Below are 122,040 nucleotides of genomic sequence, written 5' to 3' on the forward strand. Positions count from 1 at the left end.
TCACAGATTTGCACAAAAGTTAAGTGATAATATCAGAATGTCAACATTGCATTATAGAATGAGAGAATTTCCAGTGCATGTTGGAATTCAGGGTTATGACCTCTCCCAATAACTCATTCCAGCAAGGTTCTCACAGGAACTAATGCTGCATCATAGCGTATTAAATGCAAAACTCAGAAGAAAATTAGCTCTGACTTGAAAAAGTGCAATGGAAAGCTCATTTATGTGTTGTGTGGGCCGCCAGAAGAGGAGGTACTGCTGGCCCACCACCAGAGGGCGCCCTGCCTGAAGTGCGGGCTTCAGGCACGAGAGGGCACTGCCGCCACGGACACAGCCGGGGGTGACAGCTGTCACCCATCTTCACTTCATCATTCCACTCCATAAAAACCGGACGTCATCTCCACCTCGTTGCCGAGATATCATCTACCTGTGAAGGTAACTTTCTCAGCCGTTGTTTTTGTCTTTTCAGACAGTGTTTGCTTCTGTATTGTTTGCAGTCAGTTCTGTGAGTGCTCGCAGCTGGAGGCTGAGTTTGTGATATGTGGAGAGCTGACGTCTTCGCTCCCCACGCCAAACTGTTGATAAGTACTCATTACTACTGCACATGCCAGTTTTCTGGATTAGAGGTGGAGGTGGTATTCCCACCATTGCTGTTACTGGGTGTGCACACACCCACATCTTACTGTTTTGCTCCTCGCCAGCAGTACCAGATCCGACATTCGGAGATGGTGGCCACCTGGGGACTCGGGACTTGGCGGCTCCAGTATTCTCCAGGTTCGGTGGCGGAGGAAATCGTGTGGTTCCGGTTCTTCTCAGGACAGACGTCTTCTATCCTCGAGCCTGCCCACACGTCACCTTTGTGGATTGACTGTTTGCATAAATTCTGTAATCCTCTGTGTTTTGGTTGTGCTCTTTCACAACAGTAAAGTGTTCATATTCGACTCTTTCATTGTCCGTTCATTTACGCCCCCTGTTGTGGGTCCGTGTCACTACACTTTCTCAACATTATGTCCAAATTCCAAGTCAAAAACTCAGTCAAGATCCATGAAGACCATGGTCACTCATCTGACGTCACAACAGTATGGCAGTGCCCACAGTGAATGGTAAACACGATAGCTTTTTTGCTAATTTTTACTTGTATGTAGTGTTTGATGGCAGGTTTTATGCGATAAATGTATCTGATGGGTCCTGACTTGAGTTGTGGACCTTGGAGTTGCTCTCAGAATGGCAGTGGGTCACAAACTAGTCACACTTCCCCTCCCAAGATGGAGAATAGAAATATTGCAGAAAGGGGCTCGATGTCCTTTTCCTGAGCACACAAAAGCCCACATTTACAAGCACTAGAATGCATTTAGATTGGACGTTGGAAATATCGACTCAGAATTAGTAACTTCTGACATGGAATTGAACGCAGCATAATTCCAATAGTCATTGTGACAAATGGTTAAGTCCCACTAAATATTGCTATTTCATTGTTTTGTTTAACTCAATATTGCTGTAATATTACACTCAACAAAAATATATACGCAACACTTTTGGTTTTGCTCCCATTTTGTATGAGATGAACTCAAAGATCTAAAACTTTTTCCACATACACAATATCACCAATTTCCCTCAAATATTGTTCACAAACCAGTCCAAATCTGTGATAGTGAGCACTTCTCCTTTGCTGAGATAATCCATCCCACCTCACAGGTGTGCCATATCAAGATGCTGATTAGACACCATGATTAGTGCACAGGTGTGCCTTAGACTGCCCACAATAAAAGGCCACTCTGAAAGGTGCAGTTTTATCACACAGCACAATGCCACAGATGTCGCAAGATTTGAGGGAGTGTGCAATTGGCATGTTGACAGCAGGAATGTCAACCAGAGCTGTTGCTCGTGTATTGAATGTTCATTTCTCTACCATAAGCCGTCTCCAAAGGCGTTTCAGAGAATTTGGCAGTACATCCAACCAGCCTCACAACTGCAGACCACGTGTAACCACACCAGCCCAGGACCTCCACATCCAGCATGTTCACCTCCAAGATCGTCTGAGACCAGCCACTCGGACAGCTGCTGAAACAATCGGTTTGCATAACCAAAGAATTTCTGCACAAACTGTCAGAAACCATCTCAGGGAAGCTCATCTGCATGCTCGTCGTCCTCAACGGGGTCTCGACCTGACTCCAGTTCGTCGTCGTAACCGACTTGAGTGGGCAAATGCTCACATTCGCTGGCATTTGGCACGTTGGAGAGGTGTTCTCTTCACGGAGGAATCCCAGTTCACACTGTCCAGGGCAGATGGCAGACAGCGTGTGTGGCGTCGTGTGGGTGAGCGGTTTTCTGATGTCAATGTTGTGGATCGAGTGGCCCATGGTGGCGGTGGGGTTATGGTATGGGCAGGCGTCTGTTATGGACGAAGAACACAGGTGCATTTTATTGATGGCATTTTGAATGCACAGAGATACCGTGACGAGATCCTGAGGCCCATTGTTGTGCCATACATCCAAGAACATCACCTCATGTTGCAGCAGGATAATGTACGGCCCCATGTTGTAAGGATCTGTACACAATTCTTGGAAGCTGAAAATGTCCCAGTTCTTGCATGGCCGGCATACTCACCGGACATGTCACCCATTGAGCATGTTTGGGATGCTCTGGACTGGCGTATACGACAGCGTGTACCAGTTCCTGCCAATATCCAGCAACTTCGCACAGCCATTGAAGAGGAGTGGACCAACATTCCACAGGCCACAATTGACAACCTCATCAACTCTATGCAGGCAGCTGGAGCCTATCCCAGCAGTCATAGGGCATGAGGCGGGTCCACCCTGGACAGGACATTTCCAGTCCACCTAACCTGCATGTCTTTGGATGTGGAAGGAAGCCGGAGCACCGGGAGGAAACCCACGCAAACACGGGGAGAACATGCAAACTCCACACAGAAAAGCCACAGGTGGGAATTGATCCCATGAGCTTCTTGCAGTCAGGCAACAGTGCTAACCACTGAACCACCATGCTGCCCGGCATCATGATACTAATTAAAAAAAAAAAAACAATATGATTCATTACAGACCCCACAATACAATTATCACAATACATGATGTATTGTTCCAACCCTATGAGATACTAAGTAATGATTCTAAAATCATAAACGAGGATTATTATTAGATACTGCACCATGAAACAGCAAAGAATACAAGATACAAAACAATAATTTAAAGACTTTGGCTGATGTGTTATGTGTCGCATGTTATATGTTCTGGAATATGTTCTGTGCAGTATGAAATATTCCAGAAGTGGACCTGGACTATAGTGGAAACTGCACAAGACTCCTGGAAGTGTGCAAAGCTGTGATCTGGAAGTGGAAGTATTGTTCACATTTCCAAACTTTTAACATACATCAGAATAAGTAGTGGTAAGATTCAGGTTTACACAAAAAATAAATTTGTCCCAGTTCCCATACGGTGTAGAACTAATGGATAGATTAAAAAAAATATCCCCTCCAGTTTAAAAATAGAATAATTAAAAAAGAATAAATACTATCATTGTGTGAGTCTCAAAATTTAAAAAGCATATCATGAAGATGAAATGATTAAAATGTGGTCACCTTTCATGCACCAACCTAATTATGTAATGCAAGACATGCACATCCAAAGCACATAAAAAGGCGTGCAGGACCAGAAAAATGTCAAAGAGAAAGACCAAAAGATCTGCACAGCCACAGCGCTCTAGTACAAAAAGTTTTATTTAACAAAAGAAACTGTAATGTTTCGGGCGGAAGGTCTGACGAAGGGCTTCCGTCCGAAACGTTTCTTTTGTTAAATAAAACTTTTGTATTGGAGCGCTGTGGCTGTGCAGATCTTTTGGTCTTTCTCTTGAATATATAACATACCTCGTATCTGTGTGCTGCCTGTTTTGTCTGGGCTTGTTGCAGGGAATACATCTTTTCATCAGGTGGGTGATGGAAATTAGGAGCAGGTGTGGTTGAAGTTATGTATAGCTTGAAATGAGCTTGTTTGTCCAGTTCTTTCATTTCCAAAGCCTGGGTGTAGTGGCCACTAAGACTACCACTACTTGTGATTTAGTCTTTCATACACAGTAAATTTTGCAGAGTAAAATATACTCTACCAGGATAACATTTGGTCCCAGTCTAAATAGATGTACATAAGTTCTATCACAATGCTAAATCAACTCTATCACAGTGTAAAATTAACTCCATCATGTTGTAAATAACTCTTATTGGAGTAGAAAAACTTGATTTGACAAGACGGTAGAGCTGGTTTCACTCTGTAATAGAGTGTATTTTACTCTGTTTAGACTGGGACCAAATGTTATCCCAGCAGAGTATATTATACTTTGTAAAATTTACTGTGTAGTTATGGTGTACAGCTCATCCAGAAAGTATTCACAGCGCTTCACTTTTTCCACATTTTGTTATGTTACAGCCTTATCCCAAAATAGAGTAAATTATTTTTTTCCTCAACATTCTACACACAATACACCATAATGACAACATGAAAAAGTTTGCTTTTTGAGACTTTTGCAAATTATTAAAAAAAAAAAAAAACTAATAAATCACAGGCCCATAAGTATTCACAGCCTTTGCCGTGAAGCTCAAAATTGAGCACAGGTGCATCCTGTTTACACTGATCATCCTTGAGATGTTTCTACAGCTTAATTGGAGTCCACCTGGGGTAAATTCAGTTGATTGGAAATTATTTGGAAGGACACACACCTGTCTACATTTAAGGTCTCACAGTTGACAGTGCATGTCAGAGCACAAACCAAGCATGAAGTCAAATGAATTGTCTGTAGACCTCAGAGACAGGATTGTCTCGAGGCACAAATCTGGGGAAGGGAACAGAAACATTTCTGCTGCTTTGAAGGTCCCAGTGAGCACAATGGACTCCATCATCCATAAATGGAAGAAGTTCAGATCCACCAGGACTCTTCCTAGAGCTGGTCACCCATTTAAATTGAGCAATCGGGGGAGAAGGACCTTAGTCAGAGAGGTGACCAATAAAACCAATGGTCACTCTGTCAGAGCGCCAGTATTCCTCTGTGGAGAGAGGAGAACCTTCCAGAAGGACAACTATCTCTGCAGCAATCCACCAATCAGGACTGTATCCTCCTAGGGCCTGTCATCCACATATATGGACATGACATTTTTGGTTGTCTTGACCATAATACTAAGTTTTGTTTCATGAGAATCTCCGGGTCTTAGGAGGGTATGGTTAAGTGTCGAGACGGAAGCCACTCTTTAGTAAAAGGCACATGGCAGCCCACCTGGAATTTGACAAAAGACACCTGAAGGACTCTCAGACCATGAGAAACAAAATTATGTGGTCTGATGAGACAAAGATTGAACTCTTTGGCGTAAATGCCAGGTGTCTTGTTTGGAGGAAAACAGGCACCCTCCCTACAGTGAAGCATGGTGGTGGCAGCATCATGCTGTGGGGATGTTTTTCAGCAGCAGGAACTGAGAGACTAGTCAGGATTGAGGGAAAGATAAATGCAGCAATGTACAGAGACATCCTGGATGAAAACCTGCTCCAGAGCGCTCTTGAACACAGACTGGGGTGATGGTTCATCTCTCAGAAGGACAATGACCCTAAGCACACAGCCAAGATATCAAAGGAGTGGCTTCAGGGCAACTCTGTGAATGTCCTTGAGTGGCCCAGCCAGAGTCCAGACCTGAATCTGATTGAACATCTCTGGGGAGATCTGAAAATATCTGTGCACCGATGCTCCCCATCCAACCTGATGGAGCTTGAGAGGTGCTGCAAAGAGGAATGGACAAAACTGCCCAAAGATACACTGTAAATTGTGATTTTGTCTGTTTGTTATCTTAACATATTATTCTATGTCATTAAGACACATGATTACTGAGGTTGTTATAATAACATGAAATTATTAGTTAAAAACGTCTCAACTACAAAATAAATGCTAATTTGAAAATCCAGGCCCAACTGAATTAGAAATGTAAGTCAACTTGACTTTGGGGATAAAAACGCCTGCGTCATCATGCTTTTCTTGAAATGCATTGTGTGAATGCAGCTGCGGGCGGGTGAACATGTGCTCCTTTCCTCCCTTCCTCCATTTTGGACGCAAGTTGGAGGGCATCGTCGACCGCATGTTTCTTCGGAGGTAAAACTTTCACTCGGTGAAATTAATCGATTTCATTTAAGTGTGTGTGTGTGTGTGTGTGTGTGTGTGTGTGTGTGTGTGTGTGTGTGTGTGTGTGTGTGTGTGTGTGTGTGTGCAAATTCAAATCACAACCAAGCAGGTCAATCAATTAATAAATCCAAGTCAAGTTAACTGACACAAAAGGTTTACACGACTTACAGTTTTAATTAAAATGAAACAGATTTGCTAGTTCAGACAACTACCCTAAATAGTTAAATCAATTGACAAATCCAAGTCAACTTAACTGAAACAAAAGGTTTATAAAAGTGACCATTTCAGATTCAAATAACTACCTGAATGAGTTAAATCAATTATGAAAGATAAATCAACCCAAACTAACGCAGGTGTTTACCCAGGTGTTTACCTAGGTGTTAACCTAGATAACAACTTATTTTCTCTCACTTAACTTGAAATTTTAAGGCAGCCCTTTCACTCATATTTTTAAGTTGAAACGACACGTTAGATTTTACAGTGTAGGTGCACCAAGCTTGTAGCATCATATTCAAGAAGACTTGAGGCTGTAATTGATGCCAAAGGTGCATCAACAAAGTATTGAGCAAAAGGTGTGAATACTTATTTATTTGTTTTTACTTTTAATAAATGTGCAAAAATTAAAACAACAACAAAAAACTTTTTTCATGTTTTCATTATGGGGTCTTGTGAGTAGAATTTTGAAAGGAAAAATGAATTTACTCAATTTTGGAATAAGGCTATAATGTAAAATGTAGGAAAAGTGAAGCTCTGTGAATACTTTCTGGATGCACTGTAACATGTCACAACTATGATTTACTGTGTCATAATTATGAGATGTTGAACAGAAGAAATAAACAAAATGCTTTCTTAAACTAAAATAAAAATATAGATATAAAATATATGTTGGACTTGATTATTGGCACCCTTTCATCAGTTTCACACCAGATTTTCTTTACACAAGCCAGAGGATGGATACAGGGACTTTTCCGAGTAACTGAATATGTTTTGGACTTCCTGCACATCAACCATTACCTCCACCAAACACATTCTGGAACTGAGATGTGTGTTTGGCACATAACAGCATTAACTCAGAAAGTTGTGAGAGGATGGTGGTGAAATTTTGTGAGCAGATGGATAATGTCATAGAAAATTAGGGATTTTATTTTGAGTTTGATCCAGAACATATTTTGGATCCAGAATCCAAAATATTTTTTTTTAAATATGTGGCCTTAATGGAGATATGCACTCTCTGTGACTGCCATTGAGTTAGGAAATACAAACTGTATGGTACATCAGTCTTGACTAGGCAGTTCCCAAAAACTGAGTGACCATGCAAGGAGACTGGTGAGGGAAACCACCAAGACACTCTGATGGGAAGGGACAGAGAAGGATTTTCAGACAAGAAAACTCATTATATCCGGGCTACCGTCTCCCATGTGCCTTCTGGCAAGCTATAGCTGAAATTTCATGTGTTTATTTTAAGAAACTCTTGGTCTGTGCCAGTCCACCATGCAGCTGTATAACTGGTGATGCAAGATCCAAAAGTTGCACAAGGTCTACTTTCTCGAATCACATCCATAGAAGCCTGCAAGGTTTTTTAGAGTTGTCATGGATGTCTTAGTGGCTTCCCTCGCTAGTCTCCTTCAAGCCAATGCTCTACCTGGTTGTGAAACTGAGCTGCTCAAAAAACACAACTTAAAAATGGTGTGTGTGTGTGTGTTATTTTTATTTGACATACATGAGCTTCTAATATATTTTGCAGTGTAACACATTGCACATATATATTTGTAATTATAGAAAAAATTGGCCAAAATAACTTCACATTCAGCTATAACTCTGCTTATTCTAAAATTAATTATTAGTAAATACTCTTAAACTAAATGAAATATAAAGATACTTCTTCCAGTGGTGTCATTACACTGGAATTTCTGTTCAGTCTAAATAAAAGTAAACTATTCCCAATGGATTTTCCAAGACATAAAGTTATTGATAATTACAACAATAATAATACGAGTAAAGTGCCGCGCAACGGCGCAAAGCTCGCTTTATGGTACCTGGAGTCCCAAACAGGAAGTGCCAAATTTTGAGTCCACAGTGAAACAGGAAATGTCAAATGTTGAACATTTCCTGGCATGGGTGGAGCTAGAGTGGAGGCCACTGGACTCCTCTGAAATCTTATTGGACGCAGATGATTGACATGTCATGGCACCACACGTCTGGTTAAAAAGAGCTGCCTTTTGAAATCAGTGAGTCACATTGACTGCTAGGTTTCTCCAATCCAGTAGTTGCTGTTGTGTACCACAAAAAGTTCTAATCCACCTTAGTAGAAGAAGAAACATGTTTGCCTCAGATTTGAACTGAACATGTCATTTGAACCGTGGACTTCTAATGACACCAAAGTTATATTAGTGAGTAAACAACCCTATTTTATGCCAGAAATGAGGTCCAGGTTGTTAAAAGTGGCATTTCTCCTTTAATTTGGGTTGTCTTATATATGCGTTTGTCTCCAGTGACTTAAATAACCTCTTAATTTTGCTCTCTGAGTGACACCAGGATGATGCATTTCACTTAAAAATACACGTCACAGAGTGTTTCTTAACTTTACTCAAAAGTATTAGAACACTTGGCATTTCACACATTGTAATTTGTTTATGCCACTTCACATACAAATAAATAAATAAATAAATCTAAAGTTATCTTTCTTAAACTCAAACTGAAAGCAAATGTCTACAACTTGATATAAATTAAGTAAAAATATAAAATCCAGCTTCCTGATGAAGTGGTGTAGAGGAGGATTTTCTTAAAAAGAAGACCTGAACGTTCAGTTGCAATTTGACAGAAAGTACATTTCAGATGAAAGCCTAGATTTGATGTTTTGGTGAAAGAAACTTTTGTATTTCTTCATAATTGATGTAAATAAAGTCCAAGACATATTCAGTGACTTGGAAATGTTCATGTTTCCATCCCCTGACTTGTTTAAAGAAAACTGGCAATAAAACTGATTATTATTTACAGGTTCATCAAGTTTTAGAGATTTGCTTTCAGTTTGAGTTCAAGGAAGATAATTTTAGAAATTTTTATTCTTTTTTTATTTCTTGTCTTTAAAATGGCATAAACAATTTAAAATGTGTGAAATTCCAAGTGTTCCAATACTTTTGGAGGGCACAGTATCCTAACCTTATGAGGAGTGCAAAATGAGTGTGGTATTATTACTGTTTTGTTTAAGAATGTTTAATTTTCACTGTTGCTGCACTTTGTGTCAAATCATAGTCGTATTGTATATCATATTGATATGTCAATATTGAGATACGATAATTCGGCCATATTGTACAGTCCATGCTCATACTCCCAAGAACCATTTTACTGAAAAAAAGTCTGAAGGACCTAAATGACATGGTGAGATGCTGAAGAGCTTTGCTCGTTCATGTCGGCGATATATACATATTAATATACTTGATAATATGTCAAGGTGTTTCTGTTTTAAATTTGGAAATCTATTAGTTTAAATGTTGTCTGTTTAAATGTATTGATAAGTGATTCCCAATGTGTGGGCAGCAGCCACCGGGTGGGGCATGAAAGTTCTCCCATTGGGCCACGAGAGAGCATTAAAAAATACATAAAAATTATCTTTGATTTTTCAACTTTGTAATCAAGTTTAATATTTCCCAAAAAATATTTCTGATTATAATAATAATATAATTAGAAACAAAATCCAAACAGTCATATGGTTTCAGTTGTGTTCTTCATTTATTGGACTTAATTTAACATAATAATCAGTTCTATGGGCTTGTCCCATTTTCACCACAGCAGACTCGATATGGATTTGCAGGTTGATTTGGCACAAGTTTTACAGCGAATGTCCTTCCTGATGCAACTACACACAGCTGGCAGACAGATTTTAACATCTTTACTTTAAAGAAAATTGCTTTCATGTAAATGTTTATTAATTGATCATTAAAATAGTTGCTTTTCTTTCTGTCAGCTGATTAACTGCTCCATGACAGAAAAGTTCTGGCAGATGTTTGCCTCAGGAGGCTCTTTTCCTCAGTCATTCCTCTCTGCTCAGGAGCTGATGTCAGGTGCGCCCCCTGCTGGCACCACAGCATATTGAGTGAGGTTATGTGCACCTGAAGAAGTTGATGGGTGAAGGTATTGGCACAAACTTGGGCTCTTCATTTGTGATGAAAAAACACGTTCAACCAGATCACCGTGGAGCAGCATCACAAAGTGCAGTGGCTTTTCTCTGATTTATGAAAATCAGTCCCACACACAAAATAATATCCTCATGAGTCATATTTTAATACCGCAGGGTACCAAGACAAACATATTCCTCTGCCACAGAACATCACCTATGGGGAATATGAAGGAAGATTATTAAAAGTACTTATTGCATTTTATTTGTGGCTCTGGGGTGAGGCTAAACTGTTGGATTCAAATATAATGAGCATCTCAAGGATCAGAGCGTTTAGTATTCACGCAGGAGCCGCTTCAGACGGCAGTTTACTGCCACAAAGCCAACGGAGGAGCAAAAAAAAAAAGGTACCATTTTAAATTAAAATGGCTTTTCATATTCACAGTTTGCAATTTAAAAAATTGTTAAATAGTAAAAATAAATAAATGCCAACATTTCAAAAAGGTGAGGCCCTGAGGCCCTTTTCAGACTTCATTACAGGGTCAGACTCTTCCAGCTGGTCCATCCTCACTTCACTCTGTGGATTATTTCTGCATCCAGTTAGTTCTCCATCTTCAGCTGTCACTCATCTACTAATATAAGCAACAGGTTAGTCATCGTGTCCCACAACAGCCTGGACTCAAGGTTCTTGAAATGGAGCGATATCTCCATCTGATGGACATTTACCATTAGTGCAGGTACAATAGAATTTCACCAAGAGCTCTAGTACAACCCCTGGCAAAAATTATGGAATCACCGGCCTCTGAGGATGTTCATTCAGTTGTTTAATTTTGTAGAAAAAAGCAGATCACAGACATGACACAAAACTAAAGTCATTTCAAATGGCAACTTTCTGGCTTTAAGAAACACTATAAGAAATCAAGAGAAAAAACTGTGGCAGTCAGTAACCGTTACTTTTTTTAGACCAGGGGTGGGCAATCGTGCCATAAAGGGCCGAGACACTGCAGGTTTTCCGTGCAACCAGTCATCTCAGCAGGTGATTTCATTAATGATCAGGTGTCTCAGCAGGTGATTTCATTGACAACCAGGTGTTTATGTTCAGAGGAGAAGCTCATCAGCAACCCACCTGCATGGAAAACCTGCAGTGTCTCGGCCCTCGATGCCCACCCCTGTTTTAGACCAAGCAGAGGAAAAAAAATATGGACTCAGCTTTTGATGCTGTTGACCATAAAATTTTATTACAGCGATTAGAGCATGCCATAGGTACAACCCCTGGCAATAATTATGGAATCACCGGCCTCGGAGGATGTTCATTCAGTTGTTTAATTTTGTAGAAAAAAAGCAGATCACAGACATGACACAAAACTAAAGTCATTTCAAATGGAAACTTTCTGGCTTTAAGAAACACTATAAGAAATCAGGAAAAATAATTGTGGCAGTCAGTAACGGTTACGTTTTTAGACCAAGCAGAGGGAAAAAAAATATGGACTAACTCAATTCTGAGGAATAAATTATGAAATCACCCTGTAAATTTTCATCCCCAAAACTAACACCTGCATCAAATCAGATCTGCTCGTTAGTCTGCATCTAAAAAGGAGTGATCACACCTTGGAGAGCTGTTGCACCAAGTGGACTCACATGAATCATGGCTCCAACACGAGAGATGTCAATTGAAACAAAGGAGAGGATTATCAAACTCTTAAAAGAGGGTAAATCATCACGCAGTGTTGCAAAAGATGTTGGTTGTTCACAGTCAGCTGTGTCTAAGCTCTGGACCAAATACAAACAACATGGGAAGGTTGTTAATGGCAAACATACTGGTAGACCAAGGAAGACATCAAAGCGTCAAGACAGAAAACTTAAAGCAATATGTCTCAAAAATCGAAAATGCACAACAAAACAAATGAACGAATGGGAGGAAACTGGAGTCAACGTCTGTGACCGAACTGTAAGAAACCGCCTAAAGGAAATGGGATTTACATACAGAAAAGCTAAACGAAAGCCATCATTAACACCTAAACAGAAAAAAACAAGGTTACAATGGGTTAAGGAAAAGCAATCGTGGACTGTGGATGACTGGATGAAAGTCATATTCAGTGATGAATCTCGAATCTGTATTGGGCAAGGTGATGATGCTGGAACTTTTGTTTGGTGCCGTTCCGATGAGATTTATAAAGATGACTGCCTGAAGAGAACATGTAAATTTCCACAGTCATTGATGATATGGGGCTGCATGTCAGGTAAAGGCACTGGGGAGATGGCTGTCATTACATCATCAATAAATGCACAAGTTTACATTGATATTTTGGACACTTTTCTTATCCCATCAATTGAAAGGATGTTTGGGGATGATGAAATCATTTTTCAAGATGATAATGCATCTTGCCATAGAGCAAAAACTGTGAAAACATTCCTTGCAAAAAGACACATAGGGTCAATGTCATGGCCTGCAAATAGTCCGGATCTTAATCCAATTGAAAATCTTTGGTGGAAGTTGAAGAAAATGGTCCATGACAAGGCTCCAACCTGCAAAGCTGATCTGGCAACAGCAATCAGAGAACGTTGGAGCCAGACTGATGAAGAGTACTGTTTGTCACTCATTAAGTGCATGCCTCAGAGACTGCAAGCTGTTATAAAAGCCAGAGGTGGTGCAACAAAATACTAGTGATGTGTTGGAGCGTTCTTTTGTTTTTCATGATTCCATAATTTTTTCCGTAGAATTGAGTGATTCCATATTTTTTCCCTCTGGTTGGTCTAAAAAGTAACCGTTACTGACTGCCACAATTTTTTTTTTTCCTGATTTCTTATAGTGTTTCTTAAAGCCAGAAAGTTGCCATTTGAAATGACTTTAGTTTTGTGTCATGTCTGTGATCTGCTTTTTTTCTACAAAATTACAACTGAATGAACATCCTCCGAGGCCGGTGATTCCATAATTTTTGACAGGGGTTGTATATGACAAGATTAGTAGTAGTAGTAGTAGTAGAAAAACTTTATTGTAATGTCCACCCACCAGGGGTCGGTACACATGACAAACAACTAACAAGTAGCGTCAAATATTGCAAAAAAGAAAAAGACATTAGTAGTCTAGTACTATGTATACATATGTCAATAAACAGCCACAAGTTTAAAAATGCTAAAAAGAGATAAACAAAAAGTATAAAATGTTAAATCTAAATAAAAAGTATTAATTCATCTATTTTCTCAACCTGTTTACTCCAATTAAGGTTCACAGTGGGCTCGAGCCTATTCCAGCAGTAAATCTAATAATGCTAAAACAAAATTTATAGGTATATTTAGTAACTGATAACAAAGCATAGGTGCATTATACATGCAGAATGTAGAAACACACATTAAGTTTATAATATTCATATACATTTAAACATTAAAACAGTGCAGTTATTCTGTACAACTATGATTTTCTAACATTGCAAAGCAATAAAATGACACACCAGTGGTCTCCCATCTGCATCAGGGGACATCCACATGGTCTACAGGAACATGGCATATCTTTTCTTGCATGGCCTCAGGGTCAATCAGGAGCTGCTGTTGGGGTTGTTTCTTGTGATTTTTGCCAACAAAAATGTTAGTTGAGTGGATCTCTAAAATTTCACGCCGGCTTTGATATACACTCAACAAAAATATAAATGCAACACTTTTGGTTTTGCTCCCATTTTGTATGAGATGAACTCAAAGATCTAAATCTTTTTCCACATACACAATATCACCATTTCCCTCAAATATTGTTCACAAACCAGTCTAAATCTGTGATAGTGAGCACTTCTCCTTTGCTGAGATAATCCATCCCACCTCACAGGTGTGCCATATCAAGATGCTGATTAGACACCATGATTAGTGCACAGGTGTGCCTTAGACTGCCCACAATAAAAGGCCACTCTGAAAGGTGCAGTTTTATCACAGCACAATGCCACAGATGTCGCAAGATTTGAGGGAGCGTGCAATTGGCATGCTGACAGCAGGAATGTCAACCAGAGCTGTTGCTCGTGTATTGAATGTTCATTTCTCTACCATAAGCTGTCTCCAAAGGCGTTTCAGAGAATTTGGCAGTACATCCAACCAGCCTCACAACTGCAGACCACGTGTAACCACACCAGCCCAGGACCTCCACATCCAGCATGTTCACCTCCAAGATCGTCTGAGACCAGCCACTCGGACAGCTGCTGAAACAGTCGGTTTGCATAACCAAAGAATTTCTGCACAAACTGTCAGAAACCGTCTCAGGGAAGCTCATCTGCATGCTCGTCATCCTCATCGGGGTGTCGACCTGACTCCAGTTCGTCGTCGTAACCGACTTGAGTGGGCAAATGCTCACATTCGCTGGCATTTGGCACGTTGGAGAGGTGTTCTCTTCACAGATGATGCAAAGGAGATGTGTTGCACTGCATGAGGCAAATGGTGGTCACACCAGATACTGACTGGTATCCCCCCCCAATAAAACAAAACTGCACCTTTCAGAGTGGCCTTTTATTGTGGGCAGTCTAAGGCACACCTGTACACTAATCATGGTGTCTAATCAGCATCTTGATATGGCACACCTGTGAGGTGGGATGGATTATCCCAGCAAAGGAGAAGTGCTCACTATCACAGATTTAGACTGGTTTGTGAACAATATTTGAGGGAAATGGTGATATTGTGTATGTGGAAAAAGTTTTAGATCTTTGAGTTCATCTCATACAAAATGGGAGCAAAACCAAAATATATATATATATATATATATATATATATATATATATATATATATATATAAAGAAGAAGCAGAGTCCACAATGATTTGAACTGTGTGTAGGACGTTGCAGGAGCTCTCTGAAGATGCTGACAGTACGTTCCATTAGGTTGCTTTTTGTGGGTGAGTGATTGCTGCTCGTCTGAGCTGCTGCTGCTGTGAAAAAACATCAGTGGCAATTTAGAAAATAAAAATAAATGAATAAATAAATTATGGTAAACCAAGTGTCTAAAACTGACGTAAGACTGTGATGTTTCTCACTTTCTCCTATTAAAAACAAGGATGAGTTTGTGGAAGATTTAATTTAACCAGGTTAGTCCCATTAAGATCAAGATATCTTTTACAAGGGAGACCTTGACAATTATAAAGTCTCCAATCCACCTAAACTGCATGTCTTTGGATGGGGGAGGAAGCCAAAGCACCCTCAGGGAACCCACACAAACACGGGAGAACATGCAAACTCCACACAGAAAGGCCACAGGTGGGAATTGATCCCATGACCTTCTTGCTGTGGGGCAGCAGTAATAACTACTAAGCCACCATGCTACTGAAGATGTACTGTCAGGTCCATAAGTATTTGAACGATGATAGACAGTGTGTCTGTCTAGTAGGCAGTTCTCAAAAACTGTGCAAGAAGGAGGCTAGTGAGGGAAGCCACCAAGACACCCAGACATCTCTGAAGGTGTTCTACATTTCTGTGACTGGAGAAATTATGCATGGTCAGACTGTTATCTGTTCCATCGCCAGTTATCCAGCTTCATGGTGGAGTGGGACAGGAAACCAGATCAAATTTGTACTTGGTATCACGCTGCACCGCATCCACGACACCATGGAGCCAGCTTGAACCCTGCACGCCAACCATATAGGTGGACAACCTGGTCCATCCCCACTTGTTGAAAGTAACCAACTATCTGCTGCAGCCAGGTGAAGTGTGGGCATGTCCTCTGGTGTTGAGATAGAGACGCCTGGGAAGAGCTCATGGAGTCATGAGGTCTCTGGACGGAGATGTTTGGTGTTGAAGATATCTTTTCAGGAGAACAAATGGTCCAAGTCTTTCGGGTGCTGCTGGTGCTTCCTGTCTTACTGGTTCATTGTGAGACGCGGACATTAATCAGTGGCTTACATAAGGTCATGACTGGATGTCTGTGTCTGTCTGTCTTCTGAGGATCTTGTACTACTGGAATGACTGTGTGTCAAAAACGAGTGTTGACTAAATGAGATAAGATGAGGATAATCACTTCTGGAAAAGTAGGTGAAATTTTACATTTTTTCAGAAAATATCTATGAGTAAACACACACACACACAGTGTAGTCACTTTGGAGGCAGTAGTTAGCCTAATATGCGTGTTTTTGAACTGTGATAGCCAGAGAACACTCTGCACCCAGAAAGACCACAGGTCATATTCAAAACTGTGACCTTCTTGCTCACCCACTGTTCCACCACGGTGTCAAGCCAGTGGCTGCAAGCTGCAGTGCTGACTGAGTGACAACCGATTCTCATGTAACCTGCTGAAAAGCTAAGGATATATTGGAATGTATTCAAGTAGATTTTGATACAAGCATAAATAAAAAGATTTCACAAAGAAACAGATTTTTTATTTTAAAAAAGGCTTGGATTGATAGCCTTACAGTGTGAGGTACAGCTGTAAAGCGACCATGCAAGATGTTGTGAAGGACTTTGCAGGAGAACACACTCCAGTGTGTGTACATTGCAGAGATCTAAGCATTTTAGATTTTTAAACTGTATAATTGTTCGTGTTGTTAAACAGGATTATTGGATGACTTAAGAAGCTTTGTTTGTTTGTTTTTCTCTTTATAGAAAACTTTAAATTTCCATAATTTATATTGCAAAGATGAGGAACCACTTTCAATGCATGCAATTTCGAACATATTGATTCATTACTTAAAAATACTAATGCATGTATCTCGAGAATTTTTTTTTTTTAGTATAAAATATGTTAATCTATTGAAATCTGTAAGAACACAAATTATATCAACACAAATACATTATGTGGTGCATGATGCAAAGGAGGACCCTTTTTTAAACAAAAACTAGAGATTGGAAAATATTTCCAGGAAAATACGTGACATCAAATAGATAGAATAGGAAATTGTGAAATCTCTCAGCAGTTAAAAGTCAAAATATTTAATAACGTGCGACACATCCGCCACCTAGTGGGCAAAATTACTAACTGCATGGTGAGATGTTTGGAATTCACAAACTGAACATAAGCATGGAATTGTTTATTTAAAGGGGTGATTGATAAAATTCGCCTTTTCAACAGAATAATATACAGAACTGTGCAAAAGTCTTAAGTACTGTAGTGTTTCTGTATAAATTAAGTTTTCTGATTTTCATCTTAATTTGCATCATTGAAGAAATAAATTTGCATTTTCCAAATGATAATTGAGAGAATGTTACAAGTTTTACATGTTTTCTACCTGCAGGTGGATTGCCAACTTCCTGAAGGATAGGAAGCAGCACGTGAGGCTGGGGAAGAATGTCTCGGACTCCCGGACCACCAGTATCGGTACTCCTCAAGGCTGTGTCCTCTCTCCTCTGCTTTTCTCCCTGTATACCAACTGCTGCACCTCTGATCACCAGTCTGTCAAGCTTATCAAGTCTGCAGATGACACCACCCTTATTGGACTCATCTCTGATGGGGATGAATCTGCCTATAGGCTGGAGGTCCAACGACTGGTGTCCTGGTGCAGCTATAACAACTTGGTGCTGAACATTGAGAAGACAGTGGAGATTATTGCGGATTTTAGAAAGAAGACAGCCCCTCTCCCCTTCATTACCCTGGCAGACACCCCCATCACCATAGTGGACACCTTCTGTTTCCTGGGAATCACTCTAACCCAGAACCTCAGGTGGGAGTCCACCATTACTTCTGTTGTCAAGAAGACTGCGGCAGTTGAAGAAATTCAACCTGCCAGCAAGGATCATGGTGCAGTTTTACACTGCCATCATTGAGTCCATCCCCACCACGCCCATCACCGTATGGTATGCTGGAGCCACCACCAGGGACATACAGAGACTACAGCACATTGTACGCTCTGCCGAGAAAGTGATTGGCTGCAACCTTCCATCTCTTCAGGACCTGTACATCTCCAGGACACTGGGGCGTTCGGGTCGGATCAGAGCCGATCCTTCTCACCCTGGATATAGCCTTTTTGACCTCCTCCCCTCAGGCAGGAGGCTACGGTCCTTCGGACCAGAACCTCCCGCCATAAGAACAGTTTTTTCCCCTCTGCTGTTAGCCTCCTCAACAATAACCTTTAGAACTCTACATTGTTGCTATCACCACCATTTATCACCATTTATTTATCTTAGCTCATACATTTTGTAACATTGTTATAGTGTAAAGTTTTATTATATATTACTTGTTTTACTGCTCTATTTTTTTATGTTAGCACCAAGTACCGCAGCAATTTCCTAATGTTGTGAACTTGTTCACACATATGACAATAAAACTTTTCTGATTCTGATTCTGATGTTTTCCATCCACGCCTGTAGGTGGCAGCAGCTCACCACCAGCCTCGGTGAACGATTGTTATCTGGACAAGGTGCGATAAAAACCAACTAGTGCGGCGGACGTTTTATTTTTTATATTTTTGTCCTCGTTATAGCCCGAAGGCCAACATTTAGGGTATACGTTTAAGAAAAAAAATAATAATGACAGAGTAGCTTATTAGGCCATTCATTGTCAAAAGCAGGGTAACATCGACGTCTTTCCTCTGAGCCGGAAAATTAGAGAAGCTAACATTAGGTAGCTAATGTTTGCGTAGCTATAGCTGGCTAGTTTTCAGAAGACCTACTTTTAACGGAGAGAATTTTATAATCACCATTGCTGTAATGGCTGATGTTGACAAACTCAACATAGACAGTATCATCCAACGTCTCTTAGAAGGTAAGAACGTATGGGAATATGATCCTCAACCCCTCCATTGTCTATATGGTGTGAAATATGCTAACTGCGTTAGCGTCAGTGCTTCATTATCAAGATTGTATAATAATGATTAATAATATTAATATCTTTAGTTTCGATATCCACAGTAAATGCATCACGGTTACAAATAAATGTCACTCGTTGAAATCCCCCCTACACCTCTCATGCATTCATTTTATGATTAGCGCAATTTTAAAATAAATAAATAACTTTAAAAAGTGACTAAAGCAGATACGTCGTCTGTAATAAGGGCATAGCGTGTATGTGTTTTGCCAAACAACAAATTGGATTGATTTGAAATTCAACGTGTTTAAAAGACATGTAAAAAAAAAAAATTCATTCATTTAATAGTACGTTTAAAACTCAGAGGATAGCACAAAAAGTCCAAACAAAACCGATAAAACAACACAGGAAAAGACTAAGATAGCAAATGGATTAAAAAAAAGTTTTAATACTTGCGCTTAAAAATAAACATGCCTAAAAATACTCTAAATACACCAAAATAAATTCAGTGCTGGAATCAGTAAGTCGATTTGACATCCAGTATTGCTATTCTAAAGAATTATATTGTGTGTTAAGGAAGAACGCAAATTTTTCTGCTGCTTTACTCTTTGATCCAGCAGTGTGATCAGTTCCCAGTCATGCTGGTAGTGATGTAAACTCAAAGGTATGCAACAGATCAGCCACCAGGTGGTTTCGTGCTTACTGTTCCACACTGGATCAGGCTGTGTAGCTTCTCACATAATTTTTTTTTTTTTTTTTGCCGTGTTTTTAATATTTAATGCACATCTTACTTTTGGCACATTTCAGGTAAATGTATTCTTACAAAATGATGATGATTGGGAATTCAACTTGCCTATACAGGTTCGGACTGGGCGATGAGATGAAAAATCAGTTATATAAAGCCTCATTTAAGTCAGTATCAGTAATTACTGTTCTTTTTTTAATACCCTCTTATTGGCACATTTAAATATTAGAATGCCAAACAGCAATTATTTCGATTGCCAGTTTATCTGTCACTTGTTTTTGTAATTATTCTTAAAATATCAGATCATGGGGACTGGCATGTCACACAGTTTCGCAGAGTTAAGGACAGTATTTGCTGAAGACTGTGGTTTGATTAATGGTCAAAAATCTAATAATGTTCAATTAATGATGAGAAGCTGAAATGCAAAATAGAGTTTTCTTTCTTGATATGTGACTTAAATGGTGGGTTATTGAAACAGATTGATGTTGAGGAAACTAACATCATTATCCCTTAAGGCAGTTGTAGAACATGTCATTAGTTATGGAACCATGTGGTATGGGAAATAATCAGTTCAGCTAAAATCTCAACATTCTCACATAATGAAATCTGCAATGGTAATTATGGGTGTTAAAAATCGCCCACTTCGCCAGCTGACTTATGAAAACACTGAATAAATGAGTCCAACTGTGTCTGAACCAAGCCGTGTTGTTCACATCAAGTTTCAGCTTCTGCTCTCTGATAGGAGATGCAGAAACCACAAATGTAGGCAGAATTCCAACTTTAATCTCAAGAATATGTGTCCCCTGTGCTTTATGTCTTAAAAAATGTCTATGAATTTAGATTTCATAATTTCATAGTGCCTTTCAAGGAACTCTGTTGCTTTCACAGAAACCAATGAGGATTTTATATTGGTTTTAGGGCTGTGTTGTGTTTATTGTCTTTATTTCACTTTTTATAGTGCTTATATTTTGTTTCATATTTACACCGGAACTGCAATTCAGAGTCCACACCAATTTCCTTTTCAGTCAAATGAAATACTATATATTTGATAATATACTTTATATTTCTTAATTTTTAAAGTTAATAAATGATGACCTAGAATGATAGCAGCGCTACACGATGCCCAGTCAATCTGTAAATGTCTTAACATGAATCATTCACCTTTTATTCCACTTGCCTTCAGTGGAGCTAAAATGTGTTTCCACCTTGAATCATAGGTGTATTCTTTAATGGTGTATTCCTATTATTGTTAATGCTTTATTTATTTTTTCATGGTTGTAGTCAGAGGAGCAAAGCCGGGCAAAAATGTGCAGCTACAGGAAAATGAGATTCGTGGATTATGCCTTAAGTCAAGGGAGATCTTCCTCAGTCAACCATTCTTCTGGAGCTTGAAGCTCCTCTCAAGATTTGTGGTAAGTAATAAATTGATTTTCATCAGCCACGGAGGTAATGCTTGTATGAGTTTGATGTGGGGGGATTGCGCCAATGGTGTGTGTGTGTGTGTTTTTAATTTAAACTTACTATGGTCTCAGTGTTGTTTAAAGATGAATCTATTAAAGGAGAACACCAACATCTTTAACCTAAGGTCTATTTTTAGAGATTTGGGGGTGATATTTTCACTTTGGACAAAAAATTAATATAATAGAATAGAATATATGTTTATTGTCATTGCATTTCTGCAATGAAATTCTGTTGGCACTTTCCAAACAGCTATAGAAAACAAAAAACCAACGCAGCAGCAGCTTTAAAAAAAATGAACAACTTCGCAGCACGGCAAGACCTTAAAATATCAAGATTTTTTTTTAAAGGGTGATTAATAAATTATTCAGATGCTTAATGTTTTAGATATGTAAACAGACTGTATTATTTATTACATGTGCAATAAATAATACAGTCTGTTTACATATAATCACCACAATTACTGATTTAGAATGTAAACACCACCTTGGGATAACTGGCTAATAGGTGTACTTCCGCTTCTACAAGCTGCTCATGTAGAACGCCGTGGGGTGCAGCGCTGTTTAATGCAGACTTTCAGGCTCAGTGTAAAGACATGGACATGTCTGAATCCATGGATAACACTGTGACAAATGTCCGTAACTTGCCCAAAGAAAGGTGGGCATAGTCTCTTAAACATGTCCCAGATGTGAAAATCAGAACAATAAGACAATATTTAATAGAGAACATTTTGGCTGTCAGCTGTAATCCTGTACACACTGTGTGCACATTTTTGTCAACATTCAATATTACAACAATAAAAACAGCTTGTGTGTAACTATATTTAATGTCTTGATTGAAACGTGCTTCGCACAAATGACAGCTGTGTTTGGAAGGAATGCTGGAAAATCAGTGGACTTTTCAGTGTTCTCAGGCAGATGGCAGAATGCTGTAAAACACGTTTCATTCATTCATCAAAACCATTCAAGCGTACTGCTTCAGTCATCATGAAAAAAAAAGAAAAACACCAACTCAATATTTTTTGGGTGTTTCAAAACAGTAAAAGGCGCACTGTATGCAGGTGAACTTGACCAGACCTTGCCCCTACACTCGGTCTCGGGGTCACTTGGCTTGAAGTTGTCGCTCCCCAGCAGCTCAGACAACTTCTGAATTGATCATAAACCAGAGGGCCATCTGTCTTGGATCTGGAGGCCATTAAACTTCAGATCGAGCCTCATATTCCTCTCCAAACTCGACTCAAACCTGACAGACAATTTAATTTTTCTGCCAAAATCTGTTATTTCCATCCGAAACAAATCCCTGGAAACAGGAAAAAGCCATTAGATCCTGTATTTTTTTTTTTCCTTTTAATGAACAAAAATGGTCGTTTGCCTCATGTGAGGCAGACCCGCACACAGAGTAAATAAAGACTTTTAATCTGACCTGTTATTGCCTCATTTCATCTGGATCTATCATCACAGACACACTGGTGTCCAAATAAGATGTCCTTGTTTTGGAAATGCTTTAATTCCGTATTGTGGAAACTGTATGTGAATAAATGTATTGTTTCTGAAGAAGTCTGTAGGTGTTATATGGTGCTCCGGGTGCATTTTCTGTCCTGCTGCCGCTTTGTCCAGCCACTGACAAAACGGAAAAATATATATATATATATTTTAAAAGCTGAAAAAGTTTTATTAGTGTCACAGTGCTTCATATATTTACAATCAGTGTTCACAGTAATGCAGGGTGGTGGCCAGGTGGTTAGTGCACTTGGTTTCAGTGTGGAACATTCCCGGTTCAAACCCACCCTTGCCACATTCTCCATGTTATGTGTAGTTACGTCAGGAAGAGCATCTGGTGTAAAACTTGTGCCAAGTCAACATGCAGACCCACCATGGATCTGTTGTGGCGACCCCTAATGAAAACAAGGGAGCAGCCGAAGTGACTTTCTTTTAAGTGTTCACAGCGATTTGTCAATCAGCTTTCTGTTCACAATGAAAATAAATCTCATTAACAATCCACCAAAAAAAAAAAGTATTTTTAAGCTGCTGAGTACTGTGCTGATGTGACCGAGCCGGCCCGACCTGTCGAGTATCCATGTTATAGAGGACATCAGGTCCTCCTTAGCCGGCATGGAGAGCCGCTCCTTGGGCATGCTTTGGACAGATATGGATTTAATGCTTTGCACCCCCATGCTGGCAACAGAGTTGGGAATTCACACTTAGTCCTGCGACATTTACGCACTGCTGCACATGCGCACTCACAATGTAACAACAGTCTATTAATGTTGTTGGGCGGTGCAGTTAGGAACACGCTCAGTAAACTGCTTCGTGTTGCCACTAAATTGGTGAAACCATCATTAGAAGTATCCCAGAGCACAGACAACATTACTGCAGAGGGAAACATGCATGTGTATGTCACTAAATGTGAATAAAATTTTTGAAATGACCAATTATACAGTTAGCTGCTTACCTTAGCCTCTTAGCAACTGGCAGGTGCTTCTGTCTGCTGAATGATTAGAAGCCAATTTCCGATGAGGGGCAGTTTTACAGAACCAGGGTTTCCAAATTATTGCAAGTCACGATGTATTGTTTGTGTGGGATCACTTTGTATATAAGACTGAAATAAAAATAAAATAAAAACAACTAAAGGTGCCTTAATATTAAAGATGGGGAATGACGCAGAGCACACACTTTAATTTACTCAAGTTTGGAGCATGATTGAGCAACAGCATGGATCCTGCCGTGGAGTTGTCCACGCTCTCGTATAACGGTGCTGTGTGTCATCTGGGTGGCGTACAGCTGAGTCACAGGCATTGCAGTTGTTATCATTGAGTTGAAGTGGAGCACATAATCACAGCTTTGAATTTCACTTGTAAACCCTGTGTTAAAATCTGTAGTTACAAATTTGATTGGAATATGTGCAGCACACCCACTGTTTCTAAATAATGAAGAATATTTTCTGCATTTGTACACATTCACTGGGGCCAACAGCTGCAGTGGACAGTCTAGTCTTTCACTGTAGACCACAACATACAATTCAAACTTTCAAAATTGTAGCTGTTTGTGTGCGTATTACAGGATGTTAGAGTGGAAACAACAAACAGTATAAGGACATGAAACTGTTCACTCCTTTGAATGCGAGAAATACCGCGTATGTAAAAGTTTCACTTGGGAATACCGCATTTTTTTAATGTGCTTTATACTCTGTTCATCTGAACCTTTTTTTGTGTTGCAATCACATTTCACTTGAACACCGTTGATGCATTAACTTACAATCCTTCTGCAGGGGACATTCACGGGCAATACTACGACTTGCTGAGGCTCTTTGAGTACGGGGGATTTCCTCCAGAGAGCAATTACCTGTTTTTGGGAGACTATGTGGACCGAGGGAAGCAGTCTCTGGAAACCATCTGTCTCCTGCTGGCCTACAAAATTAAATACCCTGAAAACTTCTTCCTACTGAGGGGAAACCATGAGTGTGCTTCAATCAACAGAATATATGGTTTCTATGATGAGTGTAAGTGTTTGTAACTACCAGTTCTGGTTTCTTTGTGTACAGTAGTTGTGGTTAAGACTGTTCATTTTTTTGTGTTCCTTTCTTATTCTGGATTTTCTGGTCCACATTGTGGATTAAGTGCATTTTTGAGTGAGTTTGGCATATACTGCAGAAATCAAAATTTGTTACATGGAACTAATATCTTTTGTGTATTACTGTTTTAGGTAAAAGAAGATACAACATAAAACTCTGGAAAACATTCACAGACTGTTTTAACTGCCTCCCCATTGCTGCCATTGTTGATGAAAAGATCTTTTGCTGCCACGGAGGTGGGTTTATGTTATGTTGAGGTGGTGATGTTAGATGACCACTGTGTGAAATAGACATTTCATCATGGATCAAAAGGGTTAATATTTTCAAGAAAATGACAGTATTAGGTGAAGAAAGGAGGAAAAGCTTCATCAAGACTATTTTAAGGAAAATAGCTGTAATATTTGGAAAATATTTTACTTAAAAATAGTCTATAGCCAGTACATCTGAATGAGGGCGGTTAGGTTAGGTTAGGTTAGGTTACATTTTATGTTCCACCAAAAGGAAACATTTTTGGTGCATCTGGTCTGCAAAAACTTTGAGACTTGTGTTTTTGAATGTTTCTTTTTCAATCCTGTTGTGCATTTATGTGTTTACACTGGGGCTCTGCGAGAAACGGCATTATAAATCCTTCTTTGTCTTGTACATATGGCAGAATTAAGGGCACAAGAGTGTTTTGTCCAAAAATAAAGAAATGTACAAGCACAAATCATCAAAAGGCAATAAATAAACAAATAGAATTAAATTAAAATAAAACATACATAGTGATCCTTACATTTACTTCCACTGTATTTCATTGCAGACATTATGAGTCAAAGATATTTTTTTGTTATGTGTAGTCAGCCTCATTTCATTTTTATCTGCCGGGAGGTGGTGGTGTAATGGTTTGCATGTTGGACTATGACGCCGGTGATCTGGGTTCATTTCCCGACCGCAGCCAAGCGCCCAACTGGCACCCCAAACATGGGTGCTAGGGCAGCTAAGAGACGTAGTCTCTCCAGCGTGTCCTGTGTCTTCCCCGGGGCCTCCTCCCGATGGGACGTGCCCGGAATACCTCTCCAGCGAGGTGTCCAGGGGGCATCCGGAAAAGATGCCCGAGCCACCTCAGCTGGCTCCTTTCGACGTGGAGGAACAGCGGCTCAACTCCGAGCTCCTCCCGAGTGACCGAGCTCCTCACCCTATCTCTAAGGGAGCGCCCAGCCACCTTGCGGAGGAAACTCATCTTGGCCGCTTGTACTTGTGATCCTATTCTTTCGGTCATGAGCCAAATCTCATGACCACAGGTGAGGGTCGGAACATAAATCGATCAGTAAATCGAGAGCTTTGCCCCCCCGCTCAGCTCTCTCTTCACCACGACGGTCCGATACAGCGACCGCATCACTGCAGACGCTGCACCGATCCGTCTGTTGATCTCACACTCCATCCGTCCCTCGCTTGTGAACAAGACCCCAAGATACTTAAACTCCTCCACTTGAGGCAAGGACACTCCACCGACCTGAAGAGGGCAAGGCACCTTTTTCCGCTTCACACTCGGCTGCAAACCACCCCAGTGCACGCTGAAGGACCTGATTTGACAAAGCCAACAGAACCACATCATCCGCAAACAGCAGAGATGAGATTCTGTGGTTCCCAAACCGGACCCCCTCTACACTCTTGCTGCGCCTAGAAATTCTGTCCATAAAGGTAATGAACACAACCGGTGACAAAGGGCAGCCCTGGCAGAGGCCAACATGCACTGGGAACAGGTTTGACTTACTACCAGCAATGCGAACCAAGCTCCTGCTGCGGTCGTACAGGGACCGGATAGACCTTAGCAAAGGACCCCGTACTCCCAGAGCATCCCCCACAGGGTACCTCGAGGGACACGGTTGAACGCTTTCTCCAGATCCACAAAGCACATGTGGACTGGTTGGGCGAACTCCCATGAACCCTCGAGCACCCAATGGAGGATGTAGAGCTGGTCCAGTGTGCCGCGACCAGGACGAAAACCACACTGCTCCTCCTGAATCCGAGGTTCCACTATGGGTCGAATTCTCCTCTCCAGTACTCTGGAATAGACCTTACCGGGGAGGCTGAGGAGTGTGATCCCCCTGTAGTTGGAACACACCCTCCGGTCCCCCTTCTTAAACAGAGGGACCACTACCCCGGTCTGTCAATCCAGAGGCACTGTCCCCGACCACCACACGATGTTGCAGAGGCGTGTCAACCAAGACAGTCCCACAACATCCAGAGACTTAAGGTACTCAGGACAGATTTCATCTACCCCAGGAGCCTTGCCACCAAGGAGCTTTCTGACCACCTTGGTGACTTCGGCCTGGGTGATGGATGAGTCCGACTCCAAGTCCCCAGTCTCTGCTTCCTCTTTGGAAAATGTGACGATGGGATTGAGGAGATCCTTAAAGTATTCCTTCCACCGCCCGACAACATTCCCAGTCAGGGTCAACAGCTCCCCACCCGCACTATAGACATTGTTGGCGGAGAGCTGCTTCCCCCTCCTGAGGCGTCAGATGGTTTGCCAGAATTTCTTCGAGGCCGACCGATAGTCCTCCTCCATGGCCTCCCCGAGCTCCTCCCAGACCCGAGTTTTTGCCTCTGCGACCGCACAGGCTGCAGCACGCTTGGCCTGCCGGTACCTGTCAGCTGCCTCCGGGGTCCCACTTACCAACAAAGACAAGTAGGACTCCTTCTTCAGCTTGACGGCATCCCTTACTTCCGGCGTCCACCACCGGGTTCGGGGATTGCCGCGCAACAGGCAACAGAGACCTTGCGACCACAGCTACGAGCGGCCGCATCGGCAATGGCGGTGGAGAACATGGTCCACTCGGACTCCATGTCTCCAACCTCCCTCTGGATCTCGGAGAAGCTCTCCTGGAGGTGGAGTTGAAGACCTCACCGACAGAGGGTTCTGCCAGTCGTTCCCAGCAGTCCCTTACTATACATTTGGGCCTGCCAGGTCTGACCGGCTTTCTCCCCTCCCAGCGGATCCAACTCACCACCAGGTGGTGATCAGTCGACAGCTCAGCCCCTCTTCACCCAAGTGTCTGAGACACGTGGCTGAAGGTCAGATGATACGACTACAAAGTCGATCATCAACCTCCGGCTCAGGGTGTCCTGGTGCCACGTGCACTTATGGACAAACTGTGGCTAGCACAGAAGTCCAACAACTGAACACCACTCGGGTTCAGATCGGGGAGGCCATGCTTCTCTATCACCCCCTCTCCAGGTTTCACTGTCACCACCCACGTGTGCGTTGAAGTCCCCCAGGAGAAAAATGGAGTCCCCAGTCGGAGCACTATCTCGTACCCCTCCCAGGGACTCCAAGAAGGTCGGGTACTCTGCACTGCTGCTTGGCCCATAGGCCGAGACAACGGTGAGAGACCTGTCCCCGACCCGAAGGCATAGGGACACGACCCTCTCATTCACCGGGGTGAACTCCAACATATGGCGACTGAGCTGGGGAGCAATGAGCAGTGCTACCCCAGCTGGCCACCTCTCCCCGCGGGCAACGCCAGAGAAGTGGAGCACCCAGCCCCTCTCCAGGAGTTGGGTACCAGAGCCCAAGCTGTGCGTGGAGGTGAGCCCGACTATCTCTAGTTGGTACCTCACAAACTCAGGCTCCTTCCCCCCTCCACCGAGATGACGTTCCACATTCCAACAGCCAGAGGCTGTGAGCGCGGACCAGGCCGCCGGGGCACCCGCCCTCGACTGCCACCCAATCCTCTCTGTACCCGACCCCCATGGCCCCCTCTGCAGGTGGTGAACACACAGGGGGGCAGGCCCACGTCGCTCTCTCAGGCTGAGCCCTGTCGGGCCCCATGGGCTAAGACCCGACCACCAGCCGCTCGCGTACGAGCCCCAAGCCTGGCTCCAGGGTAGGTCCCCAGCTCGGCCATACCGGGCGACGTCTCGGTACATTCATCATTAAGAAAAACAAAACAGCATGGTTACTTAGTTAGAACTGCCTACTCTTACCAGACAGTACCACACTGTTTGATTGAGGCAGCAAACACTACACCAACGGCAGCCATTGTCATCGATTTCTTGACGCTTTCCTAAACTATTTGTCAAAATATGATGTAGCACTGGTGTCGCAGACCGAGCGGTCTGCCCTGCCTCCACTGCGCATGCGTTATTTCGGAACTCTGAGACTCTCTTCACCCAAAGCAATCAAGTGGATTAATGGGATTATTAACCGTCAGATGACAAAGTAAAACCTCTTAAATCATTCTAAAGTCAGTTTTAAGCAGAAATGAGGCCATTTAAGCAGAAATTAGGCCATTTAAGCAGAAATGAGGTGATAATCAGTGATGCTTTGAAATGACCGACACACAGTGAATGCATCAGCTAGCAGCTTGTGTAGCCGTGGCGCTATGATCGCTTCCTCTGCCTTTTATGGTGAAATAATGCTGAATTTATGTGGAAATGATTGTTGTACAAAAGTTTCAGATATCTGTCACTGAGATAGACGCTGACTGGAGTGAAGTTTTAAGCAGAAACAAGGTGATAATTGGGGAACCGCGGCTAATGACGCATGCACAGTGAAGGTGGAGCGGACCGAATTTTCGGGTGGGCCATTCAGTCTGCGACACTGGCGCTCTGCTCACCGAAAGCCATGAATGCCAAGTGTACACAAATTGTATATGTTGGCAGATTGGACAGTTCTGAATTTATTTATCTTCCACTGCATTCCTTTTTATGATACACTAGTCTAAGTAACCGAGACAGTTACAACACAGAAAATGCAGATCTAATAATTTGGCTTGTTTTGTATACACTGTGGAGGTTTTTGAACAACTTTTTGGGCTGGAACCAGTTACATCTGGCAACATATTGAGGCTCTGGGCTCATTCATGCAACACAGCAAAATTAGATATGATCGTACTGGCAACATTAAATGACTTACTGGACTTTCTATGGTTGGAAAAGAGGTCACACACAGAAAATATATATAAAAAAATATATTTAAAAACATTTCAGTGATTGGAAAAAGGCACGTGACTGCTATGAGGTTAGAAATCACTTTTCTGCTCTGCACTTTTACTAAACTCTCAGGCTCAGCCACTATGGATTAATACCAAAGGAAAACGTTGTTTATATTTTATAAAATGTTCAACAGCACAGTTGACAGTGAGTGAGTTGGATAATAAAATACACACACAGAAAAGCCCAAATTAAATGCACTCTCAGAGGAAATACTCACAGAAGACCAGGCAGAATGTGGGATAAAACAAACATATCCTGCTGAAATGCAGACGGGCCCATGTGAATGCTGCCTGACTCCAGCAGCTCTGCACTCACCTGCAGAAAAAGAAAATAACTCTCCTCTGGCTTCACAACTAGCCTGGAGGTAAGAAACGCAACCAGTTATAGGATTGGATTTGCTATTCATGTCAGACATTGCATCCGCCACAATATGACACAACAACAACACTTCATGCTATTTCCAGAGTGTCGGGTGCTTTAATTGCTCCAGTCAGATCAATAACTCGCCAGAATAAACTGGCGAGCACTTTGTGAAAGACAGCTCTGATTCCCGTTAACCCACATGCAGTGTAATACAGAGTTTGTGTCCTTTTTTAAACCATAAATAATGAGTCAGCTGGACTGCACCACATTTATGAGAACGAGATCTGGAAAAGTGTCTGCTTTTAGAGCAATAGCACCTCCATAAGGACTTATTTTGTAGTAATTATTGTTTAACTTTGATAGTGAAGAGTACAAAACATTTTTTAACAGTATCAGGTTTTCTATTGGTTTCCAATAGGAAGTCCTGAAATGCTTTGTTTGCCGATAATGTAGTCAATTTAAATGAAAGAATGTATGTAATAATAATAATAGTTCATGTTTTGTCTGGTCAACTATCTTTGCTTCATACAGTCTGCAATGAAATAATTTCAATTTATTTTCATTTATATAGCGCCATATCACAACAAAATTGCCTCACGGCGCTTCACACAAGTAAGGTCTAACCTTACTAACCCCCAGAGCAACAGTGGTAAGGAAAAGCTCCCTCTGAGGAAGAAACCTCAAGCAGACCAGACTCAAAGGGGTGACCCTCTGCTTGGGCCATGCTACAGACACAAATTACAAAACAATTCACAAAACAAATATACAGGAAATGTTGCCGGTGCACAGGACAGGAGGGTTTCCGGAACAGACACCACATCCATCTCTGGATGGAGTTGCACCTGAAACAGAGAGAATAAAACAGAATCAGGCATCAGAAAGAGAAGAAATACAGTATAATTTGTCAGCATTAAGAAACAAGAAAAACAAGAAATACTAAGGTGATCGCCGGCCACTAGCCCTAAGCTTCACTAAAAGACCCAGAATTTAGGTAAAGTTGAGGCCGCGGCACATTCCAGTTCCTAATAAAATGAATTAAAAGTAAAAACAAATTTAACAAACAAACATAATTTTTCAAATTACAGGCCAGTGTCATTGCTTCCACAGTTTTCTAAAATTATGGAAAAAGTTTTTGTGACAAGGTTGGACAAATTCATTGAGAAACATCATATTTTAAATAATGCACAGTATGGATTCAGAACAAAACATTCGACAGCTATGGCAATTATGGAATTAACAGAGAAAATATCAACAACAATAGATAATAAGGATTATTTTGTAAGTGTTTTTATCGACCTGAAAAAAGCTTTTGATGTTATCGACCACTCAAGATTGCTTCATAACTTACAACAATATGGAATTAGAGGTATTGCACATCAGTGGGTAAAAAGCTACTTAGAAAATAGAAAACAGTTTGTTCAGATAAATAATACTAAATCAGAATTGTGTAACATTATTTATGGAGTACCACAAGGGTTGGTACTTGGACCCAAACTGTTTATTTTGTATATCAGTGACTTTGTGAATGTATCTAAAGTACTTGGCAGCATATTATTTGCTGATGATACAACATTATTTTACTCTGGATCAGATATACAGGAAGTAGTACAAGTGATAAATACAGAGTTGGAAAAAGTTATACATTGGTTTGATATAAACAGATTGTCACTAAATCTTAATAAGACAAATTTCATATTGTTTAATGACAGTGGGAAAAAATGTCATTAAAAATAGATGGAATGGACATACAAAGGGTAAAAGAAATGAAATTTCTAGGAGTCATGATTGATGAAGATCTTACATGGAAGTCACACATAAATTACACAAAAGGAAAAATAGCGAAAGCCATTGCTGTTTTGCATAAAGTAAAATTTTCGTTAAATAGTTATGGTTTATTTTTTGGTCTTTTTACAGTTACAATCATTTTTAGAAGACAATCTCATCCTTGAAAAATTCCAATCTGGGTTTAGATCACGGCACAGCACTGAGTCAGCGCTTTTAAAAGTTCATAATGACATTACTTTGTCGGTGGATGCAGGGAATCCTGCTGTGCTGGTTCTGTTGGACCTCACAGCAGCCTTTGATACTGTGGATCACACAGTACTTGTCTCTCGGTTAGAACATTTTATTGGCATTCATGGTACTGCGTTTAAGTGGTTTAGATCATATTTGGCTGAAAGGAGCTTTTCTGTCATGATTGGGGACCTCTCCTCATCAACTGCTCATCTGTCTTGTGGAGTGCCGCAGGGTTCTGTCCTTGGGCCGATTCTATTTTCTTTGTACATTCTGCCATTGGGGTCAGTTTTAACCCAGCACAACCTGTCATTTCATTGTTATGCAGATGATCTGCAAATCTATCTGCCTGTGAGGACTAATGGGAGTGATGCTTTGTCATCATTATTTAACTGTATTCGTGATGTAAAGCAGTGGCTGTCCCAAAACTTCCTTTACCTGAATGATGGTAAAACTGAGATCATGGTGTTTGAGCGCTCTGGCATACCAAATGTGGTAACACCAAATTTTGGTGCTTTGGCTAACTATGTAAAACCAGCTGTCAAGAACTTGGGAGTGATATTTGAAAGCTGTTTGAGGTTCGATCAACAGATAAATTCTGTTGTCAAAGCTAGTTTTTTCCAACTTCACCTTTTGGCTAAAATAAAGCACTTTCTCAGTAGACGTGATCTTGAGACAACCATTCATGCTTTCATCAGCTCCAGACTTGATTATTGTAATGCACTTTATTCGGGCATTAATCAGTCGTCTCTTGCACGTCTCCAATTGGTGCAGAATGCTGCTGCTCGTCTTTTAACAAACACTTTTAGACGTGAGCATATTATGCCCATCCTTTACTCACTCCACTGGCTTCCAGTTCATTTTAGAATTGATTTTAAAATTTTAATGTTTGTTTTTAAAGCTATTTATGGCCTTGCACCTCCCTACTTGTCTGAAATTTTAACTTTGCGCACCTACAGTAGGACATTAAGGGCGTCTGGCCAGCTTTACTTAGATGTTCCAAGGTCAAGATATAAACGCTGGGGTGATCATGCTTTCGCGGTAGCTGGCCCCAGACTGTGGAATGAGCTACCTCTTGAGTTACGTACTATTCCTGACCTAGCACTTTTTAAATCTAAGTTAAAGACTTATTTATTTAAACTGGCCTTTAACACTTAGTGGGGAGGTGACATGTTCTGTTATTTTTATGTTCTTTTTTTTTTTCTTTTTTTTTATGTGGTGTTTTAAAATTTTATTTTATATGTGTTTTATTTTTGTAAATTTGTGTTTTTAATGTTAAGCACTTTGGACACCAGTCGGTGCTGTAAAGCAATTTATAAATAAATGTTGATTTGATTTGATTTATTAACATTGTATAATTCATTGATTGTCCCATATTTAAGTTATTGTGTAGAAATCTGGGGATCAACATGTAAAACTTATACACAACCATTATTTATTCTGCAGAAAAGAGCTTTAAAAATGATTAGCAATAGTCGTTTTAGAGATCCATCTAATCCATTATTCATTAAGTATAGGGTACTTAAATTTCATGATTTAGTTGATTTGAAAATATTACAAACAATGCACCAAGCTAATAAAAATATCTTACCAATAAACATTCAAAATATGTTTGAAAAAAGAGTAAGTAGTTATAATTTGAAAGGAATAGAAGTCTTTAAAAAACCAAGATTCAGAACCAAAGTAAAGGAACGGAGTATTGCAGTGAATGGTGTGAAATTATGGAACAACCTCAACAAAGAAATCAAAGAATCAAGATCGCTTAAATTATTTAAAAAAACGTATTAAACTAGATGTATTAAGTAAGTATGAAACTATAAAATAAGTCAGTAGGTTGTGACAAAGTCTAAAATGTAATCTGTTAATAATGTCTTAAATGTTTTAACTCTAAAATGTAACCTGTTAAAAATGTAATCTTTTAAATAATGGCTAAAATTATGAAATAAGTCAGTGGTATGTGACAAAGTCAAAAAATGTAATCTGTTAAATAATGTTGAATAATGATGCTTAAAATTGAAAGATTGTATTGTAAAAAGGGGCAGAAAATAGACTTTTTCTTCCCTCTGCTCCTTTTTCATTCAATGTTTTGTAAATATTCATTTTTTGCTTTTCTGTTTTTCTTTTAAATGAATGAAATAAATATTGGAGGAAAAAAGCGTAGAACTATACTATGCCAGTATGCTAGCCATACAAAAGGAAAAATAAGTGCGTCTTAAGTCTGGACTTGGAAATCTCCACAGAATCTGACTGTTTTATTGATGCAGGAAGCTCATTCCACAGAACAGGGGCACGATAAGAGAAAGCTTTATGACCCGCAAACTACTTATTTACCCTAGGCACAGAAAGTAGTCCTGCACCCTGAGAACGCAAAGCCCGGGCCGGTACGTATGGTTTAATTAGGTCAGCTAGGTAGGGAGGTGCCAGTCCATGAACAATTTTATAGACTAGTAGCAGGACCTTAAAATCTGATCTCACTGGGACAGGAAGCCAGTGAAGAGATGCCAAAATGGGTGTAATGTGGTCGAACTTTCTGCTTCGTGTCAAAAGTCTGGCTGCAGCATTTTGAGCCAGTTGGAGAGCCCTAATGCTGGACTGCGGTAAACCAGAAAATAGAACATTGCAGTAGTCCAATCTAGAAGAGATAAACGCATGGATCAGGGTCTCAGCATCAGCCATAGACAGGATGGGACAAATCTATGCTATATTTTGCAGGTGGAAGAAAGCAGTCCTCATAATATTTCTAATGTGAAGTCAAAATACATGTAAGGGTCTTAAACACACACACAAAACCCTCTTTTGTGATTATTACCTGTTTATTCTCACATGGTGTTAATGTATGTGCCTTTTATGAAAATAGGGTAATGTTTACAAATACTGACTTTTTTTTTTTTGCGTGTGTCCCTTTAACTCCACTGAAGCCGTGTTTTCACTGTATGTGCAGAATGATCTGTTGTTGACGTCAGCCGTTCTTTATTTGTCCTTGAGCGGTGCTGTCTTTGCATGTTTTCAGCTGACGGCAGTCCCTTCCCAGCCGTGTTGACCCCAGTGTCCGTGTGTCTGTTTGTGTTCCTTTTTCATTTAGGACTGTCACCTGACCTTCAGTCCATGGAGCAGATCAGACGTATCATGCGTCCCACTGATGTGCCCGACCAGGGTCTGCTGTGTGATCTTCTCTGGTCTGATCCAGACAAGGATGTTTTGGGCTGGGGAGAGAATGATCGGGGTGTATCGTTTACCTTTGGGTCAGAGGTGGTGGCCAAGTTCTTACACAAACATGATCTGGATTTGATCTGCCGTGCCCATCAGGTGAGCAGAACCACCTCCACCTGTGGTTCTCAAACTGTGGGCCAGAGCCCTCCTAAGGACAAAAAGCAACTGTGAGAGCGGTGAAACAAAAAAGTGCAACAGAATTCAAAACTCGAGGGCAAAAAAAAAAAAAACATACTGTTGCCCATCAAAAGGCAAATTAGCAAGATTGATTCGAGCAAGATTAAATTCAACTTGCAAAGAGGAAATAGAAAAAAATATGCTTCAGTATTTTCTTTTTCACCAAACTAAATTATAGTTTCATCGTTGTTGTTGTTGTTGTTTTTTTGTTTTTTTTTAACATTGCTTTAGTTTGATTACTGTTAAATTACTCTGTATGGCTGGGAGGAATGCCTTTTTTTAACTTCTAAAGGGAAAGTAAGTTTGAGAACTACTGGTATAAGCTGTAGCATCACACATGCAGCAGGGGGCTCTCCTGAGCTGATTTTCGGTGCCTAGTCTGCATTTTGAGGAATTGTTATAAACTCAGTTATTTTCCATCCCTCATAGTTTACAACTATTCAACTTTTTCTTCACTTGATAAAAATATGAATAATAATTAAAATATAGTCAACGTAAGCGATTGTGTTTGGTATCTGGCCAGTATTAAAGGATCAGAGTTTTGTCATTGTGTCTCTGTACACAGTTGTGTGTTGTTGATGATGATATTTTCTTGTTTCGTTGTTCTGTCACATGCAGGTTGTTGAGGATGGCTATGAGTTTTTTGCAAAGCGGCAGCTCGTGACTTTGTTCTCTGCACCGAACTATTGTGGGGAGTTTGATAATGCCGGTGCTATGATGAGTGTGGACGAGACCCTCATGTGTTCTTTTCAGGTAAGATGTTTCTTTGTATGTCGTTCACACTTCAGTTTAAACTGTGAAATGTTGCTGATCCAGCAAATGTGACATAGTAATGTTACTAATTATTGTCCATAATAACTCTCACTGTTTTATTATTATTATTATTGAGTTATTTAATTTGTATTCATGGCTACAGTGTCATCAGTATCAATCCCAGTGAAAGCACTTACCACATTTTCTGGAGTATAAGTCCCACTTTGTTTTTGTTTGTTTGTTTTTGTATTATCTTTGGATTTTTTGTACATTGGTATAGGGTACTTTTCATTATTGACATTTGTTGTTTTATTATTGGTGTTTATTTTATTTCATGCTTTGATTCCTGGGAAGGTCTGATAGAGTTATTGTTATTAATAATAAACACATTATTATTATTATTTTATTTTTTTGGTATGCAAGTCACTCCCATAGTATAAGTTGCATCCCTTTTATTCTAGTTAATTTTAACAAAAAAAAAAAACCAAGCAACTTATACTTTGGAAAATACTGTAGTTATTGAAAGAAAAGTATTTTGTTGTTGTTCTTTGGTATTTAAAAAATGGGATATAGTAGAAAAAAGGGATAGTGTGTCATCATAACACTGTATCCCTAAATGCTATCATCTTGTAAGTCTCCAAATTTAAAAGACATATCAAGAGGTTAAACTGATTAAACTTTAGTTCATTTTGATAGACCAAATCAGTCAAAAAAGCAACTTTGTTTGACTAATGTAAAATACCATACAGTTGTGCACCACTCGCTGACATGTTTGGGATTGTTCCAGGAAATAATCATCACACACATGAAAGAAATTTGGAGCAGGTGTCTGTCAGTCTTTCATGTCCAAAGCTAAGGTGTAAAGTTAAGAAGTGGACTTGTTGCTTCTGAAAGCAGCAAAGCAATGAACCAATGAAGCAGCAGATCAGAGCACTGCTTCATTGTTTTGAGCTTCAAAGTGGAGCCGTTACAGCAGCAATTGATTACAGACCCGCTGCAGGAAGGCTTCTGTTTTCGCTGTGTTTGATAGCGCTTTTAAATGCTCTTCTTCACTTTTTCAACTTTTCTTGTTCCACTTGTAGATTTTAAAACCAGCCGAGAAGAAGAAGCCCAACGGCAGCCGTCCTGTGACTCCTCCCCGCAACATGGTCACGAAGCCAGCCAAGAAATGAGACCGGGTCACAGAAGCCGCTAGTCTTCTGCATTTGAAGGGTTGGTTATCCTTCACGCTGCCAGTACAGAAAAAAAGATATCCACTTCTACCTGATGAAAGCAAAATCTTTACTTTTATCCACATGGGTAAATTAATGTCACCATGGAAATTAAAAAATAAAAAATCCTCAGGTGTTTTGCACTCCATTTTTGCAGCTAGTCTTTGCCACACGACTGTTCGATCAGGAAAAATGTAACAATATGGCTCCTTGATGCACAGGAATGCCTTGTTTGTAGCTGTGCACAATTTTTATTCACGTCCTCTAATTTCATCTTTTTCTCACTGTCAAATCATTGGAAAGAGTCACAGAACACACGTTTACGTCTGTAAATGTTTACTTAACATAGGACATCAACGCCACACAGCATCACTGCATTTTTAAACAAATCGTGTGCTCAGTGAATTGAATAAAGCAGCACTCTTGTAATGGCAAACTTTTAATGACCTGTATTTTAGTGGGGAAATGGTATTTGGTTTTAATTTGTAATTCTTATTTACTCTGTTATTCTCAGAGCAACCTGTAAGAGTCTCTCCTCTGCTCGGGAGCTTATGTGTTTGTCTTTTTTTTTGTTGTTTGTTTGTTTATAAAATATCCATGCTATGAGATGATTTTTATGATGCTTGGTGAAAATGTTGGTTGTTATTACAGGAAGAACTGATTCCATTTTGGTGATGATGCTCCTGTGAAACAAAGAGCATGAGCAGGGTTTACGTATTTTATTTTTTTTCTAAATAGCTTCAGGCTAAAGCTCAGTTAGCTCCACAACGACACTAGCGCTATCTACCACAGCATATTGGAATTGTAATAATGAATAAAAGCTCAAAATGGAGACTTCCATTTTCAATTTAAGGGTGAATTTTTTGTGTGTGTATATAATCTCTTATTGATATATTAAAGACATTAAACAATTGGCTCTTTAGTGGCCAGGTGTGGCATTGTGGTCATATTAATATTTATTCATTCACTTATTTTCTGACACCTGAAGCTGGATAGCTGTGGCAGTAGAGCAAGCAGCTCGACCCGCACTTCCCTACCTTCTGCCAAATGCTCGTAACTCCTCCTTGGGGGATCCCAAGGCTTCCCAAGCCAGCTGGGAGCTATAATCCCTCCAGCATGTCCTGGGTCTTCCCCAGTGTCTCCTCCCAGTTAAACATGCATGGAAGACCTCCCTCACCAGATCCCCAAACCACCTCAGCTGGCTCCTTTCAATTTGAAGAAGCAGCAGCTCTACTCAGAGTCAGTCCTGATTATTCAAGTTCATATATTCGACAGCAGAATCTCATTTCCACTGCTTGTATCCATGACCCTGTTCTTTCAGTTGTTACCCAATGTTTAATGACTACAAGTGAGTATAGGAGCATAGACTGACTCTTAAATCAAGAGTCTTGTCTTCTGGCTCAGTTTTCATCACCATGATGGTGCGATACAGTGTGGGTGTGGGACCTTAGATGCAGCCCCAATGTGTCTGTTGAGCTCACGCTCCCATCTTACCCCAACATACTTGAAATCCTCTCCAGTGTTAAGTCCACACACTAACAATTGTATACGGTAATTAAGTACTATTGTACTACACATATTCCAGCCAATCAAACAATATATTTTTGGTTGGTTAGTCTATATAGGCCTGTTAGTGCCAGTGCTTCGGATTTGTAGAGTCAAGCAGATGAGTCAATATTGGCTCCCTTGATTACTTTACAGATTACTTGCCCAGCCGAGGCCGGTATCCCTTTACAGCTGGGTGGACTGGGACAGTAGGTTAGGTGTCTTGTCCAGTGACTCAGACAGGTAACATGAGGAGCGTTCGAACCCAGGTCTGCATATTGGCTCCTTAATTGCTGTGCTACCTGCTCTATGCTCTGTTAGATTGTCTATATTATTTCCATATAAACTTTATTTAAAAATAATAATTATAAACAATTTATTTCAGTTTTTCTTGACAGTCAGTCAGTGGTTCACCAGTTTACCTAATCCAAGTTAACTTTCTTTAAACAGCATGGAACATTCCGGTAATTGATGAAATTACTTGTAAAACCATCGGAATGATAAATTTCCAAATTCAGGCTTGATTGGTGAAATGTAGGGTGTATTAAGGCCCCGATCTCTGGATCATAGTTTACATTATTGAGGAGGAGGCCCAAAATTAAAGAGGATTTACACCTGTGTGCTAAAATTAGAAAGGTCTCAGAGTGATGCTGAAAAACTAATTCATGCATTTATTTCCTCTAGGCTGGACTATTGTAATTCATTATTATCAGGTTGTCCTAAAAGTTCCCTGAAAAGCCTTCAGTTAATTCAAAATGCTGCAGCTAGAGTACTAACGGGGACTAGAAGGAGAGAGCATATCTCACCCATATTGGCCTCTCTTCATTGGCTTCCTGTTAATTCTAGAATAGAATTTAAAATTTTTCTTCTTATAAGGTTTTGAATAATCAGGTCCCATCTTATCTTAGGGACCTCATAGTACCATATCACCCCAATAGAGCGCTTCGCTCTCAGACTGCAGGCTTACTTCTAATTCCTAGGGTTTGTAAGAGTAGAATGGGAGGCAGAGCCTTCAGCTTTCAGGCTCCTCTCCTGTGGAACCAGCTCCCAATTCAGATCAGGGAGACAGACACCCTCTCTGCTTTTAAGATTAGGCTTAAAACTTTCCTTTTTGCTAAAGCTTATAGTTAGGGCTGGATCAGGTGACCCTGAACCATCCCTTAGTTATGCTGCTATAGACTTAGACTGCTGGGGGGTTCCCATGATGCACTGAGTGTTTGTTTCTCTTTTTGCTCTGTATGCACCACTCTGCATTTAATCATTAGTGATTGATCTCTGCTCCCCTCCACAGCATGTCTTTTTCCTGGTTCTCTCCCTCAGCCCCAACCAGTCCTAGCAGAAGACTGCCCCTCCCTGAGCCTGGTTCTGCTGGAGGTTTCTTCCTGTTAAAAGGGAGTTTTTCCTTCCCACTGTCGCCAAGTGCTTGCTCACAGGGGGTCATTTTGACCGTTGGGGTTTTTACGTAATTATTGTATGGCCTTGCCTTACAATATAAAGCGCGTTGGGGCAACTGTTTGTTGTGATTTGGCGCTATATAAATAAAATTGATTGAATTGATTGATAAAGGTCCAACAGGATCACAGGAGTTAGAGGCATCAGATAGAAATGTTACCTTGTTCACCCCTAACAGCTTTCCATCACATGATGAAGTAGAAGGACGTCGAATACATGTGAACCCATTGTTCTGAAATGAACAAAAAAGCCAGGTAAACATTTACAGTGGATCATCAGGATAATGGACGGGTCTGATAGAAATTTTGGATTAATGGTTTTCTCCTTTGGCTGACAGCATCTGAGATCATACTGATGTCTGGTGCCTTTTCAACCTCATCAGTTCCTTAATTGTGATTCTGATGTTCTGGTGGGAAGTCGTGTCAGTAAATTTTATCAATTTTTCCTTGCAAGTGCACAAATTGTAAATCCAAAAACTTTTAGTTTTACTGCAGCTGTAAGTAGTTGGACCCTGATGGAGGAAAAGAAAAACACTAACTTCAAATTAACTGGTACACTTTTTTTTAAAGCAGCAAATTCACCTGTCACAGGTGCTCCATTGGTTTGCACCAAATGTATCTTCACGTTCTTAGCCAAGGTGTATATAAATTTATGCCTGTAACTGTTAATGAAGATAAATCCCAATCTGTCTATCTGGGTAATTTTCCCATAAATCATAGTTGAGGAAATTAATTTGTAGGATATGTGTTTTCCCTCTTTTTTTTTTTTCTTTTTTTAATCCAAATTGTAAATGGAGGTGAAGCGGCTTATGCACACATCTTAGTTTAAAAGTCATCATTTATGACACTGTAATAAAGACAATCATCCAGAAGAGGGAGACAAAATACAGTGCAAAATTGATATCAAACAGAAAATTATCTTTGGATAAAATGTGGCCCTTTTTTAAGGAGTGTTTGGTTCTCAAGCATCATTTCAAAGGGATCTCTTTAATTTAGTTCTGTTTTCTTTGTGTTTTTTATAGAAAAAACAACCTTTTAGCCAGTGTTATTACCAAAAGCAGTGCACCAAGACAAGACCCCACCACCACCAAAATAAATAAAATCACTGTGGATGTAAGGAAAACTTATAATCAACAATCCCATTAAATCATACAATATGGGTAAATATGTGAATGAGCAAAAAGAAATTGAAGCAAAATGACAAATTCCAATTAGACGCTAGGTTTATGGTTCATTGCCATTATCAAACAATCCAATAATAGAAAATTTAAATAACAGGAGGTAGGGAGGTGTTGGTGTAATGGCTTGCACTGTGAACTGGCAATTTGGGTTTGCTTCCCGATTGCAGCTATGCTCCCAACTGGCACTCTTAACAACAGTGCTGGGGAGGAGGGAGAGACACGTGCAGTGGGCCCTTCTGGAAATAAGTCCTTCGTTGAGACTTTTAGTGCAGCAGATAAGAGAATATTTAGAGCGGAATCCTGCAAATGGTGATAAAAGCATCAAATTCAGCAGAAATAGTCCTCAGACAATCCGCTTTTGAAAAAACCGATTGGCCACTTGAATTTTCAGTTGGCATTCAGGTAGAATTACACAGGATTCAAAATTAAAAGATGCTCAAATCATATTGAAACCTATGCCACATTATTTGCCTGATCATAAAGATTCCAAAAAGGTATGGTTTGGACGGTCTGTAACTGAATTCTATGGAGTTATGGGATACAAACAGCAAGAATGGTGACAAAGGTCAGTGTCGGTTTGTACAGGGGTCAAAAGTTAAAGTTGCTCCAATTTTGGTAAAAAGTGATGCAAATTACTAGTTGAGTTAACACGGTTTTAAAAAGGAATAGTTTGGACCATGTATCCTTACTTATCACGTCACGGGGTAACATATGTCGCATGTCATAGAATCCAATAGACGTAGACCTTGATTGACCTTTACAAGATACTTTATTGATCATATGCAGATTAACACAGAGTCAACAGTGCAATGAAATGCTTAGGATGAGAAGGACTGTTCAAACTCGCAGGAAGTACTAAGCATGCAATATAAATACCGAAAATTTAAGCATATGCAAAAAATAATAATAGTCAGCAGTAGTCAGGTTGTAGTATTCACAGGTTGTAGTATTGTTCATATTGCACATAGTATTATTGCACGTGACATATTGCACAGTTGTGTAGCAAGTTATTGCACAGGTAATAATAAATAGTAAAAACTGAGATGAGTTATGAAAGATAAGGTAGTGACATACAAGATACAGTCACATTGATAACAGCAATAGACATATAGTGTTAAAGAAGTGGCTTAGTGCAGTGTTATCATCATAGTTCTGTGTTATTTAGAGTTCAGTAGTCTGACAGCCTGTGGATATTAACTGTTCCTGAGTCTTTTGGTATGGGCTGGCAGACTCATATACCTCCTGCCAGAGGGTAACAGTTCAAATAGTCCTTTTGCGGGGTGAGTGTGATCCTTAATGATGCTGTGTGCCTTATGCTGGCACCGAATGTGGTAAATGCCCTGGATGGTGGGAAGACTGCTGCCAGTGAGGTCCTCAGCCGTGCACACCACCATCTGCAGTGCTTTCTGACTCTGGCTGGTGCAGCTCCCGTACCACACTGTGAGGCAGCCCGTCAGCACACTCTTGATGATGCACCTGTAGAAGTTCGTGAGGATGGTGGTGTTCGTGCCAAATGTCTTCAGCCTTCTCGGGAAGTAGAGTCTCTGCCGGGCTTTCTTAACCACAGTGTCTGCATGTAAGGTCCAGGATAAGTCCTCGGTGATGTGGACGCCGAGGAACTTGAAGCTGCTGACCTGCTCCACCTCGTTGTTGTTGATGTGGATGGGGGAGTGCTGACCTCCGCGCTGTCTCCTGAAGTCCACTATTATCTCCTTAGTTTTGCTGACGTTCAGAGAGAGGTTATTCTCCTGGCACCAGGAAAATAACATTACTTTGGAGACCAAGCATTCAACACTGTCAACACTATTCCATTTATTAATCCTATTAGCTCAACCAATAATTTGCATCACTTTTTACCAAAATTGGAGCAACTTTAACTTTTGACCCCTGTACAAAATGAAACTGAGCTTCGTCACCTTCTTGCTGTTTTTATCCCGTAACTTCATAGAATTTAGTCACAGTTAGTCCAAACTATACATTTTTGGAATCTTTATGATCAGGCAAATAATGTGGAATATTTTTCAATATGATTGGAGCATCTTTTAATTTTGACCTCTGTGTAATTCTTCAATTGACCTCTACCTGACCACCTGAAAAGTCAAGTGGCCAATCTGTTTTTTTTTTTTTTTCAAAAGAGGAGTGTCTAGGGAGTATTTCTACCAAATTTGATTCTTTTATCACCATTTGCATGATTGTTTCAGTTATCTGCTGCACTATTTAGTTGGTTACCCACGATAAATAAGAGAACTCAACCTCAAAAGCCCGCTGTCACAATTCATCATCATCTTCAGCTGCTCGAGACCAGGTCGATGATGAAGTGTAAATTTAATTTATAGAAAAAAAATGTATACATAGGCTTGTAAACAAACAAAATAATAATATAAAATTGTTCTTCATTTTGCCAACAAAATCTTGGTAAAACAGATGCTTGATTTTTATTTGTATAAAATTTAACATGCATTAAAAAGCAAAGAAAAAGCTTGTTTCCATTTTTTTTACTTTTTATTTATTTTTGCTTAATCGTACGAACATTTAGACAAATCACGTTTATTTGTATTTGTGTATCGATTTGTTCCCACAGTATCATTTATTTTCTCCGTAAAAGCTGATTGCGTAACGACGTCTGACGTCAGAGCAGTCACGAGACCCTGCTAGCTGAGCGCAGTGCGCCGCCGCAGCGCCGCCTTTTTTTTTTTTTTGGCGTATGTAGCTGCCGTGTGATACCGTGGCCGCGGAGCAGCGCTGGTGACGGGTTTGTGGATGTGGCAGAAGTGGCGGTTTGCGCTACGCCTCGGTGGTTATTGCTCTCCGTGCTGTTTGGGGGCTCGTCGGGCAGTGGCTCTTGGGTTGCGCGCGCGTCGACGCTGAGCTAGCCGCGCTGCTAGCTCGGTGATGTTGTCCGTGCTGTCTTACGGCAGACTGGTAGCCAGAGCTGTGATCGGCGGACTTTCTCAGACGGACAGCCGAGACTACAGCTTGGTGACGGCCAGCTGCGGCTTCGGGAAGGACTTCCGTAAAGGCATCCTGAAGAAAGGAGTGTGCTATGGTGACGATGCCTGCTTCATCGCCCGACACAGGAGCGCCGACGTCCTGGGTCAGTGTCACGGGTCTCTCTCTCAGACACACACACTTTACCCGAAGCAGGGGCGTAGGTTTGCATATGGACCATAGGGACAAGTCACAACCAATATTTTGGGATGGCAAAATAGTCCCTACCAATATTTAGCATTTTTTTTATATATCAAAATCATTCACTATTTTTTTGCGAACTCGATACTATAATTTTAGTCGTCACGTTTTGTGTTTTCGATGTGCCAGAGTGACAGGGTTACCCATGTTGCAATTTCATTGGCTCACGTTCTTCTCACATGGATGTAAACCAAGCGCATCTCGTGGCAGGCAGTGCTTCATTTGTAAAGTGGGAGGTCCCGGAGCACAGAGGATGGGTGGCTCCGGTGCAGTGTTGCCAGATGTACGATAATTATCGTATTTGTACGATAGTTTTGCCCTCTGTACGATCAATAATGGGAAAAAATCCAATATGTACGATCATTTCAGTTGGTTGCCCAAACACGCATCTCTCTCTGACACCCAAGAATCATTTTGCAGGCGTTGCACTCAGGCGGCATCAAAGACACACCACACACAGGGCTGCTGCTGGCTTTGGGCGACCGGGACAAAGTCATTTGAAAGCCCGCCCCCTCTCTATACAAGTTCCCATCCAATCTGTGCCGTGACAGGAAGATTCCCCAGCCAACATCTTTTTTTTTTTCGAAACTTTATTTCAACAAATACAATAACAAACGAACAAAACACAAGAGCAAAGAGATATACAAGAAAAATAAAAAAAAAAGGTTCAAGTTCCTTATGGAGGTGTCAACATTTTTTCTGTGTTCAACAAAATCTGCGAGGTTGAATTCGACTCTTTCTAGTCTGGTAATTGACACGTTTGTGTCCCTTCACAGAAAAAAAAAAAATCTTTCTAGTCTGGTAGTGCATTTGCTTGTGCATTTGTGTTCTTTCTGTGCCATAGTTTCCACATTACTATAATTACTGTTTAAAAATGTGACAAAATTCTTTGTAAATTAAAAAACAAAACAAAACGCAAAAATAGCTACGTTGTATGCGTTTTGTTTGTGTACGATAATTTCACCAAAAATACGATAGTTTCATATTTCATATCTGGCAACACTGCTCCGGTGCAGTAAAACAAGAAGGGCGGGGCTTGCGAACAATGCTGTGCGCCACACTTAAAATAAACTGCACACCCACACAAACACGTCTTCACAAATGACACTAACACCCTGTCTTTTCCTCAAAAATTATTACATTTATGTTTGCTGTCTGTCTCTGTACTTTTCTGTCAGTTTTGCGCTCTTTTTCATACTTTTCCCTCGTTTCAAAAGTCACCGAACGCACTTTACCATAATATATGCAACATATAGCATACTGTTGGAAAGCACGGGTTCTTGGCTTGCTGTCAGTGTTGAAATTTTTCAGAGTGAGGGCTTACATGAGAACTTACGGTAATGAGAATCAGCGGCGCACTAGTGTGAGACTTCCGTGTTTTTCCTCTGCGTTATGACATCACAGGCTTACGTTTACCGTAATACACCATATATGTTATTGGAAAGCCTTTTTTTTTTTTGGCAAATTAGGTTGCCAGATACCTACAACTGCATTATTGATGAAGAGAATAGATTATACATCTTGGTTGCAAAAACTTTTTTTTTTTTTTTTTTTTTAGCTCCACAAGTATATTTTTTTGTTGTTGTCTTGTTCTCTCAGGTGTAGGCCTATAGAATAGATTCGTGATTTTGGGTGCAATTTTGTTATTTAAGCTATTTGTTTGTTTGCCTACACACTTAATATTGTAAATAAAGTGTTAAATTATTCAGCATTATGTCGTCATATGTTATGTATTATGCTGTACTTGTGCGTCTAATGGTATGAGTGGGTTAGGGGGTGGTAGTGGGCAGGGGGGCCGGGGGGGTGGGGGTGGTATTGTCCCTACCAAAGCTGAGACCAAACCTACGCCCTTGACCCGAAGGATGGCAGAAATGGCCTCATCGTTTAAATTTCCACACTGAGATTCCTGATTGACTAACACCAAACAACCATTCAAATTAAATGATCTTGACACATTCAGTTTGTTGTTAAGCAGTCACGCCTGTTTAAAACGAGACGTCCAGGTCCTCGCCGCAGCCAGCTGATATTTTCATCATCATATGAGGTCATTGACGTCAAAGGTCTGATCCATGTGTCAGCCCCAGGAGAGCAGAAGTCTGTGCAGAAAACTACGTTTCAATATCTCATCTGCTTCCTGAGATATGGTCATTATTTCGGACTATGACCTGATTTGACCTTGATGTTGTCTGTGCTGCGAGGACAGTCCACTAAGTGGACCCATCAGGTTTGACTGAAATTGCTTTTTGCCTCTTGAAGATGGTTTTTGTGAACAAACAATAGATGATCTCTGATTTGACCATTGCAACAGGACATTCCACCACCAGGTTTAACTGAAGCTGCTGTTTGCCCTTTGAAGATTACAACACAGAGAGTAGACTTTGAGCATTGAATTGACCTTTGACATCAAATCAAATCAATTTTATTTATATAGTGCCAAATCACAACAAACAGTTGCCCCAAGGCGCTTTATATTGTAAGGCAAAAGCCATACAATAATTACAGAAAAACCCCAACGGTCAAAACGACCCCCTATGAGCAAGCACTTGGCGACAGTGGGAAGGAAAACTCCCTTTTAACAGGAAGAAACCTCCAGCAGAACCAGGCTCAGGGAGGGGCAGTCTTCTGCTGGGACTGGTTGGGGCTGAGGGGAGAGAATCAGGAATCAGGAAAAAGACATGCTGTGGAAGAGAGCAGAGATCAATCACCAATGATTAAAAGCAGAGTGGTTCATACAGAGCAAAAAGAGGTGAATAAAAAGAAACACTGGGTGCATCATGGGAAACCCCCCAGCAGTCTAAGTCTATAGCAGCATAACTAAGGGATGGTTCAGGGTCACCTGATCCAGCCCTAACTATAAGCTTTTTCAAAAAGGAAAGTTTTAAGCCTAATCTTAAAAGTAGAGAGGGTGTCTGTCTCCCTAATCCGAATTGGGAGCTGGTTCCAGAGGAGAGGAGCCTGAAAGCTGAAGGCTCTGCCTCCCATTCTACTCTTACAAACCCTAGGAACTACAAGTAAGCCTGCAGTCTGAGAGCGAAGCCCTCTATTGGGGTGATATGGTACTATGAGGTCCCTAAGATAAGATGGGACCTGATTATTCAAAACCTTATAAGTAAGAAGAAGAATTTTAAATTCTGTTCTGGAATTAACAGGGAGCCAATGAAGAGAAGCCAATTACGGTGAAATATGCTCTCTCCTTCTAGTCCCCGTTAGTACTCTAGCTGCAGCATTTTGAATTAACTGAAGTCTTTTCAGGGAACTGTTAGGACAACCTGATAATAATGAATTACAATAGTCCAGCCTAAAAGAAATAAATGCATGAATTAGCTTTTCAGCATCACTCTGAGACAAGACCTTTCTATTTTTAGAGATATTGCGCAAATGCAAAAAAGCAGTCCTACATATTTGCTTAATATGCGCATTGAAAGACATATCCTGATCAAAAATGACTCCAAGATTTCTCACAGTATTACTGGAGGTCAGGGTAATGCCATCCAGAGTAAGGATCTGGTTAGACACCATGTTTCTAAGATTTGTGAGGCCAAGTACAATAACTTCAGTTTTATCTGAATTTAAAAGCAGGAAATTAGAGGTCATCCATGTCTTTATGTCTGAAAGACATTCCTGCAATTTAACTAATTGGTGTGTGTCCTCTGACTTCATGGATAGATAAAGCTGGGTATCATCTGTGTAACAATGAAAATTTAAGCAATGCTTTCTAATAATACTGCCTAAGGGAAGCATGTATAAAGTGAATAAAATCGGTCCTAGCACAGAACCTTGTGGAACTCCATAATTAACCTTAGTCCGTGAAGAAGACTCCCCATTTACATGAACAAATTGTAATCTATTAGATGAATATGATTCAAACCACTGCAGTGCAGTGCCTTTAATACAACCCCTGGCAAAAATTATGGAATCACTGGCCTCGGAGGATGTTCATTCAATTGCTTAATTTTGTAGAAAAAAAGCAGATCACAGACATGACACAAAACCAAAGTAATTTCAGATGGCAACTTTCTGGCTTTAAGAAACACTATAAGAAATCAGAAATTGATTTCTGAAATTGATATAAGAAAAAAAAAATTGTGGCAGTCAGTAATGGTTACTTTTTTAGACCAAGCAGAGGGAAAAAAATATGGAATCACTCAATTCTGAGGAAAAAATTATGGAATCATAAAAAACAAAAGAACGCTCCAACACATCACTAGTATTTTGTTGCACCACCTCTGGCTTTTATAACAGCTTGCAGTCTCTGAGGCTTGGACTTAATGAGTAACAAACAGTACTCTTCATCAATCTGGCTCCAACTTTCTCTGATTGCTGTTGCCAGATCAGCTTTGCAGGTTGGAGCCTTGTCATGGACCATTTTCTTCAACTTCCACCAAGGATTTTCAATTGGATTAAGATCCGGACTATTTGCAGGCCATGACATTGACCCTATGTGTCTTTTTGCAAGGAATGTTTTCACAGTTTTTGCTCTATGGCAAGATGCATTATCATCTTGAAAAATGATTTCATCATCCCCAAACATCCTTTCAATTGATGGGATAAGAAAAGTGTCCAAAATATCAACGTAAACTTGTGCATTTATTGATGTAATGACAGCCATCTCCCCAGTGCCTTTACCTGACATGCAGCCCCATATCATCAATGACTGTGGAAATTTACATGTTCTCTTCAGGCAGTCATCTTTATAAATCTCATTGGAACGGCACCAAACAAAAGTTCCAGCATCATCACCTTGCCAAAATGCAGATTCGAGATTCATCACTGAATATGACTTTCATCCAGTCATCCACAGTCCACGATTGCTTTTCCTTAGCCCATTGTAACCTTGTTTTTTTCTGTTTAGGTGTTAATGATGGCTTTCGTTTAGCTTTTCTGTATGTAAATCCCATTTCCTTTAGGCGGTTTCTTACAGTTCGGTCACAGACATTGACTCCAGTTTCCTCCCATTCGTTCCTCATTTGTTTTGTTGTGCATTTTTGATTTTTGAGGCATATTGCTTTAAGTTTTCTGTCTTGACGCTTTGACGTCTTCCTTGGACTACCAGTATGTTTGCATTTAACCTTCCCATGTTGTTTGTATTTGTTCCAGAGTTTAGACACAGCTGACTGTGAACAACCAACATCTTTTGCAACATTGCGTGATGATTTACCCTCTTTTAAGAGTTTGATAATCCTCTCCTTTGTTTCAGTTCACATCTCTCGTGTTGGAGCCATGATTCATGTCAGTCCACTTGGTGCAACAGCTCTCCAAGGTGTGATCACTCCTTTTTAGATGCAGACTAACAAGCAGATCTGATTTGATGCAGGTGTTAGTTTGGGGGATGAAAATTTACAGGGTGATTCCATAATTTATTCCTCAGAATTGAGTTAGTCCATATTTTTTTTTTTCCCTCTGCTTGGTCTAAAAACGTAACCGTTACTGACTGCCACAATTATTTTTCCTGATTTCTTATAGTGTTTCTTAAAGCCAGAAAGTTTCCATTTGAAATGACTTTAGGTTTGTGTCATGTCTGTGATCTGCTTTTTTTCTACAAAATTAAACAACTGAAAGAACATCCTCCAAGGCCGGTGATTCCATAATTATTGCCAGGGGTTCTACCTATGGCATGCTCTAATCTCTGTAATAAAATTTTATGGTCAACAGCATCAAAAGCTGCACTGAGGTCTAACAGGACGAGCACAGAGATGAGTCCACTGTCCGAGGCCATAAGAAGATCATTTGTAACCTTCACTAATGCTGTTTCTGTACTATGATGAATTCTAAAACCTGACTGAAACTCTTCAAATAGACCATTCCTCTGCAGATGATCAGTTAGCTGTTTTACAACTACCCTTTCAAGAATTTTTGAGAGAAAAGGAAGGTTGGAGATTGGCCTATAATTAGCTAAGATAGCTGGGTCAAGTGATGGCTTTTTAAGTAATGGTTTAATTACTGCCAACTTAAAAGCCTGTGGTACATAGCCAACTAATAAAGATAGATTGATCATATTTAAGATTGAAGCATTAATTAACGGTAGGGCTTCCTTGAGCAGCCTGGTAGGAATGGGGTCTAATAGACATGTTGATGGTTTGGAGGAAGTGACTAATGAAAGTAACTCAGACAGAACAATCGGAGAGAAAGAGTCTAACCAAATACCGGCATCACTGAAAGCAGCCAAAGATAACGATACGTCTTTAGGATGGTTATGAGTAATTTTTTCTCTAATAGTTAAAATTTTGTTAGCAAAGAAAGTCATGAAGTCATTACTAGTTAAAGTTAATGGAATACTCAGCTCAATAGAGCTCTGACTCTTTGTCAGCCTGGCTACAGTGCTGAAAAGAAACCTGGGGTTGTTCTTACTGAAAAGAAACCTGGGGTTGTTCTTATTTTCTTCAATTAGTGATGAATAGTAAGATGTCCTAGCTTTAAGGAGGGCCTTTTTGTAGAGCAACAGACTCTTTTTCCAGGCTAAATGAAGATCTTATAAATTAGTGAGACGCCATTTCCTCTCCATCTTACAGGTTATCTTCTTTAAGCTGCGAGTTTGTGGGTTATACCATGGAGTCAGGCACTTCTGATTTAAGGCTCTCTTTTTCAGAGGAGCTACAGCATCCAAAGTTGTAATCATTGAGGATGTAAAGCTGTTGACGAGATAATCTATCTCACTCACAGAGTTTAGGTAGCTACTCTGCACTGTGTTGGTATATGGCATTAGAGAACATAAAGAAGGAATCATATCCTTAAACCTAGTTACAGCGCTTTCAGAAAGACTTCTACTGTAATGAAACTTATTCCCCACTGCTGGGTAGTCCATTAAAGTAAATATAAATGTTATTAAGAAATGATCAGACAAAAAGGGGTTTTCAGGGAATACTGTTAAGTCTTCAATTTCTATGCCATATGTCAGAACAAGATCTAAAGTGTGGCTTAGGTGGTGGGTGGGCTCAGTTACATTTTGAGCGAAGCCAGCTGAGTCTAATAATAGATTAAATGCAGTGTTGAGGCTGTCATTCTCAGCATCTATGTGGATGTTAAAATCACCCACTATAATTATTTTATCTGAGCTAAGCACTAAATCAGACAAAAGGTCAGAAAAATCACAAAGAAACTTACAGTAACGACCAGGTGGACGATAGATAATAACAAATAAAACTGGTTTTTGAGACTTCCAATTTGGATGGACAAGACTAAGAGTCAAGCTTTCAAATGAATTAAAGCTCTGTCTGGGTCTTTGATTAATTAATAAGCTGGAGTGGAAGATTGCTGCTTCTCCTCCTCCTCGACCCGTGCTTCGAGCATTTTGACAGTTAGTGTGACTCGGGGGTGTTGACTCATTTAAACTAACATATTCATCCTGCTGTAACCAGGTTTCTGTAAGGCAGAATAAATCAGTATGTTGATCAATTATTATATCATTTACTAACAGGGACTTAGAAGAGAGAGACCTAATGTTTAATAAACCACATTTAACTGTTTTAGTCTGTGGTGCAGTTGAAGGTGCTATATTATTTTTTCTTTTTGAATTTTTATGCTTAAATAGATTTTTGCTGGTTATTGGTGGTCTGGGAGCAGGCACCGTCTCTATGGGATGGGGTAATGAGGGGATGGCAGGGGGAGAGAAGCTGCAGAGAGGTGTGTAAGACTACAACTCTGCTTCCTGGTCCCAACCCTGGATAGTCACGATTTGGAGGGTTTAATAAAATTGGCCAGATTTCTAGAGATGACATATGTCCTTGTTGCAAGAGGACAGACCACTGAGTCCACAGAGTTTGATTGAAGTTGCTCTTTGGGTTCTGAAGATGTCGTGGACAGACAAAACAAAACTCTGAGGTAGTTTCTCCTTACCAGCTCGTGGGGTGTGTAAGGTACAAATTCTTTCCTACAAAGGGCCAAAAATGAATCTGGATGGAGTGAGGGAGTGATCATTTGATATGGATGGACATTCCCGACCCGTCCAGCAGGACATGTCATGTGACACACATTTGATGGACACGAAACCATGTTTGTTGCTGTGGCTAAACAGAAGCTGATAGGGCTGCTTACCCTTCAGTCAAAGCCTCTACTGGTTTACCACTGAATTACTGTGTAGGACTTTAAAATTTACCCAGCGACCCGATCCTGGATAAGCAGTTGAAGATGAGAGACTTTTAAAATTTAATGTCCAGAACACGATGTCCACCGGTACAAAAAGAAGCTCAGTTTAAGCCTGGAGACAGAAAGTCACCTTTTCAGTTATATTAATATATTGTCATTTTGTTGAGGAATACAAGTATACAAGTGTGCTCCTGACCTACAGGGGCACTGGGGCCCCCTGTGGGCTGCTTAGGTTTTAGGGGTCAAGTACTGGTTTGCTAGCCTGGTAACCTTAAACATGGAACCGCTTTTTGAAGGATAGTTTGTCTTTAAGCCTTTACCCAGACGTGTGCATTACATACCGGTGGGTCTTCCACAACTGCTGGTTCTGCATGTATCAGAGGATCTGATTCTGTATCTGTACCACATTTCAGCTATTCTTCCAGCATTTCTGGTCACTGGGTGCGTTATAGAATTCCTGCACAGTAGGATTGAGCTGCTGAAGTTGTAGCTGGTTCAGTCGGGCCTAAATTAAACTGTATCTGCAACATAACTGAAAGGTGGACAGCGTGCACATACATACCTAAATGATGAAGCGTCCTGGACGAGAGCTTTAATGAAGTTGGACCTACAGACACTTTGTGTGTATTGTGAAAAATGCAGAGTTGCAGTAATTAAGCATTTATTGAATTAATTGCCAACTTTTAGAATGATTTAGTAGTCACAGTGTGATGAAATTTGTTATTTATTTATTATTTTCTGTCTGTCTCAAGAAGAAGTAAAGGTGTGTGCAAGATTCCATATTCCTTTTTTCCATGCATGCTTTTTTTTTTTTTTTGCCCTTTTTTATATTTTGGATTTTGTTTTTAATTTGTAAAATAAGTATTTTTATGAAAAAATATTTTATCGCAAGGTTGAAAGTTATTGGTAGAATTTATGGCTATAATTTACTGGTAAGTTAACCAATGTATAATAAACAAATCAGAAAGTAATCAAAAGATTAATAAAAAAATTATATTCATCCGTTATAAAATAGTTTTTAGTTTCAGGCTTAGACAACATTAATTGCCTGTTTTTAATAATGATAGCAGTCATATTTAACATGATTCGAGACCTAATTGAGTTTCTTATAATTAAGTTTTTGTTTTTTTGTTTTTTTTTGTTTGTTTGTTTTATCTCATCAAAATGGTGTCTCAAAAATTCTAACTCACTATGTCTGAGGTAACCTCTATCAGAAGTTAACTGTTCCTGAGTTCTGTGTGGGACATCATTAGGAGGATATTTATTAAAATGCTGGTTGCCGCTAATCTCAAATAGAAACCATTACATTTTGGGGTGTGTCTGCAAAAAGGGGTGGAGCTCTTTAAAAAAATAAACAACAAAGAAATAAGTCAGTTGTTCTTATTGCTCTGCAGCACTTTGCAGGTCTGCAAACTGTTTGCTGATGCATACTTATGCACGAAAAGTTTGAAATCTGGGCTCCTTTCAGCGCATTGCTTATTTTTACAGCATTGTTTAGTTGCAGCTTTGAGTTGCGTTCTGACTCAGACTGAAGGGATGCAGAGGGCCGACCTTGTATGGTTAGGATAGCAGATGTCTGAGTCGTGAGAGTAACGAGGCTAACGTTTCCTTTCTAGGAAACTCTTCAGCCGCACCAAGCAAAGCAGTCGAATTAACCGAGAAATCTGATACTTCTTGGCGCCAATAGCAAATATAAAATGACATAACGACTGATAAGTGAAAGAACCATGAACACCTTTGATAAGGCAGAGAGAATTTTAACATTTGTAAAGATGATTTATGGATGACCGTCCTTCAGGTGGAGACTTTTACATTGTGTTCATCACTGTATTAACCATATTTTTTTATCCTTGTCTTCAGAATTAGAATAGCCTTTATTCGCCAAGTATCTACAAGAATAACAAGGAATTTGATTTCAGTTTGAACTCTACTCTCTGTGCAGGCATGTTTAAATATTCACTAAATTGTTGTTGCCCATTCGGCCACTCCCGCATTGTACGTGGTCACCAGTGGATACAACCAGATCCGCATTGATATTTGGCACAAGTTTTATGCCGCATGCCCTTCCTGACGCAACTCCAGTTTTACCTGGAGAAATGCCAACAGTTGCTGGTGTTCCGAAGAGGTCGCCCATCCAAGTACTAACCACATTAAAAAAATGTTTGCAAAGGAGAAACAGACAAATGGGTTGAAGCTGTACATGTGGTATGTGGTTTTTGGCAGGTTAAATTGTTCATCAGCATGATGGCCTGTGGAAAGAAATTGTTCCTGTGTCTGGTTGTTTTGACATACAGAGCACTGTAATGTCGACCAGAGGGGTGGAGTTTAAACAGTGTGTGTGTGTGTGTGTGTGTGTGTGTGTGTCAAGGCCAGGATGTCTCTGTGAAATTGCCTGTTCTTGTTGTAGCGTACTTGCAAAGCCTTGTTTCTCTGCATACCAAAACCCTGAGCTGTTGTGTAAAAGGAATAGTTCTCATATAATGCAAAATAGTGCCAGACACCCGGCATGTAACAACAACTTTACATTTGGATCTGGATTTACAACTGGAGCAAATTGCATGCTAATTTGTTTGTTTTATGCATCATGACAAATGAACAGTAATTGATGATTATGTCCCAGTGTGATTTATATATTTTGTCCATTATTCCAGAAAGGTAGCTTTAAAAATCTTGAGACTATGGTCCAGTCACACGGCACTTAATGAAGGTCAACAAAGCCCAAATGAAACAAGAAATCTGGACTTTCGTTGGCATCATTTAACCTTCGCTCAGCTTCGTTCCTGCAGCGGTCGCTTCGTCAGGATTTTTACACTGTCGAAATATTTGAACGAAAACTTCAATTCGCCCGTATTTCGTTTTGCTGTTCTTCTTGACATTTTTTTTATCATTTGCTTAGTTTTTGTAACGTTAGAGTTTAGTTTGACTTCCTTTGACCAGCTGAATGTTTTCACACAGTACAGAAGCCGTTTCTGAGCGCCGCTGCATTCGTGTACCATCTGAAATTACAGGGCAAACTCAACCTGTTTGCTTGGATTTTTTTTATTTTTTATCTGGGTGGGGGGTCAGCTTCACTGGGCTTAGGCACCTTATATAGGCCAGAATTAATCTTTTGTGTGGATACAATTAATTATTTTGCCACAAACAAGTGCTAAATTTGAAACAACAAAAAGTTGTGTAATTTCCATGCGTGCGCTTGTTGTTTTTATTAAATATAACAATATGAGTGTAAGAATGACAATCCAGCCCTTATGTACATGTGGCAACAGGTACATGATTCAGATGATTATATAAAGAGCTGTTCTGGAAGGCAGAATTCATGTGGATTAGTGGCAGCTCGTGGAATAACACACATGGAGAGTTTGACAGTTTTCTGTTATAAATCAATATACAACCCCTGGCAAAAATTATGGAATCACCGGCCTCAGAGGATGTTCATTCAGTTGTTTAATTTTGTAGAAAAAAAGCAGATCACAGACATGACACAAAACTAAAGTCATTTCAAATGGCAACTTTCTGGCTTTAAGAAACACTATAAGAAATCAAGAAAAAAAGATTGTGGCAGTCAGTAACGGTTACTTTTTTAGACCAAGCAGAGGAAAAAAATATGGAATCACTCAATTCTGAGGAAAAAATTATGGAATCACCCTGTAAATTTTCATCCCCCAAATTAACACCTGCATCAAATCAGATCTGCTCATTGACCCTATGCCATGACATTGACCCTATGCCATGACATTGACCCTATGCCATGACATTGACCCTATGTGTCTTTTTGCAAGGAATGTTTTTGCAATTTTTGCTCTATGGCAAGATGCATTATCATCTTGAAAAATGATTTCATCATCCCCAAACATCCTTTCAATTGTCCAAAATATCAACATAAACTTGTGCATTTATTGATGATGTAATGACAGCCATCTCCCCAGTGCCTTTACCTGACATGCAGCCCCATATCATCAATGACTGTGGAAATTTACATGTTCTCTTCAGGCAGTCATCTTTATAAATCTCATTGGAAAGGCACCAAACAAAAGTTCCAGCATCATCACCTTGCCCAATGGAGATTCGAGATTCATCACTGAATATGACTTTCATCCAGTCATCCACAGTCCACAATTGCTTTTCCTTAGCCCATTGTAACCTTGTTTTTTTCTGTTTAGGTGTTAATGATGCCTTTCTTTTAGCTTTTCTGTATGTAAATCCCATTTCCTTTAGGCGGTTTCTTACAGTTCGGTCACAGACGTTGACTCCAGTTTCCTCCCATTCGTTCCTCATTTGTTTTGTTGTACATTTTTCGATTTTTGAGACATATTGCTTTAAGTTTTCTGTCTTGACGCTTTGATGTCTTCCTTGGTCTACCAGTATGTTTGCCTTTAACAACCTTCCCATGTTGTTTGTATTTGGTCCAGAGTTTAGACACAGCTAACTGTGAACAACCAACATCTTTTGCAACATTGCGTGATGATTTACTCTCTCTTAAGAGTTTGATAATCCTCTCCTTTGTTTCAATTGACATCTCTCGTGTTGGAGCCATGATTCATGTCAGTCCACTTGGTGCAACAGCTCTCCAAGGTGTGTTCACTCCTTTTTAGATGCAGACTAATGAGCAGATCTGATATGATGCAGGTGTTAGTTTTGGGGATGAAAATTTACAGGGTGATTCCATAATTTTTTCCTCAGAATTGAGTGATTCCATATTTTTTTCCTCTGCTTGGTCTAAAAAAGTAACCGTTACTGACTGCCACAATCTTTTTTTCTTGATTTCTTAGTGTTTCTTAAAGCCAGAAAGTTGCCGTTTGAAATGACTTTAGTTTTGTGTCATGTCTGTGATCTGCTTTTTTTCTACAAAATTAAACAACTGAATGAACATCCTCCGAGGCCGGTGATTCCATAATTTTTGCCAGGGGTTGTATATGGCTTAGTAATGTAATCACAGCACACCAGAGGTTTTTTTTTTTTTGTTTGTTTGTTTTTGTTTTTTAATTGGAGCAAGACTGAGCGCCCAGCGTGTCGTTAACAGTGAGGGTTCTGATGATGAGGAGGTGATACCTCTTTTGTTCTGGACAAGGAACCAGAGCAGGTGGGTCCACCGGCATGCGCACAGATCTCCACAGATTCTGTTTGCAGTTTCTCCAGGACTCAGGTGCTATGAGCTCCGTCCCAGCACAGAGTCCTGAAACTCAGAGATGCAGACATACACTGCTCCAGCTGTGGCTCCAGGCGCGTTTCGTTTAAAGTGTCAAGATCAACGTTAGCTTTGGTTTCATTTTGTTCCTCTTTCATCCCTTTTGCACTCTTGGTTCACAGGCTATTCGGTGAAAAATCTCTTTCATACACTTTTCTCAACGAATTGTGACTTTTTTACTTTTTTCCCTTTGTTCAGGAATTGTCATATGCCGTGTGACTGGCCATTTTTTTGTTATTTATTCATTGCCCCAAGATCAGCTGAAATCCAGTTGCTTTTTTTAATCTGCTTTCTCTTTTAACAAGTATTTCCACAAAATGACATCAAAATCATTTTATTCCTTTCCTGCAGGACTATACATGCTATGTACAAATCAGTCAGTCAGTCTCTGGAACCAGATACAGACCTCACAACTGGTACTCATACAGAGTACTGCTTGTAAGTAAGTCCCTTCGGCTGCTCCCTTGTTTGCACTTGGGGTCGCCACAGCAAATCCAAGGTGGATCTGCATGTTGAATTGGCACAAGTTTTACGCTGGATGCCCTTCCTGACGCAACTCCACATTACATGGAGAAATGTGGCAGGGGTGGGATTTGAACCCGGAACCTTCTGAACTGAAACCAAGGGCATTAACCACTTGGCCACCACCCCTTATACAGAGTACTGCTTGTACTGCTCCAAAATCTGAATGTGTTGGACAGAGATGTTTCTTCCTTCTTGTTGGTAGACTGTAAGTATGTCCAGTTAAGTCCAGTCACCCTATTAAATCAGCACTTGTGTGTTTTCAGGTGTGGCGGATGGAGTGGGTGGCTGGCGGGATTATGGAGTTGACCCGTCACAGTTTTCAGGCACATTGATGAAGACGTGTGAGCGACTGGTGAAGGAAGGACGCTTTGTCCCCAGCAACCCAGTGGGAGTCCTCACAACCAGCTACTATGAGCTTCTGCAGAACAAAGTACCACTACTAGGTGAGTGAGGTCTCCAGACGCCGGCTCTGTGGCGCGTGCCAGGTCGCCAGATGCCAGTGTCCCATCGAGATGAGGTGCGTCGCGCTACTGCGCATGCGCACATCGCTCTACCCCAGACTTGACGACGTCACCCGTCGAGATGAGGTGCCTCGCGCAACTGCACGTGGGGAGATGATGTAACTCGCTCGACGTGCAACTGTGCATGCGCATTTTGTTTTTTTTGTTTTTTTGGTTTTTATTAATTGTATTCATTGTATTTATAGCCTAGTAAGTAAAACATTTTCTGTATTTTACGTTAGGAGCATAAATGTATGCATATTTTGCCTGTCGAAATAAGCTAACTCCAGGTTAAAAATACTTATCGTTTTATAGTGAGTAGATTTTATACATTACTACGTTCGGATGAACAATTTATACATTTACTTGCCCATCAAAATAAGCGAACTTCAAGTAATTTTTTCATATGCAGTTACGCGAGGAACCTCATCTCGACGACGCACCTCATCTCGACAGAACACCGGCTCTGTGGGGCGTGCCAGGTCGCCAGACGCTGGCTCTGTAGGTGGAGATGTTTTTAAATGCAGGGTGTCCCTCGTTTGTTTTTCCTCTCGATTATTGCTGTCGATGCTTGTGGACTGGACCCCGACAGAGGAGCAGTCTGCTCCGGGTGTGTTCCTCAGCCCGACCGTGAGGATGGCACCGCTTGTCTCGACACAAGAAGAAACCAAAACTTATTTTAAAAGCTGAAAGTCTTGTCTGTAATTATTTTATTACTGTCACAGCAGTCCCTTTATTCATGCCAACGTTCATCACAGCCATTCTTTGTCTTCAGGATTCTGCCATCATCTGTCATGAGCGGTAAACACCGGTACACTCAGTGGGGAAATTCATTTTTTTTTTTTTCATCTTGTTATGTAACATGTTGTGCTGTCTTTGGCATGCCAACCAAACCAATGAATTTTGATAAATTTAAGCGAAATTACCTGGGAAAACAGAGCAAACACCCTAAATTTGAAAATCGACATGATGGTGCTGAGATTGACATGATGGCGCCTTTATTCCATTGCTTAGGGAGAGCCCCTTTTAGGGTGAAAGGTGACTGAGAAATTTGTCCACGGACAATTTAAAGACAGGACAGGGAGAGTGTACAGAGGACCTCAAACAAGGTGCTGAGACTGGTGCTGTAAGAAACCCACCAAGGAACTCAAGAATGCAATGGTTCTTCAGTTTGGCCAAAGGTTCACAAATTACAGAAATTTCCAGACTATAAATTTCTGTGTTATTTACGAGGTCTATTAGATAATAAACCGACCCTTTTATTTTTTTTTTAACTATATGGATTTGAATGACGTGCGATTACACCAATCATGCTTGAACCCTCGTGCGCATGCGTGAGTTTTTTCACACGTGTCGGTGATGTCATTTCCCTGTGGGCAGGCCTTGAGTGAGATGTGGTCCCGCCCTCTCGGCTGAATTCCTTTGTTTCACACGCTGCTCCAGACGGCGCGCGTTGCTTTATAAAAAAATTTTCTGGACCTGTGAGGAATATCCGAGTGGACACTATTCGAGAAATTAAGATGGTTTTCGGTGAAAAGTTTAACGGCTGATGAGAGATTATGGGGTGTTTCTGTCGGTATAAGGACTTACCACAGAGCGGGACATCGTGCAGCGCTTCTAGGCGCCGTCGTCGGCCTGTTTCGACCTGAAAACATCCTAATTTAAGGCTTAATTCACCCAGGACGTTGTGAGAGAACAGAGAAGATTCAGAAGAGGCCGGCATGAGGACTTTATGCGGACATTCCACTGTTTAAGGACATTTTGTAATGAAAGACGTGCGCGCAAATTCGCTGAGTCGTTTCCGTGACGACTCGGCAAATCTGTGTGCGCCGCGACAGGAAAAACACCTCCGTGTTGAAAACCATTTGTAAAATTCAGGCGGCTTTTGATGGCTTTCAACAAGTGAGTAACTGAGAAATTGTTTAACAGCTTGGGCATGTTCCAACTTGCCCGTTCCAACGGAGGTGTTTTTCCTGTCGCGATCCCCCGCGATCGGGTCCGGCCCGACATGCGACTCTGCCCGCACGTTCTTTCATTACAAAATGTCCGTTAACAATGGAATGTCCGAATAAACTCGTCATGCCGACTTCTTCTGAAGGTTCTCTGTTCTCTGACGACTTACTGGGTCAACAGAGTTTTCAACTTGAAACGGCGAGACGCTGCCGCCTCGAAGCGCAGATCGCCGTCAGGCGCCGTGGGCCGTCCTTACGGCGACACTACCAGACCAAAATCTCTCATCAGCCGTTAAAATTTTTAATGAAAACCAGCTGAATTTATCGAATGGTGTCCACTCAGTTGTGCCTTACAGTTTTGAAAAAATTTTGATCAAACAAAGCAGCAATCTCTGAGCCATTCCTAAACAATGAAAAAATCGACGAGAGGGTGGGCGACTCCTCACTCAAAGACTGCCCACAGGCGAATGACGTAACGGACAGGCGTGAAAAAACTCTCGCATGCCCATGAGGGTTCAAGCATGTCTGATGTGATCACACGTGATTCAAATCCATATGGTTTTTGAAAAAAATAATAAGGTCGGATACTTTTCTAATAGACCTCGTATTTATTTATTATTTTTAATAGTTTTGGAAGTTCTGCAACTTGTACTGTGGTATAATTTTACCAAAAAAAATTTAATAAATTAATCACACATTTGTTAATAATACTATTTATTTAATACTTTCCTTGGAATCAACACACTAAACAAAATAAACTCAACAATAAAAGTACATTACAGCAGTGCACAAAACCCCAGTTGACTGATCTGACAAAACAAACATCAAATGCACTCACTTCTTAATTTTTCTAACACTGTGGGCCAGAAATACATGTTCATCTGTATCAAATAAAAACCAGTATGTTGTCCAGTGTACATTTGTTCATCAGTCTTGTTTATTTTTAAGAATTTAAAAGTCCTTATGTTAAGTAACAGCACACGCTGTGGTGTCTACATGTGCTTGAGTTCCTGTCTGTTGTTAAATCTTGCCCTCAAGGAACTCTTATAAAGGGAGTTCCACATACCAAAAAAAAAACTCAACCCTGGGACTTCTACTCCAATGTAAATTATCTTTTTGTTCCCCCCTTTTTTTTTTAATCTTCCACGTTGTTTTGAGCGATTCACTTTGACTCAAACAACTTTATTGATCCCTAAAGGGCACTTCATCTTCACACCCAATTACCTCAAACAAAAATACAGCAGTTAGTCCACAATTATTGCCAGTTGAACGTAATAATGGCACATAGAATTAAAACAACTGCACATATACATTTGATTTGTTTATGTACACTAAGCTTTGAAACACGCCGTCATCCTAATTGGGGCAATGAGTGTTTTGGGGCTGCAGCAGCATTTCTGCCGTGCAGCCAATCTCGGGGGGGGGGGGGGGAAGCTGAGGCCATTCCCAACCGAAATTGTGTGTGTAGTTCAGCTGTCGGAGAGGAAAATTGAGTTTGAATGTTTTTTTGGCATGGTGTATGTAAATGTATGTCCACAGCTGTATGCAGTGCTTCATATGTAAGGCCTCTGTGTGGTTTGGCTGTCCGTGCACATTCAGGTTGTTTGGTTCCCTCTGTTTAGTGGCCGGCTGGATGGAGATTTTTCAGTCATGCGTCAGAGAGCAGCCGCATCACATTAAAGAGTCCTGAGAATGTCCCGAGTCCTGACCTGCCCCGGGCCATCTCACTTCCAGAACAGTTTGTCTCTGTAGTTACTTCCCGACAATAAAGTGTGTGCAAACATGCAACATTAGCGAAGACATGTTGTAAGACAAAGATATGTCTGGCAGTGTGTGTGTGTGTGTGTGTCAGTACTTTTCCATCTCGTTATCATGTGCACCAGGAGAAACAATGCGGTACTGTGCCATTCTGTCTCTGGGCTGCAGCGTGGAGAAAACAGAGAGAACAGCGAGTGAGTCACCATTCGTGAGGGGTTTTTAAGGTTGATCCCAGAGAGTATATTTTGGCATTTGAAATGAATCAGCAGCAGGGTGTGTCCGTCCGCCAGCTGATGTTTCCTGTTCACCGTGTTCCTGACGGTGGTCCATCAAAACTTTTTACAACCAATCCGCTGATTGTACAGCAGAGTTTGTGTGGACATGCAAACCACTTTAATGAAATGCCAATGTAAACCCTCTATTTATCTGTTCAACAGAATTTCTTAAAACAGCTGTTGTACTGATTATCGAGCTTAAAATCATTTTTCAGAAACAATACTATTAAACTTATTGCCAAATTCCATTACTGAAATTTCTAGACTATTAATTGCACCGGAGTGCATCCATTCACAATACATCATAAACAGGGGGGGGGGGGGAATGCCACATCAGTCGCATTAGTGCGCAGAAGCTAATGAGCTAATTGAGAGAGACTTTATTTGCCATGTGTACCCGCAGGCAAGGTTTGGGTACGTAGGAATTCTTGTGCGGAGCTCTCAGCTAAGTAAATATGTGTACAATGACTGCAACTGCATCCTATGAATGTATGCTTAGTAGATTGAGTGATGACAGGGAGGAGGGGGTGACCCTTTGGGACAGGTTTTGGAATTACATAAAGGTAAATAATGACCCCCACTAGGATTTTGGTTCTGGTGTGTTTCCCCCAAGTGGGATACGGTGTAATACGGTATACCTTAGTAACATGTCTAGATGATGTACATAGAGGTATTTTAGGTATGGGGAGTTGTGCAGGTATGTATATGTGACGGTATCAGTGGATATCATGCAATTACTGATTTGTACTTTTTGTACTTATTGCCTATTTTTGGGTTAAATGTGTGGAGTCTGTTACTGGAGCCAATTTTTTAAGCATATACTACTTGTTCCTGTATGACAAAACTTGTTTAATTTGCCATGTACCAAGCCTAAGAAAAGTTCAATAAAAACTTGAATTATAAAATATATATATATATATATATATATATATATATATATAGGAATTAAAAAAATTTTATTCAGTGTTCCTAATAAATATATATTACAAAGTGCCAGGTTAATGGAGATTGAGAACAGCAGTTATTGCTCACTTTGTATTCCAAACACAGTGAATATTGCACAGATAATAAAGTGTATATTGTACATGTGGATCAAAAGGATATTGTACCAATTAATGTCATTTCAAAGGGGATAAAATACTGCACATTAGGTTATAGTTGAGTGATAAATATTGCCCAGTGGGTTTTGGTTGTGAATGGTCCATTACTCTGAGTTCAGGGATTCAGTCAATCTGACTGTAGCCGCACAAAACTTTAATGGACTGGAGTCCTGTGTGTGATGATGGTGTCTGATCTACTGTTCCTCTCCCCCACCCTTGATGAGGCCCAGGATGGTTGTGTCATCTGTGTATTTGATGATGACTGTGTTGTCTATGTTGGATACACGGTCATGAGTATACAGGGTGAAGAGTTTAGTGATTAGGCAGCAGCCCTTAGGTGATCCGGTGCTGATTGTGAGCTCAGCGGAGACTGTTCCTCCCATCTGTACAACCTGAGGGAAATCCAGAACCCAGTTCCAGGTGGAGGACGGGACCCACAGGTCAGACAGTTTTCCAGTCAGCTTTCGTGGTTGGATGGTGTTGAAGGCAGAGGTGGAGTTGAGGAAGAGCATCCTGACATACCTTCCACTGTGGTCCAGGTGGTGGAGGGCTGTGGCTACCACATTGTTCACTGATCTTTTGGAACGATAGGCAGATTTAAGAGGGTTAACAGTTTCCGCCAGCACCATGGAGTTGAGACTAGAGATGGGACCGATCCCGGATCGGTATCGGAACCCGATACCGACGTAATTCACATATCAGAAAATACTGTAATTTCTCCCGGCTCTTTATGTAATTTACTGCCCTTTTCCAAGAACCTAACTATTGTATTCCTCATTTTGGATTTATTAAAGGTCACAATGAAAACCGGACACACAGTGTGGGCATTTACAATGAGTGTAGTTTAGTCTCACATTTCTAATGTTACTGGCTCTCACAGATAGGGGGAGCCATCCCTGTATCTAAAACTTAGACATAAATGCTGGAAGTAAAACTTAACTCTTATGTCTAAACATTAACCCAGATCCCAGAGACTTCCAATCAAATAGCAAAAGCAAATACTTGATAACTAAAATAAAATAAGGACTTAGCACAGATATTATCTAACAATACCAATCCAGCTTGCGTCATTTTCCGATACAGGAGAAGAGCCACTGTTAATCCTCTCAACTGCTGTTGTTTGCTCTCTGCTGTTTGCTGCCCAGCGGAAGGAGGGGCGGAGGGGGAGGTTTTCTGAAGCTGGGCTGTTTGAGAGAGCTCTCTTCTGCAGTAGTCTTCTAGGGGTAGTGGCAAATTTCTGCTCGGCTCTCGGGTTCAAACTGCCTGTTCGTCGAGCACGGATTTCCAAAAAAAATGTAGTGAATTGTTGCTGAAAATGTATGCTAAACAGTTAAGCTGCTTCACTGTCCCGAGGTTGTAAAATGCTATGAAACGGCAGCTCAGCGTGCAGCCAAGGAGGAGAAGCTGAACAGAGATTCTGTCCACTGAAAGGGGGAAAAAAGTCTCTATTAAAATCCTGTGTGTGAGCATCGGTGATGATACATTTATTTTACAGTTGAAAGGCTTAGTGTTTCCAAAAAGTTCGAAGTTTGCGCAGCATGAAAACCAATGTTTTCGAGTGGAAGAAAAAGAGAGAAAGTGAGTGAGAGAAACCGAGCGAGAGAGAGAGTGAAAGAGAAAGTTAGCAAAAGAGAAAGCGAGCGAGACAGACAGAGAGAGAGGAAGAGTGCTGTCTTTGCTCTTTACGTCTATAAAAATAAGGCTATAAAAGTCTAAAAAAAAATAAAAGTACTTAATTTTTTTCACCAAAACATCAAATCTAGGCCTTCATCTTAGATACACCTTCTTGCAAATTGTAGCTGAACTTTCAGGTCTCCTTTTAATCCTCATAAAAATGAACAATAATGATGATGATAATAATATTAAAGCAAACAGCTCTGATATCGGATCGGAAAAGTATCGGTAGATATCCAAATTCAGATATCTGGATCGGATCGGAAGTGAACAATTGTGGATCGGTGCATCCCTAGTTGAGACGACTATCAGTTTTTCCAGACATTTCAAGGCGAATGATATGATAGTCTAGGATCTATCATATCATTTTTATTTTAATGATGTAAAGCAGTTTGGGGTTCCACAGGGATCCATCTTAGGCCCCCTGCTTTTCTCCCTTTATATAGCACCCCTTGGGCACATACTGTGGTGTTTTGGGATTGCCTTTTATTGCTATGGTGATGATACTCAATTGTACATGTTGAAAACTACTGGTAATCTCATTCACATAAAATCCTTAGAAGATTGCCTTGCATCAGTGAGAAGCTGGATGTCTAGAAACCTCCTATTTTAAACTCTGATAAGACTGAAATGATGGTTCTTGGGCCAGTGAGACATCGGCATCAATTTGACCAGCTAGCGCGTAGCTTAGGTTCATGTGTTATACATCATACAGACAAAGTGAGGAACCTTGGGGTAATTTTTGATCCTACATTGTCCTTTGACCTCCACATTAGAGACAATGAGGGCTGCTTTCTTCCATCTGCGAAATATAGCGATTCATCCCATCCTGTCTATGGCTGATGCTGAGACTCTGATACATGCATTTATCCTTCTAGATTGGAATATTAATGCTCTATTTTCTGGTTTATCGTAATCCAGCATTAGGGCTCTTCAATTGGTTCAGAATGCTGCTGCCAGACTTTTGACACGAAGCAGAAACTTTGACCACATTACACCCATTATGGCATCTCTTCACTGGCTTCCTGTCTTTGCGAGATTGGATTTTAAGGTTCTTTTACTGGCCTTAAAAATTGTTCATGGACTGGCACCTCCCTACTTGGATGATCTGGTTAAGCCCTACGCACCGGCTTGGGCCCTGCGTTCGCAGGGTGCAGGACTTTTCTGTGTTTCTTGGGTGAATAAAAAGTTTGCTTTCTGTTATCGTGCCCCTGCTCTGTGGAACGATCTCCCTGTGCACATAAGGCAGTCGGATTCTGTGGAGACTTTTAAATCAAGACTTCAGACCCATTTGTTTTCGCTGTTTTATCATTAATATATTATGTCATTATGTGTTTTTTAAATTCTTTTTACTCTTTTATCTTTTAATCTAAATTTAGTAATCAAAACTACACTTGATAAGATTGTACCTCCTCTATTAAAGGCCTTGCCTTCCCAAAGTGCAGTCACTTTGGTTCAATGGTTACTTGGCAGAAGGCTAGAAGTCTGGAACGCAAGTGGTGTAGTTTTAAATTAGAGGTGTTCCACCTTGCATGGCATGATGCAGTCGTAAAGTATAAGCATGCATTATGGACTACAAAGCGGGCCTACTATTCGGATATGATCAGTAAAAACAAGCACAACTCAAAATTTTTGTTTGACGCGGTAGCATTTCTTATCCATGGACGGCCACTTGTTAGTCATTCTCCATTTGTAGCTCAGGACGTCTTGGATTAATTTGAGAAGAAAATAGAAGACATTAGATTAAGCATATCTCAGCATGCCTTGGCTCAGTCATTGCACCTTGCTATGGAGGTGGGTGTTATAAATGAGGTGACACCTAGATTTACAGAATTTGATACTATTTCACTACATGCGCTGGCGAAGCTCATGACATCTACAAAAAGCACAACCTGCCTATTTGATGCTATACCAACAAAGTTGTTTAAGGACTTATGGCCCGTTTTTGGGCTGACTGTACTGGAAATTGTTAATCTTTCATTAACCTCTGGTTCTCTTCCTGGGTGTTTTAAATCTGCAGTGATTAAACCATTGCTTAAGAAATCTAGTCTTGACCCTGGTGTATTGAATAATTATAGGCCGATATCAAATCTGTCATTCTGCTCTAACATTCTGGAAAGTGGTTTCATGGCAGCTTGTGGATTATTTTACTGAGAATGATCTTTTTAAGCCACTGCAGTCTGTTTTTAGAAAACATCACTCCACAGAGACAGTGCTTATTAGAGTGGTGAATGATTTTCTATGTGCAGTGGATTCGGACACCACAATGGTTTTGGTGCTTTTAGATCTTAGTGCTTTGATACTGTGAATCATCATGTTTTACTTGATAGGCTGGAAAATTACTTTGGGATTACTGGAAGTGTCCTTGCTTGGTTGAAGTCATACGTGTCCAGTCGTTCTCATTGTTGTGTATAATAACACTACCTCTGGCCTTGGTGAAATGAAATTTTGGGTTCCACAGGGGTCTGTGTTAGGCCCTTGGGCATAGTCTGTGGCATTATGGGATTGCCGTTCATTGCTATGCTGATGATACTCAATTGTACATGCCGATAACTGCTGGTAATCTTACCCATATAAAATCCTTAGAAGATTGCCTTGTATCTGTGAGAAGTTGGTTGTTTAGTAACTTCCTACTCTTAAATTCTGATAAGACTGAAATGATGGTTCTTGGTCCAGCCAGACATCGGCATCAATTTGACCAGCTGGCTCTTAGTTTGGGTTCATGTGTTATACATCATACAGACAAGGTGAGGAATCTTGGGGTACTTTTTGATCCTTCGTTGTCCTTTGACCTCCACATTAGAGATATTACGAGGACTGCCTTCTTCCATGTGCAAAACATAGCGAGAATTCGTCCCATGTTGTCTATGGCTGATGCTGAGACTTTGATACATGCATTTGTCTCTTCCAGATTGGATTATAGTAATGCCGCGTTCACAGCGGCCGCGATCAGACGCTACAAATTTGCGGGGGTTGCATGGCGACGGACGCTCCACCATTGTCCGTTGTGTCGCTCTGCTTTTGCTGTGAAAATTCGCCCCGGTGCATCATCAAATAGGAGGAGCTTCCATTCCGCTCGCCCGCTCCGGTTGTCAGTCAAGTTAACATGACGGACCTTGATCACACGGAGCGAGTTGTTGTGGAAAGCTGACAAATGTCATGAGACGTTCCCAATTCAGGGAGCATCACTATTTGCTGCAGGAGCTGCGTCTGGATGATGGCTGCTTTCAGTGGTCCTTCCGCCTCTGCAGGAACCAGTTTGAGGACCTCCTGTCCCATTCATGCGCGCACATGTAAACAATTAAAAAAAAAAAAAAAGAAACTCTGCTGCCTGCTGTGGGGCTGCTCCTCGCTCTTCCCCCAAAAAATCTGTCATAATTGTGTTTAGAAACCAGTCACCATTTGCTTTATTATACATCTGTGTAGTTAAAATAATCTCCACGGACGATTCGCTCACACGTGCACGTAAAATAAAAAGAAACTCTGCTCCCCCTGCTGTTGGGCTGCTGCTCGCTCCAAAAACTCTGTCAGAAATGTGAAATAAAGGACAAAAGAGACATAAGTCCTGCTCACAGGCTGCTACCAGATACAGGACATGTTCACATCTTCAGTCAAACTCCAGACATCTCCACGTCACTACATATTCAGTCCCTGACTGGTCATCGCGGCGCGATGAGACGATAAAGTTCAGATTTTTCAACTTGGGGAGGAGGGCAACGCGACGGGATGCGACGCAATATCGCACCACAAACACACCAATGGCTCAAAATTGCTTCACTCGCGTCACTTCATTCGCATCATCGCGTCGTGCTGCGTGACTTGGCGCCAAAACGCGCCGTTCCATAGGGATTACATGCCAACCTGTCGCTCACGTCGCGCCCGGTGTGAACGCAGCATTTTTTTTTTCCTGGTCTGCCGCAGTCCAGCATTAGGGGTCTTCAGTTAGTGCAGAATGCTGCTGCAAGACTTTTGACACAAAGTACAAAGTTCGACCACATTACACCCATTCTGGCGTCCCTTCATTGGCTTCCGGTTTCTGCCATATCGGATTTTAACCCTCTGGGGCCGACACCGTCGTATATGACGGCTAAGACCAAGCTTTACTAAATTATAAATAACTTTTGAATGATATGAGATAGAAACATACTTTTTTTTGCTTGCTGAAAAGTTAAGTCCGCGGACCTTTGAGCCAGCCATCGGCCATCTTTGTACTCTTCATAGAAGCTGTATGATGACGTGCGCAATGTGAGTGTCCAATCGGAATTGGTTCACCGTCACATGGTTTTCCAAAATCCAATCGTAGGGCAGATTTACCTCACGTGAAAAGCCAAAGATCGTTTTCAGGAGTGATATGTTACTAGTTGGCCCGTTTGAATAGCCCCCTGGGTGCTCCAATGAGTACATACTATTAGTACATACTCAGTGTGCCCTGCCCCATTATGCACAGAGATCAGTGAAAGCAGGAGCACACGGAGAGCCCCTGATGACAATCTTACGTGCTCAAACAGAGTGTGTAACTATCAGGATTGCTCCACTAGTTTGCATGTGAATGTTACTGCATAACTATGTTGCTTTCTCTGCGTAAAGCACTATTTACCATATCAATGGACAACAAAACGCATAGACCATTTTGTATATATTGTTCAAAATGTGCATTTGTGTTTATTGTTTGAACCTTTCTGTACAGTCTTTCACACAAGACCTCAAATTACCTTTATAATGTGTCGAAACAGTTGTTTATTATAGTTTACTATGTGTTTTGAATAAATGTGTGTGGAAAATTATTTTTCGCTTCATTTTTTTTCCTTGCCTATTTTTGATTGTAAACCTTTATTACACTTATAAAACACAACAAAAACATATACATTCTGAAAGCACAGGTTTCCTGAAAAAAAGAGACGTAAAACTTGATTGTGGGATGCAGGGAGAGCTGTTAACAGCAATAATAAAACATGTATACCAGGCGAGTGAACTGTCCAAAAAATGCCCTCAGACCCCAGAGGGTTAAAGTCCTGTTGCTGGTCTATAAAATTGTTCATGGACTGGCTCCTTCCTACCTGGTGGACTTGGTCAAGCCCTACATACCGCTGCAGCCCTTGCGTTCGCAGGGTGCAGGGCTTCTGTGTGTTCCAAGGGTGAATAACTCTGTGGGGTATAGAGCCTTCTCCTACTGTGGCCCTACTCTCTGGAACGATCTACCTGCAGCTATAAGGCAGTCTGAGACGGTGGAGACTTTTAAATCAAGACTGAAGACTCACTTTTTTAGACTGTCTTATTAATTTATTCTGTTTTTATGTTTGCCTTGTAATGTATTTTTATTGTACTGTGTTTTACCTTTTTATCGTGCCCCTTTTGACTTTAATTTACTCTGTTGTTATAAATTGTGTGTTACGTGAAGCGCCTTGGGGTGACTCTGTCGTAAGATGGCACTATATAAATTAATAAGTTGAAATTGAAATTTTATGATTTTGATCTTTTATTATGTTTTTAATCTTTTAATTCATTTTGTTCTGTTTTCTGAGTTGTGTTGTGTGAAGGACCTTGAGGTGACCTTGTTGTGAGGTGGTGCTATATAAATTAATAAATTTGATTTGAAATTTGATGTATGCACATCATTTAGTAGAGGGCACCTCAACTGTTCTAGATGAATATGACTCCAATGAACAACTTGGGATATGTGCCAAAATCTCTCTACGGGATGAACAGCCTGAAAAGTCTGCGTGTGTCTGTGTGTGACAGGCAGCAGCACCGCCTGCCTCGTGGTGTTGGACCGGCAGAATCACCAGCTGCACACGGCCAATTTAGGTGACTCTGGTTTCCTGGTGGTTCGGGGAGGGGAGGTGGTCCATCGCTCTGACGAACAGCAGCACTATTTCAACACGCCATTCCAACTGTCTATCGCACCGCCAGGAGCCGAGGGGGCCGTCCTTAGTGACAGGTAAGACACAATCTAGAGCAGCTGGATTTCCTTAGAACCCTTTCATAACGGGGGCGTATGTGTGCAGAAGGCTGCAGAAACCTCCACACCAGACTTTGCACCAGTCCTCTGCTGTAGTGCAGCCGTAGCCACTGTGCCTCGTTGCCGCAGCATGGCAGCCATCAGATTATCAGCTCGAGGACAGATGATGGAAGTTTGCCAAGCTTTCGCTCTTACCTGGGTCAAAGTGTGTGTGAGCTGACAGGCGAACTGAGGACAGCTGGTCCTGGATCAGCAGACCCAGCTGCTGTGTCACAGAGTCAGTCTGGAACTGGACAGATTCCTTTAAGCCTGTTCAGTGTTTCTGAAAAACTGACAAAAAGATAAATCCTAACTGAATAATCCATGTGGGTTTTCCCCCCTGTGGATAACTGATCTGAAGACGGTGTAAACACCAGACCCACGATCAGCTCCAGTAGTTGATGTGGTTGTATTATAGTTGTTGTTTGCTGCTGCTGTTGTTTTTTTGTTTGCTTTTAATTTATATTAGATTTGATCTGATTAGCCTGTAGTTTTATATAGAGTGCAACAGCATCATGCTCAAAATACTAATAAGTGAGTGATAAGCCACCGAAAACCAGTGAATGTAAGGGCTGGAACAGAAGTACGCCAGCAACATTCCTGTTCAGAAAATAATCACAGCAGCTGACTCTTGGAATGTCGGCACCATTAAAGCTGGAGATAATTATTTAAAGATGTTTTTTGTTACTTGCTGTAACACACAAACTGGTGTCACTGGTCTCAGGAAAAACAGCACTCAAAGTATTTAGCATACTCTCTAATTAGCATGCTAGTGTTAAAGGTGTATATTTGAACATCTGTGGAGAGATCTGAAAATGGCTGTGCACCGACGCTCCCCTTCCAACCTGATGGAGCTTGAGAGGTGCTGCAAAGAGGAATGGACAAAACTGCCCAAAGATAGGTGCACCAAGCTTGTGGCATCATATTCAAGAAGACTTGAGGCTGTAATTACTGCCAAAGGTGCATCAACAAAGTATTGAGCAAAGGGTATGAATAGTTGTGTACATGTGATTTCTTATTTTTTGTTTTTAATAGATTTGCAGAATATATATTTTTCATGTTGTCATTATGGGGTGTTGTGAGTAGAATTTTGCGGGGGAAAATGAGTGAATGTCCTTGAGTGGCCCAGCCAGAGCTTTGAAATAAGGCTGTCACATAACAAAATCTGGAAAAAATGAAGTGCCATGAATATTTTCTGGATGCACTGTATTTATTCTCCACTGAAAAGGCAAATGTTTCATCACATCGATGATAGAAGATTGCAAATCCTTCATTTGAATACTAGGGAACAAAATTATTTTTGTGATGAAAATTCATTGACTTAAAGCCATTAGAGCTTAAGAAGAACAGAAGTCCTATAAAGGCTCTGAAACACATGGCTATTGGTTCCTATCTCAGGAGTCCATAGCTTGAGGAGAATGAGAGTTTGAGTACTCCTGGATAGGACGCCAGTCAGTCACAGGTACTTAAAGCTGGTGCCCATTTACAGCTGGGTGGACTGCGCGGGTGAAGGGTCTTGCCCCAAGGACACAGGCTGGCAGTAGCCCAGCTCTGGATCCCATGTAGCTACGTGCTGTACAGGTAGTTGTAGTACAGCACGTAATTAGGCAATCGGTTGTTGAACTCAAGACTGTTTAAAAACGTGTGTGGAAATGTCAGGCTGGGTTTACAAGTTAAAGATAATTGCACTAAGTCAGCAAATCATTTTGAGAAGCACTTTAAAGCACTGTAAATTACGAGTTGGCTTTTTTTTTTTCCTTTGCGTGAGAATTGCTGAAGACAAGCATATATTCAGGTTTGCATGAAATTTGGTGTCATACTGCAGTTTTGGTGATTGATACGAGGACCTGATTATCTTTTTCTGGTGCCTAGTATGACGCGCGTTTTTGTCCGAACAGTTGTCTTCTGTGACGTCCTCTTTCCGTGGTGATTTGAATTGATGCCACAGCTGTACTTATTGGCCAAAATCTGTTGGCCAATCAAACTGCACAAATTATCGAACGCTATAAAATGCTACATAGTCCTCCAATCCCCTCAATTGTAGCAGGACACCAGTCTTATGCAAACTCGTGTATACGCGGATTTGTTGGGAATTCTCATGCCTCCCTTGGAGGACTGGGAAGATACAGTTATCTAGACATGATGAAAAGTTAAATATGAACCCTTCTGGAGTCTGTATGTCATATTTACAGAAAAAATGCACATCACATTTTAATCAGTCTTCCATTATTTTTATGTCTGTTTGAAAAAGGGGTCACATAGTGTAATACTCAGATGATGTCTACAAGTCATTGTGCCCTCTGCTGAATGAAAATGTTATTGCATGTCCCCATCATTTCAACCAGCAATTTAATTAGAATTATATTGATTCTGGACATTAAAAATTAATTATCATATCGTAAAGTTAAATACTGCAATATCTTGAGTATCAGTATTTTTATTTAGTTTTACTACCCCAAGTGTAGCTTCATGGCGTCAGCATAAATACAAGGCCAGTAGAAACAAGACGACGACTGGGTTGGCTGGAACAATAACAAAACAAAAATGGCATAAATGTCTGAGCAGAGGGTTTGAGCTTATTGTGCTTATTATATTGTGTCTGAAGAAGTGATGCAAGATATTCTCTTGATGCTCAGATTTGACGCGGTTCCCTTCCTGGTGGCTCAGTTTGCAGATGGTTTTAGAGCTGCTGCTGGTTAGTGAGTGTGCAGCGAGGTAATGCTGCCTTCCATGAGATGAAATTCACACCAGCAGACTTGAATCTGTGTATTTGTGGCATCGGTCGTCATTAAGGACCTAAGTGACTTTTCCACCGTGTGATGGATCCTTGGACTTATTCCCATTCAGCAAATGTGATTTAGAAGTCTGTAATTAGCGGCCAAGTTGTGCAACTGATGAAGTATCAGAACAACGTGAGAGCCTCTCTTCCTTGTCCACGATCATGTAGTAATCTGTTGTGATCACTTACTGCTGCTTGACTGTGGGTTAGAGATCCAGTATAATGCAGTTAGATCAGAGAGGATGGATATGATGCACCCAAATGTATTAAATGTATTATTGTTTTTACCATTAAAAAAAAAAGGTAAACTTTCATCTGGTGCAGCAAATAAATGGTTACTTTGTGGATGGACCAGTTGTCTGCCTTGGTGGTTGCCATCCAGCACCTGGGGTGGTTTTGTGGTGCAGTGGATGTGGAGATGCATGACACCAGCACATGCTCCCAGACCTGACCTCTGTATGTCAAAGAAACAAGGCTGTTTAGGTTATTTTTATAGCATTCATTAATTTGGAATAGTCTAGAAAATAGAGATGAGCTTGGATTCAAGTGTGGGAGCTGATAGGGAAATGTGCCTATTAAAGGAACTACCTGAAGCTACAGAGCAAAATTTGGCTAAATAACACACACCCAACCCAAAACAGTCTGGCTTTAGAGTGACAGACGTAGAGGTTTTATAGGCAAATGACAATATGATTGTCTACAACCCCAATTCCAGTGAAGTTGGGATGTTGTGTGAAATGTAAATAAAAATGGAATACAGTATTTGCAAATCCTCTTCAGCCTACATTCAACTGAATACACCACAAAGACAAGATATTTAATGTTCAAACTGATACTTTTTTGTTTTTATGCAAATATTTGCTAATTTTGAAATGGATGCCTGCAACACATTTCAAAAAAAGCTGGGACAGGTGCAACAAAAGACTGGGAAAGTTGATAAATGCTCAAAGAACACCTGTTTGGAACATTCCACAGGTGAACAGGTGAGTGTCATGATTGGGTATAAAAGGAGCAGCCCCAAAAAGGCTCAGTCGTTCACAAAGATGGGGCGGGGATCACCACTTTGTGAACAACTGCATGAAAAAATAGTCCAACAGTTTTGTGGTGTAGTCGATTGAATATAGGTTGAAGAGGATTTGGAGATCATTGTATTCTGTTTTTATTTACATTTTACACAACGTCCCAACAACAGTGGAACTAGGGTTGTACTTCCATTCGTGACTAAAGCTTGGAGTGGGAAGCAGGTTCATTTGTACACACACAACTTTATAACTGTGGGAATGAGAATAGATACAGTTGTGCTCAAACGTTTACATACCCTGACAGAATATTTTGCTTTTTTGGCCATTTTTAAGAGAATGTGAATGACAACACACATTTTTTTTTTCACTCATGGTTAGTGGTTGGGTGAATCCATTTATTGTCAAACAGCTGTGTTTCCTGTTTTTAAATCAAAATGACAAGAGAACTACCCAAATGACCCTGATCGAAAGTTTACATACCCCTGTTCTTAATACTGTGCATTGCCCCTTTAACATCAGTGACAGCTTGGAGTCTTTTGTGGTAGTTTGTGAACGAGGCTGTCTGATGGTAAAGCTGCCACTGAATATGTTTCAGACTTTATTTACATCAGTTACAAAGAAATACAAACAGTATGGCACTCTATGGTAAATCTGCATGGTGTAGACAGTTCTCAAAAACTGAGTGACTGTGCAAGAAGTAGAAGAGTGAGGAAAGACACCCAGACAACCCAGGAGACGTTATAGGCTTATGTGGCTGTGATTGGAGAAATTATGCACAGTGCAAGCTTTGTATTTTGTATCACCAGTTATCCATCTTCATGATGAAGTGGTATAGAGGGGGATTTTCTTAAAAAGAAGACCTGAAAGTTTATCTACAAATTGCCAGAAGGTGCATCTGAGATGCAAGCCTGGATTTCATCTGTTTTGGTGAAAGAAAATCCTTCTCTGCTCTACTCCACTATGAAGCTAGTAGTGATGCAAAATGCAAAGCTTGCACTGTGCACAATTTCTCCAATCACAGCCACATACGTCCATAACTTCTCCTGGGTTGTCTGGGTGTCTTGGTGGCTTTCCTCACTCTTCTACTTCTTGCACAGTCACTCAGTTTTTGAGAACTGTCTACTCCATGCAGATTTACCATAGAGTGTCATACTGTTTGTATTTCTTTGTAATTGATGTAAATAAAGTATTCAGTGGCAGCTTTACCATCAGAGAGCCTCGTCCACAATGACCACAAAAGACTCCAAGCTGTCATTGATGTTAAAGGGGCAACACATGGTATGAAGAACAGGGGATGTAAACTTTTGATCAGGGTCATTTAGGTAGTTCTCTTATTTTGATTTAAAAAGAGGAAATACAGTTGTTGAACAATAAATGGCTTCACCCAACCACTAACCATGAGTGGGGGAAAAAAAAAAATTTGTGTTGTCATTCACATTCTCTTAAAAATGGCCAAAAAAGCAAAAATTCTGCCAGGGTATGTAAACTTTTGAGCACAGCTGTACTTCCCTCTTTGTGCTCTTGCTTGAGGCTCTTGGACTCTGTTTGCCAGAGTAAAGTTTGGATCAGATTGAAGGGAGTGGACTCATGATGTCTTTGAGGAATTTAAAAAAAAAAAATACCATAGCATTAATATTCATCAGCTGTTCATATTTTTATATTTGTCTATTTAAGATACAAGTAATTTTGCTTTTGCATGTGTTGACACACTTGTGAAACTGATACTGCAAGATCAAGATACGTTAACGTAACTGATAACTACAGTGTAGGCAGTGATTAGGAAGGAGAGGCACACAAATAAAGGGTGCGTTATCTTTTGGGAGTCACTACAGTACGTCCCGAAAGTATTCACAGTGCTTCACTTTTTCCACTTTTTCTTATGTTACAGCCTTCTTTCAAGGCTCTGGCTGGGCCACTCAAGGACATTCACAGAGTTGTCCTGAAGCCACTCCTTTGATATCTTGGCTGTGTGTTTTGGGTCATTGTCCTGCTGAAAGATGAACCGTCACCCCAGTCTGAGGTCAAAAACGCTCTGGAGCAGGTTTTCATCCAGGATGTCTCTGTACATTTCTGCATTCATCTTTACCTCAATCCTGACTAGTCTCCCAGTTCGGGAAGAGTCCTGGTGGATCTGAACGTCTTCCATTTACAGATGATGGAGGCCACTGTGCTCATTGGGACCTTCAAAGCAGCAGAAATGTTTCTGTTCCCTTCCTCAGATTTGCGCCTTGAGACAATCCTGTCTGAGGTCTACAAACAATTCCTTTAACTTCATGCTTGGTTTGTGCTCTGACTGTCAACTGTGGGACCTTATATGTAGACAGGTGTGTGTCTTTCCAAATCATGTCCAGTCAACTGAATTGACCTCAGGTGAACATCAAGGATGATGAGTGGAAGCGGGATGCACCTGAGCTCAGTTTTTGAGCTTCATGGCAAAGGCTGTGAATACTTATGTACATGTGATTTTTTTCTTTTTTGTAAATTTGCAGAAATGAATTTCATCCATTTTGGAATAAAGGTGTAACATAACAAAATGTGTAAAAAGTGAAGCGCTGTGAATACTTTCTGGATGCACGGTAGCCCTCAGTAGGACTGAATGGTTAAATGTTGATATTTAAGTCACATACCCTTCATGTGGTATAGTTGTTACAAACTGAGTGTTGATATATTTACATGAATCTGAACATTACGCACCAAAAGTACCTCCTGTTCATATCTGAGATGTGCAGAATGACTAATAATTGCACAAAGGGGTAATGTAGTAATGCTCATGAGGAAACAGATGTGCTCTGATGCAGTTCTGTGTCTGCTGTTTGTTTTCTGACTGTTTGCAGCCCCGACGTTGCAGACAGTTCTTCCTTTGACGTCCAGCTCGGGGACATCATTCTCACCGCCACAGATGGCCTGTTCGACAACATGCCCGACTACATGATCCTGCAAGAGCTGAAGAAACTCAAGGCAAGTCGGCATGAGGCCTGAAGCGCCGTGCAGGTGGAGTATAAAGTGGAATTAGAAATCAATGTGGAACACAAAGGTCACGCCTGCTGTGTTCTATTCCTCAGAATGCAAACTATGAAAGCGTCCAGCAGACTGCGCACAGCATTGCAGAGCAGGCTCACGTCCTGGCATACGACCCCAACTACATGTCGCCGTTTGCACAGTTTGCTTGTGCCAATGGACTGAATGTAAGAGGTACGACTCTACTGAAAAAGAAAACCAAACTCACTCTGTGGTGCTTGGAAAAACGACATGCCAAACGTGACCCTTCAAATCCCAACAGCAGCCGTCGGTATGGAGTAAGAGTCCGAGCTTACGTTTAACTCTGAATATGGGGGAGGTGCTGGTCTAGTGGTTAAGGCGTTGAGCTTGAGACCACGGGATCCTCGTTCAAATCCCAGACTGACTGGAAAATCACTAAGGGCTCTTGGCCAAGGTCCTTAATCCCCTAGTTGCTCCCGGTGTGTAGTGAGCACCTTGTATGGCAGCACTGACATTGGGGTGAATGTGAGGCATTATTGTAAAGTGCTTTGAGCGTCTGATGCAGATGGAAAAGTGCTATATAAATGCAGTCCATTTACTAGTTAATATGGAAGCTGCTAAGTTTGTGTCTTCTTGTTGGATTCCCAGCAGGATTACTCAAAAACTCAGTTAATTTTCATGAAACATGATTGGGGGGGGTGCTGTTGGTGTAAAATCATCCAAATGAGCAATAACGGGAAAATAAGTCATCAGTTTAAAGCGGCTCTCAAACCCAAGCGAGTTTTCCAGAGTAGCTGTTTTGCACAGCTATTATATAACACGTGAAAAACACAGCGCAGCAAGGCTCGCACAAGACAGGGGAAGTCTGTTAAACTGTTTTTAACATGTTGAAAATTTTCAGTACAGGTTGAACTTTGAAACTATTTCACCCAGAGGCCAAGTTACCCCGAGCTACTTTATGTCAGCTATGACTTAAGATGAGTTAGTTCAGAGTTTAATTGAGTTACCAAACATTTTGATCATGTTCAAAACGGTAAGAATTTAACTGACTCTTCCCAACTTGTGTCGAGAAGCGTGCAGTTTCCCGAAAGTTACAGAAAACTTGTGCCGAATCAGCTAACATGTGGCGAGTTGTAACTCGGCAGAATACGGCACCAAATTTGACCAGGCATGACTGTTTGTTTATTAATACAAGTAATTAAAATTTCACATATACAGTAATTGAGATGGTTCAACTGGATGCACCCTATTGTTACATGGGAAACAAGGTACCAGTAGATTCAGTAGATTCTCACAAATCCACCAAGACCAAGCATTCATGATATGCACACTCTTAAGGCTATGAAATTGGGCTGTTGGTAAAAAAAAAAAAAAAGTAGAAAAGGGGGTGTTCACAATAATAGTAGCATCTGCTATTGACGCTACAAACTCAAAACTATTAGGTTCAAATTGCTTTTTTAGCAATCCTGTGAATCACTAAACTAGTATTTAGTTGTATAACCACAGTTTTTCATGATTTCTTCACATCTGCGAGGCATTAATTTTGTTGGTTTGGAACCAAGATTTTGCTTGTTTACTAGTGTGCTTGGGGTCATTGTCTTGTTGAAACACCCATTTCAAGGGCATGTCCTCTTCAGCATAAGGCAGCATGACCTCTTCAAGTACGAGAATTTTGACATATCCAAACTGATCCACAATACCTGGTATGCGATATATAGGCCCAACACCATAGTAGGAGAAACATGCCCATATCATGATGCTTGCACCACCATGCTTCACTGTCTTCACTGTGAACTGTGGCTTGAATTCAGAGATTGGGGGTCGTCTCACAAGCTGTCTGCGGCCCTTGGACCCAAAAAGAACAATTTTACTCTCATCAGTCCACAAAATATTCCTCCATTTCTCTTTAGGCCAGTTGATGTGTTCTTTGGCAAATTGTAACCTCTTCTGCACGTCTTTTATTTAACAGAGGGACTTTGCGGGGGATTCTTGCAAATAAATTAGCTTCACACAGGCGTCTTCTAACTGTCACAGCACTTACAGGTAACTCCAGACTGTCTTTGATCATCCTGGAGCTGATCAATGGGTGAGCCTTTGCCATTCTGGTTATTCTTCTATCCATTTTGATGGTTGTTTTCCATTTTCTTCCACGTGTCTTTTTTTTTTTTTTTGTCCATTTTAAAGCATTGGAGATCATTATAGATGAACAGCCTATAATTTTTTGCACCTGTGTATAAGTTTTCCCCTCTCCAATCAACTTTTTATTCAAACTACGCTGTTCTTCTGAACAGTGTCTTGAACGTCCCATTTTCCTCAGGCTTTCAAAGAGAAAAGCGTGTTCAACAGGTGCTGGCTTCATCCTTAAATAGGGGACACCTGATTCACACCTGTTTGTTCCACAAAATTGACGAACTCACTGACTGAATGCCACACTACTATTATTGTGAACACCCCCTTTTCTACTTTTTTTTTTTTTTTACTAATAGCCCAATTTCATAGCCTTAAGAGTGTACATATCATGAATGCTTGGTCTTGTTGGATTTGTGAGAATCTACTGGTACCTTGTTTCCCATGTAACAATAAGAAATATACTCAAAATCTGGATTAATCTTTTTAGTCACATAGCACTACTATTATTCTGAACACTACTGTATGTAAATGGTGTTGTAAACAAATGCTTTTATTTTGAAGGAGGAACTGATGACTTTGCATGAGCAGCAAAACTTTTTTTAAATGTACAGAAATTCTTATTTAAAAATTGGATGCAATTTTCCTGTAATCCAGGAGCAAAGTTCTGCATGGAATAAAAATAATGTGGGAATGGTTCATTTTCCTGACTGTGCTAATTCTTTCTTAATTTTTTAAATATCAAATTAAGCTTTTAAAAGCTGAAGTTTAAATTTAGTTTTTAACTTGGCAGCAGCTCAGACACGCTGGATTCGAACTGCAACCGAGAGACGCCAACAGCAGCTTTTGCTCACGTCACATTGTCATTAAAGCTCCCGGTTACTGGCTGTTCAGAAATGGTGTTTTAACGATGCTGTTAATTACTGCTGGACTAACTGGATGCTGTGCTCACTGTCTGCAGGGGGAAAACCTGATGATATCACGGTGCTGCTGTCCATCGTAGCAGAATACACAGACTGAAGTCTCTGCTGGGATTCCTGCTGGTCAGGATGAAGGACTGAGGTTGCACGCTGTGCTCTGGTGACCGTCATCCTTCTAAAAAACAAAAGAAAAAAACTCCCACACACCCAACTGGTCATGCGTAATGATCTGCAGACTTGCAGCCAGACTCGTCTGAACCCGCTGTGGCCATGTTGGAGGTGTTCCATCGGTCACTGGATAATCCCAGTGCCGGGGTTAAACCGTCTTTGGGCACGTTGGTGATGAGGATCCTAGCTGATTAGGATAAGTTGTCTTTCTATAATTGGTGGCGTTGGCAGGGAGGAGGTGACCTCTCACGATGGGGTCGGGAGTAGGCAGACGCTAGCCGTCGGGCCGTTAAGCGGCTCCACGCTGGGCTGCTGGAAGGAAAAGATCAGCTCAATCAAGAAGGGAAACGCACAAACCGGCCTGAATAATAAGAGCGCCTTGTGCAACAGGATGTTAAGGGCTTTCAGGTGATACAGCTGCGGGTTCGGAAAAATAAAACTGTCAGAGGGTTTGAAGCATTTATTTGTGTTCTGAATACATGTATGAATTAGAAGAACAGGCTACACACACACACACAGTGCAAACTGAGACGGTGCACATGAAGCGTCTGGTCTGAGGACACACACTGGTGGTACGACCGGGAGTCAAACCCAGTCCAACTTATTATCCCGCCGGTCAATGACTGGGGTTGCTAAAATAAAATGTATTTATACTTTGAAGTAGAACCAGTCGAAGTTGCTGTCTAGATGATTTTGTTTGTTTTTTGCAGTACTACAGTTGTCCACTTGGGAAAACTGGGTTCTGTATCCTGTTCTCTTATTGGATCTGTGGCTTAAAATACTTTTGTGTCCTGTTCTGGGTCGTTTTGTAAAATGTTGTCTTTAAGACATCTGTCCTCTTTTTTTTTTTTTTTTTTTTTTTTTTTTTTTTTTTTTGTGGTGTTTCCCGGATTGCTGGGTAAAATGATGAAGAGCGGCAGCTGCCTTTCTAACTGTAACTCACAATATCCACAAATTTCTTTGTGGTGGTTCTGTGATTTTTCTACCGGCCCTTTAAGCTCACAGCTGCTGTTGAAGTTGTGTGTGTCTGTGTGTGTGTGCGTGCGTCTGTCTGTCTGTCCGTCCATTTGTCCACGTCCACTGGGCTGAGTTGGTTGTGCAGCCTTAAACGCACAAAGCTTATATGAATATTAATAAAAAAATTAAAAAAAAGCAGTTCACCAGACCAGTGGAAGTTGGTCTGGTGACCAAATGTGGTTTTCTTGAGTGGAGCCTGTCGATTTTTGGACTGATTATCTGAGCTTGTTTGCTTATCAGATCCAACGGCACATTTTGTCAAGTCGCTGCATGTTTTCATCAGGTCACCAGATTTGCACTCGGCGACTTCTCACCTTCAGTTAAAACCGTTTGTAGTGATCTGCTGATGTTCTCCTGCAGCGCTGATGTGCCTTGTGTCCTTGTTGATACGGGGGCAGAAGTGTACACACATGCTTAAACCCAGAGCGCGTGCACGTCAGACTGTTACCTAGCCATAAGAGTCAAACGGCTTTCCCATCATGCCCTACTGTCTTAATGCCAGGGGCCACAAAATATGCCCAAGTACAGAGGAAACGTAAGGAAATTTAAGTTTTTGTCGATGAAACGTTTGCACAGCGCTGTATATACGCAGTATCTCCTGCTGCCAAACACGTTTCTAAATCTTCATGCACGAGCCTGACTGGCACTCCCCATTAACCATATATGGATGCAGAAACGCCCCCTCCATAATCGCCGCTAGAAACGCAGAGGTCAGTCTGAATCGACCTCCTGCCGCGACGCACATCATCCTGCAACCGTGAGAAAGTAAATAATGTAAGTTAAAATTACAACATGTGACGTAACTATGAACGGCAACTCAGACGATTAAAGCAGTTCGTAATTAGGAGAAATGTCTTATAAATGATTAGAAAAGTGCTTTCTAATTTTAGCTTGCTGTCACCGAATTATGACTTAATACATTTTAATTATGACAGGGCACCTTTTTTTTTTTTGTTTGATTTTTTACAAAGTTTTAACGTTTCACCACAGTAAGTTTAACAAGATTTTCGGTACAATAACGTGAAACATACTGCACTTATTAAAGTAAAAATCTTGATTAAAAACAAAATGTTGTAAACAAATACACAATGAAATTGGCTAACAATCATGCTGCATAGTAGTTATAGCCAGGTCCAAAAGTATTTGGGCAGTGACAATTTTTGTGGTTTTTGCCTCTGTACAGTCACCATATACACATCCACTTGGCCCATGAAATGGCTCATCAGTTACTTGTTCAATGGCCTGCAAAATAGTGATTTTTCGTTAAACCCCTAAAATCTAAAAATCTACAAGAACACTTTGGGTCATTGTAACGCCACTGTGTTGGTGTACAGAGGCAGTATTCCCCAAAATAGTTCCTGTCCAAATCCATAGCTGTTGGTCTTATCACATCAACCCCGGATCTCTGTGGGCACTCTGGTGTACTGCTAGTATTAAGTATTTGTGTGGTGTGGCCATTACCGCCATGTTTATGAATAGCAAGGGAGTTTTGTTGGTACTTTGTGTTTTTGTTTGTTTTTTTGGTCCCTTGATTATCCATCTGGCTGCAAATAATTTTCCACCTGGAATCTGCATTCAATCACAATCTTAGTCATGAAGCCATCCATTACTTAACAAATAAAACTGTTGACAAATGTTTACAACCACTACCTTTTTCTCCACTCAATCTGTTCAAACAGTGGCATTGTATAAAAATGGCAGACATTTGAGTTTTAAGTGTTACAGTAAAGACAATCCAAGCAGCCTTAATATTACAACCCCTGGCAATAATTATGGAATCACCGGCCTCGGAGGATGTTCATTCAGTTGTTTAATTTTGTAGAAAAAAAGCAGATCACAGACATGACACAAAACTAAAGTCATTTCAAATGGCAACTTTCTGGCTTTAAGAAACACTATAAGAAATCAGGAAAAAAAATAATGGCAGTCAGTAACGGTTACTTTTTTAGACCAAGCAGAGGAAAAAAATATGGAATCACTCAATTCTGAGGAAAAAATTATGGAATCACCCTGTAAATTTTCATCCCCAAAACTAACACCTGCATCAAATCAGATCTGCTCGTTAGTCTGCATCTAAAAAGGAGTGATCACACCTTGGAGAGCTGTTGCACCAAGTGGAATGACATGAATCATGGCTCCAACATGAGAGATGTCAACTGAAACAAAGGAGAGGATTAAACTCTTAAAAGAGGGTAAATCATCATGCAATGTTGCAAAAGATGTTGGTTGTTCACAGTCAGCTGTGTCTAAACTCTGGACCAAATACAAACAACATGGGAAGGTTGTTAAAGGCAAACATACTGGTAGACCAAGGAAGACATCAAAGCATCAAGAAGAAAACTTAAAGCAATATGTCTCAAAAATCGAAAATGCACAACAAAACAAATGAGGAACGAAGGGGAGGAAACTGGAGTCAACGTCTGTGACCGAACTGTAAGAAACCGCCTAAAGGAAATGGGATTTACATACAGAAAAGCTAAACGAAAGCCATCATTAACACCTAAACAGAAAAAAACAAAGTTAGAATGGGCTAAGGAAAAGCAATCGTGGACTGTGGATGACTGGATGAAAGTCATATTCAGTGATGAATCTCGAATCTGCATTGGGCAAGGTGATGATGCTGGAACTTTTGTTTGGTGCCGTTCCAATGAGATTTATAAAGATGACTGCCCGAAGAGAACATGTAAATTTCCACAGTCATTGATGATATGGGGCTGCATGTCAGGTAAATGCACTGGGGAGATGGCTGTCATTACATCATCAATAAATGCACAAATTTACGTTGATATTTTGGACGCTTTTCTTATTCCATCAACTGAAAGGATGTTTGGGGATGATGAAATCATTTTTCAAGATGATAATGCATCTTGCCATAGAGCAAAAACTGTGAAAACATTCCTTGCAAAAAGACACATAGGGTCAAAAAATAGTCCAGATCTTAATCCAAGTGAAAATCTTTGGTGGAAGTTGAAGAAAATCATCCATGACAAGGCTCCAACCTGCAAAGCTGATCTGGCAACAGCAATCAGAGAAAGTTGGAGCCAGATTGATGAAGAGTACTGTTTGTCACTCATTAAGTCCATGCCTCAGAGACTGCAAGCTGTTATAAAAGCCAGAGGTGGTGCAACAAAATACTAGTGATGTGTTGGAGCGTTCTTTTGTTTTTCATGATTCCATAATTTTTCCTCAGAATTGAGTGATTCCATATTTTTTCCCTCTGCTTGGTCTAAAAAAGTAACCGTTACTGACTATCACAATTTTTTTTTCCTGATTTCTTATAGTGTTTCTTAAAGCCAGAAAGTTGCCATTTGAAATGACTTTAGTTTTGTGTCATGTCTGTGATCTGCTTTTTTTTTTCTACAAAATTAAACAACTGAATGAACATCCTCTGAGGCCGGTGATTCCATAATTTTTTGCCAGGGGTTGTAGAAAGCAACCACACACACACACACACAGACGTTCCTATTATTGTGGCACTTGGACTCCTGACTCTTACCCCTCAGATGTCTTATTTCTCTTCCAAACAAACTTTTTGTTACAAACACGACTGCATGTGTCTGTATATATTTTGGGTGTACAGTTCAATCTGTTTAAAAATGTTTTCAAATCTGTAGAATAGCTAAATAAAGTGTGTAGTATTTATTATGCTGGTGTCATTTATTATAAAGCTGAAATGACTACTGTAGGAAGCTCCAAAGAAATTCCACATTTAAGCCATTATAAACCCGTTTTTAGGCTTAACTTTTTGATCTGCACTGGTTGTATGTGGTTCCAATCAAATGGTAAAAAAAAACACAAAAAAAACAAAACTGAGTTTGGCTAATTTGGTGTCAACATCTATAACCACATTTTAAAGTTAGTAGCCAGATGTTAGTTGTTTTTGAACTGGCTTTGAATAGTTCTACACTGAGACATCTAAATAGGTTTAGGGCTGTTGCATCAACAAAACTGGTAATTTAAAGTAGTCTCTAAAAAAAACCAAAAACTATTTGGTGCTCAGTTCTTGCCAAAACTATTATAAATGTATTAATGTAGATGTCCACCAGGTGGAGATATACCTCAATTTCAAGAACTTTGACTATAGGCTGCTGTGGGACACCGATGACGTCCAACCTGTTGCTTATACAACCCCTGGCAAAATTATGGAATCACCGGCCTCGGACGATGTTCATTCAGTTGTTTAATTTTGTAGAAAAAAAGCAGATCACAGACATGACACTAAACTAAAGTAATTTCAAATGGCAACTTTCTGGCTTTAAGAAACACTATAAGAAATCAGGAAAAAAAAATTGTGGCAATCAGTAATGGTTACTTTTTTAGACCAAGCAGAGGGAAAAAAAATATGGAATCACTCAATTCTGAGGAAAAAATTATGGAATCATGAAAAACAAAAGAACGCTCCAACACATCACTAGTATTTTGTTGCACCACCTCTGGCTTTTATAACAGCTTGCAGTCTCTGAGGCATGGACTTAATGAGTGACAAACAGTACTCTTCATCAATCTGGCTCCAACTTTCTCTGATTGCTGTTGCCAGATCAGCTTTGCAGGTTGGAGCCTTGTCATGGACCATTTTCTTCAACTTCCAAAGATTTTCAATTGGATTAAGATCCGGACTATTTGCAGGCCATGACATTGACCCTATGTGTCTTTTTGCAAGGAATGTTTTCACAGTTTTTGCTCTATGGCAAGATGCATTATCATCTTGAAAAATGATTTCATCATTCCCAAACATCCTCTCAATTGATGGGATAAGAAAAGTGTCCAAAATATCAACGTAAACTTGTGCATTTATTGATGATGTAATGACAGCCATCTCCCCAGTGCCTTTACCTGACATGCAGCCCCATATCATCAATGACGGTGGAAATTTACATGTTCTCTTCAGGCAGTCATCTTTATAAAGCTCATTGGAATGGCACCAAACAAAAGTTCCAGCATCATCACCTTGCCCAATGCAGATTCGAGATTCATTGCTGAATATGACTTTCATCCAGTCATCCACAGTCCACGATTGCTTTTCCTTAGCCCATTGTAACCTTGTTTTTTTCTGTTTAGGTGTTAATGATGGCTTTCCTTTAGCTTTTCTGTATGTAAATCCCATTTCCTTTAGGCGGTTTCTTACAGTTCGGTCACAGACGTTGACTCCAGTTTCCTCCCATTCGTTCCTCATTTGTTTTGTTGTGCATTTTTGATTTTTGAGACCTATTGCTTTAAGTTTTCTGTCTTGAGGCGATGTCTTCCTTGGTCTACCAGTATGTTTGCCTTTAACAACCTTCCCGTTTTGTTTGTATTTGGTCCAGAGTTTAGACACAGCTGACTGTGAACAACCAACATCTTTTGCAACATTGCGTGATGATTTACCCTCTTTTAAGAGTTTGATAATCCTCTTCTTTGTTTCAATTGACATCTCTCGTGTTGGAGCCATGATTCATGTCAGTCCACTTAGTGCAACAGCTCTCCAAGGTGTGATCACTCCTTTTTAGATGCAGACTAACGAACATATCTGATTTGGTGCAGGTGTTAGTTTTGGGGATGAAAATTTACAGGATGATTCCATAATTTATTCCTCAGAATTGAGTGAGTCCATATTTTTTTCCCCCTCTGCTTGGTCTAAAAAAGTAACCGTTACTGACTGCCACAAATTTTTTTTTTTTTTTTTTTTTTGGATTTCTTATAGTGTTTCTTAAAGCCAGAAAGTTGCCATTTGAAATGACTTTAGTTTTGTGTCATGTCTGTGATCTGCTTTTTTTTCTATAAAATTAAACAACTGAATGAACATCCTCTGAGGCCGGTGATTCCATAATTATTGCCAGGGGTTGTACTTCTGAAGGGATCCTGTTCACGCTATGATTCATTTTTAATAACATTTTCAACTGTTCAATGGTCCTGGGTTTTAATTTGGGATTAATTTCCACTTGACTTATTTGTGAATTCTGCTTGTTCAGGGCCGTGACCTTCAAACAATCACAAAAACTCCTCCCACATTCCTCAGGCTGCAGGTTTCTATCGAACCTCAAACTCTTCCAACGTTCCTTCAACAAACGCAATTAAATTTCAAATGACGAAGCCATGCGTGCTAAAATGTAATTTCCAGTTTAACAGTGCAGAGAACTTCACAACACAATAAGCTAGAACCACTTCAGGTACGTTAATGTCCATCACCTGGACAACCTTTGTCCTTAAAGCAAAGGGCTTCTTCTGGCTTCTTCCCCCACGTCCTCGTCTTCATCACTGTAATGTGCTAAAACTGGCAGCAGGCCGGCGCAGCCTTCGCGCTCCTGTTGTGGCGAGGACAACGCCCTGAACAGGAGTGAGCAGATCTACGCAGAAAACACACCAAAAGAAACTGTTATTAGAGAACATGGGCGTCTTTTTTGTTGTTGTTTTGTTGGGGGGGGGGTTAATTTCAAATTAAGGCGGCCTACTTTGCTGAGAAAGTGTACAGTAAAACCTACTTAACTCTCTGAACCCCAAACACATTCTGTGGCCTCACTTTCCACTGCACCTGCAAGTCCAGCACCTCTTTGGAAACGGTACAATCATGGCCTGAAGTAGGCAGAACTTAAAATGTCTCTTTTTTTTTTTTTTTTTCCTTTCTTTGTGGTATAACAGTTGTGAGATAAGTCAAGTCTGGGAGCATGTGCTCGTGTCGCACTTGGCTGCATCCACGGAACTGCCTTTGGTCCTGGATGGCAACCACCCAGGAATAAATCATGAAGGAAAATAAAGCTCAAGCTGAATTTATTATTATTATTTATTTTACAAAAAAACCGCTTGAAGAATGGAACCTGTATACACATTTTTTTTTCTGAATACCCACAACTGCTACAAATATTGGAAAAAAAAAAAAGCGGGGCACTCAATATACTCTACGCGAACTCTTTATTTTTTGCTGTTCTGTATCATCTTTTGTGAAATAATGCTCAATTCTTAGTCTCAGCATAGTTGCTCTGATAAGCACAACAAACTGGATCAAGCAAATGGTTTATTTTTGGTGAGATTATAAATAAGTCTTAGAATAAAGTGATTTTGATCAAATATCGGTTTTAAACTTAGATTTGGTCATTTTTCCTGACATGGATTCACTGCACATTCTTATATCAAGGACTGTCAGATATTTGAAGGCCTGTTGATCATTTCTGTTTTTACATTTATTTATTTATTTATTGCCATGATAAATGGTGTCCTTTATTATTTGTTTGTTGTTTTTTTGTTTTTTTTGCCTTTCAAAGCCGGCTGATTGGTTCAGAGGGTTAAACGGAAACTTGGCTCATTTGAAAGCATGGGACATTTTAATCGCAGAAGTGATGAAAAAGTTTGAAAATCTTATCTCTACCATATATTGAGATATGAAGTTACAGGCACCTTCACACATAGTGTGAAGTTTGGACGACGTTTGGACAAATACAGGGAAACGGCGCGAAACAGTTCGAATTTGTGCACCATGAAAGATCACGCCGACGGGCAGGCGTGCATGATCCCGGTGTGAGAGCTCGTGCATGCGACAGTGTCTTTTGAACAGAACAGTGTGAGGCACACCACATCGCATCAGTTATGTGGAATAAAGAAAAAAGAAAACCACTGTGGGAAACTGCCTCATATCAGTAAGGACATGGAAGTATTACAAAAAAAAATATAAAACCACACACCATATAAAAACATTTATCAAGCGAGCAATACAAATATGATCTGTCTGTTCCTCTGTAGATGACCCATGGTCACAGACACACAGTCATGAAATGACAGGAATGAATAGCAGTACTCTGATCATGTCCACATCGACTGGTCCGGTGCATCCAGTTGGCCACACGCGTGTTCTGCCCGATACATGTGTCTTGTGGAGTGCGCGTTGCAGCACAGACACCGTGTAATGTGGAACAGAGCTCACGTGGGTGACATGACAGTCAGATCGCCCGCTGTGTGTTCTGATCTGACTGTCCATTTCAACCTGGCAGGCTGTCAAATGTCCACTCCATACACACGCTCGCTTGCTGCAGCTTGTCACTACCACGGCGATATATGTTTTTATTTATGTCCATGTAAGTACAGCAATCAGACACATACGCCTCACAGTGGACAGTTGTTAGTCCATGTCTGTCCAAACACAGTAGGTGTTGTCTAGCTGGAATGTCCAGATCCACAGATTCTCACAGCTACTTCTGTCGGAAGCCACACCTCCTGTGAGTGGAGCGCACACACTCACGTGTCAGTGTGTGTGTTTGCAAAGTCACACTCGTGGTGAACTTAGACAAATTTCATAGCAGTACGACAGTGGTTGTCTGCAGTCTCTTGTCGTGCCAACAGTGCGACCGGCCACACATTTTCTAAGTGCTGTGCGAGCGGTGTTAGAAGTTCCTGCGTGTCACCTGGAATTTGGCCGGCACCTGCCGCAAGAGGGTGTGATGCGTTCGCACAGCCCACACTGTCTTTCAGCCGCTGGTGTGCACAAATAGTTGTAGCAACAGGTGTACAAGGCATTGGAGGCAGGAACGAATCCACACGTTTTGCATGAAATTCTTGCTTCGTGCACACTTCGACCAAACTTCGCACTATGTGTGAAGGGGCCCTACTGAAATCACATCTGCAGTCAAACACCAGGCTTTAAAGATCAAAGTGCATAAATGTTACCACCTGTTTTGCACGCCCTGTTTTCTGTCCCTCCAGAGTCTACGTATACAAATCGAACAAATAATCTTCATATGTGACTGATCGGAAAATGGCAAACTTTGGTTCCAGCTTCCTAAAAGTGGAGATCTGAAGCTTTTCTCTTTTGTATCGGTGTAAACTGAATGTGTTTGGGTTTAGAACAAATGTTGTGTCATTTAATGAACCACACGAGAAGCTGCCACGTTACCGTGGAGGAGGCAGGACTATAGGCCTCCTCGCCAGGTACAGCAGTTCTGTCAGAGGCGCCAGGCCGAGGCAGAAGGTCCATCAGGTAGTTCGGTAGCTCGGTCACAGGGCTGCCCTGGCTGGATGCTACTATTTCTGTCACATCCAGACATTTACCGCAATCGGCCTCATGTGAACCCACAGGAGGAGCAGCTACGTCTCCACACCTGCAGAAAAACAACACACACAACCGTCAGCTGGAGCGGAGTCTTTAAAGGCTGTCTGTGAGAAACAAAAAGTCAAAACTACATCAGCAAACGGCTGGACGGATTCCACCAAACGTGCTGGGAATATTATTTGGGCAGACGCTTCAAGATTATTAACTTTCGGGGAGAATCGGACAAACATCTCGGTTATTTTTAAATATGTTAGCATATTTTCTGCTCTATCTCTAAAACTAGAGGGATGATCTAAAGTTTATATTGATCAGCAAAGTATTTCTGATTGATTACGATATTGGATCTATCCCAGAGCATGCAGGCTTTGTATCAGCACTCTGATCCCTTTCTATGATGAGTTGCCATCAACAATAGCAACTTGACCAAAGGTGCTTAGAACTGTAGGGAAAATATTACCTGAGCTTTTAAACAATTATATTTACAAACAGTAAAATATCCTCACTTATTTCTATAAAATTTACCATGTAATTGCATGGTGGCAAGGGGCTAGAAGTTTGACCTTGTTCGTTATGCAATCTTTCCCAAAATAAAACCATTTCTTACCATCCACAGGCCCAGTGTACCTGCCAAATTTCACCAAAATGTGACTAAGTGTTCTTAAGATACATACATAGTTACATAGAGATCAAGACAATCGCAAGAGCCTACGTCTCTAACGACATCACAAACAACAATGGCTAGGGTCAAAGGTATAATGATGTTTTGGATGATGACAGCTTTTACAGTTTTTGATATACAATCATGGACAGATAAAAAAACAACCTAAAAATTATCCAAACAAATAGAAAGTGATCCAGTGATGATTTTCTTTTACATTACAATGAAATTTATTCTGAACTTTAATGACAATAACTCAAAAGCAAATCTTGATTGTTAAGCTGAGAATGTGTCCAAATCTGGATCAAGATCAGAATCCGTCAATCACAAGTGAAACCATTTTGCTATCATCTTGGCATTTTAACTTTCGATTTGTATTTAACTGTCTTATGGCGGTCAGGTAAAAGCTGTCCCTGAATCTGTGTGCTTTGCAACTCAGGCTACAGTACCGTCTACCTGAGAGCAGGAGGGAAAACAAATTGTTAAAGGGATGTGAAGTGTCCCTGATTATCCTTCTTGCCCTGGACAGGCAGCGCTGTTCTGCCAGTTCAGCAGTGGTTGGCAGCCTGGCCCTAATAATCTTCTCTGCTGCCCTCCCCAGTGCCTTCATGTCTGCAAGGCTGCTACTTTCATTCCACGGAGAGATACTACTGGTTAGTACACTCTAGTAACACACTCTAGTGTTCCTCTATAGAAGGAGGTGAGGACAGCCGGGCTCAGGTGGGCACTCTTGAGACCTGATGTAGAAATCTTCCTGTACAAAGATTTGTGTGACGGTCAGAAGATTACCGAGCTGTTCTTGTTTATTCACACAAACATTCAGGAACACGGCGTGGCGCTCAGTTTCTCAGCTGATCCTGAAGCAACACAGCAGACGTGCACATGACCACAGTATGCCCGAGAAACAACAGGCACAGAAGTAACCAAAGCAACAGTGCAGGAGAAGGAGCTGGTTTGAAAGAGTTTGGAAACAAACCCAGCACACGTCTTCGGTAGCAGCAAAACATGTTCGCTACACGGAAGGAGGAAACCTGCCCGACATCTCTGTGAATTCTCGGCAGCGCACGCACGGCAACCAGGCGACAAGCAACCCAGATGTTCAGCAGTCCAGCTGTGACTGATGTGGGGAGAAGAACAGAGACTGCAGAGAGCACCGTGGAGACGACAGGATTACAAAGCAAGGGCCACATGTCCTACTTATCTCTCACACACACGCACACACACACACACACACACACAAACGCACGTGACTGTGTGCGGCAACACTACACCATCTTAGCAAACTAAAAACAGCCAAGGGGGGCAAACCGCACTGACTGGGTGCCAGAAGGGAAGCTCAGCTGTGGGAAGATTCTACTAGCCTCCAAAATGCAAGACTTCAGCTGGGACCAGGGTACTGTCTGGTCAAAAAACAACATGCCTGCACAGATCAGCACAGTGCTTCAATGGGGTGGGGGGGGGGGGCAGGGATCTGGAACTCCAAAATTTGGAGCCCGTTGGGATTTTCTGTCTTGCATTCATACTCTTCTCTTATCAGAGGGTTTTTAATCATTTCTGACACTGTGTTTTTTATACATAATAGTAACTATTCTGAGGAAAGTTACAGAAGATAAATTATCTTTAAGTATTTAACCAATATGGAACCAGCAGAGTTGTCATTACCTCAGTGACGGAGGGATCGGGGTCTCTGTGGACTGCGAAGGGTCCTTGCTCTCAGACTCGGTAAGAGTAGCCAGCACCACACTGGCCTCCAGAACCATGTCCTCCACAGAGAAGCACACAGGTCTAGAGAAGTTGGAAAAAAAGAAACTGATGCTTTTTCCAGCAAAATAGCATATTTGTAGTCCCTGAACCTATTACTTCTGGTATGTGAACCCAAGGTGCCATCCACCTAACCAGCCTAGATTTCCACTACTTTGTAGTAAATTCAGTGTAGAGGTATCGCAACACACGTGTCCTCATGGCACTCTCCACCACATCCCATTTATGGACCAGTTATCACCCCAACAAGCAGAGAACTCCCTGTTTAATCCATTCGCACAGACATCTCAGGACCTAGAACCAAACACATCTGGCAGCCTGAGCTGTTGGCACTAAAAGGCCAATTCTGGTTTAAATTTGGCCCATGAACACATACAAGTTGCAGTTTTTAAGCGTACCACAAACATCATTCAGTGTTTTCCTACACAACTATTTTAACCCTCCAGACATGTTAAACATTATTGACATTATTTTTTAATGGGCACAAAAAAGCAAAGATAAATGGATCGCAAAGATGAGAAATGACTGACGGACTCCTCACATAATTTGATCCTCTAAATCATGACAGGCTGTACTAACCCAACGATGACTCTGATCATAAACACCACTCGCCTAAATGAACCGTGACAGTAAAATGACTTACTTTCCTGCAGCACTGAAGTGGACAGACACTGGAAGACAGAGTGACTCTGCAAAAGACAACAAACCCTGGAAATAAAAGAATAAGAGCAATGCAGCGGCAATCGTCCAAATATTCTTATACACATCTGCGCTGACAACTGTAGGCTTTAAAAACAAGTCTGAAGATTCTGTCAGGTTCAGAATGAGGAAATGTTTTCATACTGCAGAAAACAGAGATGGATCAGAACTAACTCTAACCTTTAATTGTAACTGATAAAGCACTGTATTTTCCAGACAAAGTTTTTTAATTACAGGAGAAAAGTCACATTTATTTTCTAAACACGTTTTGCAAGAATATAAGAAAAAACAATTTGTGACAATCTGGAAGGACTACTCAGTCACACAGTAGCCTAAAGAATGCAGATTAAACATCTTGAATATTTTCTGTTTTGGAGCTGGATGCTGTAATTATTTAAAAAAATGTTTTATGTAAAGTTATGTAAAGAGTCTACAATATGTCAACTTTCTGAATTAACTGACATTAACTTCTAATTTTTTTGAGATGCACTTATACACCAAATTTTAGGCATTTGTTAGACATAGGAGGACAAAAGTCTGCAGAAACCAGTGTTTCAATAGCTCGTGTTGTTCCTGAGATATTTTAGATGATCTCTGACCTGACCTGGACCTTAGACTTATGACTGTGACAAGACCTTTTTTTTTTTTTTTGCCAAGAGGCTGTAACACTGAGTTTACCCATGAAGTTTGACTGAAACAGCGCTTTGCATTTTGAAGATATCACCTCGGACCAACAGGTCAGTGACCGCAGTCTCTTTCCACTTTACGGTGAGACTAATAATCCTACAGATGGTTTATCTTACTTGACTAAATCTAATTTCTCAAAACCAGGAACAAGATGACCTGGCTGGCTAATGAGGAAACTCACAACAGGGCATCCGGAAAAAAAAAATCCAAGAGGTCAGGGATGTGAGTTCTGGGACTTAATGTGGGTCAAGTCACATTAAGTGGACTAAGAGCTCAGTCGACTGTTCATCTAAACCAACAAAGCACATTTGCTGTTTTCAAAGTGAACGTAAAAACTTGGATTTCTTAATTTGGACATGCACATAAATAACAACATTACAGTTTATGAAGAGCTGCAGATTTCTAATTAGAATGTTTTATTTTAATTTCTACATCCATTTTCTGTGGTGGTTTAATATAAATAATGAGGCCGGCCTGTCTTAGTCGTAACAAACCAAGAGTCACGGGGCCGAGGGGGAAAGTTCACATGAAAACGATACAGAAAGCACGGAAAACTCGAGTCCACATCACAGGAGCAGAAATACGACCTCTTAAACATGAAATAGCTGCAGTGCCTCATGTGACACGATAAAGGCAGCACCCAAAAATAACACCATTACCCTGAACTCCTTCAGACAGAAGGTTACGTCGGAGTCCACGCCGAGTTGAAAGTAGTCAAACTCATCTGGGTGTAAGGACATCTCCGTGCACGTCATCTTCATGTGACCTGCAGCAGGAACAGGTCCAAGTCGCTGTTTGCACGCCACAGTGTTTGTTTTAATGTGCTGCACAGTTCTGTTGACACTGTCGATTTCAAAGGGTTCAAACCCATGACTCTGTGCATCTTCAGTGTGGATGGATGTGTGCGTTTTCTCACCACTTCCTCCCTCGTTGTAATTTCGCAGACTGACTCTCAGCGGAGTCATGGACAAAGTGATTTCCTCCTGGGACAGTGGGAAGTGCATGACCATATCAGTGAGAAGCCTACAGGCAGGCAGGCAGGCAGGCAGACAGACAGGCAGACAGGCAGACAGACAGACAGACAGAGTGAACCTGTGCACACAAGATTCTTCTCACTTCCGCTAGTAATGTTTATGTCAAACCGGCTGAATAAACTGATCCAACCTACAGTCAGCAGAGAGCATAAAATCTTCAGAACACTTGGCTCATGAACCACGATGGCCAACGGAGCAATTATTTGATTAGTCAATCATCAGAAAGTAAACTGCTTAATTAAGTAGTTCCCAACCCATTTTCCAAAACATCCAAAAGCCAACAAAAATACAAAATAAAGCACCTTCTGCCTGTACAAAGTCTGACAATGTGCCCTCCTCATCCAGTATGAATTTTTTATTTTGTTAAAAAAAAAAAAATAACTGGTTAAACCACTTCTGCTTCATTTCTTTGACAGCTCAAATTTTATTCGGGGAGATTATCTCCAAATCCTGACAGTCTGGTGGTGTTGCTGCCACATTTTCTACTTGCACACTTTAATATTTTTTTTTTCGGCCCCACGTCAGACTATCAGTATTTTCAGCATCAAAACAAAGCTTCCCTCCTCGGCCACTCTTCCTCAAGCCTCCCTCCTCCACACTGAGACAGCCAGCAGATAGAGCTTTTTAACAGGTCTAACGACTCTACGTGGGGAAATCCAGATGCATGTAGAGCTGCAATGATTAACTGACTTAAATTATTCAACAACTATTTTGATATTCAACTAATTGTTTGGGCCTTTTTTTTTTTTAATATATCCAACTTCTTGTATGCCAGCTTCTTAAATGTGAATATTTTCTGTTTTTTCTGGTTTTGGAGTTGCACTCAAATCTCGTTGTAATGCAAATTACAATGACAATAAAGGTGATTCCGATCTTTAGTTTACCAGCTGCTTTACTCCTATCTGACAATAAACAACATCTTTGGTTTGTGGACAAAACAAGATGGGATTTTGGGCTCTGGAACACACTAATCAACATTTTTATCAATTTTTTTTATATTTTATGGCCCCAACAACTAACTGAGAAAATGTGTGTGAGGATTCTATTTCGACCACGCTCTCAGTCACAGGTGTTTAGCCTCTAAATGTGATTTCTGGATGCAAATTCAACAGCTAAGCAGTGAGTAAAGAGTACTGCTGTCTCTTTATAAACATGAGGAAGAGCAACAGCTTCACAAAGTAGGACTCACATGCACTCACATGCAGGAAATGTTGCTTCATTGTCTGCACAGGACCCCATGAAGCAATTAAATATTTCTATAGGAAATAGTTACTGGCTGCTGTATTAATGCCTGAAATGCCATTTACGGCACCTTTAACTTTTCAACTGACAGTTTTTTAATGCTGTAACAAACTCAGAACATCACAACAATATAAATAAAAAAGTTAAAGAAACACTTGCAAGCTATTTGTGAATAAATATTTTTTGTGTGATTAACTGAACCCTTTTTAATGCATATATCTGCAGACATTTGGACACTCAGAGGACGTTTTAATAATAATAATAATAACTTAGATTCATAGAGCACCTTATTATTGCTAAGATACCCAAAGCTCTTACAAGTTGCATTATAATTCAGTCACTTGCACACTGGTGGCGGTAAGCTACTAGTGTAGCCACAGCTGCCCTGGGGCAGACTGACGGAAGCATTTTAATTCACAATGCCCATTTGAGAACAAAACATGCACATGTACACATATATTCTCAGTCAGAGGTATGTTTAGTCTCTAAATGTCATTTTTGGATGTAAATTTAACAGCCAAGTGGTGAGTAGCAAGTACTGCTGTCTCTTTATAAATACGTGGAAGACACATACACACACACAGACACACACAGCAGGTTAAATAAGTATTTAACATGTCACCATTTTTCTCAGGAAATATATTTCAAAAGATGATATTGACATGAAATCTTCACCAGATGTCAATAACAACACAAGTAGTCCATACAAAGAAACCAAAACAAACAAGTACATAAATTATGGGTAATAATGTAAATGACACAAGAAAAAGTATTCAACACCTGAAGAAAGGTAGGTGCAAAACAACATGGAAAGCCAAGACACCAGCTGAAGTCTATCAGTAATTTGAAAACAATCCTGCCCCTTGTCAGTGCAAATTAATATCAGCGAATTCAGTCCCAACTGACGGCCTATAAAAAGGTATTATTACCAAGGATCCACACAAGAAACAAGAATCACATCTGAGCAATGCATGAGGAGTTTCTCCACATAAGAGGCATCTTGAAGCTTCATTACCAACAAAGGCTTTTGTACCAAGTATTAAATAAATTTCAGTAAACATGTTCAACACTTTTTCCCTGTGTCATTTCACATTATTGCTCATTACTTAATTGATGTACTTATTTGTTTTGGTTTCTTTGTATTTGTGGATTATTTGGGTTGTTACAGACATCTAGTGAAAATTTCAGGTCAATAACACCTTTATTTACTGAGAAAAATGGTGACATGCTCAGTACTTATTTTACCCACTGTATAGGTATGTATCTATGTATGTGTCACCATATGTGTCCGCACCTTCTATCTTAAACTAGCATAGCCAGTGACACCCAGGAATAGGCTGGGGGACAACTAGGAGTAGTCTGGTGACAACTGGAGGGACAGTTGACAGCTCGGAAAGACGGCAACTGGGGTGGGACGGGGTAGCATCCCAACTCACATCTCCCGTGAGAGAGAAACCCAACTATGCTACAGAACGACCTACTGAGAAATATCCCCAGGGGAACCCGAGAGGGGGAGGATGAGTTCCCCAACAGGACAGACACAACGTTGACGACTCTGGCAAATGGCTTAACGATGACGACAGCCAAAAGATGCATTTGCGGCAGGATCTGCAAAAACGAGCGCGGCCTGAAGATTCATCAGGGCCGAATGAAATGCTTGGTGCAGGAGAGTGCAACACAGCACACAGGACCCAATCCTGGTGATACAACGGAGGAGCCCGGCCAGGAGACACCCCACAGAGCCCAGAACCTCCAAATGACAAGCTCTCCAGCCCCCAGCAAAGTAGTTCAACAGCCACGCATCAAGTGGCCAACAGCGAGTCAGCACAAAGTGTGGCACCAATTCGATGTGGACGCAGCCAGAATCACCGAAGCAACAGCAAAAGGGGATGCTGACAGGCAGCTCCAAACCATGACAACCATCATTGTCACCTTTGAAACAGAGAGGTTTGGTGTGGAGGAGCGTAAGTCCAGTAGACCTGACTATATTAAGAACCAAAGGACTGAAAAGCCATCTGCGGAGAGAGCTGCGGGCCCTGGCTAGGCAGTACAAGGTAGCGACAGAGGAGGAGAAACCACCACTAGCTGAGCTCCGTAACATCATCAGGAAGAAACTCAAGACACTGCGCAGAGCTGAATGGCACAGGAGAGGGAGGAGAGAGAGAGCCAGAAAGGGAAGAGCATTCATAGCTGATCCACTCGGATTCACCAAACAGCTGTTGGGGCAGAAGTGCAGTCGGCGGCTAGTTTGCTCCAAGGAAGAGGTAGACCAGTTCCTGGAAAGCAACCTGAGTGACCCTGAAAGAGAGCATGAGCTAGGGCCTCAAAGTGCCTTGTTGGAAATACCATCTCCCACTGTTGATTTCATCACCTCTGAGCCCACCTGGAAGGAAATCCAAGAGGTAGTGACTGCAGCCAGTGCACGATCAGCTCCAGGACCCAGTGGAGTAAACTACAAGGTGTACAAATGCTGCCCAGAGCTTCTTGGAATTCTCTGGAAGATCCTGTTTCAAATATTTTTATTATGAAGCATAAGAACAGCAATAATACAAAGAGTAATATGAGATGGGTATCTTGCTTCTTTTAACAATATTATACCAAAGAACAAACTGAACAACACAACAGACCCGCAAGAGAAAAAAATAACATCACCAAAACCAACAACTATAACCGAGAGAAAAAAAAAAAAAAAAAAAAAAAAAAAAAAAACCACCCCACCCTACCCATCCCTGCAGAGTGCTACTTGAAGGTGTGATAGATTACTGCTAGCAAGCAATTCTAACCATTCATTTTTCCCATAAATTAAATCATTGGACTCCAGATCCTTTCAAATTCCTCCAGTCTATCATTAAGGATATAGGGAATTCTTTCCAGGTGTAGGGTATCAGTCAGTGTCGTAATCCAAGCTTTTCAATTCGGTGCCCCTTTATCTTTCCAGAGGAGAAGAATAAGATTCTTTGCACAAAAAAGGCCATATGACAGAAGATGGTGCTGTGCATTCTGTAGGTTTTTAGAGTGTTCTGATGTACCCAGTATAATCCACAGTGGGTCCGGTTTTATCTGAACCTTAAAAATCTGTGAGTAGAATGAAAATACTGCAACCCAGAATTCCTGTAGCTTAAGACACAGTGTATAACTATGTAGTAAGTCTGCCTCCGCTTGGTTACATTTTTCACAAATTGGCGACATATCAGGGAAAATTTTATGCAACCTCACTTTAGAATAATGCAGCCTGTGCAGAATCGTAAACTGGATCAAACAATGTCTAGCATTAAGGGAGCACGTATTAACCTGTTTCAGACCCTTATCCCAGGTGTCCTCTGCTATTTGCATCCCTAATTCCTTTTCCCAGTCCTTCTTTATACCATCCATATTCACTTGTTCATATTCTTATAAGACACCATATATAAATGAAATTGCATGTTTTTCTACTGTATAGTCCTTGAGACACTGGTCCAACTTATTAGGTAATGCAGTCTCAAAATTATCCAGGTGCGTCTTTACAAAATGTCTGACCTGCAGATATCTAAAGAAGTCAGACTTTGACAATCCGTATTTCTGCTGAAGCTGCTGGCAGGATGCAAACACATCCTAAATATACAAATTCCCAGCACAACAGAGTCCAAACTCTTTCCACCGCTCAAAGGCTCCATCCATAGTTGAAGGAATAAATGCTGGATTTGCTGATATTGGCAGTGTAAAGGATAGGGCTCTGAGTTTTAAATATTTTGCTATCTGTTTCCAGATCTGAATGGTACTATGTATAATCGGATTATAGCTGTAGTATGATTTTTTTGAGACAAATGGGAGACATTACGATAGCTGCAATTGAGTAAGGAAGACAATCCTCCCGTTCCATATCCAGCCATCCAGAGAGCACAATAGTCTCATCTAACCACTAGGAGACACAGCGAATGTTAGCAGCCCAATAATAGCGCATAAAATCCTGGAGAGCCAGCCCACCACTCCTCTTACGTTTACACAGATACCCCTTTCTGATCCTATGGGATTTATAGTTCCATATAAACGGGAGAAATAAAGAATCTAATTTCTTAAAAAAGGTTTTAGTAAGATATATGGGTAGATTTTGAAAGAGGTATAGCAACTGAGGGAGACAGACCATTTTAATAGTGTTTATTCTACCTATCAAGGACAACGGGAGTGTTTTCCAAAACTCCAATTTGTTCTTGAATCTGTTCAGTATAGCCATAAAATTTGCTTCAAATAAGGAATTATATTTCTTTGTCATTTCTAACCCCAAATATGTGAATTTGTCTGAAGCCAATTTTAATGGAATCTGTTCAAACACAGCTGGATCTCCACAGCGCACTGGCATCAGCTTGCTTTTCCCCCAGTTTATCTTAAATCCTGAGAAAGAACTAAATAATTCAATCATCCTCAGTAGAACCGGAATAGAAGCCTGTGGTCTCGTAATGTACATTATAATGTCATCCGCGTACAATGATATCTTGTTTGAAGTGTATCCTGTGTCATAACCATGAATCTCACAGTTTTCACGAATAGTCACAGCAAGGGGCTCTATTGCAAGTGCAAACAGCAAGGGACTAAGGGCGCACCCCTGTCTAGTGCCCCTGTACAGATTGAATTTATCTGAAACTGTCCGATAATAATTTAATCCATGAGATAAACCTTGACCCAAATTCAAAATTTTTCTAGCACAGCATACAGATAGGACCACTCAACATAATCAAAGGCCTTTTCGGCATCTAGATTCACAATGAGCAGGTCTTCCTTAGGGTGTCTGGGAGAGTACATAATATTGAAGAGGCGTCTGATCTGAAATTATGAAAAGAATGTCTGTTTGGGATAAACCCTGTCTGATCAGAATGTATCAGTTTGGACCACTCAACACAATCAAAGGCCTTTTCGGCATCTAGATTCAAAATGAGCAGGTCTTCCTTAGGGTGTCTGGGAGAGTACATAATATTGAAGATGCGTCTGAAATTATGAAAAGAATGTCTGTTTGGGATAAACCCTGTCTGATCAGAATGTATCAGTTTGGCCATGTGTGGACTGAGTCTTCTTGCTAAGGATTTAGCCAGAATTTTCTGGTCAGTGTTTAACAAAAATACTGGTCTATAAGAACTTGCTTGCTGTAAGTCTTTCCCTTTCTTTGGAATAAGCGTTATGGTAGCTTCATTTAATGTTGGTGAAAACGTGCTGATTTCAAAGGCCTTCTTGTGTAAATATGGCGTAATAATATTGCTGAACTTTTGGTAAAACTCATTACATATCCCATCCGGCCCTGGACTCTTACCGTTTTTTAAGGAATTGATTGTTTTTTGTATTTCCTCCCCTGTAATTTCTGACTCTAGGGAACTCTGATCTATCTCTGACAACATAGGTACCTTACATGTATTTAATCTCTGGAAGATCCTGCGTGTGATTTGGCACAGAGGAGTTGTTGTGGACCAATGGAGGCAGGAGGAGGGTGTCTGGATACCTAAGGAGGAGAATTCCACCAAGTTAGAACAGTTCAGAACAATCTCGCTCCTTAGTGTAGAGGGGAAGATTTTCTTCAGCATCCTTTCCAGAAGGTTGACAGACTTCCTCCTTAAGAATAATTACATTGACACTTCGGTGCAGAAAGGTGGGATCCCAGGGGTGTCAGGATGCCTTGAACACACCGGGGTTGTCACCCAGCTGATTAGGGAGGCACGGGAAGGTAAGGGAGACCTTGTGATGCTTTGGCTTGACCTGCCCAATGCCTATGGCTCCATACCCCACAAGCTTGTGGAGACTACCCTGGATTGACATCATGTACCCAGGAAGATCAAGGGCCTCATCTACTACGGGAATTTCAGGTGCAGAATCACTTCTAGGAGTGTAACATCAGACTGGCACCAGCTTGAAAAGGGCATCATAACTGGGTGCACCATCTCAGTTAGCCTTTTTGCACTGGCCATGAACATGGTTATCAAGGCAGCTGAGAAGGAGTGCAGAGGTCCTCTTTCCAAGTCTGGCATTCAGCAGCCCCCCATCAAAGCCTTCATGGATGATCTCACTGTCACCACAACATCTGTGCCCGGTGGGAGACAGTTGCTTGTACTTTGTATTTTTTGGTGGTTGTGTTGGTTTTGTTGTTTCATTTGTCAAGTATGTCATGTGTGCTGCCAGGTCCCCCTTGTGAAAGAGGGCTCAATCTGAATAGGTTTTTTTTTTTAATATGGTTAAACAAAGGTTTTTAAAAAAGTATTCACAGCCTTTGCCATGAAGCTCAAAACTGAGGTCAGGTGCATCCTGTTTCCACTGATCATCCTTGAGATGTTTCTACAGCTCAATTGGAGTCCACCTGGGGTCAATTCAGTTGATTGGAGATGATTTGGAAAGACACACACCTGACTACATATAAGGTCCCACAGTTGACAGTCAGAGCACAAACCAAGCATGAAGTCAAAGGAATTGTCTGTAGACCTCTGAGACAGGATTGTCTCAAGGCACAAATCTGGGGAAGGGAACGGAAACATTTCTGATGCTTTGAAGATCCCAGTGAGCACAGTGGCCTCAATCATCTGTAAATGGAAGAAGTTCAGATTGACCAGGACTCTTCCTGGAGCTGGCTGCCCGTCTAAACTGAGCAATCCGGGAGAAGAGCCTTAGTCAGGGAGGTGGCCAAGAACAGGATGGTCACTCTGTCAGAGCTTCAGCATTCCTCTGTGGAGAGAGGCGAACCTTCCAGAAGGATAACCATCTCTGCAGCAATCCACCAATCAGGCCTGTGTGGTAGAGTGGACAGACAGAAGCCACTCCTTAGTAAAAGGCACATGGCAGCCCACCTGGAGTTTGACAAAAGGCACCCGAAGGACTCTCAGACCATGACAAACAAAATTCTGTGGTCTGATGAGACAAAGATTGAACTCTTTGGTGTGAATGCCAGGCACCATGTTTGGCATCCCTACAGTGAAGCATGGTGGTGGCAGCATCATGCTGTGGGGATGTTTTTCAGCGGCAGGAACTGGGAGACTAGTCAGGATTGAGGGAAAGATGAATGCAGAAATGTACAGAGACATCCTGAATGAAAACCTGCTCCAGAGTGCTCTTGACCTCAGACTGGGGCGATGGTTCATCTTTCAGCAGGACAATGACCCTAAGCACACAGCGTAGATATCAAAGGAGTAGCTTCAGGACAACTCTGTGAATGTCCTTGAGTGGTCCAGCCAGAGCCCAGACCTGAATCTGACTGAACATCTCTGGAGAGATCTCAGAATGGCTGCGCACCTACGCTCTCCATCCAACCTGATGGAGCTTAAGAGGTGCTGCAAAGAGGAATGGACAAAACTGCCCAAAGATAGGTGCACCAAGCTTGTGGAATCATATTCAAGAAGACCTGAGGCTGTAATTGCTGCCAAAGGTGCATCAACAAAGTACTGAGCAAAGTGTGTGAATAGTTATGTACATGTGATTTCTTAGTTTATTTTTAACAAATTTGCAAAAACTTAAAAAATAAATAAATAAATTCATGTTGTCATTATGGTGGTGGTGGCCAAGTGGTTAATGCGCTTGGTTTCAGTTCAGAAGGTTCTGGGTTCAAATCCCACCCCTGCCACATTTCTCCATGTAATGTGGAGTTGCGTCAGGAAGGGCATCCGGCGTAAAACCTGTGCCAAATCAACATGCAGATCCACCTTGGATTTGCTGTGGCAACCCCGAGTGCAAACAAGGAAGCAGCCGAAGGGACTTACATGTTGTCATTATGGTGTGTTGTGAGTAGAATTTTGAGGGAAAAATTTATTTCATCCATTTTGGAATAAGGCTGTAACATGAAATGTGGAAAAGGTGAAGAGCTGTGAATACTTTCCAGATGCACTGTATGTATATATATATATATATATATATATATATATATATATATATATATATATATATATATACATACACAAGTGCAGAGCTAAATACAAAAACATAAAGACAGAAAGTAATTGTAACTCAAGTTTGAGATACCAAGCGATTATCAAGCACACATGATCACTAACGCCAGTTACAATTAACTGTCTTTGAATACAAGTGTGCAATAACTGCTGTTCTCTATCCCCATTAACCTGACACTTTGTAATATATATCTTTTTTCAGGTGCACCAGGTATCCTTTTTTATACTGTTGTACCTTTGATACCTTTATATTTGTTTACTCGTGATCCCTGCACATGGATTCCAATGTACCCAAACCTTGCGTGTGAATACAAATGGCAAATAAAGTCTATCTATGGTATATCATTTCCCAGTTTCTGTTCTCAAACAGGACTTGCTGCTTTTGTTTGACTGCTTTTGTTTGCTTTTGTCTGAATGAATGATTAATAAGTGATTAAAATAATTATAGTTTATATCTCAATTTATCCAACTATTTTCACTGTAAATCCATTCAACATAAAACAAGGACATGTCTTTCAATTTATAATCCTTAGATGAAGTGCAGTGATGGATGGATGTTTAAGACTGAGACACAACGTTTGTCTGGGTTCATATCATGATTGATTTTTTTTCTTTTTTTAATCTAGGTTCAGGAGCTCACCTGGCCGGAGCCTTCAGCACATTGGGACAGAGATGTGACGCAAACACTGCCTGCACAGCCTCGCTTTCCTGGAAACCCAGGTTGTAGGTTTTCGTGATGCCTGCACCGACAGACAGAGAACTATGGCATATTTGGAGTAGACTGCCACCAAGTGGAACTGGCATGTAATGACACATATGCAGAGCAGTGTGACGTTGGTGAGAATCAGGAGGAACAAAATTAAAGGACAGGATTTGTTCTTATTTTTCAGAGATGGACACTGATGTCTGTTAATGTAATGTAAAATTTAACAATGTACATAAACTACTGGACAGCATTTTAAAAAAGAAATTAAAACATGCATTAAACTATAACAGAGAATGAGAGGCACTTTGCAAAATATTTGTCTGACATTTCAAAGTGAAAGTCAACACATGCTGGAATCAGGATGAGAGAAAAGAATATTAAATAATTCAATCATGGTGAGATAGAAAGATAGAACCATACATTAACAACGTCTCAACTCCAATGAAATTGGGACGTTGTGTGACATGTAAATAAAAACAGAATACAATGATTTGCAAATCCTTTCAACCTATATCAATTGAATACACCACAAAGACAAGATATTTAATGTTCAAACTGATAGACTTTATTGTTTTTGTGCAAATATTTGCTCATTTTGAAATGGATGTCTGCAACACATTTAAAAAAACGGGGACAGTGGCAACAAAAGACTGGGAAAGTTGATGAATGCTCAAAGAACACCTGTTTGGAACATTCCACAGGTGAACAGGTTAATTGGAAACAGGTAAGTGTCATGATTGGGTATAAAAGGAGCATCCCCAAAAGGCTCAGCCGTTCACAAGCAAAGATGGGGCGAGGATCACCACTTTGTGAACAACTGCGTGAAAAAAATAGTCCAACAGTTTAAGAACAATGTTCCTCAATGTTCAATTGCAAGGAATTTAGGGATTCCATCATCTACAGTCCATAATATAATCAGAAGATTCAGAGAATCTGGAGAACTTTCTACACGTAAGCGGCAAGGCCAAAAACCAACATTGAATGCCCGTGACCTTTGATCCCTCAGGCGGCACTGCATTAAAAACCGACATCATTGTGCAAAGGATCTTACCACGTGGGCTCAGGAACACTTCAGAAAACCATCGTCAGTTAACACAGTTCGTCACTACATCTACAAGTGCAAGTTAAAAGTCTATCATGCAAAGTTAAAGTCATACATCAACAATATCCAGAAACACCACCGCCTTCTCTGGGCCCGAGCTCATTTGAAATGGACAGACGCAAAGTGGAAAAGTGTGCTGTGGTCTGATGAGTCCACATTTCAAATTGCCTTTGGAAATCATGGACGTTGTTGACCATGGCATGGGCAACTTACACATCTGTGATGGCACCATCAATGCAAAAAAGTACATACAGGTTTTGGAGCAACATATGCTGCCATCCAAGCAACGTCTTTTTCAGGGACGTCCCTGCTTATTTCAGCAAGACAATGCCAAGTCATCAAGCAAGAATGGGAAAGAATTCCACCTACAAAGCTTCAACAATTAGTGTCCTCAGTTCCCAAATGCTTACTGAGTGTTATTAGAAGGAAAGGTGATGTAACACAGTGGTAAACATACCACTGTCCCAGCGTTTTTGAAATGTGTTGAGGCATCCATTTCAGTATGAGCAAATATTTGCACAAAAACAATAAAGTTTGTCAGTTTGAACATTAAATATCTTGTCTTTGTGGTGTATTCAATTGAACACAACGTCCCAACTTCATTGGAACTGGGGTTGTACATCACACACTATTTGTCACAATAATCATATGATTTTTCATCAAATGCTACAGCACTGATTGTTTCTTAAAATAATCTGGTGCTGGTTTGGCATTTCTCATTAAACAGACTACAGCCGTTTATAATCTGAAAATATTACAAATATTTTCTTGAAATATTCTTTATCCCCATTAATGTTATTGCTTCTCCCCTAAAATTAACATGTTATGATTGGAGAAGAATAATTTTTCTTCATGAGTGTATTTTTTTTTCCTTAGAAATAAAGACTCTTGTGGTGTTGGTTTTTTCCTCTTTATTTAGTATTTATTGACAATTCTACACTACTTTTTACTTTATTCTTGTAAAAGTACAATTATTGTCTCATATTTTGACGTTGAGATCTAACATCTTTTTCACAAGACAATCAGTAAGTGTTATGTTTTTTTTTTCAGATCTCTGACACATTATCATTTTTTACAAAAAGGTTCAACTCAAAATCTTGTACTTTCACCCCCAAAAGAATCAACAGTATTTACAGATATATCACTACAAGACTGGTAGCATATTTATAAGATAAAATGCATGTTCCGTACCGTGTCTGCAGAAAAACTGGATTACTACTCGGTCATCTGGAACGCTGATTGACAACTGACATCGTTCAACATTCCGCTCAATGGAGGTCAAACATCGAAAAAGTGGAAGAACAGACTTTAAAGAAAACAGACATTTTAAAAAGAAAGTGTTATGCTGTAGTTACAAAATAAAGTTGGACACATTTTAATTCAGAATGAACTAAACTGGCAAACTGAGGCAAACTGTGAGGCGGTGTGCAAGAAGGGGAACCAGCGTTTGTTCTGCCTCAGGAAGCTGTCCTACCTCCACATCAGCTAAACCATGTTAACACTATTTTACTGTGCTTTTATTGAGTCTCTTTTATCCATTTCTTTATTGGCATGGTTTGGCAGTCTGACACTGAAGGACAGGAACAGACTGGCTCAGATTATTAAATGGTCCAGTCAGCTGATTGGTGAATCACAGCTGAGTTTAGAATCCCTGAACACCAAACCATTACAGCGGACAGCCAGCTGCATCACAAGTGATGACTCCCACCCTCTGCCTAACGAATTCCAGCTCCTACCTTCTGGTCATAGGTACAAAGTCTCAAGATGTAGGACAAAACACTAAAAGACCAGCTTTAATCCAGTGGCAATTGTCCACTTGAATAAATCTTAGTAGGGTTTGCACATATTTATTTATTTATTATTTATTGAGGAACTATTTAATTGCCTTTTGCACATCGATTTTTATGCAGCCCGCCTTTTAGTGGTTCCTCTTGATGCATGTTTTTAGTCTTTTAGTAAGCTTGTGAGTGCCCGGTTGTGTCTGTGTTATGCTTTTGTTTTGTATATGTTCATTGTTAGTGTTTTCAGTGTTGTCATTGTTATTGTTGTGCTTGACTAACATGTACAAATAAAGTCATCTGAACCTGAACCTGAAATGCCACCAAAATATAACTTCTGCAAATTATATTTGTAGTCAGTTCGAGACATCAGTTCTAAATTTATTTAGAAAAGCACTCAAGCCTCATTGTGGGACTTAACATTAGCCAATTTCATAAAATATTGGTTATTTTTTTTGTCTTGTTTCACTTCTGGTTTTAACTGACATCCACGCCTGTTTAACCCAAACCTGTGTAACTGAGCTCAACCATGAAATTGTGCAAGGTCTTACCAAAGCATAATGTAGATGAGCCATGAAGACCTTATGGCATTATTGCATACACTAATTTTTATGGACTCTGCCCCCTGTTGGCAAGAATTAGAAATTAAACTTGCCCAATGGCAAACTTGTACAGTTTTAGTGAGGTGATCTTGTGTTTCAAGTTTCACCTTCATACATTCTTTGTCAGGATATTGCTCACACAAGGTTTGAGAGAATCAGCGCACCCACCCTCCCACCCCGGTGGCCACAATTACAACTGAAACATGCCAATTGTCAAACATGTTCAAGGTCTTTGCGAGATGATGACTTTGTGTGCCAAGTTTCACCAGGGTACACAAAGTCATTGTCAAGACATCACACACACATGAACCACATGGAAGCAATCCTAGACCGATGCAGGTTAATAAAACAGTATTTGTCCTGTTCCACGAGCAGCATGTACAGTACCTTCATCGCCAGTTTGCATTTGATGGTTTCACTGCTCTGCTCTGATCCTGATCCCAGACTGTAGTGTTGGAAGAAGAGCGGTGAAAACAGAAAGCAGGCATACGCACACTGAGCCGAGTTCACCGACCTCACTGCCAACTGTAAGACACAAAACTGAGGGACTAAGATTAAATACCATGCATGTCGTCACCCCCTGACTGAATACAGCTCTGCTCTGTGGAATGATCGCCCTGCGTCAATAAAACAGTCAGATTCTGTGGAGACTTTCAAGTCCAGACTTAAGATGCACTTATTTTCCCTTTCGTATGGCTAGCATATTGGTATAGTTGTTTTACGCTTCTTACTCTTTTAATTCATTTTATTAGTAAATGGAGCGTGCCGCGGCCTCAACTTTACCTAAATTCTGGGTCTTTTAGTGAATGTGGCCAGCAATCACCTTGATGTTTCTTCTGTTTTTCTTGTTGTTTAATGCTGACAAATTATACTGTATTTCTTGTCTTTCTGGTGCCTGATTCTGTTTTTTCTCTCTGTTTAAGGTGCAGCTCCATCCAGAGATGGGAGTTGTATTTGTGTTGGAGACCCTCCTGTCCTATGCACCAACAGCATTTCCTGTATATTCGTTTTGTGAATTGTTCTGTAATTTATGTCTGTAGCATGGCCCAAGCAGAGGGTCACCCCTTCGAGTCTGGTCTGCATGAGGTTTCTTCCATTTACATTTACTCTGATGGACTACCCAGCAGTGGGGAATAAGTTTCATTACACTAGAAGTCTTTCAGAAAGCACTGTAACTAGGTTTAAGGATATGATTCCTTCTTTATGTTCTCTAATGCCATATACTAACACAGTGCAGAGTAGCTACCTAAACTCTGTAAGTGAGATAGATTATCTCGTCAATAGCTTTACATCCTCATTGAGGACAACTTTGGATGCTGTAGCTCCTCTGAAAAAGAGCCTTAAATCAGAAGTGCCTGAGTCCGTGGTATAACTCACAAACTCGCAGCTTAAAGCAGATAACCCGTAAGTTGGAGAGGAAATGGCGTCTCACTAATTTAGAAGATCTTCACTTAGCCTGGAAAAAGAGTCTGTTGCTCTATAAAAAAGCCCTCCGTAAAGCTAGGACATCTTACTACTCATCACTAATTGAAGAAAATAAGAACAACCCCAGGTTTCTTTTCAGCACTGTAGCCAGGCTGACAAAGAGTCAGAGCTCTATTGAGCCGAGTATTCCTTTAACTTTAACTAGTAATGACTTCATGACTTTCTTTGCTAATAAAATTTTAACTATTAGAGAAAAAATTACTCATAACCATCCCAAAGACGTATCGTTATCTTTGGCTGCTTTCAGTGATGCCGGTATTTGGTTAGACTCTTTCTCTCAGATTGTTCTGTCTGAGTTATTTTCATTAGTTACTTCATCCAAACCATCAACATGTCTATTAGACCCCATTCCTACCAGGCTGCTCAAGGAAGCCCTACCATTATTTAATGCTTCGATCTTAAATATGATGAATCTATCTTTATTAGTTGGCTATGTACCACAGGCTTTTAAGGTGGCAGTAATTAAACCATTACTTAAAAAGCCATCACGTGACCCAGCTATCTTAGCTAATTATAGGCCAATCTCCAACCTTCCTTTTCTCTCAAAGATTCTTGAAAGGGTAGTTGTAAAACAGCTAACTGATCATCTGCAGAGGAATGGTCTATTTGAAGAGTTTCAGTCAGGTTTTAGAATTCATCATAGTACAGAAACAGCATTAGTGAAGGTTACAAATGATCTTCTTATGGCCTCAGACAGTGGACTCATCTCTGTGCTCGTCCTGTTAGACCTCAGTGCAGCTTTTGATGCTGTTGACCATAAAATTTTATTACAGAAATTAGAGCATGCCATAGGTATTACAGGCACTGCGCTGTGGTGGTTTGAATCATATTGATCTAATAGATTACAATTTGTTCATGTAAATGGGGAATCTTCTTCACAGACTAAGGTTAATTATGGAGTTCCACAAGGTTCTGTGCTAGGACCAATTTTATTCACTTTATACATGCTTCCCTTAGACAGTATTATTAGGAGGCATTGCTTAAATTTTCATTGTTACGCAGATGATACCCAGCTTTATCTATCCATGAAGCCAGAGGACACACACCAATTAGCTAAACTGCAGGAATGTCTTAAAGACATAAAGACATGGATGACCTCTAATTTCCTGCTTTTAAACTCAGATAAAACTGAAGTTATTGTACTTGGCCCCACAAATCTTAGAAACATGGTGTCTAACCAGATCCTTACTCTGGATGGCATTACCCTGACCTCTAGTAATACTGTGAGAAATCTTGGAGTCATTTTTGATCAGGATATGTCATTCAATGCGCATATTAAACAAATATGTAGGACTGCTTTTTTGCATTTACGCAATATCTCTAAAATTAGAAAGGTCTTGTCTCAGAGTGATGCTGAAAAACTAATTCATGCATTTATTTCCTCTAGGCTGGACTATTGTAATTCATTATTATCAGGTTGTCCTAAAACTTTCCTGAAAAGCCTTCAGTTAATTCAAAATGCTGCAGCTAGAGTACTAACGGGGACTAGAAGGAGAGAGCATATCTCACCCATATTGGCCTCTCTTCATTGGCTTCCTGTTAATTCTAGAATAGAATTTAAAATTCTTCTTCTTACTTATAAGGTTTTGAATAATTAGGTCCCATCTTATCTTAGGGACCTCATAGTACCATATCACCCCAATAGAGCGCTTCGCTCTCAGACTGCAGGCTTACTTGTAGTTCCTAGGGTTTGTAAGAGTAGAATGGGAGGCAGAGCCTTCAGCTTTCAGGCTCCTCTCCTGTGGAACCAGGTCCCAATTCAGATCAGGGAGACAGACACCCTCTCTACTTTTAAGATTAGGCTTAAAACTTTCCTTTTTGCTAAAGCTTATAGTTAGGGCTGGATCAGGTGACCCTGAACCATCCCTTAGTTATGCTGCTATAGACTTAGACTGCTGGGGGGTTCCCATGATGCACTGAGTGTTTCTTTCTCTTTTTGCTCTGTATGCACCACTCTGCATTTAATCATTAGTGATTGATCTCTGCTCCCCTCCACAGCATGTCTTTTTCCTGGTTCTCTCCCTCAGCCCCAACCAGTCCCAGCAGAAGACTGCCCCTCCCTGAGCCTGGTTCTGCTGGAGGTTTCTTCCTGTTAAAAGGGAGTTTTTCCTTCCCACTGTCACCAAGTGCTTGCTCACAGGGGGTCGTTTTGACCGTTTGGGTTTTTACGTAATTATTGTATGGCCTTGCCTTACAATATAAAGTGCCTTGGGGCAACTGTTTGTTGTGATTTGGCGCTATATATATAAAATTGATTGATTGATTCCTCAGAGGGAGTTTTTCTTTACCACTGTTGCTCTGGGGGTTAATAAGGTTAAAACTTACTTGTGTGAAGCGCCTTGAGGCAACTCTGTTGTGATTTGGTGCTATATAAATGAAAATAAATGAAATTGGAAATACATAAGAAATCAGGGGGCATGTCCTTCGCACTTTAATTATGATATCTACACATTTACCCACTTTCCCTGATCACTATTTGGAGCGAACTGATCGGTTGGCACGGGACAAATCCAGTAAACCCAAACACAACAACGGGCTAACTGGAACCTACTAGTTAAGTCCTGTGACCAGAAGACCTTAAAGTTGTACCGCCAGAATGTGTCCTGCATCCCGGGGTGGATTTGGAAGATGAAACATCTGCACTAAAGCTTTTATTTATTCTCAAAAGTTTTGACTTTAAAATTTAACCTTGGCATCTTGTCAAAATGGACTTCATGCTGGTAATGAAAAATATAACTCAAAAAATAAAATAATAAGGCCCTAGCACTAGTTTTCTGACATTTATGGATGAAATTTATTCTGTCACAGAAATAACAGACTGCTTAACTGATTCATGTATTTGGGATACATGACGTATTCATGTAAAATAAGGTTCATTTATTTCTGTAACATCAGGTTGTTGCTCTCACCCCTTTCATCATGGGATCCAACCACAGCTCCTCTCCGATCCGTGACAGGGCCTGGAGAGCTTTCCCAAACGCTGTAAAACAGTGTGAAGTCAACAATAAAATAAAACACACGTATCTGTGTGGACAAGTAACAATTGTGCTTAAAAATAAATTAATAAATACCAAACGCTAGCTACTAAAGCTAACGATAAGCTAAGGCTAGTTCTCTTACAAAATTTTTTTATTTCAAGCTGAAACACAACAGCACTAACGCAGGCTGTAAATATAAAACTATTACAAATTTCGTAATTGTTTCATTACCCTTTACACAACTTCCTTCAATGACGCAGTTCATATTTGTTGATAACTTTACGTTGGTGTGACAATTAGCTTAAATAAAGGAACCAACAATGTACGGATCGATTCCCGCCAAGTAAATAATTACACGAAAAGGAAGGAACAACATAATAATGAAAAATTATCCTCAAAGTTTCAGATATTTCCTTCTATATAATTTTCAAAGGTAAAATTCGCTTAAACATGTTTGCTGAATTACTTTAGTTCCATGTTGATTTGGATTTGGATTTGGCAGAGGTTTTACACCGGATACGTTTCCGATAAAAGTTCAGATTGACAGGGAGAATGAGACATAGGAGTGTAGAACATTTTGGCCATGGACATTCCAACTAATAATAATAGTAATAAAAATAATAATAATAATAATAGCAATAATTATTATATATTCTTGGCTATCCTAAAATACGAAATGGACAAAATGTCATGAAATGGAGCAAATGGAGTGAAATGGGGAGTGATAATTATGAAATTGGGGGTAAATAACCATGAAATGGGGACAATAAATGTTAATTTCATGAAATACATACTGTAAAGCCATAAAATTTTTATCATGCTACATCAACTTTGCGTTGAGCATATTTAACTGTCTGTACCATAATTTTAGGACCCATTTTCCTCCCCATTTCGCTACATTTTGTCCATTTCGTATTTTAGTTTGGCTCTTAAAAACCAGAGCACTGTCCTCGTAGAGCACAAACCTCCGCCAACACTAGTTTCCAATTCCACACATTTTTACATTGGAAAAAATTTTCAAGGTCAAAATCCTATTAGAAGTAGCTTTTCATAAGGTAAAATATAATACATAGTATAGATCAGAAGGCCTTTTCAATGTTAAAATCAAATATCTGATGTGGTGCTGTGGATGCAGTGAAGTGCAGCACCAGCAGCTCCAAGACTTGACTCCACCTGTAGGTGGATCACTGACTTCCTGTCTAACAGGAGGCAGCATGTGAAGCTGGGAGGGCACACACTGGATCCATCAGCGCCGGACCTCCCAAGGCTGATTTCTTTCTCCTCTGCTCTTCTCCCTGTACACCAACAACTGCACCTCCAGTCACCCGTCTGTGAAGCTGTTCAAGTTTGTGGACCACCTGGTGTCCTGATGCAGACAGAACAGTCTGGAGCTTAATGCCTCAAGACAGAGGAGATGGTCGTTGACTTCAGAAAGCACCCAGTCCTGGCTGCTCCATCACCTCAAGTGAGCCTCAAGTGGGAGCTGAACATCAACTCTCTCACCAAGAGAGAACAACAGAGGATGTACTTCCTGCAGCAGCTGAGGAAGTTCAACCTGCCAAAAACAATGTGAATGTCTACACTGCCATCAATGAGTCCATCATCTCCTCCTCCATCTGGTACACTGCTGCCACTGCTAAGGACAGGAGCAGATTGCAGCGTATCATTCACGCAGCAGAGAAGGTGATCGACTGCAATCTGCCATCCCTACAGGACCTGTACACCTCCAGAGGCAAGCAAGGAAGATAGTGGCTGATCCTTCTCACCCAGGACACAAACTTTTTCCACCCTCCTCTCTGGCAGGAGGCTGAGGTCCATCAGGACCAAAACCTCAAGACACAAAAACAGCTTCTTTCCATCCACAACTGGACTCATAAACAACGCCAGAGACCCCCACTTACTCTGCCCCCCCACCTCCCACTACCGTAAAGCACAGATTGTTCATCCCTGCACTGAAAGGTACATACATCTCTACTCCAATCACCAGTTTCCACACAGTACCATTCCAATAAGTTTTATTTATTTAACAGTGAATTTAGTTTTGACTATTTAACTCTTTTATTTCTTATAGAAGGGTTTTTCTTTTAATTTCTTACTGTTTTTCCACCAATAACACCAGATCAAATTCCTTGTATGTGGGTGATTCTTTAACTACGGGCACTATTGGCCTTGTAAATGTAATTTCCACCACACCATTGCCTTACAATATAAAGCGCCATGGGGCAACTGTTTGTTGTGATTTGGCGCTATATACATGTGCTCTGATGTCACTGTTTATCTCCTTAGAAACTACCCAAACAATCTTTCATACAAACTGTTTAAAGGGACATTATATTTCAAATATATTTCGTATATTTCAAATGGGGTTTTCAATGTTAAATTTATATGGCCACAAAATGTGCAATCTGGATCAGATCTGGATCAAACTTTTGTCAGTAGATAAAGGATACAATCCTACACTACATAACACTCTTAAATACGAAAGAATTTTGATATTTATTGAGAGTTTTTGAAAGTTCATTCAATGTTAAGGATAGGGATTTTTACAATTATCCCAAGATTTTTTCTGACTTCGCCTTTGAAAACTTAATCACGTCTTCCTATCAGGATATGAATCTTCAGTAAAAATGTCATAACGATTTGAAAAATTGTGGGTTACAGGCTGCTCACAAACAAAACAGGCTAAAACATAACCTCCACCCAACTTTGTTGGCAGAGGTAATAATATTCCCATAATATGGACATTTTGATCAGAAACTGTATCTTTCATACTCTTGGAGCCGTAACCAGTGAACAGAAAATGAAATGTGATTTAATCTAAATATTGAAAATCAAAGACAAAGACATAAAACACACAAGTTCTCCCTAAAGGCAAGGGATACAACTGTAAGTTCAGTTTTGACTGTTGGCTCATTGTATTTTCACCAAAAGTTCTTGAGTAGGCCACAGGCTGGAATAGGTCCAGGGAGCACCCCCCCCCCCCCCCCCCCCCCACACACACACACACAATTGAATGAAACCATATTTTTTAGATTCCCCTGAACTCTACAGAATATGAAATGTAGAGGTAACAGAAAAAAATATAGGGATCAACTTGATCAAAACAGTTTTTCTTATTATACCTCAAATTGTCTTGTCCTCGCCCAGTCATGGGCTGATTTTTTTTTTTTTTTTTTTCATTTTTGACATGCATAAAGGTTGTATAAATGTTGTGTATATCATATAAAACTATACATTTCTAAAAAGCTTAGATTCTCTAGATTTACATGATGTCCACTATATTTCTGTGTAACAAAGGACAAGTTCACAGTATAGCATAGTGTCAAACCATGTTTGCAGCCCTAACCCACACAGGCAATTTTAAAAATTTTTCTAAAAAGTTTCTTTTACTCCAACAAAAGTAAATGATGAATCAATATCTGCTAGATAGTATCAAACTAGAGATCTCTGGCTTTCATATGACACCAAAATTACAGTGATATGTGAAGAAGAAATCAAGTAACTACATTAAAATTCCATATTTATGCTTCAAATTATTGCAATAGCTTTTTCTGAGCCACACAATTGTCACATCCATTTCTAGATTAGAACTTTATGTGCATTTATTAGAATCATAAACTAAATCAAATCCTGCGGTAGTACTAGTGCACATGTTGTTACCTGAACATTCTTCATCATCAGAAATTATCAACATATCACAAAAATGTAAATGACAGATACAAGGTTAAAACCAAGCCTTTCACAGTATATTCATGACCTGGTGTCCACACATTATCTACACTAGATCAACAAACTAGTAAATGGAACAACAAACTAGTAAACTGAACAATCATCAGATTCTGCACAGCTTATTCATCATCACTGTCTGAATCATGACACTCGTCTTTGATTCAACTTCTCCTGAGGGAGTGGAGCAAGGACGAGTATGCTCCACGTCTGCAAGGGAGCAGGTTTGTGCTCATATGTCAGGGACTGGCCTACTTGCTGTCATCTGAAGATGGTGTGCATACATCCAGCACAAGCATTGAAGAACTGGAGTCATCCCAAGAGGAATCAGACACAAGAATGGCCTTCTACTGTAAATATGCAGAAATCCAGGGCTATCGCTACTGCAAAATCAGAAGTCCAGACACAGATGTCTTCTTCATTCTTCTCTATCATTCTCCAGCTTTCCAGAATCTGACTATCCTGTTTGATACAGGTATTTATTTGCATTCTGTTGTCGTACTGTACAATTAATGAAAATATGATAATGCTATTATTTATGCCTTATATTCATTCTGCAATCTTTTTTTTTTTTACAGGAACTGGAAACAAGAGACGCCTATTGGACATGAAAGGTCTGTCAGATACCTACACACCAGAGATGCGTGCTGCTCTGCTGTCAGTTCATGCTTTGTCAGGCTGTGACACAACCAGCGCTATGAAATGCATTGGAAAGATGAAGCCCCTCAAGGTGCTGGTGTCCACTCCAGAGAACATTTCCAGGTACCGTTATCCAAGTTACAAAATGACTGGGAAGTGACTGATGAGATCCTTGACACAATTGACTCGTACACCTGTTCCCTCTATGGGAAAACCCATCTGCAGAGTGTGAACACTTTACGTCATGCCAGAATGATAGATCTTTGCCCTGTCGAAAGCCTATTACCTGCAAGAAACATTGACATGTCAGCTCTACCACCTTGCAGAAGAAGTCTCCTGCAACACGTGAACAGGTGCAACTACCAGGTTGCCATCTGGAAGAGAGCCCTGGAGGCTTCGCCTGAGGTGCCTGCCCCACAGGGTCACGGATGGAGCATAGAAGATGGCCAGCTTACACCGCTGTGGTTTGCTGGTCCAGTGTTGCCACAGAGCCTTGTGGACTGTGCAGACAGTGGGATGGAGTTACAAGAGTCAGACGATGACATTGACTTCTCCCAGTGTCATGATTCAGACAGTGATGATGACTAAGCTGTGCAGAATCTGATGATTGTTCAGTTTACTAGTTTGTTGTCCCATTTACTAGTTTGTTGATCTAGTGTAGATAATGTGTGGACACCAGGTCATGAATATACTGTGAAAGGCTTGGTTTTAACCTTGTATCTGTCATTTACATTTTTATATGTTGATAATTTCAGATGATGAAGAATGTTCAGGTAAGAACGTGCACTAGTACTACCGCAGGATTTGATTTAGTTTATGATTCTAATGAATGCACATAAAGTTCTAATCTAGAAATGGATGTGACAATCATGTGGCTCAGAAAAAGCTATTGCAATAATTTGAAGCATAAATGGGTGATTCTTTAACTACGGGCACTATTGGCCTTGTAAATGTAATTTCCACCACACCATTGCCTTACAATATAAAGCGCCTTGGGGCAACTGTTTGTTGTGATTTGGCGCTATATACATGTGCTCTGATGTCACTGTTTATCTCCATAGAAACTACACAATCTTTCATACAAACTGTTTAAAGGGACATTACAGTGTTGTGGTGGAAATTACGGCAATAGTGTGGGACAACTACATTGTGTTTAAAAAAAAAACAACAACAGTTGTATGACATTGAATACCCAATTATGTTTTGATTATTTTACTGATTCAGAGATATTTTAAAACATTAGAAAAAAACGTTTCTTTACCATTCATTTTTATCATTGAAGATCAAAAGTCTGGGTGTGGGACAAGCACAAAACGGCAATATTTGCATATAATGATGCTGAAAAAAGGTGAAAAAGTCATCATAGACTACTAGAACAAAGTTCTTAACACACTTTCATTGTAAAGATAACTATAAAAGTGTGAAATATCCCCTTTTTTTCTGTTTTTCATACAATATGACCAAAGGACATAAGTGCCCGTAGTCTAAGAATCACCCAAATACAGAATCTTAATGTAGTTATTTGATTTCTTCTTCACATATTACTGTGATTTTGGTGTCATATGAAAGCCAGAGATCTCTAGTTTGATACTATCTAGCAGATATTGATTCATCATTTACTTTTGTTGGAGTAAAAGAAACCTTTTAGAAAAAATTTTAAAATTGCCTGTGTGGGTTAGGGCTGCAAACATGGTTTGACACTATGCTATACTGTGAACTTGTCCTTTGTTACACAGAAATATAGTGGACATCATGTAAATCTAGAGAATCTAAGCTTTTTAAAAATGTATAGTTTTATATGATATACACAACATTTATACAACCTTTATGCATGTCAAAAATGAAGAAAAAAAAAATCAGCCCATGATTGGGCGAGGACAAGACAATTTGAGGTATAATAAGAAAAACGTGTTTTGATCAAGTTGATCCCTATATTTTTTCTTTTACCTCTACATTTCATATTCTGTAGAGTTAAGGGAATCTAAAAAATATGGTTTCATTAAATTGTGTGTGTGTGTGTGGTGCTCCCTGGAGCTATTCCAGCCTGTGGCCTATAGTTAAGTCCCTTCAGCTGCTCCCTTGCTTGCATTCGGGGTCACCACAGCAAATCCAAGGTGGATCTGCATGTTGAATTGGCACAGGTTTTATGCCAGATGCCCTTCCTGAAACAACTCCACATGGAGAAATGTGGCAGGGGTGGGAGTGCAGAACTTTCTGCACTGAAACCAAACGCACTAACCACTTGGCCACCACCCCCTCCCCCAAAATGAAGACATTTGAGCATCTTTTGTCGCCATCTAGTAGACGATGTTAGTTTCAGGGCTTCTTGTACATTTCCCTACTTGTAAAACCCAAAATTCTAAAAACAAACAAACCCCCAACACACACACACACAAAATGGCATTTAGAAATGTCAGAAAAAGCATACTTTTTTTATTTAAAGTATTGGTGTAAAAAAAACTTCAGTTTTGACAATTTTAAGGTTCTTGAGTTTTAATATTTGTCCAGCTGTAAGGGCAGGATACGACAACACACACACACACACGAGAAGAGTGTGACAGTTATTGTACATGAGGACTGCTGGAATGTCTACAAACAGATCAGTTTGATCGTCACATGTGCAGCCAACTAAAAAAAAAAAAAGAAAAAAAAAAAAAAAAGGAGTCAGCGCATGCACACTGCACCTTTATTGCTGGAGAATATGCGCCAAATTAGGTACTACCAGTCACTGCATATGTACGATTGACAGGTTTCATTATTCAGAAGATTAGGAAACTGGCAGAGATGTAGATCCTGAACACTTTTACAGACACGTTACTCTGTTACCTGCTGTAACAAGTGTGCAGGTCTCACAGACTTGAAGATGTGCATTGTCTCTGCTGGTTGCCTGCCAGCTGATAACACTCGTGTATGTATGTGTGTTTCTCAGCACAACGCCCTCACTGGCTGGCCAGCTAAATGTTCAAAATCTAAAAGGTCACCTGTGAGAGAGAAAAAAAAAATCTCATATACGACATTTGGCATGTTTTCATCTTTAAGACACTTTAGAGCTGAGGATCAGAGTTCAAAACATGAACGAAAAAAATACTACAGTAACGTGAAAAGTGTGACTTACTGTCCTTATATCGGCTGGATTGTGCAGAGTTACAAATAAAGTT

General features: G+C 40.5%; 3 protein-coding genes across 3 annotated transcripts; 2 read left to right on the forward strand and 1 right to left on the reverse strand.

Moving 5' to 3' along the window:
- The first annotated feature begins 18,599 nt into the window (after window positions 1-18,599).
- LOC117511264 (serine/threonine-protein phosphatase PP1-gamma catalytic subunit A-like) lies at window positions 18,600-38,308 on the forward strand. Its single transcript, XM_034171272.1, is given in 8 exon segments — window positions 18,600-18,934; window positions 21,003-21,083; window positions 21,086-21,133; window positions 24,447-24,677; window positions 24,881-24,985; window positions 35,188-35,411; window positions 36,111-36,245; window positions 37,328-38,308. Coding segments are annotated over 8 exon segments (969 nt in total). The 5' UTR covers window positions 18,600-18,879; the 3' UTR covers window positions 37,418-38,308.
- Window positions 38,309-44,357: 6,049 nt separating this feature from the next.
- pptc7a (protein phosphatase targeting COQ7 a) lies at window positions 44,358-81,874 on the forward strand. Its single transcript, XM_034171273.1, has 6 exons — window positions 44,358-44,727; window positions 58,878-59,057; window positions 71,613-71,811; window positions 78,507-78,630; window positions 78,735-78,864; window positions 81,740-81,874. Exons 1-6 carry the CDS (start codon window positions 44,526-44,528, stop codon window positions 81,796-81,798), a joined length of 894 nt encoding a protein of 297 aa, XP_034027164.1. The 5' UTR covers window positions 44,358-44,525; the 3' UTR covers window positions 81,799-81,874.
- Window positions 81,875-88,778: 6,904 nt separating this feature from the next.
- On the reverse strand, window positions 88,779-114,640 carry rad9b (RAD9 checkpoint clamp component B). The gene is made up of 10 exons (XM_034171274.1): window positions 114,449-114,640; window positions 110,442-110,579; window positions 108,866-108,980; window positions 106,507-106,606; window positions 96,618-96,724; window positions 96,361-96,467; window positions 94,959-95,023; window positions 94,217-94,339; window positions 91,741-91,945; window positions 88,779-89,206 (listed from the first exon to the last, which is right to left on the reverse strand). The coding sequence occupies exons 1-10, from the start codon at window positions 114,458-114,460 to the stop codon at window positions 89,066-89,068; spliced, it is 1,113 nt and encodes a 370-aa protein (XP_034027165.1). The 5' UTR covers window positions 114,461-114,640; the 3' UTR covers window positions 88,779-89,065.
- Between the last annotated feature and the right edge of the window lie 7,400 nt (window positions 114,641-122,040).

The sequence above is a fragment of the Thalassophryne amazonica genome, chromosome 5 (genome assembly GCF_902500255.1).
Source record: "Thalassophryne amazonica chromosome 5, fThaAma1.1, whole genome shotgun sequence".
Taxonomy (NCBI): domain Eukaryota; kingdom Metazoa; phylum Chordata; class Actinopteri; order Batrachoidiformes; family Batrachoididae; genus Thalassophryne; species Thalassophryne amazonica.

Coding starts and splice junctions, on each gene's coding strand:
- rad9b (XM_034171274.1), bottom strand. Junction 96,725..106,506: donor GTGCTGAAGGCTCCGGCCAG/GTGAGCTCCTGA, acceptor GCCTGCCTGTAG/GCTTCTCACTGATATGGTCA. Junction 95,024..96,360: donor TCTGTCTGAAGGAGTTCAGG/GTAATGGTGTTA, acceptor TTTTATTTCCAG/GGTTTGTTGTCTTTTGCAGA.
- pptc7a (XM_034171273.1), top strand. CDS start 44,526: ATGTTGTCCGTGCTGTCTTACGGCAGACTGGTAGCCAGAGCTGTGATC. Junction 71,812..78,506: donor GGGGCCGTCCTTAGTGACAG/GTAAGACACAAT, acceptor GACTGTTTGCAG/CCCCGACGTTGCAGACAGTT. Junction 78,865..81,739: donor CAATGGACTGAATGTAAGAG/GTACGACTCTAC, acceptor CACTGTCTGCAG/GGGGAAAACCTGATGATATC.